Source organism: Mercurialis annua, linkage group LG2 (assembly GCF_937616625.2).
Source record: "Mercurialis annua linkage group LG2, ddMerAnnu1.2, whole genome shotgun sequence".
Taxonomy (NCBI): domain Eukaryota; kingdom Viridiplantae; phylum Streptophyta; class Magnoliopsida; order Malpighiales; family Euphorbiaceae; genus Mercurialis; species Mercurialis annua.
The window spans coordinates 8,812,571-8,953,043 of record NC_065571.1 but is presented as its reverse complement, the minus strand read 5'-3'; the positions used below and the strand labels follow the sequence as shown (position 1 = coordinate 8,953,043).

The 140,473-nt window shown below is 32.1% G+C and overlaps 16 protein-coding genes, 2 non-coding genes and 1 pseudogene across 38 annotated transcripts; 11 read left to right on the top strand and 8 right to left on the bottom strand.

Annotated features, from left to right (window-relative positions):
* The first annotated feature begins 3,045 nt into the window (after positions 1 to 3,045).
* Positions 3,046 to 7,712, top strand: LOC126669951 (probable beta-1,3-galactosyltransferase 2). The gene is made up of 11 exons (XM_050363600.2): positions 3,046 to 3,550; positions 4,580 to 4,676; positions 4,778 to 4,842; positions 4,918 to 5,129; positions 5,224 to 5,287; positions 6,069 to 6,141; positions 6,282 to 6,402; positions 6,629 to 6,716; positions 6,804 to 6,929; positions 7,010 to 7,119; positions 7,264 to 7,712. The coding sequence occupies exons 1-11, from the start codon at positions 3,438 to 3,440 to the stop codon at positions 7,410 to 7,412; spliced, it is 1,218 nt and encodes a 405-aa protein (XP_050219557.1). The 5' UTR covers positions 3,046 to 3,437; the 3' UTR covers positions 7,413 to 7,712.
* A 1,017-nt stretch (positions 7,713 to 8,729) lies between these two features.
* Positions 8,730 to 9,756, top strand: LOC126669422 (CASP-like protein 2D1). Its single transcript, XM_050362881.2, has 3 exons — positions 8,730 to 8,921; positions 9,025 to 9,136; positions 9,402 to 9,756. Exons 1-3 carry the CDS (start codon positions 8,776 to 8,778, stop codon positions 9,657 to 9,659), a joined length of 516 nt encoding a protein of 171 aa, XP_050218838.1. The 5' UTR covers positions 8,730 to 8,775; the 3' UTR covers positions 9,660 to 9,756.
* Positions 9,757 to 16,533: 6,777 nt separating this feature from the next.
* On the top strand, positions 16,534 to 18,895 carry LOC126666718 (autophagy-related protein 8C-like). The gene is made up of 5 exons (XM_050359571.2): positions 16,534 to 16,697; positions 17,509 to 17,564; positions 17,675 to 17,727; positions 18,333 to 18,451; positions 18,539 to 18,895. The coding sequence occupies exons 1-5, from the start codon at positions 16,661 to 16,663 to the stop codon at positions 18,634 to 18,636; spliced, it is 363 nt and encodes a 120-aa protein (XP_050215528.1). The 5' UTR covers positions 16,534 to 16,660; the 3' UTR covers positions 18,637 to 18,895.
* An 8,768-nt stretch (positions 18,896 to 27,663) lies between these two features.
* LOC126666717 (autophagy-related protein 8C-like) lies at positions 27,664 to 32,458 on the top strand. The gene is made up of 6 exons (XM_050359570.2): positions 27,664 to 27,813; positions 29,057 to 29,112; positions 29,191 to 29,243; positions 29,335 to 29,453; positions 29,558 to 29,709; positions 30,738 to 32,458. Exons 1-5 carry the CDS (start codon positions 27,777 to 27,779, stop codon positions 29,668 to 29,670), a joined length of 378 nt encoding a protein of 125 aa, XP_050215527.1. The 5' UTR covers positions 27,664 to 27,776; the 3' UTR covers positions 29,671 to 29,709; positions 30,738 to 32,458.
* Positions 30,524 to 34,144, bottom strand: LOC126666716 (transcription factor MYB120-like). The gene is made up of 3 exons (XM_050359568.1): positions 32,999 to 34,144; positions 31,083 to 32,349; positions 30,524 to 30,990 (listed from the first exon to the last, which is right to left on the bottom strand). Exons 1-3 carry the CDS (start codon positions 33,434 to 33,436, stop codon positions 30,731 to 30,733), a joined length of 1,965 nt encoding a protein of 654 aa, XP_050215525.1. The 5' UTR covers positions 33,437 to 34,144; the 3' UTR covers positions 30,524 to 30,730.
* Positions 34,145 to 43,343: 9,199 nt separating this feature from the next.
* LOC126669563 (uncharacterized) lies at positions 43,344 to 51,848 on the bottom strand. 10 transcript variants are annotated; one of them, XM_056104593.1, is made up of 13 exons: positions 51,389 to 51,848; positions 51,240 to 51,303; positions 50,920 to 51,117; positions 49,854 to 50,066; positions 48,947 to 49,447; positions 48,423 to 48,474; positions 48,262 to 48,346; positions 48,084 to 48,129; positions 47,886 to 47,984; positions 46,358 to 46,426; positions 45,911 to 46,268; positions 45,297 to 45,442; positions 43,344 to 45,218 (listed from the first exon to the last, which is right to left on the bottom strand). In XM_056104593.1, the coding sequence occupies exons 5-13, from the start codon at positions 49,445 to 49,447 to the stop codon at positions 43,833 to 43,835; spliced, it is 2,742 nt and encodes a 913-aa protein (XP_055960568.1). In that variant the 5' UTR covers positions 49,854 to 50,066; positions 50,920 to 51,117; positions 51,240 to 51,303; positions 51,389 to 51,848; the 3' UTR covers positions 43,344 to 43,832. The 10 variants fall into 10 exon arrangements, with proteins under 10 accessions (XP_055960568.1, XP_055960569.1, XP_055960570.1 ...); XM_056104594.1 differs by having other exon boundaries at positions 51,240 to 51,295; XM_056104595.1 differs by having other exon boundaries at positions 51,414 to 51,848.
* A 7,163-nt stretch (positions 51,849 to 59,011) lies between these two features.
* Positions 59,012 to 62,431, top strand: LOC126666773 (probable tetraacyldisaccharide 4'-kinase, mitochondrial). Its single transcript, XM_050359634.2, has 8 exons — positions 59,012 to 59,276; positions 59,383 to 59,506; positions 59,794 to 60,021; positions 60,358 to 60,507; positions 60,663 to 60,872; positions 61,058 to 61,117; positions 61,251 to 61,331; positions 61,918 to 62,431. The coding sequence occupies exons 1-8, from the start codon at positions 59,104 to 59,106 to the stop codon at positions 62,065 to 62,067; spliced, it is 1,176 nt and encodes a 391-aa protein (XP_050215591.1). The 5' UTR covers positions 59,012 to 59,103; the 3' UTR covers positions 62,068 to 62,431.
* A 7,568-nt stretch (positions 62,432 to 69,999) lies between these two features.
* LOC126667430 (GDSL esterase/lipase At5g55050-like) lies at positions 70,000 to 74,089 on the top strand (annotated as a pseudogene).
* TRNAF-GAA (transfer RNA phenylalanine (anticodon GAA)) lies at positions 71,537 to 71,609 on the bottom strand. Its single transcript has one exon. It is a non-coding gene; the product is annotated as a tRNA-Phe (tRNA).
* Positions 74,090 to 75,110: 1,021 nt separating the features above from the next.
* TRNAF-GAA (transfer RNA phenylalanine (anticodon GAA)) lies at positions 75,111 to 75,183 on the bottom strand. Its single transcript has one exon. It is a non-coding gene; the product is annotated as a tRNA-Phe (tRNA).
* A 3,243-nt stretch (positions 75,184 to 78,426) lies between these two features.
* On the top strand, positions 78,427 to 81,858 carry LOC126667429 (GDSL esterase/lipase At5g55050-like). The gene is made up of 5 exons (XM_050360405.2): positions 78,427 to 78,804; positions 79,881 to 80,014; positions 80,254 to 80,490; positions 80,678 to 80,927; positions 81,231 to 81,858. The coding sequence occupies exons 1-5, from the start codon at positions 78,546 to 78,548 to the stop codon at positions 81,449 to 81,451; spliced, it is 1,101 nt and encodes a 366-aa protein (XP_050216362.1). The 5' UTR covers positions 78,427 to 78,545; the 3' UTR covers positions 81,452 to 81,858.
* LOC126667427 (DNA mismatch repair protein MSH5) lies at positions 80,774 to 95,502 on the bottom strand. Of its 7 annotated transcripts, none has more exons than XM_050360399.2 (35): positions 95,260 to 95,500; positions 94,711 to 94,742; positions 94,393 to 94,487; positions 94,171 to 94,251; positions 94,026 to 94,098; positions 92,948 to 93,011; positions 92,559 to 92,713; positions 92,341 to 92,442; positions 92,246 to 92,273; positions 92,136 to 92,167; positions 92,001 to 92,058; positions 91,712 to 91,798; positions 91,136 to 91,192; positions 90,000 to 90,101; positions 89,842 to 89,886; positions 89,105 to 89,182; positions 88,757 to 88,807; positions 88,598 to 88,679; positions 87,435 to 87,508; positions 87,241 to 87,340; positions 86,863 to 86,959; positions 86,650 to 86,739; positions 86,480 to 86,544; positions 86,309 to 86,367; positions 85,645 to 85,721; positions 85,464 to 85,550; positions 85,125 to 85,186; positions 84,925 to 84,986; positions 84,266 to 84,319; positions 84,089 to 84,174; positions 83,060 to 83,091; positions 82,950 to 82,973; positions 82,670 to 82,785; positions 82,448 to 82,565; positions 80,774 to 80,986 (listed from the first exon to the last, which is right to left on the bottom strand). In XM_050360399.2, exons 1-34 carry the CDS (start codon positions 95,293 to 95,295, stop codon positions 82,485 to 82,487), a joined length of 2,424 nt encoding a protein of 807 aa, XP_050216356.1. In that variant the 5' UTR covers positions 95,296 to 95,500; the 3' UTR covers positions 80,774 to 80,986; positions 82,448 to 82,484. The 7 variants fall into 7 exon arrangements, with proteins under 7 accessions (XP_050216356.1, XP_050216355.1, XP_050216354.1 ...); XM_050360398.2 differs by lacking the exon at positions 80,774 to 80,986 and adding an exon at positions 81,027 to 81,608; XM_050360397.2 differs by lacking the exon at positions 80,774 to 80,986 and having other exon boundaries at positions 82,219 to 82,565; positions 95,260 to 95,499.
* A 9,077-nt stretch (positions 95,503 to 104,579) lies between these two features.
* On the bottom strand, positions 104,580 to 106,310 carry LOC126668122 (uncharacterized). Its single transcript, XM_050361338.1, has one exon. The coding sequence runs from the start codon at positions 106,308 to 106,310 to the stop codon at positions 104,580 to 104,582; it is 1,731 nt and encodes a 576-aa protein (XP_050217295.1).
* Positions 106,311 to 107,872: 1,562 nt separating this feature from the next.
* On the top strand, positions 107,873 to 114,241 carry LOC126669514 (uncharacterized). Its single transcript, XM_050363002.2, has 14 exons — positions 107,873 to 108,133; positions 108,269 to 108,345; positions 108,791 to 108,988; positions 109,380 to 109,477; positions 109,677 to 109,873; positions 109,991 to 110,160; positions 110,595 to 110,939; positions 111,021 to 111,085; positions 111,481 to 111,529; positions 111,631 to 111,778; positions 112,185 to 112,269; positions 112,387 to 112,456; positions 113,167 to 113,307; positions 113,767 to 114,241. Exons 1-14 carry the CDS (start codon positions 108,022 to 108,024, stop codon positions 114,079 to 114,081), a joined length of 2,070 nt encoding a protein of 689 aa, XP_050218959.1. The 5' UTR covers positions 107,873 to 108,021; the 3' UTR covers positions 114,082 to 114,241.
* A 602-nt stretch (positions 114,242 to 114,843) lies between these two features.
* On the top strand, positions 114,844 to 120,225 carry LOC126669140 (pentatricopeptide repeat-containing protein At5g48730, chloroplastic). Of its 3 annotated transcripts, XR_007638434.2 has the most exons (5): positions 114,844 to 115,380; positions 115,926 to 116,332; positions 116,665 to 117,427; positions 117,614 to 118,074; positions 119,783 to 120,225. XR_007638434.2 is itself a non-coding variant. In XM_050362497.2 (3 exons), the coding sequence occupies exons 1-3, from the start codon at positions 114,985 to 114,987 to the stop codon at positions 117,377 to 117,379; spliced, it is 1,518 nt and encodes a 505-aa protein (XP_050218454.1). In that variant the 5' UTR covers positions 114,844 to 114,984; the 3' UTR covers positions 117,380 to 118,279. The 3 variants fall into 3 exon arrangements, 1 of the variants encoding a protein (XP_050218454.1); XR_007638433.2 differs by having other exon boundaries at positions 116,665 to 118,074; XM_050362497.2 differs by lacking the exon at positions 119,783 to 120,225 and having other exon boundaries at positions 116,665 to 118,279.
* A 78-nt stretch (positions 120,226 to 120,303) lies between these two features.
* Positions 120,304 to 121,185, bottom strand: LOC126669141 (uncharacterized). The gene is made up of 2 exons (XM_050362499.2): positions 120,862 to 121,185; positions 120,304 to 120,562 (listed from the first exon to the last, which is right to left on the bottom strand). Exons 1-2 carry the CDS (start codon positions 121,095 to 121,097, stop codon positions 120,454 to 120,456), a joined length of 345 nt encoding a protein of 114 aa, XP_050218456.1. The 5' UTR covers positions 121,098 to 121,185; the 3' UTR covers positions 120,304 to 120,453.
* Positions 121,186 to 124,652: 3,467 nt separating this feature from the next.
* Positions 124,653 to 125,738, top strand: LOC126668032 (glycine-rich cell wall structural protein-like). Of its 2 annotated transcripts, XM_050361229.2 has the most exons (2): positions 124,653 to 125,100; positions 125,131 to 125,738. In XM_050361229.2, the coding sequence occupies exons 1-2, from the start codon at positions 124,761 to 124,763 to the stop codon at positions 125,544 to 125,546; spliced, it is 756 nt and encodes a 251-aa protein (XP_050217186.1). In that variant the 5' UTR covers positions 124,653 to 124,760; the 3' UTR covers positions 125,547 to 125,738. The 2 variants fall into 2 exon arrangements, with proteins under 2 accessions (XP_050217186.1, XP_050217185.1); XM_050361228.2 differs by having other exon boundaries at positions 124,657 to 125,738.
* A 4,072-nt stretch (positions 125,739 to 129,810) lies between these two features.
* Positions 129,811 to 130,620, top strand: LOC126668033 (glycine-rich protein 23-like). The gene has a single exon (XM_050361235.1). It carries the CDS (start codon positions 129,963 to 129,965, stop codon positions 130,464 to 130,466), a length of 504 nt encoding a protein of 167 aa, XP_050217192.1. The 5' UTR covers positions 129,811 to 129,962; the 3' UTR covers positions 130,467 to 130,620.
* A 1,268-nt stretch (positions 130,621 to 131,888) lies between these two features.
* Positions 131,889 to 134,888, bottom strand: LOC126668034 (protein cornichon homolog 1-like). Of its 3 annotated transcripts, none has more exons than XR_007638331.2 (9): positions 134,803 to 134,888; positions 134,557 to 134,593; positions 133,789 to 133,823; positions 133,646 to 133,689; positions 133,295 to 133,379; positions 132,780 to 132,979; positions 132,486 to 132,550; positions 132,202 to 132,345; positions 131,889 to 132,108 (listed from the first exon to the last, which is right to left on the bottom strand). XR_007638331.2 is itself a non-coding variant. In XM_050361236.2 (7 exons), the coding sequence occupies exons 2-5, from the start codon at positions 134,571 to 134,573 to the stop codon at positions 132,505 to 132,507; spliced, it is 348 nt and encodes a 115-aa protein (XP_050217193.1). In that variant the 5' UTR covers positions 134,574 to 134,593; positions 134,803 to 134,888; the 3' UTR covers positions 131,889 to 132,108; positions 132,202 to 132,345; positions 132,486 to 132,504. The 3 variants fall into 3 exon arrangements, 1 of the variants encoding a protein (XP_050217193.1); XR_007638332.2 differs by having other exon boundaries at positions 132,881 to 132,979; XM_050361236.2 differs by lacking the exons at positions 133,646 to 133,689; positions 133,789 to 133,823.
* Between the last annotated feature and the right edge of the window lie 5,585 nt (positions 134,889 to 140,473).

Below are 140,473 nucleotides of genomic sequence, written 5' to 3'. Positions count from 1 at the left end.
TAAAATATATTTATATATAACAACATATAATTATGTAATCACATAACACTGCAATATGTAAATCAAATAATATATTTGAAATATTAGACTTTACGAATATTGAAATGTAATAATGTGTGTTCATAGTGCTCGCTTATTTTTAATATTACTCGTTATAATTTTTCTTTAGAAGCCTCCACACTCGTCATGTAGGATTCAACTACTAAAATATAATTTAAATAATGAATTCCAATATATATTATTTTACTTTTTAATTAATATTCTTATTTCCGGTGCTTATTCTCATAATACGTATTTCTAATAATTGTCCATTTAATTATTTTCTCAAACTATGTTTTTCTTTTCAATTCGTCTTCTATTTCGAAAATAACTCAATTTCAGAACTAAATCGTTCCAACCTAATTTCTATATCCAAACATCACATTTTATCCAACTAGTCTATATATAGTCCATAATCCAAATTTCTATAATTAAACACCATATTTACCTAATTCATTCACAATTAGACAATCGGCAAGATTCAATACAATTTTAATTTACATTTTATTTTCCTGGTTAAAATTTCGTATAATAAAATTTTATTACTTTTCTGAATTCATAAAATCCATTTTCAAAGTTACTTTATTAACTTTTAATTTCTAACTTTATATCATTATCAATAAATCAAATTATGCACGACGTCCACTTTATTCGATTTTAGAAATTTATCTAAATACCGTTTAAACTTAAATAATTTCAATCTCACAATCCGTGTTTAGCATACAGCCCTGTTACAAAAAAATACTCGACATAATTTATAATATTTTAATAAAATATAAAAATATTTTTTGGACTAGACCCATCACCACTGCCGCCGGTGGGGCGTAGAGCCCATGCACCGCCAGTGTCGGTGCTGATTCTAACCTGAAATTTTTCGGCCAGCATCTACCTAATTCTATCAAAATCTAAATAAAACACCATATATCATTAATTTGTCACTTAATTACTAATTTAAATAAAAAAAATCTAAATTAAACATTAAAATTATAAAGAAATTCAAATCCAAAAATCAACTTCTTCATTTTAATTTCCACCATTTATTTCTTTAAATTTCAGTAGCTTAAACCTTAAGATCAACTACATTATTTCACCATAGAACACCTAATTAATTAAAATTCAACTTTAATTAACAATTTCATGTTTACAATTGAAGAAAAACAAGTTTTATCATATATATGACTCAAGCCATAAACAGTCCTCTAACCTCATATTAGCCCCTTACACAACACATAAACTCTAAATTTCTTCCAATAAACATCAAATAAATGATTAATATATATTAAGTATTATTTAGTTTTTATAAGTTAATTTGTCAAGGAAATTAATAAATTACTTACCTAACGCATAGAGAGGTGATCGGAAGCATCGGAGTGAGGAAGATGAGAGTTTGATATGTGTTATCAACACATAAGTACGGTATATATGCAAATGGAAAAAAGTCTATTTAATCCCTAAAGTTTATTGGGGCCTTTTTACACTTTAGCCAAGTTTTTAGATAGTTAATTGCAAATTATTTTAATTCCAGCTTTTAATTTCTTTAATATTTTTTAAATATTACTCCATCAATAATAAATTCAAAATTATTATCCCGAGACTTTTATTTTATTTTAAATTAATTTTTTCCTTAATTTTCCTCTTTAATTCCGTTTAGATTCACTTACTCGTCCAAAAATGTATAAAGTAATTTCTTATGATCCAAATATTTTAATAAGCTCCCCGGATATTTAAATTCTCAATTTGAATCTAAATAATATATTCAATGATCCCGATTATCCAAATCATGACGAACCGAGCAAGGTAATTTGGACAACAACTTCCCTCGCGTTTCTTATATGTTTTCAACCAAATTTTGTGAAACAAAAATCATAAAATTGAAGGGCACGCCGTTAGTTTTGATTTAACATAAAAACATCGAATACCAATGTTGCAATAGAGAGGTATGAGCCGTTGAAACTCGAAGTATCGAAAACCGTTTTTCCAAAAAATTGTACGATTAAATGGAAATTTAACCATATTCAGCCCATAATGAACTGGGTAAATAATAAGGATAAGGATAATATTAAAGGGATCATTTATATGAATTAAGGTTCATAAAAGTAATTATAAATTTATATAACATTATATTATATAAAATTTAATATAGGTCCATAGAAAAAAAATATAGTCATCACTATAATTTTAGAACTAATTGAAATATTGAGCATCAGTAGTTCTAAAAGTAACCTCTTTCCTTCTTTAGGTGAAATAGTCCTTATAAATGATTTAATCTCTGCCTTTTAACGATTTTAATTATTAAACAAATTAATGGCAGAAATACCAAAAATTATCTTCATTCTTTTAGTTTAACTCTATGGGTAAAGATTTAAAAGAAAAATCTCATGGGTAAATAGTCAAATTAAATTAATGGTACTATCGTAATACACTATTCAAAAATGTAAAAAGGTTAGTAATTTATTTGCTTACTCTTATTTAACATTGTTTGAGACATTTAATGCTACTCTAATCATCTGCTTATTAACACATTATTCAAATTATAATGCCAATCAAATTAATATTATCAGTAGTTGCTGTTATCAACATCAGCAAATATCTAATTAGAGATGCCTGAATAGGTATTTTTAAGACTTGCCAACAACTCAAACAAAGTTGGTTATTATGTCAACAAGATAAACTAGTGACTAGTAGGTAGCTAACCTATAATAGCAGTATTAATAAATAAAATAATAATAATAGCATATCTGATAATTTTTAAAAAATAAAGAGTACTCTACAAATGAAAATAAATTTCAAATTAAAAAAATGAAATTTATAATTTATAATCTTCTATTTTATTCTTCTAATAAAGTGATTTTAATTTATTTAAAATAATATTTTCTGAAAAAATAAAATTAAAAAAACCATTACAGTAAACTACTTAAAGAAAATGTTAACTTAAAAAAGAGAGTAAAAGACAATTAATATGTGTTAATCGACACTTTGACAGCTTAAAAAACACATTGCTTGTCTAAAGCTGCTGTTATTACACGTTTCACTTCTCTACAACTCAACAAACTACACCATCTCTCTGCAACTGAAAACTCCATTTTATAGTACTAAATTAAACACAGTCAGACACAGTGACACAAGCTACAAGACATAATTTTTAATCAAACCCCAACTCACAAATTTACCTTTATATACACTTTTAGATCAATAAGTTCAGTCTTTTACTTGCATTTCCATGTGGGTGCTTTTGTAATTATCTTCTGATTTAATTCCTTCTACACACTCTGAAAACTCTTCTGTTCTGAAAAGTTTCTATATTTGGATCTGGGTTTGAGTCAACTCAGCTTATTGACTCGTGAATTTTGATGGGTTTTGGTTCGACTTAAGGTTTTAGATTTGGTTCGGTTAATACAATGAGTTGGAAGAGTAAAGGGTTAGATAATTCTGCAAAGGGTGTGGTTTCTAAGAAATGGACTCTTTTGTTTTGTATTGGCTGCTTCTGTGCTGGGATGCTTTTTTCAGACAGGTAAATTCTGATATTTTCTATCTTCTTGAGTGTAATTTTTAGTGGTTGTTTTTCTTTAGAATTTGTTTGAGTTCTAATTTTGTTGGTGATGTTTGCCAGTGATGTGCAAGAATTTGCATTTAAAGAAAAAACAATAGTGTTTGAAATGGTGAAGGGAAAATTGAGATATGGATTTGAATAAGTCTTGTAAAGGTGTAATTAATATGTCAAAATGAGTTCAATTATTATAGCTTTTAGTGTAGTTTTATATTATTAATGAGGATGAGCTATAAGTATGTCTGATTGGGTCATGATTGCTGATAAAAAAACGTTCTTTTCTTTGGTAGTTGATATAGATCTGAAGTTCATTTGCTTTAGATTCAATTCAAATGTAATTGAATTTTCATTACTTGTTGCCTTTGCTTTCTGAATTCAAGCACTAAGTTCTGAAAAAGTCTTGGGATGATTATTATCTTTTGCATCACTTGTATGTAAGAAATGATGTCAGTGGCACTTTCTGGCTTTTGCAAACCAAATGCTGGGATGCTTATTGTAATTGTTCTAACTTTTTTCTTGATCCCTTGGCCTTAATCTAATAAGTACGGACACTTCATTCAATCCATATTTTCCATTTCGAAAACGTGTTGGAAATTTGGCGTTTCGGTCACAAACTTTATTTTAACATAGGATACCTTGAGCATTTGAAATCACTTGTCTTTTTACTGTGTTTTACATCAAAGACTTGCCGAAGTGCTTAACTGATATGGATCATAGTAAAAGATAATCTTAATGTTTGAACTGAATATTGAGCCTAAAATACAGATAACTCTATGCTCTTATGTTGAACTCTTCAGTATCCTTGATATATATGGATTGTCTTTATTTTTAAGGGTAAGGTTGGATTCTGACAGATGCCTCGCCTTTGATTCTCTTTCTATAGCTAGTCCACAGGGTCGCGTTTGTAGTCATAATTTCTTGGGGGGTTACCTATCTATATTTCATGTATCTATGTATGTGTGTTTCATACTGATTATGAACTTTTGGTAATAGAATGTGGGATGTGCCTGAAGTTAAGGATGTATCGAGGGCAACTGGCTTCGACGTTGAAAAGTTAAAGCTAGTTTCAGAAGGATGTGCCCCAGAAACTGTGAGCTCTCATCCCACTCAATTAATAACATTTTTCCAGTTGTGTTTAGACTAATACTATCTGCTGATTTAGTATTTTCCATGCATTTCTTTGCTCGTTAGAAAGATGTAAAGCATGAATCCAGGGACTTAATGGGAGAGGTCACGAAGACACATCAAGCAATACAGTAAGAAATACTGGGATTTGAATATATTTTTTTCTATGAAAGTAGCAGATATTAATCGTTGACTGCTTCCAACAGAACTCTGGATAAAACAATATCAAATTTGGAGATGGAGTTAGCAGCTGCAAGGGCTGCACAAGAATCTATACTAAATGGTTCTCCAGTGTCGGACAATTTAAAAAGTACTGATTCAACTGTGAAAAGAAAGTATTTAATGGTTATAGGCATAAATACTGCTTTTAGTAGCAGAAAACGAAGAGATTCAGTTCGCGATTCTTGGATGCCTCAAGGTTAGTATATGCGTAGTTTACTGATTGTCAAATACTTGTGTTAAATCTTGTTTGTAGTCGGCTTTTAATGTCTTTTTTCTCCTAATGAATTCAGGTGATAAAAGAAAAAAGCTTGAGGAAGAGAAGGGCATTGTAATTCGCTTTGTAATAGGCCACAGGTAATAAAGTACCAGAGATTTAACTTCAATAATAAATGGAAAAATAAACCATAGGTTAAGAGATAAAGCATGAAACACGTAGGGACATCCATTTGATATGGAAAGAGCATGCAGCCTAGGGGAAAGATACGTTCTGTAAAAACAAGTGTTGTAATAACCAAGGAATCATGTTGTATCTAAATATTCTTCTAGACATGTTCAAACTATTCCCAAAATGGTCAGGCTAATTTTTCTATTTTCATTGTGTCAATAAGCAAATGGGTTACTGAAAGAAACTTCTTCCTATTTGTACTGTCAAATGTTAGTAAGACCCGTCCCATCCCGTGTTAAAGAAAGAGTAAACAAAAGATAGAGAATGCACTAAATAATGGAATCTCATCAGATTTCACGAGCTAACACGTGTCTTAGCCAAGCAGAGTTCACAAGTTGTGACCAGCTGTGAGGTGGAATCTGATGGCATATAGATTTCCCCGGTGTGATCCTAGTAACCATGTTTTTTATCATGTTCCCGTCTCTTTATCTGTTAAAGTTAGTAGATCATTAATCAGCTTTGTAATTAATTATTTTTCATAGAAGGCATTGCAGATAGAATACGAGAGCTTTTCTTGTTTATGCACATCTAATTGTATGACCTTCATCTCAAGGAAAAAAAGAATTGTATGACCTTACTTTAGTTTTTAAAGGCATTTATACATGGTTTTCTTGATCTTGAAACCAAATATTTTATTAAAGAAAGAATCTGATTCAATCCCTTTCCGTTTACCGGTGAATTGATTACCAGTGCTACAGCTGGCGGCATCCTTGATAGAGCTATTGAAGCAGAAGACAAGAAGCATGGTGACTTCATGAGGCTGGTAGTGCTTTCTGTCTGTGACTGTTTATTTTCTACAATTTCTACAAATTTTGACCAATAACATTGACTACATAGGAAGATAATATGATTATTTTAGGGAAAACAACAGAATGATGGTTTATCGATTATTTAAATGAGCAGGAACATGTTGAGGGTTACCTTGAATTGTCTGCAAAAACAAAGACATACTTTGCCACTGCTGTTGCTCTGTGGGATGCGGATTTCTATGTCAAAGTCGACGACGATGTGCATGTAAATATAGGTAGACCCGTATGATATCTTTGTATAAGAATAAATCTATGCATGCAACCAAATATTTAAATCTATAAGTCTCAAAGTTTGTTCCAGTACTTTCTTAATTTGAGAACACGAGCGCTATAGCTGAAAATTTGTCAGTCTGCATGAAAGCAGACGATGTTTTATCTTTGAGGTTAAAGCTTATGGCTTTCTTTTTGAATTGTGAGGTAATATCAAACATTTTTTTGCAGCAACACTTGGAACAACATTAGCTAGGCATCGGTCAAACCCCAGGGTTTACATAGGATGTATGAAATCTGGTCCTGTCCTTGCTCAAAAGTAAGTGAACTGTACTTTAAGGCGCTCCTTCAGTTAAATGTAGAAAAAAATAGATTTTATAACATTTTTCTGTCTAATCATGAATAGAGGAGTGAAATACCATGAACCCGAGTATTGGAAGTTTGGGGAGGAAGGAAATAAGTATTTCCGTCATGCAACAGGACAGCTGTATGCAATTTCAAATGATTTGGCTACTTACATATCAATCAACCAGTGAGTTTCTGTATATGCTGAAAGATGATTTACACATTCTTTTGATTCCAAAACTTATTATGTTTGAATATAATATCCAGGCACATGCTTCACAAGTATGTCAATGAAGATGTTTCACTGGGGTCGTGGTTTATTGGATTAGATGCAGAGCATATCGACGACAGAAGACTATGTTGTGGTACTCCACCAGGTATATTTCATACATCATAACTCTGTACAAAATATTTTCGCTTCATTTGTTAATTGCTTAAATATATCTATCTGAAGTCTTATCTGCCTTTTAATGCAATACTTTGATGATTACTAAAATTATCAATGCAAAATTTCTCGACAGATTGCGAGTGGAAGGCTCAGGCAGGCAACATCTGTGTTGCATCATTTGACTGGAGCTGTAGCGGGATCTGCAAATCTGTCGAGAGAATCAAGGAAGTTCACCGACGTTGCGGTGAAGGTGAGAATGCATTATGGAGTGCAGAATTCTGATAAGAAAAGCTGTTTTTCTTCCTAACTCAGGAGGAAACAAATTAAAAAGTCACTTCTTAGGTATAGAGGAATGTGAATTAATGTTGTCAAAACTGTAAAATGAGAGAGATGGAGAGTCTGCTCCATTTTAGGTAAGGGGCATGAATCAATAGCATTTCATAAGAGAAAAGAGAGGACGAGATTGTAATTATTTATTCTTTGGAGGGGTCATTTTGTAAGTTTACCATGACTAATTAAACTCCATAATAAGTACAAATATTTTGTGCTTGATTAGGTAAAAGAATTTTAGTTGAAGTTTTATTTTCCTAGAGCCATCATTGCTCATGTATTTCTTGTAAGCTCCTTTGATGATGAAGTTTGTAACTTTACCACTATGAATTGCTTATGTCATGCTGACATGGTGAATGTTTATGAAAATGAAAGTAAGACGTGGCAAGAATTTATATGAATATTGTTGGTTTAATCATTGGGGAAGTAAATAAGAGTTGAGATGGTTAAGTTTAGTGGAAAAAAATAATGAAGTAATTTGATTTTAGTTCAAATTGATTTTGAGAAAAAGAAAGATAAATTGACCGGTTTTTGACACTTTTAATTATTTTTATACACAAAGTAGTATAAGTAATTTTGTTTTTGAAAGATAAATAAATAAAATAAAAATTATGGCAAATAAAACAACTAAAAAATTAAAGCAAAATACGAAATTTTAAACAATAACTAGTGATCATACTTACTAAATACTTTTTTTTTTGATAATTTGGAAGGGGGGGAGCGCTTGTGGGAGGAAACGAACCTGTGATCTAGCAGTTTGCTCCTTAGCGCTTATACCATTTGATATATAACTCATTGGTACCATACTTACTAAATACTAGTTTTATTCAAAAAGCTTATTCTTGTGTATATAATTTAAATTAAAATCACTATAACCGTACAAGTTCATGCATTTTCTTTTTCAAATAGATTTTATTTATGTGTCATTTGTTGTGAGTTAGATGTTGACATTTTATTCAACTCTAATTTGCTACATTAGTTTTTGCTCATTGAACATTAAAAATTATAAAAATAAATATAAAATTAGAAAAACATAATTAATTCATAAATTTGATTAAACATCAAATATTATTCTAGTAAAATGCCCAAAACAAAAATAAAAAAATAGCATGTGAAATCAATAATGTCTAATCCAATGTATAATCCCAAACAAATAATGCAATGATTTGAAAACTAGCAAAATTAAGAAAAAGCAAAACCCACTAATTCTCACATTTCCCACTAAGCTCCTCCAATATATATATATACATCCACCCATATCCATAATATCTATACATTAAAACACAACTTTTTTTTTTCCATCTCCATCTTAAAAATGGCTCCATTGCTGAAGCTCATAGATTCTTCTCTTAGAATTTGTGTCATCCCTCTCAGTGTTGCAACTATTTGGCTGACTGTCACTAATCATCAAGATAACAGCAGCTATGGAAATCTTAAGTACTCTAATCTTTTAGGACTCAGGTAAGATTAATATTTTTTTCTTTAATTAATCTCTTAATTATATGTATATGTGAATGTTATGGATTTGTTGGTATAAATTAAGAAATTGTAATTAATTTTGTAGGTACATGATTTGCACAAGTGCCCTTTGTGGTGCTTATGCTTTTGTTGCTGCTGCTTCTACTTGGATTAAATGCTTGGTTAATAAAGTTTGGGTCTTCTTTTTCTCTGATCAGGTTTTTAATTCTTTCTTGGATTAATAAGAAAGTTTTTTCCTCTTCTTCATAATAGTAGTATTTTAAAAACCGAATCGATGGCCTAACGGTATGTCCATTAGTTCACGGTTGTTACATTTTTACGATTTAGCCGATTCAATAGAAAAATAATTTATAAAGTTTTTGTTTTTTAACTGGACTAATCAAGTAAATGTTAGTATATTTTTTATAATTATTTGAATGTTTAATATTAATTAGAGTTTTTTTTTTTTACAAATTGGAGCAGATTATAACATATTTGATGGTAACATCTGTGGCTGCTGTGTACGAGATAATATACTTAGCTTATAATGGAGATCAGAGAGTGACGTGGAGTGAAGCTTGCAGTTCATATGGAAAATTTTGCGAGAGAATGAAGATTGCATTGGTTTTGCATGCCTTGTCTCTTTGTTTCTTTGCAATTTTAGCCATTATTTCTGCTTATAGAGCTTTTACCGTATTTCAGCCTCCTTTTTCTTCTAAACAAGGACACGTGTCCACTTAAATTCTCACTTTTTGTGCTTTAGTATTATTGTAATACACACTTCTTTATGTAAACACACAGTTTTTGTAATATTATGTGGAGTGAAGCTTGCAGTTCATATGAAGTATTGAGTTTTTTTTTTTAATAAAGTTGGATTATTAATGAAAATTTTTAAGTACATTTGAGAAAATTAAATACTAAAATCAAAGTAAATTTAAGTTAACCCTTTCTCTATTTTAAAAAAATTGACACAACATAATAAAAATTGTACGATGAAATTTTGACGGTGCTAATAAATTGAAAAAGAGTAGTGCACCATTTATAAATTGCTTTATTTTAAAATATATTTTAATTATTTTTTAAATATCTTAAACTATAAAAAAAACAATTAAAATCCGAACAAATATAACAAGTCTTGAACGACTTAATAATCTATTCATACAAATAATAAATATTTAAATTTTAATTATTATCGACTAAGTTTTACTTTTAAAATAATATTTAAATTATAATTTTATTTGACTAATTCGTAATCTTAAAATAATAAATATTTAACTATTAATTATTTTTCAATATACTTGTGCTATATTGTTTTGTAGGAAAATGTAATGATTTGAGAGGGAGTGTTTATCCCATGCATTGGTTGCCATGTCATATTTACAACAAGCCAATGAGTATTTGCGATAGGGAATCTTTTAATTATCATTTAATTTTTTTTATTATCACTTTTTGCATATGGCTAACGCATCATTGGCTTGTTGCACGAATGACATGGCGCAACGGTTGCGTGTAATAATTTTTCTTTGAGAGGTAGAAAGAAAGAGTGAGAAATGGAGTGACCAAACGTAAAACACTAGAGATGGTCCATTTTATTCTCACCAACTTTCACAAAAGCTACTTTGTTTTTTTATATCCTTTTGGCCATGCCCTCAGGTTTAGGGCACACCTGTCCTCAAAACGTGTTGTTGTTTTGGCCATTTTTATCATCTTCTAGTAGTGCCATGGGTGCCAGTGTGGGCCTAGTCTGTATGGTTAAGACGTCTCTAATATGAATTCAATCCCTACCTCCATAACTAACAACTAACGAATTGAGACTCTTTGGGAAAAAAAAGTAGAGCCATGAGTCCCTATTCTCATACTGATTGGACTATTATTACCAGTCTGTTGTAACCGATAACTTAAAATTGAATTTCACCCGTGTGTTAAAAACCGAACTGGTGGCCGAACTGATAAAGTCACTGATTCCCAATCCAACTGATTCCTCTAGTTAAATTTCTAATTTGACCGGTTGAATAAATTACATCTAAAAGTAAATTTTAAACTTGAGTTAGTATCTGACTGATTGAATAAACAGTTCAACAACTTCAGCTGCCTGTTTAACCGAATCCATCACCGGTTCAACAAGCAATTTAGTCCAGTCCAACTGATACGACTGAACTTTCATTTTTAGAATAAATCGGACTGGATATCTAGTGAGTTCGATTTTTTTTATCATCGAGTCTTACAAAGTAAATCGGTGAATTGATTATACTTTTCGTTCCATTTTGTAAGTTCCACCTTTCATTTTAAAATGTAAAAGGTCTCATCTAAATGCGAAGAGTTTTCAACCTAATTATACTTCTCGTTCCATTTTGAAAGTTCCACCTTTTATTTTGAAATGTAAAACTATTTTAATTAGGTTGAAAACTCTTTTAGTAAAATTATTTTAATTAGAAAACTTGTATATATCTACTCTAAATTAGTCGAGCCCTTATGTTTTTTTTTTTCTAATATTATCCTAATTTAAGTTGGTTGTTAGATATAATCTACCTTGTGCTACAAACAAAGTACTTTTTGACCCGGATCGAAATTCATGTTATGGCCTTCTCGAGTTGTAATATATTGTAACGAGTTAAAAAATAATTAACATTAATTTTTATAAGTGTATATATATATATATATATATATATTAGGTTGAAATGCTACCCAAACAAGGTACATCCCTTGAATTGCTGTTTTAAAAAAACTAAGGATCAAATCTCTTGCAATGTAAAGCCAGTTGTGTACTTATGAATTCATGATTAAACATATTAATTAATCATACATTGAGTTCATGAACCCAGAATGGTGTTCAAAAATAATAAGTTAATTTATTATCAACTCTAATTGACCATGATAATTTAATTTATTGTGGCATAATTAATCCAATGTTAGGCATAATAGTATACATATATATAATTCATGATAGAAACAAGGTAATTAAACAATTATTCACTCTGTTTTAATTTAATTGTCTATTTAATCAAAATTGAACATATTAAAAAAATGGGATTTTTATTTTAAATTATAAAAATAAATACTAATATAAGCATATTAGTTAATAAATACTTTGCAAATTAAATCATAGAGTTATTTATTAGAAAGGAACAAATTTGAAAAATAGTAGTTAAAGTTATCTTAAAATTTAAAATCCTAACTAGACAAATAATTATAAATAAATTTATTTGATTAAATGGATAACCAAAAGAACGGAGGGAGTATATTTTAAAAGATAATCATATGTCATGTAAGTTGTTAGAGGTGTTAATGCATTTGGAAAATTCTTACCTAGTCCGGTTCATGAATTTTCCATACATCTACCCAATGAGGTGTTAAAAAATCTAACATAATTTTCTCTTTTTTTTTTTATTTTCTCTTTTTTCTCATTTTTCTAACATCTCATTGGATAGGTATATGAATTTGGTCTAGGTAAGAACATTTGATAAACCTTATATACGGCTTCAAAGAAAACAATTTATATCCCACACACACTCTTTTAAATTTAGTTATAGTAAACTTCCAAAAGTTACACTTCTATTCTGAAAAATTACATTTTTTATTTTATTTTAGTTTTTATTACAGAAATATTGTTTAAAATAATAACTAAACACTATAAAAAATTGACTTTTATCAACGGTTTACTACAACGACTATTAAATTATATATATATATATATATATATATATATATATATATATATCTTTTACAATGAATATTTTAGTATCATTTCTAAATACAATTAGTTTATAACATCTAATAAATTTGTTATCAGAAGTTATACTTTTAGTTACTACTTATTTTACATTATGTTTATATATAATTATTTTACAATGACCAATCATATCATTATAAATTATATGCTTTACTAACAACTCAATTTGTGTCGTTTTTAAATATAACTATTTATGATCAAGAGAGAAACTAAAATTAGATTATAAAAACTTTAATTGCACTATCATTTAAAGTTTAAAAGTCGTGTATTATATAATAATAATATTTTTTCAATATCTTATAAATAATTTAATAAACAAAACAATATTAACTTTATATGATATCTCTAAATAATTAATTTAATATATTATTAAATATTCAATTTATAAATATAATAATAAAAAATTAAGTGTAAGAGTTGGCGATGCATTGGCATCGAAAACATATTAATGACGGCGGTTGGCGTGAAGGTATGTATGGAGAAAACAACAACAATTAGCAACAAGAGTATATATCCCATACAACTGTTGTATCACATCATTTTTACAACAAGCCAATGAAAATTTACGATAGATAATTTTTTAATTATTCAGTTTTCCACATGGCTAATGCACTATTATTTTGTTGCACGGATGACATGACGCAACGGTTGTGCTGTATAATTTCCGCAACAAAAAGAAGAGATGTAGTGGCGTGGTGACGGTGGGAGTCACGAGATTTTTTTTATTTTTCTATTATATATAAAATTATTTTTAAAAATAAAAATTATAATATGAATTTATTTATAATTGAGGAGATGAAATGTTTGTGAAAAAAAAGTGAACTCACAATTTTAGTAAAATGCTACAGCTCTTGGTAAAATTGGTGTTTATATAAATACATGTCTCTATTTGAATGATGCAAATAATTTTGAATTAATTTTCCTTTTGCCATGTAAACATACATGTAAGTAAATATGATATAAAATCAAGTGCCATATTAGTAAAATTAATGTATTTTTTGTGCCAAATATAGGTCTAATTTAAATTAATTGCTATATCTTAAATCAGTTTTAACTTGGCTGCACTGAAATTTGAAATCGAGACTTTAATAATGTACTCGAAAGACCTAACCACTTTTGCTGGGCCTTACTGCCTGTAAAAGTTGACATAGTTAAAAAAAGTAACCGTAACACAAAAAATTTATTAAATAGAAATTTACAGAAAATGAAGGTATGAATTAGAATTTTAAAACAATCTGGTAAGAGTTAGTGTAAATTACACCTCATGAAGCTATATCCAATTGCTAACTTAACCGTGATCCTTCCTAAGCCTAACAAGCTTTGTTTTGTGATTACTAAATTCAGGTCAATTGCATAGTTTATTAAACACTAACATAGTTTGGGTGCTAATTTGAAAAAATAATGTTTAATTTTGTGAAATTTGCACTCATTAAGGAATGAAATTCAAACGACGTCGTTTAACATTAGTAAGAAAAAGATACCTACTCAAATAAGTATTGTTTTGGTGCTAATCTATATCTATATCTATCTATTTATCTATCTATCTACAACTATCTTATATGTGGGAAAAAGGGGGGGGGGGGGACAGGCAAAATTACAAAAGTTGTTTCATTAAGGGTATAAATTATAATTAAAAAAATAAAGTCAATAAAAAAATAATTTAAATAATATAATACAAATAGTAATTAATTAGGAGAGTAACTTTAGAGAAAGGAGAAGTCTAAAGCTATATATTACTCCTGGAATGGTATTAGTAATGTAGGACTCTAAAAATCGGATCATTGTTATCCTAGCTTAGCTGGAATAGTATTTGGCATTAAATATTGAAATAATCAATAATAATCTAATAATCTGGCCATATTTGAAAACAGTTAACTTTATATTTTCTTGAACGATTCAATTATTTTCTTGAATTTGGGTTCAATTTTTGATATTTTGTGTTGAAGTTAAACCCTTTATAAATTAATTTAAAAAATATGAAGTTTAATACAAATATAATTCTAATAAAATAACTTAACTAAATATAATTCTAATAAAGTAGAATCAGGCAAGTTGGAGCCAAGGATTTCGTCAAATAATTTTCATATCAATACCAATGTATAATTTTAATTAGTACTTCTATTGCTGGATGATCTGGAGGTTTTTTCTTGTAATAAATATGTGTCTTATTATACGAAACCAATTGCAAAATTAGCTTTCATGAAGTTAATTTGTATATAATTTATTTATTTATAACTATTATTTAATTTTATATATGACGGGTCATGTGAATATCGCTCACGTGCGTAATATGTTACGTGTATAACACGTAACCAAATACTAAAACATATCATTTTTAAAATTAAATTATATCGTGTTTATTATATTAACGGGTCATAGAACTATAAATAAGAAGTAATTTGTAATGATTTATTAAAAACTAAATTATAATGTTTAATAGTTTTATTAATATTCAACATATATAACGGGTCATGTAAATGTCGCTCACGTGACGACTATATATAATAGTCATATAATGTCAACAAAATTATTATTATCAAATAAAATAATTTACAAATATACTATATCTAATAATTTGTATATACTAGTTTCGCATTACGTGCTATGCACGTGGCTCGTAACGTAACTCGTCAATGAACATATTAGTAAATTTATCATTATTGTATCAATTTTTTATTTATAATTAATATTAAATTAGTTAAGAATTTTTGTAAAAGTAAATATAATATATTCGGTTATAAATTTATTTTCCATACTGAATTTATTCTTGTTTTGGTTTAACCATAATTAAATAATTAATTTAATTAACTTAATTTTATTAATTTCTATTTTTTAAAATAATAAGATAGAAATTTAAATAATAATATATTGATCAAATACAATATTTTAATTTTGTAGTTCAATCAAACTAAAAGATAGGTGTTCCTACTAATTTGGAGACAATTTAGTTATTTTTTACGTACTAAAAACTAAATTAGAGATAATTTAGCTACCTATTCTAATTAGGACTTTAATTACAATAGTGATTAATTAAATAACTAATTAGTTAATGACTATAAAACCTTTATTTAATAGTAAACTGAAAAGGATTATTCAGTAAATTTGCCTGTCCCCCCCCCTCCGTACTTTTATATATAGTATAGAAGTATAGATAGATAACGGGTCATGTGAATGCCGCTCACGTGCGTAGCACGTGGCGAAATGCTAGTACTATATATAAAAGCACAGATGTGGGGGACATGCAAATTTACTGAATAATCCTTTTCAGTTTACTAATAAATGAAGGTTTTATAGTCATTAACTAATTGGTTATTTAATTAATCATTATTGTAATTAAAATCCTAATTAGAATAGACAGTTAAATTATCTCCAATTTAATTTTTAGTAAGTAAAACATAACTAAATTTTTTTCAAATTAGTAGGAATGCTTATATTTTAGTTTGATTGAACTACAAAATTAAAATACTGTATTTGATCAATATATTATTATTTAAATTTTTATCTTATTATTTTTAAAGAAATTATTAATAAAATTAAATTAATTATTTAATTATGGTTATTATAAAATCAAAAGAAGCATAAATCCAGTATGAAAAAAATTTAATAACCGAACATATTATATTTACTTTTACAAAAATTCTTAACTAATTTAATATTAATTATAAATAAAAAATTGATATAATTATAATAAATTTACTAATATGTTCATTGAAGAGTTACATTACGAGCCACGTGCATAGCACGTAATGCGAAACTAGTTTTGAAAAACTTGGTGAAATTTGCAACTTACCAGTTACCACTAGCTTCGTTAAGGAATGATATTCAAACGACGTCGTTTAAGAGTAGGAAGAAAAAGAGACCTACTCAAATTCAGTTGCCGTAATAACTAATCAACCTAAGTTTATAAAGGCAGGTTTTTGATCCCAGCGAATTAAATTCATTATTTTGCTTTTGCACAACACAAACAAACAAACCCTAAGCGTAACGAAGAAGAAAAATTGCTCACGCAAATATGGCGAAAAGCTCCTTCAAATTGGAACATCCTCTCGGTTATTTCTTTATCCTGTTCTCTCTATATTTATTTGGATAGATCACTGTATTTAATAGCTTTTGATTTTGATTTTTTTAATTTGATTTTGGATTTCATGATCTGGGCTTTGATTTTTTAATTATATAACGAATTTTAGATGTTGTATCTCCCTGTATTAATTTGGTTTAGGTCAATGTGTTTGTTATTTTTTTGGGGAAATTTTGTTTATGATTGTGATTTTTGTGATTTGGGTTTTTGTTGGTTTTGATAAAGATGGATTTTTTTGATGATCAATTATATGTAATGGATGAGTTGATTTTTTATTTGTTTATCGTCAATATCCCCAGATTTGATCGTTTGTGATCTGCTAATTCATGGGTGATTGTGTAATTTGGTTTTTGTTTTAGCATAACATTAGGAGCAATTGAATGATCATCTTTCTTGAATATCGACCTCTTAGATGTCGAGAAATATGTGGAACATAATCTAATTTGGGATTTCGACTTTTTTGAGTATCAAAAACTATGAAATTAAGAGGGTACCTGGAGAAATATATGGAGCGTCCTATTATTTGGTTGGCCGATGTAATTTTATGAGATAAAGTGCAGGTACAGAGTACTTAGGAATTTTGAGAGGAACAGGGTGATATAATAGACTAAATAAACCAGCCAAATAATTATGCATCTGAAACTGTAAATGTTTTAACGGTAGTGCATACCTGAGACTTCTTAATTATTGCATTATTAGCTGTTTTTGTTATGCATAAGCTTCTGCAAGTACTGTTTGCTCATTTACTTTATCTAATTTTTTTCTCCCTTTAATATATTCAGAGAGGAGGCAGGCAGAGTCAGCCCGTATTAGGGAGAAATATCCTGATAGAATACCGGTATGATGATTGAGTATTAGTTAATAAAGATGAAGTTTCCTATGATATGTATCTCATGTGCAATGTCTTTGTTCCATTTATTTATGCATCGTTTCTTTTTTGTATCTCAGGTAATTGTTGAGAGGGCTGAAAGAAGTGACATACCTGACATTGACAAAAAGAAGTCAGTGATATCTGTGTTTCTTACTTCTTAATTATATGAGTTTTGAATTTCTGTAGATTGCTTATTACTTAACTAGTGCACGAGTCTTGTCCTTTAGATTAAGTTGGTGGTGTGGTCCAATGATTGATGCATGTGATTATAGTAAGAGATTTCTATAACATAAACTAAAAGGCGATGGATTTTGAGAATAGTCTAACATTTTATCAGCAACCATCTATCTAATAGAAAGACTGAAAGTAGTTAGCTGATGGAAAATCATCACTTTGCAGTTCTGTCAATTTATCTATTCATTTCATTGAAATTCATTAATACTTTTAAGTGTCTTGAAGATGGATGCTCCTGCATCTTTCCCGTAGTATGTATCTGGCTTTTGTGTTCTCGTCTATTCAATCTTGGGAATGCTGTTGGAAAATGTGCTTGTATTTCGTAAGATTACTTGCTTAGAAGTTAGAACATGAAAGCTTTAATTGTTATCAAGTCTTTTGCTGCAATTATAAGTAATTACATCCAGCATCTTTATTGGGATTCCTCTTCTCTGGAAAAATTGTATTGAGAAATTCTGTTAAACAGTATTCTAATTTAAGTGCCGGTAACCCTGAATGCAGATATCTGGTTCCTGCTGATCTTACTGTTGGTCAGTTCGTTTATGTGGTCCGGAAGAGAATCAAGCTCAGTGCTGAGAAGGCTATATTTATCTTTGTCAAGAACATTTTACCACCTACTGGTGAATATAACATAATCCATCAATTTTTTTAGTGCATCTTTTTCTTCATTCTAATGGTCGTCTTATTTGTGGCTTCTGTACTCGCAGCTGCTATGATGTCTGCAATTTATGAGGAAAACAAAGATGAAGATGGCTTCCTTTACATGACGTACAGCGGTGAGAACACATTTGGAGAATCAGTTTGAGTGCAGTCAAGTCTCAAGCTAAAATCATGTAATTAAGCTTTTAAGAAGAAAATTAAGAAACTGTAAATTCTTGTCTTCTGTTTCTTACTGTGGGCGGCCTTTGTCGAAACTTGCTATTGTGCTGCCGCTCATAAAGTCTGGACATATGATCTGCTACTGATGTAGATGCAGTACATGATTTCTCTTATATTGCTATAGATTAGTATTAAGTACATTAAAAGTAATTTAACATTTTAATTAAGTTTGCATATTTTAATTATGTTTTCATATTAACAGTAAATGATTTCGTCACTTTCTTTTGCAGCAAGTGTGGCAATTGTTTAAGATACATTTTAGACAGGATTTTAAAATTTTTCTTTTATTAAAATTTTGGATTTTAAATTCATGAAATAGAGATAAAATGTGAAATGTATGGAGTTAAAAGTGATTAAAAGATATTCAATTCTTGGAGAAAATGAGCTCGGCGACATGTCGAAGGGAGGCGGCGACGGAGTTGGAGTGGTTTTAATTAATTTATATTAAATAATATTTTTTATTATTTTTCCTTTATTTAAAATTTTGGATTTTAAATTCATGAAATAGAGATAAAATGTGAAATGTATGGAGTTAAAAGTAGATTAAAAGATATTCAATTCTTGGAGAAAATGAGCTCGGCGACATGTCGAAGGGAGGCGGCGACGGAGTTGGAGTGGTTTTAATTAATTTATATTAAATAATATTTTTTATTATTAATTTTTTAAATTTGTGTAGAAAATGGTTTATTTGTGATATTTATAACATTAAATGCTATTTAAAATATATGCTAAATATTAAGAATTTATTTTGAATTTTATTTAAATGAAAAGAGTTCAATGTGATATTTTAAGGTGCTATTAAAAGTCAAAAATTCAAAAAAAGTGTAATTTGACGAATTACAACATTGGGATGCTATTGAAAAAAAAAATTAAATAAATTTACATAGCAATATATATGTTTTGATTATTTAAATATATATATATATATATATATATATATATATATATATATATATATATATATATATATATATATATATATATATATTCATGGTTAATGGGCTGAAATAACACTGATTTTTATTTTGGTTTTCAATTCCATCCCGATGTAGTAATTTTTTAATTTCACCATATTTCGGATTTTAGGTTTTCAATTGCACGTTGAAGCATTAAATTAAACTCTTTTTATTTGGATAATTTTAAAAATAGATCCTTCATATTTATCAAATAATATAAATATTTTTAATGTTATAAATTATAAAAAAAACTATCTTTTCCATAAAATTAAAAAAAAACAATTTTAAATTAATTAAAAGAATTTTTTTTAAGTTTTCGGAGGAGGAGTTGTTGCTCCTCCGACAGCTCCTCAGGCCAGAAGCTACCGGAGAAGGAGCAGCTCCTCCTCCTCCGGAAATTAAAAAAATTAAATAATTATTTATAAATTAATTAATTATTTTTAAGTTTAGTAACTTGTTTGAATTTGTCCAAATCAAAAAGAATATAAAAAATTCTTAAATATAGTTGTTTTACATATTTTAATTCTTATAATAATAAACTCATTTAATTTTTCTAATTTTGGGTGAGATTGAAAATTAAAAATTAAAAATAGAATAAAATTAAAAAAATTACTATGTTAGGGTGAAATTGAAGATCAAAACAAAAGTCATGATTTTTTCAATCTATTAGCCTACTTTCATTATTTGTTTTGGTATCTTTTTAAATAACTTAATTTCAAAAATGATTCTCTCTAAATTAAGGTTTCCTTTTTATTTAGAGCAAATTATGTTGAGATCTTTAAGGTATGTCATAATTAACAGTATGGTGACTTTTGTTTCAAAAATATACTTAATGGTCTTTCAGTTCCAATTTTGTTAACTATTAGGTTCCTGTGTTAATTTCGGCATTTATTTTTAAACATTTGGTACCTCACCTTTAATTTCGTGAACGGTTTGGTCCCTCTCTTTTAATTTTATTAAACGATTTAGCACCTCACTTTTAAACGATTTGATACTTCAGTTTTAGTTCCGTTAAACGATTTAATCCCTCAAATTAACGGAAGGGTCTTTCAGTTAACGAAATTAAAACTGAGGGATCTTTCGAAATAAGAGGTACCAAACTATTAATTATGGTATACCTCGGTGATTTTAAAATAATTTGCTCTTTTATTTACTCTCATTTTTATCAAACAAACGACATTTCTTCTTATTTTTTTTCTTAAATCTACGTTTTTTTTTCAAATTTGCGAGCACAATAAACCAATGTTTTCCCGGTGGTTTTTTTAACTTTGTCACTCTCCTGGTGGTTTTCTTGACGTCGTCTTTCTTTCGATGACATTTTTGACATCATTTTTTTTCCGCTGGTTTTCTTGACGTCGTCTTTCTTCTGGTGATATTTTCGACATCATTTTTTTCCGCTGGTTTTCTCGACGTCGTCTTTCATCCACTGATTTTATTGACGTCGTTGTTTAGATTTTTTGTGATTGTTTAGATTTTTTATGTGTTGTATTTTTTTGATTCTTTTTATACACAGATTATTAAAGATCTATTTTTCTCTTGTTCATATAAATGTTTTCTTATTCATACTCTTGTTTTGATGCTATCGATTTCGTATACAATAAATTGATTTATATTTTTATGGTGTTTTTACTAATGATTTCGTACACAACAAATTGATTTATGTTTAATGATATTTTTATACTAAAACAATCATAAAAATACACCATAAATATACTATAAAAATACAATAAAAAACACTCTAAAAATCACTAGCATAAATAATTAAAAATAAGTTTTTTGACAAAACATAGACATAAAATTAAAAAAAAATATTTTTATAAAATTTTAAAACTAAAAAAATTAATTTTGATAAAACAGTGAATAGGCACTGATGGAGTCTGCCTTCTGAATCGGTGAATGAGACCTGCAAAACAGTGTAAATGGCTAATCGGACGGTTTGTCCGATTAGCTCTCCGATGCTTAAGTCAGTTTAGACTTAAGTGAAAGTATTTGTTATCAGTTGTGTGTTTAGGCATACCTCAAGCTCCTTTTATAGTAGTTGAATGTATACCTTGTATATATGGAATAGGAGAGTGATTCCTATTTAGTAGGGTTTGACACTGATTCAGAGTGTCCTTCCTTATTCAGACAGGAGTCCTATTTAGGAAGATATTCCTAAATAGTCTCGTCTTCCTAAGTTGGAGGCTATCTTCCAAAGTTGGAATTTGTATCCAAATAGGACAGATACTCCGAATATGCGTAGATCTTGGTGATTTTATCTGAATCCTGGGGTCGACGTGCTTTGTCCGAGTCCTCAGGGATTCGATATGTATGATGTCGAATGATGTATTCCAGTCAAGGCGGATCCGGTGGATTCGGCCCTTTGGACGGGAGTCTGGTGTCGTCTGAGAATAGATCTCCTGCGACTCGACTCCATTGTAAGTAGAATAGGATTCGGTATCCATCATTAGTCCCCCCGCAAGTGAGCTGAAGTCATGATATTTTATGCCTTGGAGTATTTCCGCTCTATTTGAGACGAGTCGTTTTGTATTTCGGCGTTCCTTTTTACTTCTCGAGTAAGATTCCTGTTTTTTTCCTTTTTCGCCATCTGTCGTTCACCTATTCGTTATTTTTTGAAGGTAGGACATGTGTCCATTCGTTCTATCTTCCTTTGTCTTTAAGCTGTTGTATTTGTTTCATTTTTAATTTTTTCCTCTTGGTTGTTCGAAAGTAGCTTTGCCTCATCTTCAATCTTTAATTCTCGTGTTTGATTTCTTCTTTTGGCGAGACTCTTGGTGAATCTCATTGGTTTATTTTGATTCCTTATCTCCAGGTATTCCTTTGTTCATGTTTTGATTGTTTTAAGTTCTTGAAATTGCTTCAATTGTGTTCTAATTTCCAATCAATTTTGTGATTCGATCCATCGGCCTTTTAAATTTTATTTATTTATCCTTTTTCACTTTGTTGAGATCCTTCTCGGCGATTCTTTATGGCGAAGCTCATTCTCTTTGCGAGACTTATTGTCTTCTTTTAAATATTTTAATAGGAAAATTTCATGTGGCGACTCCTCATCATTTGGTGAAGCTTTTATACTATATGAATCTTCATTAGTGGGCGAAACCCTTGTATTGGGCGAAGCCCTTGTACTGGACGACCTTATCTTTAGGTGTTCCCTTAACTTGGGAGAACCTTCTTTTGTGCGCGAAACCTTATTCTTTTTATTTCAGGGTTTTGAACCTTTTTTGTTTAGTACTCGGCCGACTCTTCTTTACTGCCGCATTACTCCTTATTTTCCATTTGCTATGTTTGATCTTTGTTGGTTGTGATTTTAAGTTTCTTGTTTATTTATTCTTGATCTTCATTCTTCCTTTCTTGGTTTTCATATTTCAACATTCTTGTGTTCTTTGTGCTTGTCTTTATCTTCATTAATCGAAGTCTTTTATTCCAGCTTTCTTTTATTTAGGCGATGCCATTATATTTGGCGAAATTAACTTCTTAGGGGTGAAACCTTTATCTTGGTGTTATCTTTGAATGTCAGTTGATGTTTACTCTTTTAATGAGTAATTGTTTCTTCGAAGTGACTCTTCTTGTTTTCCTTTATGCAATTCTTTTTCATTTTGAGAGTTTTACTTTCTTCTTTGGAAAGATATGAGTTCTTTGACCTCCTCCACAAGTACACTGATCTCAAAGGGTATTTATGCCCGTTTTTGAGATCATGTCTTCAATTTATTCCGTCGATTTTCCTTGATTTTAATTCTTTTCGAGCGGACTGCCTTCCTTTTTAAGATTTGTTCCTCTAGTTTGGGCGAGTTGCCCGTGATTCGTTGATTTGGGTCTGTAGCCTTATTTCTTTTAGTTTGAGCGAGTCTCCTTATTTCGGTACTTGACCTTATTTTTACCCGAATCATTTTAGACTTGGTCTTCTGTTTTGAGATCTCTCGCATTCCTTTTGATTGGCGTTTTGCCTTTCTTTCGCATTTCTCTTATTTTTCGGCGTTTCTCTTTCTTTCGCATTCCTCTATTTCTTGGCGGTTCGTCTTTCGCTTTATTTTGCTTTATTTAGTTGATTCGCCTTTCGCTTTATCTTGCTACGAGTTGATTTTGATCTTTGATATTTCGCCTTTAGAGTTAATCTAAACTCTGTTTTTGGCATTTTGCTTGTATTTTTAGAGTAAATCTATACTCTGGTTTTTTGGGCGTTTCGTCTTTATTTTAGAGTAAAACTATACTCTGATTTTTTGGCGTTTCGCCTTTGTTTATTCCGATTACTTTCTGCTTTACTGCGTTGTATGAATTAAAGATAGTTCGCACCATTGGGTATGACAACGTCTATACTTGACAATGGGCGATTGGCACCGTCGGGTATGACAAAAAGTCTATACGTAACGACGGGCGGTTGGCACCATCGGGTATGACAAAAAGTCTATACTTGATGATGGGCCTTTTGACTTCTATCTTATTCATCCTTCTTTCTCTTGGGGTTTTTATTCAGGAATCGGTCGGATCTATCTCTTCTTTCCCTTTTGGGGTTTTCTTCGGGATTCGGTCAGATCTATTTCTTCTTTCCCTCTTGGGAGTTTTCTTTGGATGATTCATCTTTGTCAAACTTTATTTTCTTTTTTGTTGTTTTCTTGGTTTATTCTTTTGGACCGAGCCTTATTAAGGCGAGTCTCTTCTTGGTTAAGCCTTGGCTGATTCTTCGTTGGCGAAGTTTGTTTGGTTATTCATTCGTTTTGCCCAATGTCTTTTCCTTTATTTTTACATCGTTTTGTTCTTCATTATCTCAAGTTGTTCTCTCTTTATTGATTTCTTTCTCCATCTTCAATATTGTTTTGGGTAAATTCATTTGATTTCGTGTTTCTTCTTTTCTTTCAGTCTTTATGTTTTTTTCTTTTCTTTTCTTGCCACCGATTTTTGTTATGCTTTCTATATTCTTTTACTCCTTGTTCTATTGGCACCATCTCTCGCTTTATTTCCTTTTACTGGATTTTTTCTTGTTTTTGTAATTATTAGATCTGAGTTATTTGCTTCCGCTAATTGTTTGTCTTTTTTCTTTTCTTTTCTTGATCGTATTCTTCGTGGAATTTGTATCTCTTCCTTCAAACTCCCCCACAAATACACCAGATCTCAAAGGGTATTTATGCCCGTTTTTTAGATCATGTCTTCGTTTTTCACCTTTTGGGTTGTTTTCATTTTTCCTTTTATTGCGTTGATAGGGGTGAGCACTTCAGTTTCACGTCGTCCAGGTCGAGTTCTTCGGTTTTGATTTTCTTTAGCACCTTGATTATATTTTCTTCTTATCTTCTTCCGCTACATATGTGGTTTTACTTCGATGTGTAAATTCACAGGATTCGCCTTTGTCTTTCTATTTTTTTTTTTTGGATTGGCTTTGTGGGGCTCTTTTTACTTTTGCTCTAATTTTCTGTCTTTTTCTTTTGTTGGAGCATTTTCCCTTCGTTTCTCTTCTTGAATTTAGTCTGTTCATGACTTCGTTTTGGTTTTCACCTTTTCGGGTGGTATCTTTTTTATCTTCTCCGTTTTGACATTGTTTTTGTTTTCTTCATTCCTTCCATCTTTCTTGTTTCTCATTGTTTATAGGGGTGTTACGCCCTTCTTCATTGTTTTCAGGTAGTGTTACCTATATTTTCTTGATTTATTCTTTTCCTTTAGCTTCCTGAGACATCTTGTCCTTTGGTCTTTGGATTGTTTCTTCAATTATGATTTTTGCCTTTAGGGCGATTTATTCCTTCGGCTTCTGCGACATCTTGACTTTCGGTCCGTAGACCATTTCTATAGTTACCATTTTCGTCTCTTGGGCGATTTTTTAATTTTTCTTTTATTGCAACTTTTGCAGCTTTTTCTCCACTTTTTTGCTCTTGATCTAGATTTCTTATTCATCTATATGTTTGGTTCGCCTTCGTTTTTTCTTTCGGATCATCCTTTGCCTCATAGGCCGCTTCACTTTTCGCCTTTCGATCTTTTATTTTGTTGGCGTTATTCGCCTAGTTTTCTTGATTTTTACGACGTTTCGTATCTTCTTTCACACTCTTCAAACGCTAATGTTTCTTTAATGAAAGAATCGGCGTATATTCTCCAACATTTCTCTTTTTATTTTATTTTTTCATATTCTATGTCTATACTTTATAAATTTCGAATAGTTCAATAATGGACTTCACGATATTGCATATTCAAGTAGCAAATACTTGATAAAGAAAACTAATGATTATAGATTTATTTCATATGCTATATATATATATATATATATATATATATATATATATATATATAGATATATAGATATAGATATATATAGATATAGATATAGATATTTGCACTCATGTGTTTGGTTAAAATATTATCAAGTTTATTCATGTATATATCTTTCCTAAAAAGTAAAATCTCATATAGTCATATGTATGTGTTTAATTAAAGTATTGTCAATTTATTTATATATATTTTTTCTAATAAGCAAGGATCTCATAATTATTTTAGAGAGCAATTATAATTTGTTCTAAGACAAAAAATATATATTTTGATAGATTTAATGGTAATAGAAATCATTAAAGGAATGAATTAATCATCCATTAAAATTCATTATTTTAAAAAGTGTATTTTAGCCAATAAAATAAGAAGTTTAACACTTGATAATGTAATTTTGATTTTAATTTATTTATTAATTTCATGCAAAAATAATTGCAAATTATCGATATGATTAAACTATCAATTTAAGAGAAATCATGTAATATGGGCGACATGTTAGAGTCACGACATAATAAATTAACTTCACGTGTAATTTAAATATTTAATGTGAGTTTGAAAACTTATCGGTATGGAGATGTATAATTTTCGATGCTTTCATCCGGTCAATCTTTTCAATAAAATTTGAGACGAGATTTGTTGTGCAGCTGCTTTAATCATGACGTGCTTGCTTCCTTTTTCATGCTCGTTGGACCTGCTTGCTCCTCTTAATTTCTCATTGAAATAACTTTTGGCTAACTTCCATAATTTTTCCCGTTTGACCTGCTGACTCCTTTTAATTTCTCATTGAATTAACTTTTAGCCAACTTCCATAATTTAAATGATGTGTTTGTAAAACTTGCCAACCAATCCTTCAACTGACATGCTTAACTCATTTAACTATTGAATTAATTCGATAAATGCCTCGTGCTTCCAAACTCTTCCAAATTACTTCGTTTTTAGCTATAAATTTCATGCAATCTTCGCGCTAGTGTCATGAATGTAGAAGTATTTCTACTTTATTTAGATGTAGAATCTCTCATGTCTTCATCCAGCTTCCGTCAGAAGTTATCCTTTCAATAAAATTTGTTTGAGTTCAGAAAAACTCCTTCGATTTTGAAGTTTAGTTAATCTACAGACAGCGCCAATTGATGGAGTCTGCCTTCTGAATCGGTGAATGAGACCTGCAAAACAGTGTAGATGGCTAATCAGACGGTTTGTCCGATTAGCTCTCCGATGCTTAAGTCAGTTTAGACTTAAGTGAAAGTATTTGTTATCAGTTGTGTGTTTAGGCATACCTCAAGCTCCTTTTATAGTAGTTGAATGTATACTTGTATATATGGAATAGGAGAGTGATTCCTATTTAGTAGGGTTTGACACTGATTCAGAGTGTCCTTCCTTATTCAGACAGGAGTCCTATTTAGGAAGATATTCCTAAATAGTCTCGTCTTCCTAAGTTAGAGGCTATCTTCCAAAGTTGGAATTTGTATCCAAATAGGACAGATACTCCGAATATGCGTAGATCTTGGTGATTTTATCTGAATCCTGGGGTCGACGTGCTTTGTCCGAGTGCTCAGGAATTCGATATGTATGATGTCGAATGATGTATTCCAGTCAAGGCGGATCCGGTGGATTCGGCCCTTTGGACGGGAGTCTGGTGTCGTCTGAGAATAGATCTCCTGCGACTCGACTCCATTGTAAGTAGAATAGGATTCGGTATCCATCAGGCACCCTAGGAAATTTCCTCATATATTTCTTGAAGTAAATCCTTTTCTTACGCTCAGTTAAATAATCTTTTTTTCTCTCAAAAAAAAAAAAAGAACACAAGCTTGATTCTCTTCTAAAATACAGAGTCAGCTGTCAGTGATCAATACAAGCAAGCGATTCCATAGCCATGGCCAAAAGCTCCTTCAAGCTAGAACACCCTCTCGGTTGTTTCTCTTTTCCCTTTTTTTTAATCTCTTTTAATTCTTAATTACTCATCTAATCACTTGCTGATCGTTTATTTTTTGTTTGTTTTTGTTTTCAATTTTAAAAATGATGATCTGGGGTTCTCTTAGTTTTGTCAAAGATTGTATTGTTAGAGATCATTTTTTGTTGTGCATATCTGATATCATTAATTATTATTTTTTAAAAGAGGGTATTTTTAAAGCTATTTTGATAATTATTTGTGGATTTCTGTTCATCTTAGTATTGATATGATCTATCTAGTGATTGGACTAATTTAGATTTATGGAGAAGTTATAGATATGGTTGCAGTATGTGAAATTATTGATTTAGGTTTTTTCAGCAATTTCTTAGTGATTATTAGTATGATTGTTTAAAAAAACTGCTTGCAATGTGCATTTGTTGTTTTATAAGGGTTGAAATTGAGCTAACATAGTTCCCTATCACTTTACAAAATTATGGTTTGCATTTTCCATTTCAAGATTTATAGTAATCAATTGATAGGATAGGATGCAAATTTTGTTGTCTGGCTTAACTTATAAGGAAAAAAGAAATCCAGCAATAGTATATAGAAGTGAAAGTTGAAATTTTCTTGGTTTTTAGGGTTTCTTTTATCATGGCATTTCAGTTTTAAAAGTGATTTACTAATTTAGTCTCTGATTTATTTTATAAAATTCTCTATAATAATTAATATTTTCAAAGACATTTCTGAACTTTTACTTGTAACTACATAATAGATTTATTAGTTATTCATAGTCGAAGAAAGTTGGTTTCTTGAATATTTGTTATTAATATAATGATATACTTATTGAATATTCAATATAAGAGAGGCAGCTGTATTTTGTTAAAATTGGTCAATAAATAAATCCTACAATCAAGTGTTATGCTCAAAGCTAATCTACTTTCGGCTTACATCATAATATTTTCATGTCACAAGTAACCGTAAATAAAGATTTAATACTATATTTTTGAAAGAAGTAGAAGATTAAGTTTAAGCTATGTACCATGGTTTATTATCTATTATCTGCTCAGTATTTGCATTTTGAATGATGAGTCTAATTTCCATCACTGAAATAAAACACGCACTTGCGCATAGGACTCTATTTCACATTTACATCATAACAAGAAGCAATCCAATCTCCACATGCTTCCATATTCTTTCATTAACTTATTATCTGTTGTGACTTATGACTGATTATTTTCTCTTTCCTCTTAAATTCATGGCAGAAAGGAGGCAGGCAGAATCAGCTCGAATTAGGGAGAAATATCCTGACAGAATTCCGGTATGAAATCACATTTTTTTTAACAAAGTGTTTCTTTATGGGATTTATATCTTAACATTTTTCTTAATTGCTATGTAGGTTATTGTGGAGAGGGCTGAAAGAAGCGACATACCTGACATTGACAAAAAGAAGTTAGAAATATCTGCATATCTTTTAGTTCTAATATTATTTTGTTCAGTGGAAACATTTTATAATCTGGATCTCTAATGATTTTTGATGCAGATACCTGGTTCCGGCTGATCTCACTGTCGGTCAGTTTGTTTATGTGGTTCGGAAAAGAATAAAGCTCAGTGCTGAGAAGGCAATATTCATCTTTGTCAAGAACATTTTGCCTCCTACTGGTGAGAAGAATTTACTTTTTAAATTTATACATGCTATCAACTTCTGTAGCATAATTTTATTCGTTTTCAAGTTAGTTGATTGTCTATGGATTCTGTGACTGCAGCTGCCATGATGTCAGCAATTTATGAGGAAAACAAAGATGAGGATGGCTTCCTGTACATGACCTATAGTGGGGAGAACACATTCGGAGCATCATTCGAGTTGCAATCATGCTGAAGTTGTGCCATTAAAAGTTTGAGATGGCAATGGACAGATGTAAATTCTTCGCCTTCTGCTCTTACATGGATAAAACTTAATGATATTTCCTTTAAAAGTCCCGATGTGTGACTGCTATTTATTCTGTGCCGTAAATATTTGTCGCTTTCGTCATATTTAATTCTATATAACTTATTGATACTGCCTTCTAAATTCTGGATGTGTGACTGCTACATATTCTATGCCGTAAATATGTGTTGCTTGCTTCATATCTAATTCTAAATAAGCAAATTATATATTAGTTGATCTTAGGAGTCTAGTGCATTACTTCACTGGTTGCAATCTTTTGTCGTGTAATATACTCGCAACACTTCCTTCATGGATGTGGAATATGAACAATGATGCCGCTATTGGATGCATTTCCCTCTGATCTGAATCACCAGACTTGCTTGATAGCTGGTGATGGATGACGATGAGCGCGTATCATAAAAGAAGCTAATTGCCGCTAATAATTTCCAGTTTCTGTTATATATTGGTGGATTATCGGTTGTGTTTATAAGAGAATGTGTGTTATGTGTATACTGATACTGTAGTACTGTAACTGAGCTCTGTAGGAATATGACAGGTTTCGGAAGAATGAATCAGAGTTTTTGAGATTCATAGCTAAATTTATGAAACCAACTATGTTTTGCTGCAGTGAACAAGAGCAAAACAGAAAGATTTCATTAACATTACAAAGTTATACAAATAAATAATATTTGGTGATGGTATTATTTATTTATTTAGCTGACCATGTATATGCTTATATATGATTAGATATAACCCAGTCTAAAATCATCATCATCATCATCATCATATATTGTAGATATATAAATAGTAGAAAAGCAAAGAGCAAATACTTTTGGAAAAAGCAAAAGCATCATTGCTAGAACAAACAGACCCCATTCATGTTCAATACAAAAAAAAAAGAAAAATAAATAAATTAAAAAGACAAATACCCCATTAACTCAAAAGCCTTGTGTTTTTTTCTTTTCTCTCTTTCTCTCTTGATAGCAATCTCACTTCATTGTCTCAACCACTCTTAGCAGATTCCTGGCAGGTTGTCCCAGGAGCAAGGGCCGAGGTTCCTGCCGTGTTCTGCTGGGGGAAACAACGAAGCTATCTGCTGCATTTCAAATCCGATGTTATCATCTGTTACCACTGAAGATTGGCCGTTGGATATATCCGCACTGTCGCTATACAACTCGGGCTGCATCGACGATGGAAGGTTGTTCAAAACCTTGGTCAAGTCTTCAGGCATTTCACTCAGCTGGTCTCCAACTTCAAGTTTCGGATCATATCCTGTTTCAGATCAAGAAACAGAAATATCGCTGCTGCAATTAGAATTACTAAATCGAGGAACAAGAAGATGCGAAGGTGATATAATTACTAACCTGGTGATAAATCAAAAGAATTTGATTGATCCCAATGAGTGGCATATCCTTCAGAAATGTACATTTTCGGTTGTTTCTGTTCTTGAAAAACCATATTGTTCTGTTCTGTAGAAGTCTGTCCACATTCATTAAATACCTTAGCCTCTTGAAAAAGATCTTCCAATGAAAATCCCAGTTTTCCATTAACCTTATCTTTAATAGAACTACCAATTTTCTTCTTATTAACTCTTCTACCATACTTACTGCTATTCCCTGGAGTAGCAATACCGATCCCCATACTCCTATTCTGATTACTCGTCGGCGATAAATATTGGTTTGAAGGGAGCTCCTGCTGAGTAACCGCAGCTAAAAGCGAACACATTTCTTGATTCTCCTTTTGCATCTCACTATGAAAATCACCACTGCCCCCGTTCATCAAGCTTGCATAACAATTTGGTATCTGATGATGACCGCCCATCGGAGAAGTAGCATGTTGCAGTGGGGATAAGGGCATTGAATAATGCTGTGGGTGGTTATTATTCATAGTCGAGTTATTTCCGAGAGTAGGAATATTGGGTGACGAGGAGAAGCGTTTGAATCGCATCGGAGTTTGAAGGATTGGAGGTGTTCGCGGTAAGTTGAAGTCGAAAAGAGGCAATGTAGGGAAACTTGTGGTGCAAGGTGTTGTGGAAGGTGACGACAGAGGAGATAAAGGCGGTGGCGTAGAAGAAGCGTTAGCACCAGCAGCAATATGATGAGAAGCAGCAGAGTTAGGTGTGTGTGGATGATGATGAGTTGGTGAGTGAAGCTGTTGATGATGATGAGTTTGGAATGAAAATGAAGAAGTTGGTGTTGTGGGTGTAGAATGTGAGTTTGAATTGGGGTTAGTGTGATTTAGGTGAAAATTATGGTGACTTTGAGAGAAATCAAAGAGAGGAAGAGTAGGGAAGCTATTATTGGAAGTAGTGGTGGGTGAGAGAGGAGGAGGAGTGGCGGAATTTGGGAGGCTGTGGTGGTTATGGAGGTGGTGGTGGTGGTTTTGGTTTGGTGATTGAAAATGATGAGTTTGGAATGTGAATGAAGATGTTGGTGTTGTTGGAATTGAAATTGATGGGGATTTGTTGCCGTTGTGGTGGTGGTGACCATGGTGGTGGTGGTGGTGGAAGTGAGGACTTGGTGGATGTTGTGGCTGAATATCCGGCGGATACAGAGGTAATCCTTGCCGTTGATGTCTCTTCACTCTTGTGTTCCAGTAGTTCTTGATTTCGTTGTCTGTTCTTCCTGGAAGCTGTTCATAAACAAACACAATTCATCAAGAAAATTCACAAAATCTATAAACAAACAATCTCCAATAAATACAGAAAAATAAATATGAGCATTAGGGTAATTTTCTTTTATATTCACGTTGTGAGTGTCCGTCTCTTAATGCTTTTACGATAGCTCTGTCATTTGTGAGTTTACATTGCACGAAAACTTGTCGGGTACTTGGTTTCAGTGTTTTATTACCATTTTCCTGTTAGAAACTGTTAATTTTTATATTTATAATCCATTTTTGTCAGAAATATTGTTTTGTCGTATTTCCATGGTCGTAAAAGCTCCCGAAACTTTAAAATTCTATTTTTAATTGATTTTTTTATTAAATATGATGGCTTCCACCGTTTCCCATTTCAGCATTACTCATTTTGACATTTCTGATCCGTTTTCATTTCCGTGTTGCAAAGTTGTCGGGTAAAAGCAAACATATTGATCTCTCAAAGAAGAAACAAGACCCAAAAACTAATTTCAGAAGCTGACCGAAAAAAAAAACAGAACAAGAAACCTGAAGATCAGGTAAGCTAAAAATCAAGAAACACATAAAGAATCAAACAATATTAGCAAAACAAATCAAGAAAACCATATAAATACATGAACATGATCAAGAAAAAAGAGAAAATTACCAGACTAGCCATACGAGCCCATTTGTTGCCAAACTTAGCATGTAACTCAACAATGAGTCTCTCTTCATCAGGAGAAAATGCACCCTTTTTCAGATTAGGTCTCAAATGGTTAGCCCAACGAAGCCTACAGCTTTTCCCACACCGAGCCAGACCAGAATGTCTCTGCACCGCATTCCAATTCCCTTCGCCATGTTTCCTCACATATTCCACCAATATTGCATCTTCTTCAGCTGTCCACGGTCCTTTCTTCAAATGTGCGTCATTATCGCCGCCACTACTTCCGTTTCCGTTACCGTTTCCGTTCAGTTTACCTCCGTTATTATGGTGATGCATAGGATCATGCAAGTCAGCAATCGTTACGTCACCGGAGCCGCCGTTCCCCGATCCTGATGACCCACCTCCATCGTTAACATTGTTGGTGGTTGATATCATCATCATCCCAAAATATAAATTAAATGAAAAAATATACCAACTTAGACCCCAAAAAAGACAAGACACTTTTAAATGTGTTTTATGTACTTTTGTTAATGTGTTAGATTTTTAAGGTTGTGTTTGTTGGTATTTTTTGTTGTGTATTGTTTAGTTTCCCCCCCCTTCTCTCTCTCTTTCTTTCTTTTCTTGACTCTTTGTGGATTTAATAACTTATGAACACTTGTAGAAAATAAAAAGGATTTTGGTTAATGGGTGTATTTTTTTTTCTTTTTTTTAGTTTTTTTTTTAAATTAATCTAAAATGCTTTTGTGGGTCACAATGGAAAGAAGAAAAAAAATCAAGAAATGAATTCAATGTTGTAAAGTTGCCATAAAGTGAGGGAAAAGGAGGGAATGATTGTTTAGTTTGTTTAAATTAAGTTCTATAATGGATTAATGTTAAGAAAATACAAGGCAAAGAAAACAAAGAAAATGACTCCAAATTGCAATTTATTGTCTTGAGAATATGATTTTTCTTTGCCTTGTAATAACATAGCCATAATGAGAATTTTCTTTTCTTTGCTTTTCTTTTCTAGAGAGAGAAAGTTAGAGAGAGAGAGGAAAGGAAAATGGGGTTTTGGGATGGAGGGAATAGGGAATGGGGAGTGTTTGGATGGAGAGAAAGTAGAATGGGAGGGAGGGGAAGTGGCGACCCACAAAGGGGTTAAGGATTTAGAAAAATGAAGCTTTTTAGAGGGAAAGTAAAAAATTATGACTCCGTAAAATTCTCATTAGTTGAATGGTAAACCAATTTCCACGGCATTTTTTCCTTTCATTTCATATTTTTTATTTTTACTTTAGAAATGTTTCTGATTTCACCGTTGAATCTAATCTTTTTTATAATATTCTTCTCATTAAACCATATTCTGAATTCATACATTCTTATCCAAACACTTCATTTTTTTGATAACCATCTTTTCTTTACCTATTTTTGTATTTTCTCATTACCCTTTTTGGGTAAAAATTTCTAGTGTTTTAAGGCTTAATACAGCTAGGGTTGGTAATTAAACTTTGACTGTGGTTAAAAAAAGATTTACTTTATCTATAAATATATACAATATCAGCTAAAAGGTAAGGAACTACTTTTATAAAATCTTATAGAAAGTATGGTAAATGATGATGATACTTTACTTGCTTTCTTCCCAAGTTATCAATCTTTTAGGGTTTTAGCTCACACTTGGTAATGAAAGAGGTCCAGTTTTGTCCAAAAAAATTTATATAGACTTCTGCATCACGTAATCTATAGGTATATAGGGCTAATTAAAATTTATTATATTATAAAAATAATAATTTTTTTAATTAATATAACATTATTTAGTAATATCGTAAAAAATAATTGATTATATATATATATTAATAACGTGGTGAATATAATCTATATTTATCGTAATATTCATAATTTGAGATACTACGGTGGATCATGGATGTCCAAACTTTTTGGTTTACCTTAACCAAGGTTAACGTTTCCTCTATGATAAAGATGAGATAAATTAATGTAAAGTTGACATAAATTGAAATGATCTAGTCAGAATTGATAGATTATAATTTTGGTAAACATTAAGTTTATTTATTTGTTTAAATTTAAATATAATTTATTAAAGAAAAATCAGTAACTCCAAACTAGTAAATAAACTGAAGGTAAATGTTCTATGCCTCTCTTGCTGTCATCTAAGGCGAGTTTCTAAGCTCTTTGCAATTTACAAGAGCGTTTTGCATTTTGATTAATAAAAAGTTTATCATATGTCTCATTTAGATTAATTTATAAATCGTTCTAATCAAAATTAATTTTTTAAAGATCATACTTAAGCTTATGATCTTAAGTCATTAATTCATAATATACTTTTTTTTACTAATCAAACTTTACTCAGTGGTCGGAATTATACGAATTCGGGTCAAAAGTACAAATACATTTCTAACTTTTTAAAATAAAACATTCAAACCTACAACGGAGTTAAACTAGGTCGAGTTTAAATTCTAAAATTAATATTAGATCCGTATCAAGATGAACAGGTTTAGACGGATCCGAAAGAAACCAAAATTCATGAAGAAGTCTTCACACTATCTAAATTATATTTTAAATTTGGTAAACAAATCTTATAATTTTGGAATAAATACTTCTTGAATTTGTATTTTTGATAAGCTGTATATTCACCAGATCAAGTGTTAAAAAAGAAGAAGTAAAAATACATGTACGCGTAAAGGATTGTCTAAGAAAAAGTAAAAGAAGTGTGGTCGAATTGGGTCTTAAAATTAGCCATTTGACTATATCATTGTTACTTCCCTTTAGTGGCTAATCATTTCATTATTTGTTAAACCTAACGTTTTATTACTGTTAATTTTTAATAAATTTGTTTTTTTTTTGTTACACATGATTTTCGTATATTTATTGTTATTCCAATAACGTTTTTGTTAACCTAGATAATATACGAACACAAAAATAAATAGAAATGGAAAACGTGTACCTATTGATTAGGTCCATTAGGGTTTTGTAAAGGCCAAACCCATCTGTTCTTTATTTTTTTTGGAGGTCCTCTATTTTAATTTGCCGTTCATGTATCTCTGTATTTTTATTTTTCTGGCCAAAATTTCCTTATATTCTTCCAATGTCACACTTTCTGTTATTAAAAGTAGGCCTAGTCACTCAAAACCCCCACCCCTCCCCCCCCCCCCCCCCCCCCCCCCTTTTATTTTTTTTTTTGTAAATATACCCTGACGTAGTAATTTCTCCAATTATACTCTAATTTGCCCTTTTATGTTTAAATTGTACCCTAAAGCATTAAATTGATCCCTTTTCACTTGAAAAAAAGTTTAAATAATCCTCAAATTTTATCCTATATTTCAATTAGACCCTAATATTATTAATAATATAAAAAATAAAAATTATTTTAAACTTTTTTATAAGTGAAAAAAGGTCAATTTAATGCTTTAGAGTACAATTGAAACATAAAAGGGTAAATTAGGGTAAAATTGGAGAAATTCCTACGTCAGGGCATATTTACAAAAGGAGTTAAAGGTGAGGGGGTTTTGAGTGATTAAGCCTTAAAAATATGAAAAAAAATGTGACATTTTATCTTTAAAATAAAATAAAGAAAATACATTAAAATTTTTATACTTAGTCTATAATATATTAAAAAAATTGTAGTTAGTCTATTGATAAATCACCAAAACGAGATCCGATCTACTAAACCTGCACATACCAAAAACATAGGTCAGAAAGAATTTCCGGTGGGGTTACCGGACGTTCACTCCGACGCTCTAGTGAGTTTTCAGTGAAAGGAAGAAGAAGAAGAGAAAGAAGAGATAAATAAGTGAGAAAAAAAAACTACATAGAATTTGCACCTTAAACTCCTTTTTATAGTTAGGGTTTTGGTGCAAACCTTGTCTTACTGGCAGGCTCTCCTTCTTGTGGTCCATATATTCTGTTATGCCTACGTGCAAAAGTCTTCCGTATTGGGCGCAGTTTGTTAGGTGTATCAGGCATAGGGAACATTCCTTACGCGCCTGTCAGAAGATCTTCTGCGGTACCAGGATCAGTCACACGTGAGTGTGGATCATAGTGGGATCTCGGAGCCCGTCTCACGAATCTCGTTCGACCGAGCTTTCACGTTTTTGTCTCTAGAGCTCGGGCAATGCTTTGTGTCTGGCGTTATCCAGTACTTATCCGAGATACCACTTCGTTACATCTGGTCTGGTGACCCCCCAGGTCACGAGGTCTATGAATCGGTTGAACCTGATCTGACTTACGACGCCGAGCATCATAGACGGGGGTCGTACGCACATGTACTTCCAGATCCCAGTTTTGGGTTACGTGCTCCTTGTTCATCATAACCCGCCATTCCTTATTAGGACCAGGTCGGTGAAAATGCTTGACTTAATGATATCTGTTTTCGGCGAAGTTGCTTCGCCCCTACTCGGCCATACTCGGGCTCTGGAGTTCCTCCCGAGATGGTGTTAATTACTCTTGTCACTTGTGTTTTCTTTGCCGGAGGTGCACTTTCTCTGATGCCTCTAGGCTCGGATCTTACCGAGTTAACCTTAGTATCTCCTCGGTCTTGACCGTTTTTAGATGCCACAAAATGTTGCAATCTCCCCTCAGGCGACCGCAATCTTCCGTCTCATGGCCGTAACCGTTAGGAAATTCACAAGACTTGGATTGGTCTACGTCTTTCAACAACTTTGGAGGATAGAGAATTTACTCGTTGTTGTTTTTGATCCACATCAGAATCTGTTTTCTTGGGGCGTTAAGCGGAACATACTGCCTTGCTACACCAGCACTGTCTACGTATCCCTCTGTTCCTCCTCCAATATTAAAGCTCGTGTTAGTCCCTGATCCTGGACTAGTCGAGATAGTATTGTTATAAGCGGGCTTGGTTCCTCGGTAACATGAGGTCTCATTCAATGGTCGGTACCGATCTTGGCTTCTTCCTATCCCTGGCGAGCTCTGTGACTTGTTAGCCGTCGGGGTCACCACCGTATTGGTCTTTCTTTACTCTCTTCATCAAGATTGATGTAGTTCCAAGCTCTGGTCATCAACTCGGTGTAGGTGTCGACCGGGTTGGTGATCAGCTCTAAAAGCTTGCACACTCGTGTTATCCTTCATGGCATCAATAACGGCGTCATTGTTTAAATCCTCTACCATGATTGCCTCTTCGTTGAACCTGGCTACATAGGTCTTCATACTCTTCCCCTGCTTCTAAAAACACTTCTTCAGATCACTGGACCTTTTCCTTCTCTGTATGCTTGGAGCAAAATAAGTTTTAAAAGCCACAACGAGCTCCTAAAAACTATTAATCGGCCCTTCTTTCAAGTTTTGATACCACTTTTGAGCGGCGTCTTTAAAAGTCGCAGGAAACACCTTACATACAGTTGCATCCGAGACGCTCTGCATTCCCATAGAAACCTGAAAACAGCTCAAGTGTGTCATCAGATTAGTTTTACCATTATATCTATCAATAGGAGGGTAGTTAAACTTATCTGGAAAGGGTTCGTCCCAGATGGCTTTAGAGTGCGGGCTAGCGATACCACAACCCAAAAAATGCACAGTGCTACATACAAGGGCAAACCTAACCATATAGGCTGAGTTGGCGACCACCGCCCCCGCCCCTAAATTTTTTGAGAAATAAAATTTACTCATTCAGCTTAGATTAGTTTTTTTTTTAAATATGGTTACTAAAATTTAATTTCGTACAATTTGTACTCTCAAAAAAATTTACCAAACAGCTCCCCCATTTTAAAATTTCTAATTCTCCCTTTAAGTAAAGATATAGCCATATACTCACCAATTCTAATGAAATCTGCATTACCACTTGTGATAGCGGTCTCTTTTGTTGACAACGTTATCGGAGACTCAGCGGTTTCAGTTGAATTTTTTTATCTTTTTTACCTTTAATTTGTGATGGACACATCAACTTCAAGAGCAAATTGTCTACCTTTTCTGGTTACGCTTTCTTTGTACCTATTAAAGAAAAAAATAAATGATTTTATTAGTTTAATAATCATGTTATTGTAACATATGCACTGTTCTAAAAAAATTCGGTTTGATTTTAGAAAATTGGTAAAAACATAGCCATGTGAGATATTATATTTTTATTCCATTTTTAACCAATGGTAAAGGGTTTCGAATTCCAAAAAAATTATAAAACATTTTCCACCAAAATTGTAATAATCCCTTTTTAAAAATATCTGAACATTTTTCACTCTCTTTGACTTAAAATGGTGGCAAAATATGAAACCTTATAAAAAAGATTTTCGAACTTGTTTTGGAAGATAATACAATTGAAATTTTTTCACTGAATTCATTCGTAGCATAACAAATGCACCTGAAATCCGGCGGGTTTTATAAGATTAAATAATATCAATTTTCCTCTCCTCAGACCCCTAAAAATGCGCAGTGCTACATACAAGGACAGGGCTGAGGTGGCGACACCGCCTTCCGCCCCCAAATTTTTTGAGAAAAAAATAAATTTACTCATTTAACTTAGGTTTTTTTTTTTGAAAATATGGTTACTAGACAATATTTAAACAAACAATATGTTATAAATAAGAGTAATATAAGGATATATAGAACAGAAAGCTAAATAAGACTATTATTCTAGTACGGATTAAAGTGGCAAATAAGACTATTATTTTAGAAATACACTAATTGCATTAGTGGCTTTGAATTCGCCAATAAAAGGAATTAATAACTAACACGTCTATACTCGTTATCTTTTTTTTTACTTATTTTTCATCATAAATAGTAAATACTAATTATTTTTCCTTATTTTGCTATAATTATTCTATTAATCCAGTAATTTAACTTTTTTTAATCAAAAATTGAAATGATTTAATTAATCACGTCTAATGCTTTTTTACCATAATTATTTTAAATTTACACATTTGAATAATTTTTTTGTTTATAAATTTCTCTTTTTTCATTGCTTTTTATGTATATTGAAATTAATTAAGAAATCAAAAAATGTAAAATTTATTACATTTTCTATAAATATTTATATTATCTACATCATTTATTATAAAGTTTATAATCAAAAAATAATATTTAAATTCAGAATTTAAAATTTAGATTATAAATTTAGGATTTAGAATTCTAAAATTAAATATCTACATTTTAGCATTTAGGATTAAATTAAAGGTTAAAAATTTATAGTTTACCGTTTAGATTTGAAATATAGGATTTAGAATTTAGAATGTAAACTATAAAGTTTAAAATATGGAATAAATTTTAAAGTTCAAGATTTAATAATACAGGGATAATGTCAAAAAAATCACAAACTTTACATGTTTTTTCATTTTAATCACGCAGTTTAAATTTTGTCATTTTCATGCACAAACTAATTCTTTTTTTCGAATTCATACACTGTGTTGAGGTGTCAAGGCTCCATTGGTGTAATTCGCTGAGGTGGAGGTCAATTTACACTAATGAATGAGTGACACCTCAGCATCGTGTATGAATTTGAAAAAATGGTAGTTCGTGCCTGAAAATGAAAACATTTAAACTATGTAATTAAAATTAAAAAACATGTAAAGTTTATGATTTTTTTTCATTAACCTAATAATATAATAATACACTAAAAAGAAAAAAAAAATTAAATGAATATTCATAAAGAGTAAATAAACAAAAGCAGAAATGTTGCAACTGTTACTATAGCTATCAGGTCATTCCATTTATGATAAAAAAAAATAGTGGATTAGTAGAAAATACTGTAAAATGAGAAAAAAATAATAATATTTATTTATGATGAGAAGTAAGTACATAAAGAAAAAGATAACATAAGTGTTAATACTACATCTATTAATCCTTATTTGGCAAATCGGAATAATTAGTGTATTTCGTGCTATATAGTATTTGGCTTTTGTTTAATAAGAGTAATTAGTGAATTTTTTTAGTTTGACCATATATATATATATATATATATATATATATATAAACTATAACTAAAATGATTCCACAAAAATCGAAATAAAGTATGGGTATAAAATTATTGTGTTGAACAATAATTTGTTTAAAATTAATGATGCATTGTTGAAGAAAAATAAACAAAAAAGCAAATTATTAAACTTTTTTCTTGTTTTTGTTTTTCACTAAAGTCTAACCATGCGTTCAACAAAGAATATAATTCTTTGTTCACTAGAACAAACAAAGAAATCAACAAAAAACCAAACCCAAAACTCAGTCCACAAATAAATTAATACCTTAAACAGAAAATATATGGTTTTTAGCTTAGACACCACAACAAAAAATATGACCAGTTGATAAAGTCATAGCCCACCTACCTTGACCCTTTATATAAACATGCATATATATACACATTATAATTAAATTCATTAAGATTCAGACAGAAGCAATCTTCAAGAATATTTCAATGGCATTGCTCCCAAACATCTGGAGTTGCTTTTCAGAATCGTCATCGTCATCGTCTCCGTCAAATAGATATGTGTGTGAAGGGGATGTTTGTGTCCTGAGAAAAGGCAGGAAATCTGCCAAGAAAATTTCATCAAAGGGAAAGCAAAAACATTGGATTTCAACATTTTCTCATGTGTCTAAGAGAAAGGTTTCTTCTAATTTCTAGCCGCCGTTAATGGCGATTGTCGGATCGAAGAGATTTTGATGGTTTTGCAGGATAGATTTTGCCCTACCAACAGCTCCAAGATGTTTGGATCGAATGCTCAATGCCATCCAATTTAATTTCATTTTTTATTTGTATATTATTTATTTAAATTAAATTTTCCTTTTATGAAATTGAAGAAATTATCTCTGTGTTCTTGATTCATGTGTAGATTTGTTGATTGGTTTTTTCAATTTCTCACATCTTTTTGTATATTTATCAATCAGAAAACATATAATTCATGAAGTCAAATTTTGTTGTTCTTTTTTTTATTTTAGGAGCAAATTTTGTTTTTTAAGTTGCTGATTAAATTAAAAATACTAAACCAGCTGATTGGAAGCATAAATCACTATTAGGGTTGTGGAAAAAATTGAAGTAAATCATTGTTTCAAACCGGACCATACCAAAATTAATTTTAGTTTGGTTAAATTAATTAAAATATTCATTTTCTATTTGCTATACCAAAAAAAGCAAAAACGAGGGATGAAATTTTTCTTGCTTTCGGCATAGCAAGCCCCGGCGGAGGGCAGTGGCGGAGCCACATGTATGATAAGAGGGGCATTTGCCCCTCTTATTTTTAAAAAAATATGATTTTCTATGTAAAGTTAATTTCTGTTTATATTAGTTACCTAGAAAATATTATATATTGACCCCCTTAATTTTAATAAATTTTAAACTTTACATACTATTCGTAAAAATAGTACATTTTGCCCCTCTTAAATTTAATTTATGGCTATGCCACTGGCGGAGGAAAGTCCGAGTTTCCCACATATTTAATTATATTTCTAATGTTTTTCATCCGCTCGTTGATAGCTAAAATGTAAAAAAAAAGGAAAAACAAATGAACTCAATCAATTAACCTGCTAAACTGAGCTATAGTCTTAGTATTTGTGATATATGTATTTTCATGTCTATAATTTAAATTTTTATCGAGATGAATATCATAGACTCCCGCACCATCGATGTTCTTATGAAAAAACATTTATAATACTCGAACTCATTCCTTATCAACCATTTTATGATTGTTATCCCGTATATTAAATTGATTTATTCGCCAACGTCTATCCAAATAATATTTCAGCATAATATAAATGTATAGTAATTAATTTTTAATTTGGTGAAAATGATCAGGAAATACTTTCTGTGATTATGATCCAAAGAGATTTTTGAATATTGCTAATTTCAACGGTTATCGCTCTTTACGCTTCTTTCTAGCAGCGTTGTACACATTACTTCTGTCATTTCAACTTAATAGACAATCTAAAATATATATATATGTGTGTGTGTATATGTATTAAAAATATAATTTGTTTGATAAAATGAATTAATTTATAAAAGAACACTATAATTACTGTGATTTAATAGGTAACCTTATTTGTATCTTTTAATGATCTTTTTTAATGCATATTATGATTAATAAAAATATGTGGCATTAATTATTTAAATAATAATTGAATACATATAATTTATGATAAACAAAATTGAAATATTGTCTGACAATTTAATCTGAGATGGAGCAAGCATTGGATACCGGAACTAATGCAAACTGAAAAACTTTAATTGTTTTACCCAATTTATGCTATCCCAGATAGAATAATTTGATTTTAAATTTCATTTTTTTATAATTGGAATTGTAGAAAAATTGAACCCACAACCTAGTAGATTTTAAATTTTATTAAACCAATATGAAACGAACTGAACTGTGCACACAGAACCAAACAGAACAGTGCACAACTCTAAGTACTGTAAAAAGAGAAAAGAAACTAGGAATGCATTCACAACGAAGGAATCAAATAGAAGTAGAATCTAAGCAATTCTCATCCACATGTATCTAATGTACAACCCATAGCTGGCTGGGTCATGTGTGATTTTTATGATCCTAAAGATCATTAATAAGCCTGCAACTCAAAACTCTTTCAATACCTTTCGCACAAACTAACTATAATTCTAAGTCAGTAATCTTCATTAGTGAAAGAAGAATCATGTAGCACAATCATCTTTCTGCGAATCTCGAGATTCGTTTCATCTGTTGCACCTGCAGAAATCCATCATTATTACGGATTCAACCTTAGCCAACTCATTAATCTGGATCTCCGTCTTATGATTTGCAGCAGAGTGTTATAATCCTCGCGCCAAATTAGGTGGGCCAGGCCGGACTAGAGGCATTCAGGTATTTTAAGCAGCGAACTCATGGCCGACGTTAAGATTACCTCTGCACTCTTGCCATTTCTCTGGTATCTCTGGTAAGTCCTTCCGTGATCAAAGCTGTAATGCTAAATCCGGCTGCTGTGAGTCGACCATAACACCGGAAGACTGTTTCACTGGAGATCCGGGAGATTGGAAATCAATGTTCAAGTCGGGAGAAAATGTCTCTTGTTTCGGCTTTGGCTGAGCATGCGGACTTAGCACTCGCCACGGGGATTGCATTTGAAGCCTAGACAGGTCAGCTGCTGCAAACTGAGGGAAAACCATAGGCCTATTTGGAAATTGTCCTTCATTTCCTGCATGACCATGTGGCCTCATAAATGCTTGAAATGGAAAATTATTCTTCTCACCCTGAAATTGGACCATTCCAGGAATAGGGAACTGCCCCTGAACTCGAGGGATCTGTGCATGATGTTGCCGAGCTGGGTTATATAACGACTCTGCAGATATCTGGTTTTTCGGTGAAGGCAAATTTTCTGTTGGAGGTCTAAAACCTCCTGCACCTATGGACATCCATGCTCGTGCTGCAGCAACAGCAGCATTACTTGAATCTTTTGTTCCAGGAGGGACTGATGGCGTAATTGGTGAGTTACTGGCCGACTGATTATGCTGACTCTGAATCCTCTCAGCTGATATTCTCATTGCTTCAACTGGATCACTAACAACCCGTTCCTCTCCCTGCACAGAAAATGTTGCTGCTCGAGCTTTTTGATTGGGAACACCATTAGAAGATGAACTAACCGTTCTATTTAAGCGATTATTTACTTTTCCATTAGGCAGCCCTACAGAGCCATTACTATCCGGCTGCTTGGAAGGAATCGAGTGCATAAGCCCCACAGTCCTTGGAACCTCCCGTGGCTTGAGAGCTGTCATTTCTGAATTTTTTGCAAGCTGTTTCGGTATTAGAACATCACTATCGTGTTGATAGCTTGAAGGGGGCAAATTGAGTTCGACTTGTTTTAATGACTTATTCTGAGCCTCAGTGAAATTCTTGGGTGGAAGGTTTTGCTTCTGACTTGTGGGGACAACAGGGATAGGGGTGCTGGATTTTGATCCAACAGAAGAGAACAATGACGGTCTTCCTTCTAAGATGGGTCCGCTTCTAGGATGAAGTAAAGATGGCTTTCTTTCAAAAGTTGGTGCTCTATTAAGATTCTCCTCACCAGGAACTGAGGTCCTTGAAATTACGTCACTCATCTGCGTATCAACAGCACCTTGTAACTTTGTAAAGAAAAGAGGTTCTTTCTGCATACGTGTTTCAACCATTAATACTGGTGTGGGCAGCGGCTCATATTCTCCAACCCATCTACGACCAAACTTAAAATCCGGAGGTAACGCTTGCTCAATTCTCTGAGAGGCAATTTTCCACGCAGCAGGTCCAAGAGTTGCAGCAAAACGAGACATGCTCCTTGCATAAGAATATTCTGCCTGAAGTCCAACCTGATCAAGGATAATTAAAACAAGGCGAGTACAGAAGCTAAGTCTTTCAATATGAAAGAACAGTTTTATGATACTTACTGCAACAAACTGCTTGATTTCCCCCTCAAACGTAGTAAAAATCGATTCTGATCTGGCCATTGGTTGATTGGATACATTATAAGTTGCAAGACGGTTTTCATCAAGAATGGATGGCTTCTTCCCATATTTGGACAGGTTACCCTTTCCTGTTAAAGTAAAGCAGTTGAACCATTGTAACAGGAATACAGGATACCATAACCATTTACATATTAAAGATTGCCAGATCAGCAACTTAGAATAGAATAATAATAACTGAAAACATTCCAATTTGAGGTGAGTTAATATCTTACAAAAAATGTCCATAAACAAATTACAATCCAACCACAGTGGAGGTCTTAGGAGGAAAAAGTAGAATAGTCATGTCCTTGGCAAATTTGCATACATTGGCTGCCCTGATTACTGCAATTTACCCCTCTTTTGTCTAATACAGAAAACTATTCTAACAAGTTATAGCAATTTATCCGGATATTTACGTGCATCACCGCATCCTTGAACAACATGGAAGAACTCTTAAAACCTGATTCTAAAAGTTTTAAGGACAGGTCACTGAAGCCTACAACTACAAGTGACTTCAAAACTTGAGAAAACCACACAGAAACATATCAAATATATACCTGATGATAGATCTTCGGTTCTATCCGGAATATTATCAAGTGGGATAGAGTTACCCTCTATAGGGCCATTGACATTATTAGGCCTGTCATTTCCACTGGCTTGAAAGCCTTGGATAGCAACAAAACCATTCTGGACATCGCCCGTAGTGGCAAGAGTGGCTCCTGAAGAAAAATCAGAGCCGACCGGTTCCTGCACAGCCCGGTTCAAAGGTTTCTTCACCGGCTTCTTGGCCAATAAATTTTTTGTTTTCTGTTCTGATTTGAGCTCCTTCTCAGAACGTAGCTCCTTCTCAGAGCGCTCAAAGTCAACTCTTAGCTTCTGGAACTTCTGTTTTGCCAGCTCTTGGATGGTGCGTGCCTTTCCAAAACAATAAGATAATAAATTTAGCTGGTAAGATGAAAAGCAAACTAACCAACTGAAAAGATAAAAGGATCAAACTATAATACCTGTTTATGATAAATGGTATCCGATGAATTGTACTGCATAGCGTTTGAGCATATAAGAAAAACATCACTCTGCAATCCAAGAAAATCATCTTTACAAAAATATCTCCAGAAAAAAGACTCCAGTTAATCAATATAATTTCATAGGCAAGAATGCTAAATTGAGAATTTGGTGAAGAAATCAATAAGCACAAGGATAGAGTGAGCTACTATTTGAAACAGTGAACACTACAGGTTATGAAAGATTCTTAGAGAATATGACTGCAGTGCCTAGTACTACTGTTAAATTGCAAGCCTATCTTCCAGGTAAAAACAAGGAACGCAACTTAATGACATACAGGAACACGAAAGAAAAATATTAGACTAGACTTCAGTTGCCATCAGTCAACAAGCATCCAACTGAAAATGTCACTTTCCATCTTATGCAGCGCTTTGTCAGAATGACAATTTATGACATAGAGATTAGGCTATCAGGCTAACTTCCACCACCACCCTATACCTCCCAAAAGAGCCAATGAAATTAGACAAAAACAGCAGCAGCATATGCTCTCAACATATCTATTGATGCCTTCATGACTAGGAAGAGAATGACAAAAAAGTCAGGATACATCTCAACAAAGTTTAGAGTTTTATGCGACTTTCCCAAACCTCGATAGTTGTATCAGCATATCCTTAAGGAGTTCCGAAAACCATCAATTGATTAAAGATGCAACCTATCTCCTTCATGGTTATTTCTTTCAGTTCACTTCCATTAAGAAGGCAAGTGACTTTGTTTTTCTTTTAATTATTTTTGCAAAAAATTGACAATCAGTATGCTAATACTATTGGAAAGGAATTGGTTTACCACTTCTCTTTAAGTCAAATTGGTTTTTAAGATGAGTGAAACCCATATGCTAGCTAATATATGTAGTGATTGTTGATTGCTGACTATAAATGTCTTAACTGTTTCAACGAAGGGCTGCACATACAGCTTTTCACAAGTGCAGAGGCTAGGGATTTTGGGCTTTGATTGTGGTGCGCTTGAGGAAGGTCCTCTATCCAAGGTTCAAGTGTTCTGATTTTTCTACTTCCCCACTATTTTATAACTTTTGTGACTGTCTAAAATGCTTATGTTAATAGACTGTAGACTGAAAAATTGCGGTTGTTACTTATTTTAAATGATGCCTGATTTAATTTGATATCTTTGGTAAAGATACCGGATGCTTAAATATGGAGTGTTGTTTTCAAACTGTCCTGTAACATATAATTTTTGATTGAATCCTGCTTCACAGAGTTCTTCCAAAATGATTTCTAGCTCGCAGTAGCTATTTTAGCTGCAAATTTTGGTGCCACCATGCATGTAAGGATTGAACAGTTTAAGTTATTGACTAATAAAATTGCGTGAAGCTGCATAGAGAAGGCACGCCAAAACAGCTGACACAAAAAGAGAACTGACAACAGACATTAGCAGAGAATTGCACTGACAGGCCCCATATCCCAGGAAACAAAATAACTAACATAGCTAAAGAAGAGGTATAAAGTAGAAACTAACCTCAAATTGTTCCAAAGTAGAGTACGACCCATTCCCCAGCTTCTTCCTCACTGTGGCAAAATCCATTGGATGATCAACCACGTCAAGATAATCCGGAAGCTATATAATTACATCAAAAGGATCAAGAATTAGGCTTTCAATAATTTCAAAACTAATGACAGGAAATTACCACTTGTTTTAAAGTTTCATTTTACAAACCTCTTCAAGATCCACGGGTTCCGCATACACACCATAAATGTCCTTCCTACCACCATTTATACCCAAAACAACAATAAGCACCAAAAGAATAAAAGAGAGACAAAAGGAACAACTTGAAGCTGACTACAAAAGGTAACACAACATTAAATGAAAGAGAGATGGAGAAAACATAACCCACTTTTGAATCTTGTCAAGAATCACCTCCAGCAACTTCTTATCAGGCAAAGGCAACCCATTCGGATAATTAGACGGTGGTGTCCCTGCTACAACACAAAACGCAAAATTCAACAAACTGAATACCAAACCAATGAACACAAAAAGTAATCGAACTAAACAAACCTGGTACACAATCCTCCTGCCCTTTTGTTGCATTACCTTTCACTACCCTTTCCTGTCAAAAACACAAAAAGCTTATCATCAAAAACCTTAACAATAACAGTCTCATGAAAGGCAAGCAAAATGTACAATTGGATAGGGTGAAAGAGACAGAGATAAACATAAATAAAAGCAGACAGAACATATGTAAGAAAGAGGCTGACTTAAACTAGATATAGAAAGAAATAGATTTGTAGAGAGAGAAAGGTGGGGAGTGTGTGATCAGATTCTGTTAGTTAGATTTTTTTTGACAGTTGACTCGAGACTGATATTATCACTCTCTCTCTAAAATCTCCCGACAATTAGAGAGAGAAAGTGTAATATTGAAGTTAGGACCAATCAAACAAACATTCTCTGTTCACTCCATTCTCGCTGACCTGTACACACTACACACTAATTCCCGCCCTAATTTCACATTCAAATCTTTCTTCTTCACTAATACAAAACCCTAATTTTCAGATCCGTACAGTTTCTGCAATCAATTATACCTCTTCATTATCATTTTCACTCTCCTCCTCTGCTTCACTCTCATCCCCACCGTTGATTTTCTTTCTCTTCTTCTTCAACGGCTTCATTTCCCTATCATCATCCTCCTCCTCTTCCTCTTCCTCCTCCTCCTCATCAGACGCCATTTCCCGAGCGTCAAATCCACGTGCCGCTCTCTGGTTCTGTATTTTCAACACTAGCTTAAGCTTCTTCTCTTTTCTTCTCTCGTTTTCTTCCTCCTCATCGTCGTCGTCTTCTTCATCCTCCAGTCCTTCATTATCTTGATGTGGATTTTGTAAGTGCTCGTACTCTTCGTACTCGTCGAGGTAATCGTCGTAATCTATAAAGTTATTGTACCTCACATTCCTCCGCCGGAGACTTTGCCGCCGATCATTCTTCTCTTGTAAAGCTGCTGCTGCCGCCGCCGGCGACGATCGTTGCTGCCGTGCTAGATCCGACTTTGATGGCCTCCCTTTCTTCTTCCTCTTCACGATCTGTCCCATCTAAGCACAAAACAAAAAAGTATTATCGCGATATTACTTTACTCTTACTTTCTCTCTCTAAAATACACTCTCTCTCTCTAGAAACTTGAGTATCTGTCTATCCTTTTAATTTTAACTAGTACAAAACCCTCGCGTTGCTTCGGGATATCATTTTTTTTTATGAAAATCACGACATTAAATATTAAATAAAAACAAATATTTAATAAACATTTAAAATATACCAAGAAATGAATATTTAATAAAATTAATTTCACTTGTATGACTTAAATACAATTTAAAATTATAAATTTATTTTCATATAAACTGACTTTTTATGTATCATCCACAATGCATCAAATCACTATTTAAAGGTTAACTGATTTCAGCTAAGATAAAGAATAATAAATAAATAAATAATAATAATTACCACTATGAATGAGTTTAAAATCCAACTCTTGGAATTATATGACCACTTGCTAATTCAGTGACTTAATTTCATGGCCTCAAAACCCCTATAGTTGCAGGTGCTTCCGTCATACATTCATACCAACAAATGGACAAAACTGATGATTTCCAGAATCTCTAGAATGTTGAGGATCTTCAAGACTGTTTTTGCATTCCTCCATATGGGTTGAAACACCTTGAAAGATATTACAACATTAAATTTCAATCACAACTCAGCGATCACTCTGAAAAATCACTGATAAAACAGAACACAATACCACCATATTATAATCTACTTTTTTTTTCTGAAACCTGAACTACCTTCCTGAGTTGAAATACGTACATGTCCATGATATTTCAAATTTAGAGGCAATACCATACAGCAAGAAAAAATTTGAACCTCAAATAAATTTTCTTAACTCTCTTCTAAACTACAAAACAAACTGGGCGAGAGTAAATTTGAAAAGCAATAATAAAAATGATTGGCAATCCCAAAATGAAATGCGAGAGACATCAAATTCATTACAAATTCTTTAAGAGAATGAGGCCAATGCTCCTAAGTCCTAAAACAAATAACAATAAAAATTCAAAATTTTAGTATTCATTTATGAAATCAATTAACCATACATACAGAACTTCAATTGAATTCATTTATATAATATCATGTCACTTTATTTCTCTCTTTTTGAATGATTTCTATGACTTTGGCCAATGTTTAAGACAAAGCACATACAAAACCAAGTTATACCATTATGTATTAGTGAGACCATAAGAGATAATGCAGCTGTAGAGAGATAATGCAGCTGTAGGTCTCCTAGCTAGCTGATAATGGGATATTTCTAAAATTATTCAGACAAAAAAGATACAATTCAATGAATCTATAACATTACTAAGCAATCAAATAGCATAAAATCAAAGATTATGCAAGGTAAATATTTAAACCACTCAGTTCAAATCAAAATATCAAAATCATCGATTAATGAAAAAAAAACTAACTCAATTCCAACTGAACAACAAAGCACATTAAATCATATTAAAAAATCTGATACCTTAGTCGATAGCTCCTGCAATGCTTGGTTCTACTCGTACATCCCGCTAGATAACAACAAATCAAGTATTAGCTTCCTCTCTAGTGGTAATAATCTTTCACAAAGGAGGGTTTTTATGAGCACTGCATATGCCATTATTTGCTAAAGATATGCACACAGGCTTCCCTATGCCGTGGTACTCGTGGACCGCCGCCTCACCTGAAAAAATAAAACAATATTTAATGGTGAATATCAATAAGAAAAAGAGAAAAACATGAAGTATTTTCACGACTGTGTTTAGAACAGATTCCTAAGAACTAAAACTCCAAAATTTCTTGTACCAATTCTTATGGCGGGCGCCATAAATAACGCCGGAGTCAGCACAACGACGGGACTTCTACAAAACTACTCAATCAATCAATTAATCAATCAATAACAAAATTCATTTTCATATTCAAAAATATAATTATAGAAGAATTAACAAATATACAATTTGAAAACAAAACTGGGTTTACAGCGGAAGAACTTCGAGTAGGTCGATTTTGGTCGATTTACATTCACGATCGAATGACAATCGAAGAGAAGAACCATCCCGGCCGAGCACAACGTCAGAATCTCAGCAATTAGAGTTGAATTTTACACTAAATAGACCCGAGCGGTAAAGAACTAAAACTCACCTGTAAAAGAATTAAGCATCGCCATCGAAATAGGGTTTTAAATTCATCACAGAACATCCGAATCCAAACTCATCCGGTGACGGAAAGTGAGAACGAAGAAGAGAAGTCCGAAAATGGGAATTGATAGTGAAGAAGATAAGTAATATCAAAAAATATCGAAAGAAAAAGATAAGTGAGAAGTAAAAGATAAGACCACAAAAAAGAGAATTGGAGAAGAAATGAACCAAAAGACACATAAGTCATATTTTGATTGGTAAAGGGTAAAACAGATAAAACACTGTTCCTGCTACAGTGATTTGGGTTCAACTTTAATGTATTAGATAGTATTTTTTTTTCTTTTTGGTTTTTACTTTCTCACTGCTCTGTTATTAATTTATTTTTAAGATGGTGGCTTTTGGCTTTTTCGAGAGCTTTTGGTGACCGAACCTAACTCCTAGGCTAGCTTTTGTCCATATGTCCGAACCTGAGGGTTGGTTACCGAATAGGTAAAAACTGAGAAAACAATTAGTCAAGGAAATGATTTTTTTTTCTTAAGAAAACGGCGTAAGCGAGTGAGAAACACGGCGTTCAGCTAGCTCTACCTGGTGCCCGTAATTGTTTTTGTGGCCTTTTCCTAAGCTGCCCGTTTGTCGACGTCATTTCTGGTCTTTTAGTAAATTTTTGATTGTCTCTCGGCGCGTTTACGACACTTTCTTGCATGGTAATCAGAAGTTAAATTCTGGTGATAATGAAGAATTGGAAATGATGGTGTTCCTCATTAATTACTGACTAGGTTGTGTGATTGAATCTAACTAGATTGGACTTTATTCATTAAAGATGAATGATTATAATTAATTTCAATGATAAACAACAGTTAATAACTATTGAGGTAATTCGTTTAAGGAATTGTAAGTTTCAAGTAGAATAAATTTTGATTTAATAGTTAGATAATGCATGTGATTATTAAAAGAGTTAGCACACAAGAGTAATGTTAGTTCCCTCTTGCGTTGATAATTTAAAGATGAGCAAATTACTTTAAAACCTCTCACGTTTATCATAATCTATAATTTGGTATCACTTGTTTGAAAATCAAACAATTTAATACCTCGGTTTTGATTTGAAAACTATAAATCATTAACGAAATAAAATATAAGATATCAAATTATTTGAAAATAAGATAACAAATCGTTTATATAATTGAAACTCAGATATCAATTCGTATATAATTAAAACTGAGTTATCAAATCGTTTGAAAATAAATTTTAAATCATTAATGGAAGTAATGGTTAAAATTAATGAGTTAGTTAATTAGATCATGTTACCCATATTAAAATATTAAGTTTTTTTTATCAAAGAAAGTTATTGTATTAAGGTAAAAGACAGATTACAACTTATATTTTAAAAGTATATCGTAGATCAAATTAAAAAAAAACAAACTAAATACTATAATCAATCCACGAACAAGAAAAGAAACAAAAATAGAAATTAAAAGTCACAAAGTTTACAGGTGTGTAATATCCAAGAAAAATCCAAGTGTTGAGGATTCCATGACACCAATTGCACATCAGATTTTTTTTTATTTATCTATTTTTCCACTGTTAATATACTTCAAACGATTGAAAAAATTTGAATGTTCAAGAATTTGAATTTGAAGTTTCAAGCATTTAGAGAACATAAAATATATCAAACTAAACACATAAAAATTCTACAAAAACTCCAAAGATCAGAGCAATTTATTCAAAATAAAGAAAAATAAAGCAAGAAACGAGTTAAAAGACGATGATACCCGGCTAAAAGTCGAAGATCACCGTTCCCTGTGCTCTTAATTGAAGAAAAGAAACTCTCTCTCTAGCACCTCTTGCAGCTTATTTTCCTTAAAATATTAAGTAATTAAAATAAAAATATAACAAAATGTATATTTAATTTTCTATTTTTGTGTAAATTTTACTACTCCCTCCATTCCTTAATATATGTCGTTTTAGAGAATGGCACAAATATTAAGAAAGCAATCAATACATCAAAGAGTTCCTAAATTACCCTTTGTTGCAGGTTTCTTGGTAATTGTCATTTATTTTCTACCATTGCTAAGTTCATCTAATATTGCATTTCTTCTCTTAAATTTTCTATCCTTTTCTTCTTCACCGATTTGAATTCAACAATAATATTTCTATATTCTCCTCATCTCAGATCTATATACAAAAATCCTAAAAGAATAACCTGTAATCTTATTTCTTCAAATGGGTCCATACTTTATCCACCACTACCACTATAGCAACCTCCATAACTACCGGCATACATCATTTGTCCGCCACCTCCGTCGTAATAACCTCCATACCCACCGGTAAACATCCTTTATCCGCCACTGCCGCCATAACCATCTCCGTACCCATCACCTCCATTCTCGTCTTCTCCATACCATACTTTAAATCTTTTCTCAGATCTAATGAAACTAAAAAAAATAAACACAGAGAATATTAATCAAAGAATGCGAGAGAGGAAGTTGAGCAGATGAACTAACGTTCAGTTTTTGAAATAAAATTAAGAGAAGATGTAGAGTAAAGGGTTTTAGAAAGAGAAAGTTTTTTTTTTGAAAGAAAATATCTTCTTTTGAGGTGATGGGAACAAAGGTTATTTTGGGCAAAATTAAGCTTTAAAATTGAAAACGTCATATATTTAGGAATTTTTTAGAAAGGCTAAAACGACATCCTTTGTGGAATGGAGGGAGTATATTTTTTTGCGAAATGAGGAAGTATATCGTAAACTGTACCAGTACAATCAATTGAGAAGTTTACACTACGCGCTTAAAAACGCGGTTGGAGAAGATAATCACCTAAATTTCAAACTACTGGTTAGGAAGGGGCCACCGCCATGATTCCATGACCAGCGAGTTCAGACACCAGATTCATGGTTTGACAAAAATAACCATTTTGCTAAAACAAAAAAAACCTAAAATAACCATTTAAATTTGCTCACTTCCCGCCGCTGTAAAGGTTTAATTGGTCATTTGATTTTAGCCAAGATTTCTCTGTCCAAATTACTCCAATTATTGTCAAAAAAAAATAAAAATTACTCCAATTCTATCACAAACTACTCGAGCCACTGATGATGACTGATTAATATGATCGGACGGTCTTTAGTAAATCATTTAGATGACTCTCGAGACGGGAAGTATGATCCAACGGTGATGAACTGCACGACCCAAATATTGTTCATTGGATTGCAATAGTTTGGACTGCAGACATGCTCAACTCTTGCTCTCTTTCTCGTTAATTTGATTGTGGGTCCCACATTAGCTAGTGGGACTCAGCAAATTAGGTCCTACGTGGAGTAATTTTTATTTTGATTGGAAAGTCAGCCTAAAACGTGTCGCAAATATAGACTGATCGAAGGAATCAATATCAGCCGTCCGATTTCGCTTTTTGACAAAAAAATAGGAGGGATAATATGCAAATTTTGCTTTGATAAATAGCAGATGGTTTTTATTAGAAGAATAAAGGGTTAATTGCACCAAAAATCACCAATTTTCGTATATTTTTAATATTTAATATAATTTTTTTGGTATATTTAATATTAATTTTTATTTTTTGGCATATTCACGGGATGAAAAATAGCGCCGTTTTTGTTTTGCCCCATAATTTTTCAAAGGAAACAGTTCCGTAAATAAATATGCTAAAAAATTAAAATTAATATTAAATATGTTAAGAAAAAATTAAAAACATGCGAATATTGGTGATTTTTGATATAATTAAGCCAAAAATAAATAGAGATGTTTACTAGCATAGTCCAACTCACTAAAAATAATTTAATTTAAATGGAATTCAGAAAAAAAATATCAATTTTTAAATGGATCATTTAACGAATTTTTTATGTTAAAAACTTTGAAATTACAATTGTTACTTAAAACAATTTAATTATGGATCATGATTTTTGCAATAATTGAACATGATCAATTTTCTATTATAATATAAATGATGTACAGTATAATTATAACAAAAATCTAAACTTTTTTAATATGATTTATTCTGAAGTGTGTATTAAACATTATAATTCATGTTGAATCAATTTGAAGAATTACATCTTTTAAGAAGATATTAAATTATTAAATTTTATGAAATGAAACCAATCTTATTTATTTTTATTTGTGCCTGAATCCATATAAATTCATTTGCATGCCATTAAAAAAATATTTAACGTACTTTTAAAATTTAGTATAAAAGATCAAATTAACTTGAATTTGTTGTTTTGAATAATATTTAGAAGATAATATTTTGATTTATTTTACTTTTTCAGATCTCTGATGAAAATACGTTTTATCAAAGCTGTAATAATGGACCAAGTTCTGTAAGGATCCGAACGACGAAGCCTATCTCTCAGGATTCGCCCAGACATCGGCACGACCGAATTTTAAAAGATTCGTTTTTCTAAGAGCATTTTTCATACGGACTTCGCCCAAACAAGAGATTGACCAAATCTTCAAGGAGTCTGCCAAAACTCAAAAAACCGAACTTTAAAGATATAATTTTGTCAAAAGATCAAATCCAAAGTCAATTACGATACAATAATCATCGAGATAATATAGAAGATAAAGATCTTGTGGATTTATCAAAGATAGTCTTCTTAACAGGAGTAAAGATTAAACAGACTGACATTTCTATTTTAGACTCTTTTTTGAATAGGATACAATAGAAAATTATGTTAAGACGTAGGAATCTCTTTCCTACTTAGATCTTGCCTCATAAAGGAATCCTTTTCCTTTTAGGACTGTAACTGGTCAAATCTCACTATTGTAAAAGGAGCTGAGGTATGCATATACACACAGATTCAATACGATTACTCATGCTTCAAGTCTAAATCGACTCAAATATCGGAGAGTTAATTGGATAACCACCGTCCGATTAACCAACTACATTTTTTTATAGGTCACGATTATTGAGTGGAATCAACAATCCATCAATTGACACCGTCTGTGAGAAAAACTTGAACAAATTTCATTGACGGAGCTTTTTTGCGAACCAAACAAATTTATTGACCAGGACGGATTCCGATGGAACTGACCTACAACCCAATAACATGTAGGAACCACACATCCAGCCCTAAACCAATTACGAATCGAGGAGATTAACATGATAACAAGCAAATATCACAAGCAGAACAAACAAAAGACGGAGGGAGTTGAACCGTTAACATTAGCGGCGGTGACCTTCAACACAGAAGATTCTGACAGCACCAAAAACTCGCATAACAATGTACTAGTGGTAATAATAACCATGGATAAGTGGAATATGGAACGAATTTTAGTAGACAAAGGAAGTGCAACAAATTTGATGACAGAAAATGCCTACGAATGCCTAAGAAGGAAATTCACAACATTTACCGCCGTCGCCACTCTATTAACTTCGTTCCTCCATCGTTATATAAGAAAAAACCGTCACCATTCTTCGCCTTCTCCGGTAGGTTGTTCGCCAGTTCGGCTGCAGCTCGTCTCGTCCGGTTCGACAACAAATTGAACTCATGTAAAATTAGATCTCGTAATAAATTTATTGCATTATGGGCAAACTATAAATCAAACCAATTTGTCATCCATAAAAAATCGTCCTAATGTAGAGGCCATTGTAAAATTCAATTTCCAAAAGGAGCATAAAACACAATAAACAATCGACGACCCAGTTGTAGATGATGGACGATTCCCATTGGCAACGAGAGCAGCAATGAGTGGCAGAACGAGTGAAGGAACCTAATTGCTCCTTTTGGTTCGTTTTTTCGTCGAAGATATATAAACCCAATTGGATTTATTTTCTTTTTTCGACAAAGGAACGAACAAGCTCAAAATGTGGTTGCTAGCGGTGGTGGTGGTTAGTAGATACGAACAGATGTCGATGGATTTAGACAGGCGTTCGTGGTGATACTTGATGGTGAAAGGGGGGGCGGGGATTACATAAACGAACCTTGATCCCTAATGACGAAGAAGATTATGAAAATGAAAAAGAATATAAAAAAATCCTTAATCTTTTATTAAAAATTAATTTAACATTTAATCTTCTAAATTATAAAATAAATATTTGGTATTTAAAAATTAGTACCAATTTTAGAAATGGAATAATTGAAGAAAGGATCATTTCACCACTTGAACTTGGTAGAAATATCAAACACGCAAAAGTTCGTAAAAGCGGATCAAACAGATCCACAGTTTAGCAAATTGTATCAAAAACCTTCCTAAGAGAGTGGGACTACAACTCCCTTAAAATTCAAAGGGTTAATTGCAAATTAATACACGAACTTTACCCTAATTTGCAATTACAACACGAACTTTGAAACTTGGCAATTTAATACATCAACTTTCATTTTTTTGGCAAATTGGTACACCGACCAATCATACAACAACACGTGGTTGTATATGACAATGTCCACGTTAGTGTTTTTCCAGTTCGGTGTATCAATTCGCCAAAAATGAAAATCGGTGTATCAATTTGCCAAGTTTTAAAGTTCGTGTTGTAATTGCAAATTGGGGTAAAGTTTGTGAATTAATTTGCAATTAATCCAAATTCAAAAACCAGATCAGTATACCTCTCATTTACACCGGAATCGCTGCATCTGTCGGAAACCGCCATTAGCTCTGACACCGACGCCAGATTTTTTTCCCACACCGGATGTCAAGTAGACATGCCGCCTGAAAAAAATTCTTACAGCCACCACACAACAAAGAACATATCCCACATGGGACTTGTTCTTCTTTGAACAAATCCGAGGTGGGATCTGCCGAATACCACCGACCACCGATGTCGTTCTTCTTTGTTGAAGAACACATCTCGAGGGGATCTGTATCCGTTCTTCGTTTTGAAGAGATGATCCCATACCTGGATCTGTTCCTTCATTGAAGAACAGAAAAAAAATCCACCAATTTTTTTTTCCCGGCAGCAGTTTGTTTGTCGGTACCGTTGGGTCGGTGGTATCCGATGGTGGTTAATTATTTTATATTCGAAAATTTGAAAAATATATTTAGAAATTTTTGAGTATTAATTTGAATGATTAAAAAAATAAAGATTATTTTAGACGTTTAAACGAGGGTTGAGAGCAAGCGAAAGTGGCTGACGGGTGAATTTGATCCAGTTTTTCCAAGTTATGGGTGATCTGATTCGATTTTGCGAACTTGCATTGTGTGTATTTAATATTTCGTGTCATATTCAGGGGTGAAATGATCCTTTATTCTGAAATAAATATTAACAACTATTTTAATTTTTTTTTTCATTTTTAATGGAGAGCGTGTTTCGCTCTTGGGGGTGGGGTGGGAGAGCGGAGATTTGAATATTTGATATTGTTTGGTTGTGTGTTGAATTGATCCACTTTCATCAATTTGGATCTTTCTGAAATTCTGCGCCAAGTTCAGGGGTGAATTAACCCTTTAGTCCATTAAAATTTTAAATAAGATCCACGTCAGCAGCCACCCTAAATACTGGGGTTCATCATGAAATTTTTCTCTTCTTCTTCTACCAGTTGCTGCTGCTGTGTTTTAGTATGATTCACTCTTGGCGGCGGTTCACTGACGGTAACAATGGAGAAACTGAGAATAATAGTGAACGAAATCGCCTACACGCAAGACTACAGTAAGCTCTCCATCACTCAACGCTCGCTAATCCCTCTTCTCGCCCTATCGTCCTCTCTTTACAGCGTCGCCCTCTCTCTCCGCCGTTATCTCTACCGCTCCGGCATCTTCTCCAAGCACCGGTATTCTCCGCCTTCTTTTCATTTCTACTGCCTTTTTAACTTCGTAATTGTACAGATACGAATACTAGTTTGATGAAAATTCTGTCATAAATTTTTGAAATTGAAGATTGGCAGTACCAGTGATAAGTGTTGGGAATTTAACATGGGGAGGCAATGGGAAGACGCCAATGGTTAAATTCATTGCTCAATTCTTAGCCCATTCTCGAATTTCTCCTCTCATTCTTACCAGGGTAAACAAAATTATGTTCCAGTTTTTTTTTTTTTTTAGTTCTTGGATGTTTATTGTTTGAAATTTTAGTATGAATGGCAATTATTTTTGTGTATTCATGATCCGAAAAAAATTTCAATTAGGTATTTTTATCTTTGAAGTGGGCTAAGCCTTAGCCATCTGGGATCCGGCTGCTTGCCATTATGCCAGGAAAATTAATTTATTTCAATTCTATTGAATTTTAAAAGTAGAGTTTTTTTAATGAGTTTCGGATTAAATTGAACAAACACAATTAAACATGTTTGCTAGGGTTATGCTGGTGGAGATGAAGCTAAGATGCTGGCAAGGCACCTAGGAAAATCTGTAAAGATTGGTATAGGTGCGAATCGAGCTGCTGTTGCTGCTTCTTTTTTGAAACAATATGGACACAGGGACCCTCATGGTGATTTATTCAAGGGATCATGGGCTGATAGCAAAATTGGAAGTACAAGTGACTCAGAAAAAATTGATCTTGTTGTTCTAGATGATGGAATGCAGGTATTCTATATGTTATCGCTTCATTTTTTACAATTCTATTATATGGTGGCTGGGATATATATGAGGTAGCTGTGCTGCTACAAGGCCTTTTGGCATTTCTTTTAATCTCAAGGATATCGTAGTTAAATTATATGAATCTCTTTGCAGAAAGTGAATAATGTTCCTTAATTTTATGCTGTTTAGGAATGTGTATAGATGTTGTTTTCTGCTCGATTGGTTGATTGTCGGTTGTCAATTTAGGTTACCTTTTGTGTATATCAGAAGTGAAATCATGAAGCAATAGCAATTTTCTTATAGAGGTTTATTAAAATTTGAATTCTTTTCTATGGAAGATAGCACTGGAGTTTGCACCGTGACCTTGAGATTGTAATGATTAATGGGCTATCACCGTGGGGAAACTGCCAACTAATCCCACTTGGACCTTTAAGGGAACCTTTGACAGCCCTCAGAAGAGCAGATGTTGCTGTAGTTCATCATGCAAACTTGGTAAATGAAATATCGCGACCTTTTGTATTTCGCTACAAATTTTGCATTTCATACATGTTGTTGCTAGCTACTTGATCTCCTCAAGCCATTAGTTTTCTTGAGAGTTCAGGTCAGCTTCATTAAGACAGAGAAATTGATTTGAAAATTTCATGCAGGCTACAGAACAAAATCTCAAAGATATTGAGATAATGGTACGGGAAATTAAAGAATCTCTTCCTATTTTTTTCACTGGAATTATTCCATCACACTTTTTGGAAGTAGGAAATATCAACTTTAGAATACCGCTGAGTATCATTCATAATGCCGTTGTTCTATGTGTTTCTGCAATTGGCTCAGCACGTGCTTTTGTGCAAGGAATGGGGAAGGTACTTACTTCTGCTCTTACCGCCGTTTTTCCTCTTCTTAATGAGACTCCTATAGTTTGAGCATAAATGTGCATGTTTCAAAGGCCTACAAAAAGTAAATGGAGACCCTGATTTGTTACTTCATATTTAACCCCTTCCGTCGTTCTATTTATCAACTGTTCAACTGGTGTTCGATCTTGCTGCAGATGGGAGCTTTTCATGTTGATCGAATTGATTTCAGTGATCATCATTTGTTTCAAACCAGGGTACGGTTCTTATTGTTCTCCCGTAAATTTGCACTGCATCTTATGCAAAGTCCAGATTTGTATAGTCGAAAGATGCCAACACTTTTATTTTATGTTGAGTGTGGCACTGACAATTACAATACCACTATTCTAGGATATTGAGACGATCATGACGAAACTCAGAGCACTAGAGGACAAGCTTGGTTCCAAGCCAGTAGTTGTTCTCACAGAAAAGGTGAGTGCATTACTTAATTCTAATATTGGCATTTCTTTTTATTGTGCTTAATTGATTTTTGAACCTTTAAGGTTAGAAATTTTGTGGTCCGGGTGCTTCGCTTTTATTCGAGGAATATATCTGGTCTATGACGTCTAGTTTAGTTTAGACATATAAGTGATTTGCAAACCCAAAGATAAGGCCTGTTCAACATATAGAATATAAGTGTGCATTTGGTTCAAATCAAACCTAATCGAAATATTGATTTCTTTTTTATATCAAATGAACCGAATCAAACCGATAGGTTCCGTTGTTTTTCAGTTCGGTTTGTCCCAATACCTAGAGTGAACTGAAAATTGTTTACTTTCAAAATTGAACGGAACTAAAAAAACAATCTTCTTCATAATTCCAAACTGAATCGAGCCAAAATTGTCGATTCTGTGCACCCATAATATAGAAAAACATTTTCAGAATTGATTGAACTATTAAATTATGTACCCTTGAAGCTTTTAAATATGACATTTTACATTGTGCTTGTTTATGTTATCATCATTGTTATGATGATTATCATTTGTCGCTAATTTAATATATTACATTACGACTCCAGGATTATGATCGAGACCCAGAGATCCTCCGGCATATGAGTCCTTTCAAAGTGCTGGTACTGTGCTCCGAACTGGAAATCATTCCTAAAAGAGGACACACTGAGGACAGTTTCAGAAAATTGTTAAAGCAACTGCTGGAGACGAAATGGTGAAGTTCATAAACCAGAAATCGGTGCAATTTTTGTAAGCATGCACCTGAGGATATATCTCACCCTGAATTCCCCTGTGCTTGATTTTCTTTTGAAAATAAACGCATAAAATTCTGGAAATTTGAAAAATTATATATTATATATATATATAGGTAATTTGAAAAGTATTACTACAATTTGTTGACTTGTGGTTTATTTTCTATAATAGTAACTCTTTTGATTGTATATTTTTGATTATTTAATTGTGTATTTTTTAAAAATTTCAGTGGTGTGTCTATACTGTTTTTGGTTACTTGTAATTTATATTGAGTTGATTTATTGATATATGGTTTATATTGAGTTGATTTAATAATATATTATTGTCCTATTTGATGTCTGCATTTGATAAGTTGAACATTTACTCGAATAAAGTTTTTTTTTTCCCTCAATTGTTGGTGATGGACCTGATGGTATGTATAACCAATATTTCGTGCAATCTGATTCATTCATCTTCACTTCCAAGTAGCATAAGAAAATTGCATAATACATTATTTTCAGGATACACAAATCAATAAAGTATAAACCTTAAAAATTAAAATTAGGTGAAAATCAAATCTTAGATACATTGTCGTTAGGCTCTTCAATTATAACTTCTTTTACTTCTTTAATCATGAGCTAATTTATTTGCATGTCTCTTTTTCGACGAATCAACAATGAATTTTATTTCGTCTTTATTTTTTTTATGCTCCCTTTACGTGGTAATTTCTTGAGTACATTGTCTTCTTAGCCGTGATTTCTTCCTCGGTATGAAGGTTTTCAAAAAGTTAAGACCACCTCTCTTACGAGTTTTTATCACAATAATCAAAAAACAAATTCAAAAGAAATGAAGAACAAAAACTTAAATTGTAGATGATTGAACCGAAAATAATGGAGTTATGGCGAGAAGTTAGACGATAACAATCTTGAATAAAAGGTCAAATTGATTTTTGTAATGTAGATTTGATGGAGTGAAACATGTGCGAAGAATGGAAAAGAAGAATGAAAGAGCAAAATTAAAAATAAAATTTATGAAAGAAAAAAATAATAATCATGTGTAATGCCCACATTCATTTTTTATGTGAGCGGTGTGGGATAAAATAGAATTAAACATATCTTAAAATATAACTTGCTAATATTTTTTTTAAGAAGTATAAATTACTAATATAAACTTCGCAAAAAAAAATCATCACGCATGATATTTTATTTTATTTTAAAAGCTCAATAAAAAATTTCAATTTCAAATTTAAATTCATATGCACGTTCAAACATGACATCAATCATGAGTTGTAATGGTGAGCAATTCTAATCTCATTGACCTCTCAGTTTGGATATATTATTTTCCATATCAACATACAAATGTTTGTATTTCTGCATGTCGGTATAGAATATTATTGTCTATTAGATGTCTGATTGAATAATTGTCATAATCATATGGGTTCGTTTCATGTCATTTTTTGTCCTTATTTCTGAACTTTCTGTACAAAATAGCTAACTTGTGTAGCAATGGGGGCCTTATTGTCAGTTTATCAACACTTATAAACCAAAAATACAAAGGCAGAACCTATGTGGATGTCCTTCTATCTGTAGTTCTGTTCAACTATTTTTTCAATTTATTAAGTCCTCCTTAGTGGACGGAATCTTCCGCGTGTAGTCACTCGTCGTTAAATACTAACTTTGCAAAAATTTACATATATAAAAGCTATAAATAAATTTATACCATTCATAATTTTAAAAGTTCTTGTTCGAGAGATTTTTTTTTAAACTCGCGCTAACGGCAACTAAAACACACGTGGAGAATTCCGTCTATTGAGGGACTCAATAAATCAAAAAAATAGTTATACATGGACTAAATAAGATCAAGATAAATAACGAAAGATCTATTAAACAAAAGTGGAAGAATACATGGATAGTCAGACAGGTTAAGGCAAATACAAAAATTAAGAAGGTTGAAGGAGGATGATTTGTGACTAGAAACTAATACAAATATATCTAGCAAACAAAATAGCCTATATTTGGTCCAATCCAAACTGCACCGAATTAATTTTTTATTTATCAAATTGAATTTTTAAATCGAGTAGCACTGGTTAATTTAGTCAAATATTTTTATTGACTCGATTATTTTATTTCGACTTGTACAAAATTTTAACTAAATCATTTTATATCAAATCAATAGGAAATTAAATTATTTTATATATTATTAAATGTAATCAAATCAATTTTATCGATTCGATTCAATTTTATCACCACTAATCAATAGTTGCAAATGTGAATTGGCTTGAGTCAATGCTCAATACCGTCTTCTGGAATATTTGATGGAAACCTGCAAGAAATTACAATAATTATACATTTGAACCATTTTCTTTTTTAATACTTTTCTAATTGGGAGTCTGATGCCTATCCATCATTGTTTAAGTTCAACGCTTTTTAAAAAAGATAATATAAATATTAAAGAGATTTCAATAACTGGAATACTGATTTGATTTGAATATAAAATTGTTGATCCTTTTCATATTCACATTCTGCAATTCTATTATGATTTAAAAAAATAAGATTAAGGTTGCACTTTCACTAAATTTTATAGTTAAACCGAATTATAATTGGTTATTTGATCTCACTTCAAAATTCAACGGTTTTGATTTTGATTTAGACTCTAAAATTTATGTTTATTTTTTAAATTGTATGGTAACCTTATATAAAATTATAAAGAAATAACCAATTACGTCCACCATAGTAATAGATCGAATAAAAGGTATGTGATGTTATACGGTTTGCATTGAAATTGATCAGATTTTACTGTATTCTTTTTTATAATTTTAAATCGAATTAGAACTAAAATCTAAATTTCTAGTTACCATATAACCTTGTCGAGTTTTGTCGCTTCCTTGTTCCTACAACATCTCGAGCATCAACTCCTCGAGCTTTTCTTATTCCTCGAGTTGTACTCATTATGTTAAGAAGGTAAATCAAAGTATCCTTCATCTGTACGAGATTGAACTCGAGATGGTTTTGTCTTTAATCCATATCAAGAAAATACAGATCATTGAAAACAAGTCTTTTTTAAGTTGTTTTTAATTTGAAAGCTCTTCCTCTCGTCGAGTTGTTTAAAAGTATTTTGAATTACATTTTTGATAGTATTTTGGATTTCTTTTTTGATCCAGAAGAGGTTCATTTTCTTTTAATTTTATTTACATGAGATTTTATTTTATAGAGCTGTTTCTGGATTTTTAAATAATATAAATAAATATTATAAGTTTATAATTTATTTTAATGCTATTAATTGGCAGTTAGAAAAACGTTTAGCGTTAATTTAGAACTGCCGCAACATGTCATGCAGTTGCGGCTTGAGCCGTGGCGCAACAATGGTCAAAACCACATTCACACCTGCTAGCCATGGTCAACTCAAGACATGGATGGAGATGGTAGGTTTTGCCGCGTTAATCTTACGAGGTAATGATTAAGAAAAAAACGTGATGAAAATAATTTATTTAAATAACTAATTACTACATATTTTATCACTCAATGTAAGGAATGTACCAGAATATTTTTTATAAGATGGGTAATGCCGGAGTGAAATTTATAAAATAGAAAAACTTGACAAAATATAAATTTTAGGTTTAATTATCAAAAAATGTTAAATCTATACGTCTTGTGTTAGTTATAGTCAACCCTTTAAAAACCACCAGATTTAGCCAAACCTTATATATTTTGTGTTTTTTAGCTATTTTTGAATTGAACCGGTTTTTTTTGACACATTGTCGTCCACATCACTGCCAACTAAGTAACTGGCTGGCATGACAACTGACATAATTAAATTAGATTTGGCTATAACTGATACAAAATATACTATAAAATATAAAAAAAATTAAAATTATAAAATAGATAATATTATTCTCTAGCTATACACTCTTTCTAAATCCTCCCATATTAATTTATAATATTATATTAAAAGGTAAGATATTATTTAATACTATTAATAAGATTCAATTAAACTTAATTAATAAATTACTACGTGTTGAAAGAATTTATTTAAAATTTTCTGATTGAACTTACCATTTTAATCACTCTTTCTACATTTAACAAAATTTAGTGCTAACTTTACTTTGACATCCTTTTATTTTAAAAATAGAGAATAAATTTCCTCAAATTCAAATTTTTTTCATTTTCTTCAAATCCATTTATATGAATGATAAATAAACAAAATGATATTTAAGAATAATTTTTTTATCATTTTATTTATATATCATCTATCTAAATAAATTTGAAAAAAATAAAATAAAAATCGACTTGAGGGGAGTTATTTTCATAAAAATGCTATTCAAACACATTCAAGGGACGGAGTCAGGGCTTGCTCAATCCCTAACTTTTCTTTTAACATAAACATATTATAATTTTTATTTTTTAATAAAAAAATATGCTATTAATTTTGAATTTTTGTATGATTTGTACCCTAACATTTTTTTCTTCAAAAAATCCCACTATTTTTTTCTTTTAAAAAATAATTATTAACTTTGTATAGTTTGACTCCCCTAAAATCAATTATGGCTCCATATCTAAAAATTAATTTTTCTATTTTCACTTCAGGTGGTTTAATAACGAGTGAAGAAGAAAGATTTATTGTATGTTTAGAGTTCCACAGTCAAGTATTTATTTTTAAATGTAATTTAAAATATTATTATTTATTTTTAATATAGTACAATTCGATCCAATCATCTCCTCTTTTCGTTTAAAGTTTCTATCGTATACACCCCTTACAGTCCTTTGTTTTTGTCTTGTTTTTATAAGCGAGTATGTGAGTTCTTTTTTTACTTGATGATACGGTATTTTACAGTGTTCTATTAATATCATTATAGCTAACACAACAAACTTTTTAATAATATATTTTTTTAATTAAATTAATCCAAGAAATTCTTCATGATATAATTTTCTTATACGTTTAACCCTTTAACTAAAAAAAGAAAATAAATAATTTCAATCATGCATGTTCATGTTTAGTTCTTTTGACGAAGAGCATGTTCATGTGATACCAAACTAAAGTTCCATTAACATGAGCAAACATATTTAATGAGTTAGGCTTTAAAAATGGGCATCCGTAAAACTAACAAACACTGTATTATATACTCCAAATTTGTCCATACCCAACACTACATTTAATGATCTAAATTAAAGCTACCCAACAAAGTTACAGTCCTCTTAGATTTGAACCCATACCGTACCTTCAACAGGTTTAATTCTTCAAGTCAAGTGATAATATTGTTAACTTACAAGACAAGTCGTCAATGGTAGTTTTTTTAATTAGTTTTAAGTAACATATATTATTTTTTAATTATTTAATAGACAGATATAAATATCAATTATCTACCAGTGACGCATAGAAATATAAAAGAAAATGTAAACTTTATATCAAATTGGAGAAAATAAAAATGTAAGATGAGTAAAATTATATTAAAGTTTATATGAATATTACTATTATTTAAAACTTTGCTGCAAAAATTTGTAAGATGAAAGTAGTGGGTATAAAATGGGTCGGTGGATCCATAGCTGTTTTTTGCCAGACCTCAAATTAAATATCCAATCTTTTTGGTGATGGTGACACTTAATAGAAATCAGAATTCCAAATTTCATATGATAACAGTATTTTTCAGAAGTGAGAAACCATTTTTGTATATCTCATACTCCAATTTTATTTTATTTTTGGCTTGTTTGATTCACATGAGCGGTTGAAATTGTTAAACGAAATTCAATAATTAACAACTACTGTATTTTTTTTTATTTCAATTCCTTTGATCATCTGATAATTTGATAATTTTTTCTAACCTTAGTCCAAACATTTTTTTTTACCATTGAAAAAGAAAGTGTCTGCAAATTGAACCTATGATGCTAGCAGAATGTTGCCCGATGTACTTATTTATTAATTATAGGAACAAAGTTTTTTTTTTTTTTTACATTCAAGGAACAAAGTATATGGATAACAACCAACTGATTTATGATATAAATTAAAATTGTCTAATCATTTAAAAATGAGATAGTTTTAATTTTTTTTTTCATTGTCAAAAAAAAATAATTTAAAACTATCTCTATTTTCTGACCTTTTTAAATGGTTAATTCATTTTTTTAATTTTATATGTTTTATTTATCTGATTTCTAAAATGTCATTTGATTTTATCTGATCTCTTAACTTTAATATTTAGTCTTTTTCGATCCCTGAATTTTGATTTATTGATTCTTCAGATCTTCAAACAGATGCCCGTTCATTCCGTGATCTCATATGTAAAATGACTTATTGCTTTTTTATACGTGCAAATAATTTTATTATTTTTTATAATTTTATAGAGCATGGTACAACGGAATAGACGGCATCCATTTAAATACTTGAGGAAGCAAAAAATCAAAGTTCAAGGACCAGATAAGAGCAAATGGAATTTCAGGGACTAGATAAATAAAAAACGTAAAGTTAAAGGACCAGGTAAGATCAAAAGAAAGTTTAGAAACCACATAAATAAAAAACGTAAAATTACTGGTCTTTAAAATGAGTTATTCCCTTTTAATTATATCTCAAATTTTTAAAATCATCAATTTTCATATTTTTCAATTTTCGGTTTCAATTATATCTATTTTTTAAATTAGAGTTTTTTCCAATTTGAAAAAAAATTAAATATATCCTTCATATATGACACTTAGTCTAAATAAACTCTTAATAATTTAAAAGTACTAAAAAATTAAGAATATGTGTTAAAACATAAAGAACATTAATTTTTCAAGTGAAAAAAAATTCCAATTTGAGATTATGAGTTCAATAAAAATTAAAAAATAAGATAAAGTTTAAAAATTTAAAAATTCAAACTATAAATAGAAAAAGCAAAAAATATATTTTTAGGTGGTTAAGCCATCATATTCAACTATATTATTTTTTTGGATGTTTTAACTATATGTACTGTTATTAAATTGATAATTTTAATTAGTTCTAAGAGAATAATCCAAGTCAGCATTTGAAATTTCTAGCAATTTTGAATAAGCTCAAATAATTTTCAATAATCACAAGTAAACGTCATGAATTCAATTCTCATTCTTTAAAAATTAAATGAAATTTATACACTTCTTTTTATCTTATGGCATGAATTATATAAATCGTGAAGAAATGGTCAATAAATTATCTCAAAACATTAAAATCACCCAATCATATAATTAAGATTGCCGCATATATGAAATGAATAACCGATAAAACAAATAAATGAAACTAGCTAGTTTGACAATAGAATTAGATAGATCATCAAATTTATACTTAAATATCATATAACAGTCAAAGACTGCAAAGTTTAATAGCAAAAAACCAAACATTAAATTTAGAAATTGAACGCTAAAAATACTAAGTTTGGATAGGATCGAAAACAAACTAGTTTCTTCCTTTATATAACAGTATTAAATTTGTATGATTCATTTTAATCAAGAAATTTTAATTTAATTTATTTTAAATAATAAATTATAAAATTATAAAATTATAAAAAATAATATTTTTTCTCGTGATTTCAGGTCAAGTTGAGCCAACATGGCAACAGATCTTCCTGCATCATATTTTTTCTTATATCAAAATCAATATTAATTTTTACATTCACTAAATTTTTATTTCAATGTAAAACTAATTAATTCTAAAATAAATTAAAATTACCTAACTAAATAAAACTAAAAAATTAGCAACCTCAGAAATATGATACTGTCTCTTTTTCTTCTTCTTTTCATTATTTCCTTTTTTTAAATATATATTCTTTTAATTTCAATGGGATGCGACAATCATATCATTATCACTTTTACTAGCAAAATTCCACGCAAGTAGCCATTTTCCTTATTTTATTCATCTAAATATATAATTATTCAGCCATTTACCAAAAGAATCATTTCACACCAAAAAAAATATATCTGGATTTCCATCTTCCTCTATATAAGCTATTAAGCAAAGCTAAAAATATTAGCTAACCCTTTATTGTAATCTCTTCTCTTAAACTTGTTTTATTAAATATAGTAATAAAATGGGTAGCAATATTAATATATTTGAAGCTAATTTATTCATCTTCTTCTTGGTTATGTTGATGAAATGTTCAAGTTCTCAAATGGTGCCTGCAGTCTTTGTTTTTGGGGACTCACTTGTTGATGTTGGCAATAACAATCGTCTTCCGGTTTCTCTTGTCAAAGCTAATTTTCCTCATAATGGTGTCGATTTTCTCAACAAGAAAGCTACTGGAAGGTTCAGCAATGGCAAAAATGCTGCAGATTTTCTTGGTAAGTCCTATAAATTATTATTCTTCTAAATTTTCAGCTCTTTGATTCGTGTCTAATCCGTCGCTAATTTATCACTAAATGCTTTAATTATAATTAATCCGCTGTTTTTTAGAAGTGTTTTACGGCGTCTTTTGGTTCAAACTGATTTTTAAATGAACTTATATATAGTTGTGTTTGACTGAAATTATGTTTGTTGTTAATTAGTCTACTCAATTATGATATAGAGTTTATTTATAATAATGTTTTTTTAGCAGGTTTATCTCTGCATGAACTTGAGAAAACTAAGAGTTATATTCACCAAAAATCTATTGACTCGTTAAGTTACTCATCAATCCAAGTATATTGGATTTGTGTGTCTTTTATTTAAATTTTTTATAATAGATTTTTAATTTAAATGTTTAAGTTTAATCTCAATTTTAAAAATGAACTTAATTCTGTCTTTTTTCATTTTACATTTAAAAATTCTATCTTGTATACATCAATCCATTTCAGTTTTTAACTCAAAACTCATAATTTCATATGAATTCTTTTATATATTTAAATAAAACTTTCACAGTATTTTTTCTTCTTCAATATATTATATTCAAATATAAATTTAAATTTATTGATAGATATAAAAATAAATTACAATAAGTAATTGATTATGTAATCATATGTAATATAGTTTTTTAATTAATAATTTAAATTAAACAAGAAAAAAACTACATAATAAATTGCCAATCTATAATAGTAATAATTTATTAATTGAGAGTGTAAGTTATATTAATTATTTTTTAATCTATACATATGCTGCCCCATTAACATATTATATGCATTTTCTTATACAAATTATAGTGTTAAAATGACAAATATCCTTTCATTGTGCTGTATGACATAAGTTCATCTCTGTCTTCATTTCCTTTTTTTTCCAGGCAAATTTAAAAATAAAAAAGTCTTACAAAAATGAAAAGAAGGTAGAAAAGGCAAGTTCAGTTCAATTTCTAATTTTTTAATTATATTTTGGTATTCATGCATGCAGCTGAGAAAGTGGGGTTGCCTACTTCACCACCATATTTGGCGGTGTCCAAAAATATCTCCGCCTTTATGACCGGAGTCAGCTTTGCGTCCGCTGGTGCCGGAATCTTCAACGGCACAGACCAGTCTCGGGTAAGCTCCAAAAATTTATAAATCAAGAAAAAAGAAATGCGGTGAACGTGGATCGAACACGTGACCTTCAGATCTTCAGTCTGACGCTCTCCCAACTGAGCTATCCCCGCTTATGGCTACGTAGCATTCATATTCCTATTTAACCTTATATTTCTAAAAGTTTTAATTAAATTTTGTTTGGCCAAAGTGAAAAAAGACCCTTCAAATGTTGTAAATACACCCTTTAAATTTTCGAAAAGAGAAGTGCGGCCCTTTTAATTGATTTTTTTGAATACTTAGCCTCTTATTTTTGTAGTTTTTTTTTTCAATTGTAGGAATTTATTTGCACCAATTAAAAATATTAAAGGTCCAAGTGGCTACTAAAAACAAACAAAACTTATGTGCTTTTTCTGAATAATTTGAAGTATTATTATTTTTTTGGTACCTTCTACTTTTCTTTATTGAAACTATTTTAATTATCTAAAAATTATTTCGGACAGGGCCAATCTATACCATTGACACAGCAAGTAGGGTACTATGAAGTAGTTTATGGAGAATTGGTGCAAAAGCTTGGAGCTTCTGGTGCACAAAATATGTTTTCCAAATCACTTTTTGGTATAGTGATTGGTAGCAATGACATTTTTGGTTTCACTAATTCAACTGACCCCCAGAAGCCCACCGCTCAACAATATGTGGATTTGATGACTCTAACGCTCAAAGGATTAATTAAGGTATTTTTCATCTTTATATGAGATATATCATTAGTGTGTCTCAAAATCGAATCAAAAGAATCGTTTAATTTGATCTTGCTTGATATTATAAAAAAATTAGTTTTTTTTTGGCTAGGTTCAGCTTAATTTTAAAAATAAAAAAATTTCAATTCCTTCATGGATAAACTAAAAAATCAAATCGGATATAAAAATAACCAAAACTATTAGTTCAATTTGTTTTGGTTTAAAATATTTATAAAGGTCACAAATACAAAAACAGTCTAAAATCGATTCCTTTTTTAAAAATACGCTTTATTTTAACCGAAAACAATTTCACTTAATGCGCTTTGTATTATACATGTATCAGTATGAACAATGTATCTTTAAGTTATTTGATATTTGTTTATGATATATATTTTATAGGTAAAATAAAAGCACAAAAAGTAAAAAGATTTTTATTTTTTAATAAAAATGGAGATTTTAGGCTTAAAGCGTATGTTTAAAAATTTAGTGGATTGTTCCCAATAGTTTCGTGATTTTTCCTATTCTATATCCTTGTAAATTATTTAATTTGATTAGAAATGGATTTGGTTCGGTTTGATTTGAACGGAAATGCATACCCCTAGTAATTGTTGTCTTCATATTTGAGACTAGTTCATTCATTCCTATTTGAAATTAAAAAAAAACAATCTATTTGATTATGTTTGAACTAAATACACATTAATAATCATTGCCTTGATATTGATATTAGTTCATTTATTGTTCGGCAGAGAATATACGATCACGGTGGACGCAAATTCTTCGTTGCGGGGGTACCGGCAATCGGATGCTCTCCATCAAGAAGAATGAAGAGCAAAACAGGAGCTTGTAATGAAGAAGTTAATTCCATTGCTGTTTTATACAATCAAAACCTAAAATCAATGTTGCAACAATTGAGAGCTACAGGGTGTATCTTACTCCTATTCAGATACTTACGCTATCTTGGGAAACATCATTCAAATTCCAAATTCATTTGGTAAGCACATAATTGCAACATGTTCATCAGTAAATTTTAAAATTAGAAATGAAAATTGGATATCCCTAATTACTATTAGTACTCAGATCACACTCTAGTAATATTTTGAATTTTAATTCCAACTTAAGTCGATTAACAAAAAAAGCAATTAACTGTAGCTTTTTTTTTTATCTCAGGAGATTTAAAATTTATTTACATTAAATATATATCTCAAAAGAAAGTGACGGATTGATATTTGTGACAAAAATTTGTAAAGATAACGGCGGAGTCAAGGCATGAGTAAGGGGGCCCTTGCCCCCTTACTAACTTTGTTGTTTCCCAAAAAATCTCCTCTACTTTTGTTAAAATACAGTTCTTAACTTTTGATTTATGTATAATTGGCCTCCCTCAACTTTTTATTCTTCACAAATTTCCTTCAACTTTTTTACTTAAATTGTGGTCGTTAAGTTGTGATTATAGTTGAAATAAGTAAAATATAGTATTTATAATGAATTGTTGTGATTTTAGGGTTTGTTGAGGTGAAATCAGCATGCTGTGGGCTAGGGACATTAAAAGCACAAGTGCCATGTTTACCAATTGCAACCTATTGTTCTAACAGAAAAGATCATGTTTTTTGGGATTTATTTCACCCAACTGAAGCAGCTGCCAGAGTTATAGTGGATACTCTTTTTGATGGTCCACCACAATTTACATTTCCAGTTAATGTGAGGCAGTTACTTACGGCTTAGACAATTTATGGACTTAATTGCCAACAAATGTCAAACTTTACTTTTTTGAAAATTAAATTCAAATTGAGGGGATAATTTGATCCTTTTTCCTTTTTCTATTGTATCAATTACGGTTTGCACCAAAATGCGAAATAAGGATATATACTACATTCAAGAAATTCGAGGGTTTGCAATACTATAATGTGAAGAGAATTATCAATGTTTCCTGGAATAATTATAAATTTGATAAAAGTAGTTATTCCATCCGGTCTATAATATTTGTCGTATTTGGTCATTTCACATGAATGAAGAGCAATAAATATGTCTTAATTTATATGTATTTTTACTAAATTATTTATATTAAATAACCTATTTTTATGTTTGACTAGTCTTTTTTATTCATATTAAGGTATTTATTGTTCGGGATAAACTTGAAAAAATAATAATAAATGTTTTTTTAGTATCCTAAGTGACAATATTATGGATCAAAATAATTTTTCAAATGCGATAAATATTATGAACCGGAGGGAGTATTTGTTTATATGTCCACTTGAATTTGCATTGTTACTACCAATTTAATTGCTTCAACATCAGGGGCGGAACTAGAGTATATGTTTGAGGGGACATCCGCTCCCACAAATTTTCATTTTTAACAAAAACTCTTTCAATTTTTTTATTTTTCAAAAAATTATATAGTTATTTTTATGGATTTCATCCCCTCAAAAAGAATTCATATGATTTTGTCCCCCTATTTCACAAAAGCTAGTTTCGCCCCTGACATTAGCGGATATCAAACTTGTTGGTCACTGAATATTGGCAAAATTCCAAAAAAAAAAACATCTCTTACTTTTTTTGGGCTTTAAATTATAATTTTATTTCAGAATTGAAATTTCAATAATGCTCGCTAAATATTTACTATGTCAGCAGTCAATTTATATGCTACATTATCTAAAATATAATATTTATTTTAAAGTTAAATATACTAATTTAACTACCTCAATAAACTTCTACCCGAATTTTATTTTTGAAATAAAATCAGAATTTAGTAATAAAATGGAAATAAATAAACATTTGGGCATCCGTTTTAATTTTTTGACAAAGTTTGGCGACTCATCAAGTTTTATATCCATAATGAGCATTACTAGTACTACAATACAAGAGATTTTCAGAATTAAATAAACGAAAAAAGATATAAAAAAATGCGGTGAACGTGGATCGAACACGTGACCTTCAGATCTTCAGTCTGACGCTCTCCCAACTGAGCTATCCCCGCTATGTGTTCACTTGCAAGTTTATGATGAATCTAAGTTCTTCATATTCTACAAACCAGCTCCTATTCAATTACAAACAGATTTAGGGACAGATTAATATATAAATCCTATACACAATTATAAGAATACCTTAAACTTATAAATATATATATATATATATAATGCTACACATATAATTTGATTAATATAGAAATTTCAAATTAAATCGAACTAATTAATATAAAAAATTTAGTTTTGTTTAATTTTAAATTAATCAGAAATCAAATTAGATTAAAATTTTAATTTGATTTTATTGTTTACTTCGGCTTTGTTAGAAAGGTGCACACTGTAGCTGTAATACTATTAAAACTGTGACGGAAATATAAGTGTCACATTAAGGTTTGAATTATATGAAGGTCTGTCATAATATTTCATATGTTCCATTTAAGAGGAGACGTATCTCATTTTATTATGGCCCATCTGAAGAAAAATTTATTATATTTTTGTCCTATTTTATGTAGAGTTTCTTCATTTACTTTCCTTTTTCTAAAATTAATTAATGATTATTATTCTATGCACAAATTACAAAGTTATTATTAATAAAAAAAATAAGAAAAGAAATTATAATTATTGTTTTATAATTTACTACTAATTCATATGAAAATGAATAATGTTATTATAATATAATTCTCCTTTTAACCCAATACATTTCATATTTATTCCTTCTTTAACGAACTGAGGGAGTAGAGTTTTTGTTTCTTTATTTGTCATAGCACTTAGTGGCTTACCATAAATCTAGCCTTCAATGAGGATCTAATTAAATGCACCATGTGTTTCAATCTTTAATCGTAAAGAATCCCATCATTTTTTTTTAAAATCATAAAATTTCATTAATTAAAAATCATTTGATGGGGCAAAATATGAATTTAAAACTTTTGAAGGACACCATCCTTTCAAACACTGCTTCTAATATTGGTTGCTAAAGTCACTCTAGCTAAAAAATGAACACTAACCTTAATAGAAATAGAAATACTAATACATTTCTCACTACTAACAAAATATAAACTGTCTACCGCTATTAAGCTCACATCAATACACAACACATTGTAATTAGTGGATGTGTCTATTGCAACTTCTGAGTTTGATTTTACCTCAAAAGAAATTAGATTGGCTTCCTCTGCTATGATGATGGCTTCTCGGATGGCAATGTGAAATTTGAAACCAGCATTTTGAACCATTCCTGTGAAGTCTCTGGACAATTGAACATGCCAGAAAAGATCCCGAAGATGGTTGAAACCGTCAGACATAGCTGGAACCGACGAAGCGGACACCACAAACTGCCGGGTTGTTGAGAATCCCATCATTTGCCTTTCATACTTTAAGTAAAAAAATCAATAAGAAATTTGCCGATACAGAAAATGAATTAAGAAACATTTATAAAAATGAATTATAAATGTAGGGTGTTTAAGTTTTAAAATTATTTTTTAAAATAGAAATAAATTGTTAGAAAGCATACAATTCAAAAATGTATGAACAATATGACTATTTAAATCAGTATTTAAAAAATAAAATTAGACTGTCTAGTTTAACCAGTTCGACCATGAACTGAAGGCCAGTCTAATTCGATTCTTCTTAAGGCACCGTTTGGATTGAGGGTTTTAAAAATCCATGGATTTTAGCAAAATCAATGGAATTTAAATCAATGGAATTTAAATCCATAGATTTTAAAATTCCATCGTTTGGATTGAATATAAAATCAATGGATTTTTAATATTATTTATGGAAAATAATAAATAGTATAACAATCCATCATCTATAAAAAATGGTGGATTTGGACTTTCCCACCTATTAGGTGGGAAATCAAAACCCTCAAAAATGATGGATTGTAGAAAATGAGGGAATTTGTAAATCCAAGGATTCTATTAATTTTTTTTCTAGGCAAACGATAGATTTTGTACAAATCCATGGATTGTATAAAATCCATCGTTTAGAATCCATCAATCCAAACGATGCCTAAAAGATAAAATATGATTCAAACCCTTTCAACTAAAAAACTGCAGGGACCCACTAGACCATAAAAACGATCTATTATCTTAAATTTTACTAACTATTAGAATAATGATTTCAAAAAAAAAAACTAAATAATAGTAGTACAGACTAAGGAAAAAGATACTCCTTCCGTCCCATTTAAGAATGGACATATCCCATTTTTATTTGTCCCACTTAAGAAAGCCATATCGTGTTTTTTGTGCAAATTTATACTCCCTCCGTCCCGTTTAAGAAGGGACAAATGAGTTTTGCACAATTATTAATAAAATAAGACAATATTTTATTTTGTCATGTCTACCCCTATTAATTAATATAATTTTTTCTAATAATAGAATATATGTATTGTAAATTGAGTTGCATTTAATGCATATTGAAATAAGTAAAGGGATAGAAGTGAAAGTTCAATATAAATTAGCACAGAAAACACGATATGACCTTCTTAGATGGGACAAATAAAAATGGGATATGTCCTTTCTTAAACGGGACGGAGGGAGTATGAATTTTCCTTTTTTATCTCCTTTTCTCTTTTCATAATTAATGACTATTAGTATATACACAAAATACAACACTATCATAAATGGGGGTAAAATAAAAAAACACTATAATAGTTAATATTTTTTTAATATATATGAAAAAATCATTTGTCCCTTCTTATATGGGACGGAGGGAGTATTTAGTAAGGTAAACTTTGATACAGAGATTTTGTAGAAAAAGAAAGGAAAACACAATAAATGCATAAACAAAATCCAAGACAAACACTAATAGAGGACTATTATTTATTGCAATGCCATGTCTTGTTTATAATGGGAAACAAATCCATCCAACAATTACCCACAAACAAATGTCATCTTTTCACACACTTGAAAATCTGTACACAACCAATTTCATATTGCACAAAAATCTACATAATTTCATGTTTACGTATTTTTCTATTTTTAAAAATATTAACTGGTTTTGAAAATTTCACTTTATTCTACATAAAAAATACAAAAATATTTACTAAGATATTCTTCTTTTACTTTACTCTTATTAATAATGTAGAGTTTTCCATAAATTTGTTTTAACATGACTAGAAAATAATTAAAAAAATCAATATAAAATTATTTTAAAAATACAAATAGATTTTTAAAATGAGATACTCCAAAATGCAAAATAGGACAGAGATATTACAAAATTCTATACTAATAATCTGTCATTGAGATATTTTTTTTTATTTCAGCGATTCCGTTGTAGGTTTTATATTTCATTATCCTATATAACAAACACACTAAACTCTTAAACTGCTTATCTGTATCCCCTCCTCTTCACTGTCACATGCAATACAAAATATTAAACTATGGCTTTCAATGCTTCGCCATTGATTATCACATTCTTCTTCATTATTTTCAATTTCTTGAGCTCCAAATGTTCATCAAATGGTAATCCAACGGTGCCAGCAGTGTTTGTTTTTGGCGATTCATTGGTTGATGTTGGTAACAACAACTATCTTCCATTTTCCATAGCCAAAGCAGATTTTCCTTTTAATGGGATCGATTTTCAGTCAAAAAAGCCAACAGGAAGGTTTAGTAATGGCAAAAATGCTGCAGATTTTCTTGGTAAGTTCATAAATAAATTCATTTTTGTTTATACTTTTGTTTTTTTAGTACTATTCAATATCATCTCTTAAATGCAATTATGCAATAATATTTCTTTTTATTGGAATAAGTTTTTATATTTTAAATCGATCTTGAACCAGTAACGCTATTGAAGTTCGAAACTGAAATGGAATGCATTTGGAAAGCCATAAGCACTTTGGCTAGGCTTCACTGCCTTAATTGCAATAGTATGGTGATGATGATGTTAGTGTACTATTGATTATCCAAAACCTAACTCAACTAACTTAGGACAAGCATTAAAGTTCCCATATCATGGCAAGTTACAGTTATTTCCAGCTGCTTGTAATTAAAAAATATATTTTTTTAAAATTAAAAAATTATTTTGAGTTTTTAAATTTTAGAATAATAGTAATAGTATTATGTAGACAATTAATTAAAAAAAATTCCTATAGTTTTTTTTTCTTTCTAATATGATAGTATCATGGAGTGATATGTAAAATAAATTCCCTCTTTATGACTATGTGATACACAAAATCTACCTATGATTTTTTGTTGTTAATATATGGTTTTTTTTCCCTCACAGGATTTCATTGCACCAATACCTTTCATTATGGATCACGTTTTTGTTAAAGCAACAATTACCAATGATAGAGCTAAAAAATTATTTTGACAAAATTATTCTGTTATTAATTAAAAAAATGAATGCAATTAACTTTATCAAAATAACAAAATATTGCTGTCTCTATCGATTTTTACTCATAAATAGAACCATCCTTATTTTTACCTTTATTATTTTAACTAATCCCATAAAATGACTGATGAAATATAGTTTAAATAGTGTAAGCGCTGAACAACATACATTCTGCTAAACTTATGGTTTCAATTTCTCCCACAAGCACTAAAAATTTCTCATCTCGTAATCATAAAATGAAAATTGTGTTCACAACCAATCAGACCTTTACTATATAAATTTTTAGTGTACAAAGTACGTATAGATAATTACTTTTCTGACAGTTTTATCAAGTTTATTTATCTAAACAAATCTCGTAATGTTTTTAATATTAATTAATGAGCAGCTGAGAAATTGGGTTTGCCTACTTCACCACCATATCTGTCCTTGTTACTCAAAAAGAGCAAAGGTTCATTTCTCAATGGAGTAAATTTTGCCTCGGGAGCTTCAGGAATCCTCAGTGGCACAGGACTCTCTCTTGTAAGTGATCAAATAATAATAATAATATTTCATGTCTTATAAAAGTTTTAGAAAAATGCCTTGAATTTTTGAAAATTTTACAAAATAACTTGTACATAATTTGGCTGGTTTAGTTAATTAGAATTTGCAGACTGAAACCCAAACTAAATTAACCAAATATTGAACCAAATTAAAATTTTAGTTTAATTTAGTTGATTTATTCATATTGTACACTCAAAATTTTAGTTTGATTGTGGCAGGGAATAGTAATACCTTTGACAAAACAAGTGGATTATTACACAACAAGAGTGTATAAAGATTTGGTGCAAAAGCTGGGATCTTATGGTACCAATAAGCTTTTATCCAAATCTCTATTTGTCACTGTAACTGGTAGCAACGACCTTTTAAGTTACTCTCGTTCCTCTGGTCTCCGCAAGAAGAACACTCCACAACAGTATGTAGATTCCATGACTCTCACGATGAAAACCCAGATTAAGGTAACTATCAAGATACGAATTAAAGTTCATGTACCAATTTGATGTAATATAAAGAGTTCATGTACCAATTTGATGTAATATAAAGAGTTCAGGTACCATTAATGCATTTGACTCGCACTCGAGATTTTTTTTTTCATTAAATCCAAAAATATCATGTCCTCTAATATATTTTGCATTATTTTGACAGAGATTATACGCATATGGAGCACGTAAATTTTTGTTCCCAGGACTGGCAAATGTGGGATGTGCTCCATCGCAAAGGCTTAAGAGCAAAGCAGAAGAATGCAATGAAGAAGTTAATTCTTTGTGTGCCAAGTACAATGAAGGTCTCAAGTTGATGTTGCAACAGCTTAAATCAGAGCTTCGGGATATTAACTATTCCTACTTTGATACTTACACTGTCTTGCAAAACATTATACAGAAACCAGCTGCTTATGGTATGATCATCTGTTTCCTTAAATTTTCAGAAATTGGCTGGATTCAGAACACTATTCGTCTATTGCACAAAAACAGAAAAACTATCAAATCGAAAATGCTGAATCGGAAATCGGTAAAACTACATTTTAAAAAAAGTTATAAATATAAAACTTTAGAGTTTCAGAAGTATTTTTGGAAATAAAAATGAAACGTCGAAACGCAAGACTCGAAAAATTTCCATGCAACATAGCTGAACACTCATGTAAGCAAAAGTAGCACTCAGTAATCAATTAATCCTAATGTAGCAAGTCTTTCCATTTCAGGATTTACCGAGGTTAAAGCAGCTTGTTGTGGGCTTGGAAAGCTGAATGCTGAAATTCCCTGCATTCCAGTTTCAACCTATTGCTCTGACAGAAGCAATCATGTCTTCTGGGATATGGTTCATCCAACAGAGGCAACTGATCGTGTTCTCGTGAACACCATCTTCGACAATCAATCGCAGTATATATATCCCTTGAATATGAGGCAGCTAATTGCAGCTTAACCAACATGATTGTCATATATGTTCGTGTTGGCGTCTTTTTACTTACTCGAAAATATTTGTCTTTCGGGGTATCAAAGTAAGCAGAACTGCGTCTATCATATCATAGTAGTTACGCCTTACAAGTTTCAAGAACAGATGGGCATCGCATTTAAGAAAACTGTTCATTTCAATGGGTAGTTTTCTATCAACTATTTCATACTAGAAAAACTTAGCACAAAAAGTAAGCAAGTGAAAAATTTTAGGCTGCAAAGAAAATACCAACTGTTTAGTAGTTCGCTTCCTATCATTTTAGCTCTTGTTTTTTCTTTTTCTATACATGTAATGTACCTAGAGTTACTGAGAGGCAATACCTAGAAAGTGATGCTACCGGAATAAAATGATACCCTATTAATGCTTTTTCAAAAGTATACCATTGGCATGTACTTCCTTAAATAATTTAATTATCATGATGAAATGACGTAAAAAATGAGAGAATGGTCGTCCCAATCCACAAACTTGTGTTGCGAAATTAAACAGATTCAATTTGATCAAGTAGACCCAAAACTTTTAAAACTATGTCAAACATATTCAAATTGAAATGATATAGTAAAAAATATTCAGATCCATTTGATATGAAATTATAAAGTTTTGGATTTATTTGATCTTAATGAATGAAATTAAAACTAATTTGATCATGCCACATGAATTTGTCGTCCAAAATAATCTTTCTTTTTTAAAAAAAATGGCTCCCCTAAAGGGTAAGAGTACAACTATGAGAACTTTTAGGATATATATCAAGGGTTAGAAGTTTCTCATAAAATATCGCACCTAATATGCGGAAAAATTGGCATTTTTGCCAATGAGAGTAGTTCAGCCTAAAATTGATGGAGAGACCAAACTTATGTATAGCAAGGTAAAAAGAAATACTACAAAATGAATGCTAGAAACTTTGAAGGAAATTAAGCTAAAAGTAAAGCATTTTGAGAGATGAATAGTTTCATAGAATGATACACATACATGGGCAGGCAAAAACTGGTCTCTGACACTCTGCAGATCAAGAAGGAAATATATCTTTGAAGAGAAGGTTGAGGTCACCATTAAGAACATCAAAGGACAGCATCTTGTCCACTGCATCCTGCATCAATTACAGTAACAAAATTCCATCATTTATGTATATGAGAACAAAAGCATGCATGTTTTCATCATTGTAATTCATAAAATTTGTTCTGAATGTAAGACCTTGCATTGTTGATCTTGAACTGATATGTTCTCGTTGCATAATCGTTCAACCCGATTGTTATTCCCCGTACTACTTAACACAGCTGCTGCTCTCTTAATAACTTCCTCAGGAACGCCTACTTGAACAATTGCATTTTGCATTATTAGAAATTTGGAATTAAAGCCAACATACCATCAGTTCTGTTCTGAGACTTTGGACCATGATTTTAAAAACCGAATTGGACTAAATGTATTTTCTTTCAACAAAGAAAGATAAGAGAAGTATAATAGAAAACATTACCAGCAAGTAGAGCACAATGTAGTCCTACAAGACAAAAAATAATATCCAACTTAGACAATTAATTCCAAGCTCTTCTTGTGAGACTCACACGCATATATTCATCCACTCACCATAGCTAAGAAGAGTGTGCCCAGGAACTAACCTGCAAATATGTACTTAGAGCCTTTTAATCATATGTTACAAATAATAGCCAACAGGAAGACGAAAGAAAAGCATAGCAGAAGGTAATCTTTTGACAAATTTTGGTTGTTATAGCCACATTTCAGGCAACAAAACGCACTGCACCTTGTTAGGCCTTTAATAAATAGCTATCTACGGTCACTAGCTATTAAGAGTGTAATCAAATCTAGTTGAATCAAACACTGTCAAGCTTGAGTTCGATTCTAAAATTCGAAGCTCAAAACTCGATTCGAACACAACAAAATTTTGTTTTAAAAGCTCAATCTCGAGTTCGGTAGAATACTTACTCTACTCGATTATTTGTATAAATATTTTAAAATTAATTATAGTGCAAAAGAAGGATATTATTATAAATTATAATTATGTATAATTAAAAAGGATAAAAAAATTAAACTAATCAAAACTTGATTAGGCTTGCAAGCATGTCGAGCCGAATATCTTGATGGTCGAACTCGACTCGACAATTGACTCAAGTAGCTCGAACTCGAACTCGAGCTCAACTCGATTGATATATTCCAACAGTCTTGCGAGTTGGTTCAACTCGGTTACATAATTAAAACAACCGAGTTAAACCAACTCATGAACTCGACCTCTACTCGATTAATATTTTTCCAACTCTAGCTCATGAGTTTCTTTTCTTAAGCTCAACTCAATTAATATTTTTCGAATCATTCTCGAGTAGCTCGTGATACCCCTACTAGCAACCGGACACTACTGGTCATTTTATGAATGCAAATGTGGAGGGGAAAAATCATCAGTTTGTTTCAGCATGTTAAACTATTGAACATACTGAATGATTCTTTATCGGTATTTTAAACTATTGAACATACTAAATATCGATGGGACATAATTAAAACAATTGAGTCATAAATCCATGACCACAGAATGAGGTTTTCTTTTAACTTTAGATAAGCGAAGTATATTGCATTTCTTTTACTATAATGGCTAAAAGAAAATACCTGTAAAGAAATACAATGTCCGTAACATCTGTAGAATGGTTCTCAGGCCTCAGCACGCTCATTGTATAAAACTTTACCCTCTCAGACTGGAATTGTTCAAAACTTTAGTATGATCACTTTTACATTACTGAATTGGAAGTCTAAACAAATCGGATGGAAGATTTGCAGAATGCATACCTTTGGCAAGCATCTCTCACTAAATAACTCGCTCAAGTGAGTGCACACCAGAACCTGCAAACGTCAAGCGACAAGAATGTTGAAAGATAAATTTACGATGTTATGTTATTTCTGTGTTGTTATTATAATTTGTTTTTCCTCACGAATGTAGAGATTCTTTTGCACCATTGTTGATTAGATTATGATCAAATTCAGGTGCATTGCTAGCCGAGCAAATCCAAACATAAGTGGGAGAAAAAGAAGTTTGGAACTCATCAAGGAAACTAGGCCACAAGTAAAGATACTCCATAAAAGCAATGCTTAGAATGTTATAATCCTCAAGAAATGAAAATTACAGAAGAGACTGGAACAAAGACAGCCAACAACAAGGAGGAGTCCAATGGATGTGGTCAATTAAGCTAAACTCTAAGACCTAACAGAAGCCTATCCTTCACAACTAGGAAGTACTTTGGCAAGTTCAATTTTCATATCTGCCATAGATGATGCTGAAAAGCTTACAGATATAATGAAGATAATAACCAGACGAGAAAGACCAGTTAATTATAAGTAAGACATAATAGCTTAGCCAGCTTATACATCATGTAAATCAGAAGAAGATGGTCTCCAGTTTAGTGGTTTACGTATGTGATTTTCATGACATGTAGAAAAGAATATCAAACCTTTGGAGGGTCATCACATGCAATGAAATGATTTATGGTTCCACCAAGCAGACCAACACCATCTGTACAGAATTTTGTGATTGAATGTCAAAATCAATCATTCAATAATAGAGATAAATGGGACAACCATTTTAAAATTAGTGCCTGTGCCTTTGGCCTATGCAAGAAAAGAAGTTACCACCAGGATAAGAGGGACAAACCTTCTGTAAGTGTACCTTTACCAAATTCATCTAATAGACACAGAGACCGTGAAGTTGCCTGCCTGAAAAGTCTTAAACATTAAAATATGGAAAGACAGAGGAAGACATTTTTGGGGGGAACTCAAATACTTTCAGTTATTTAAGAACTTGATAAATTATTTGGACTCCAAACATCCCCAACAAAATCGTATTGGAATTAATATATGCTAAAAAGAAGATTTTTTATGACAGAATAACAGCATCCGCAGAAGAAGAAAAAAATCTTGAGATTTTTGTCAGAAAGTTGGGCCTTTACTTAGAGACGTCAAACCAATCTAAGTGTCCATATTAAAGTTATACCTTAGCATTATTCCTACTTGATGCAGATCTATCATGAATGTTGATTGCTCTGCAGTCATAAGTTTGCTTCCCATTGCACAAAATATCCTGTTACAACAAAATAGTGGTCAGCGTAATCTCTAAAACGCATGCATTTAAATTCTACTAAAGAAAAGATATTTGATATTTGAAGGTCTGGCACCTATCAGTCAACCCCACAGTAGCAGCATCTGCTGGTACAAAACTTCCCACGTGTGAAAGGAAAACAATCAAAGCTACCTGCAATTTATTTTTTTGGAACGCACAGTTCAATATGAAGGGATCAACACAAGAAGCGCACAAAACATCAACAGCCAGTTGAATTTTTGCTAGAGAAAGCACCACAGCTGTAGCTATTGGCGGCAAGGTGAATTGTGAAAGTCTCAATTCCAATGCAACAAGAAGAATGAATGACGTTTTTGCTTATCGCTATGATGAAAAGAAATGTTTCTGTAAGGTAAATTAGTGCTACATTCACACTTTTAAAGTACTAATACATATTTAGAAGACCCGAGATGAAAATAATACCCTAAAACTGCCCAATTCAACATGGTGATACACTGAACAATTCAAAAAAAATGTAGAAAAAATCACATTAATATAATAAAAAAAAATCAGAGTTCATCTCTAGGCATTGACGACTTCTGAGAGTATAAACCAAGATATACTGCTCGAAACAGAAACTAAATAGATAGATGATTTTACACACTCATATTTGTAATCAGAGTTCCAAAAAACATGATGTGCATTAAACACTGTGTATATGAGCATTAAACCCACACCCTTGCATAGTGAAATCTATAGCTAAAATTGATATAATCACAGACCTGCTTTATATATATACTCTTCCCTGAATAATTAGGACCAGTGATGATGTTGACTCTCCCTGAAGCAACACAATCCAGAAATGTTTATAAATATAACTCGATGGATAAGATGGAATAAGGCGTGGTTGACATGAAGAAAACTTAAATAAGCATGTGTGATTAAAATTTTACCATCATCAAGAATCTTTGTATCATTAGGAATAAATGAGTCTACAGTCATTTCCTGCAACACATGCCTGCAAAACAGTGTCGCTACTTGGTGATATACTTAATTGGTAAACCAAATATTTTTAGGTATTATTTCAGCAAAAAATGGCATGTATGTTAAAATTAAATGTCACCTTCCATTCTGAATATCAAGCAATGTTTCTTCGGTCAAAATGGGCCGCACATAATTGTTCTGACGAGCAACTAGCGCCAATGACAATAGACTAATGACAATATTCACGAAGTATCAGTAGTACACATGAATGCTAAAGTAAATATTGCAGTTACTACCAGATTATTTAAGGTTGGAATATATGAGAAAGCAAGTTGTGGTAAATGATTCTTACCAATCAAGTTCGGCAACAAAATTCACAGCTTTAAAAAGAAATGCAGAAAATAGAAGAATATGTGACACCAGATCTCTAGTAATTGCTCTCTCCATATCTTCAACATTAGATTGAAAGAAGTTACACTATAGTTATTCTAAAAAAAATGCATGCTAAATTTAGTATCTCATTTCTGACAACTGTCAAACAGGGGTACACTGTACTCCAGAGGCTATTGTACACAGCCTTTTTAGTTGGAATGTTAGATTGATAATATCTAAAGTCTGGTCATTTTCCATGAATCATTATCAGTTTTCTTTAGGATAAATATACAAAAATTACAAGCAGTTAACATTTTCACAAGAAAAAGACTTGAGAAAAGAGCATTTGATCAAGTACCCAAAATCTTATGATAAATGTCACCAAGAAGATTATCCAATTCCCGTGTTTTTGGGGTACGATAAAAGAATCTTTTGGTCTCCCCATCAGCATCAGAAAACTGCATTTAGTAGTGTACATCTTCATTACGTGATGCGAAATTCATTTTCCTTACAAGACTGTTTAAATTTATCACAATACATCTATCGACTTACCACAAATTCAAAATTTTGAAGCTTATCTAGCCAGGATTCATCAAGTTTTTCTTCAAAAATACACAGCAAATATCCTACATTTGATAAAACAAATTGGAGATAGGAGAAAAAAGTTAGAACAAACAAAACTGGAATAAAGGAAAACAAATTAGAATAGTTAAGATTGAAATATATCATAAGACACATGTTACTATGGATATTATGTTGGATAAGGATGGTAGCAAGCATCAAAGAAGACCAAAAGTAGATGCTTGTTTGTAGTTAAGAATTCTTCTATTTCTTTACAAGGAGATACATATATGCTATGCCACTATATCTATAGTAATAGAAATATCACCCCGAGAGGCATAACGGAGATCATAAGACCCTTCAACTAAGCAACACTGTCACTCAACAACAGCATAACAAATGAAATTCACTAGCACCAAGGTGTAAAAAAGTCACTTTACATTTATAATGCATAATAAGATGATATGCCTCTTAAATACTCCCTCCGTCCCAAATTGATAGGACACCTTACTATTTTTGACGTCCCAAATTATAGATCACCTTCCATTTTTGGTAAACAATTTAAAATTAAATGTCTTATTTACCCCTAAATAAATATGTATAGTTATCTCCAAATAAATTAATTGCCTGATATTAATAAAGAATAAATATTATTTTTTATACCAATGCAAAATAAATTGGAATACTCTACTTATTTGATATAAAATACACGAATAAAGGAACAAAACATTAATATGCTATTTATGTATTTAAAAAAAATTGAAAAATAGATTAAAAAGATTAATATTAACCAACTTAACTATATTTTTCTTAATTTCTGTGTTTGTCCAAATGTCCTATCATTTTGGGAGAGACGGAGTAGCATTGAAACCCCATCAAAAGAAAGAATGACTTCGAATTCCTACTATTTTAAGTTTCAGATTCAAGCATCAGAGGCTTATACATTTAAGATTAACTATATCAAATATTAAATAGCTATAAATTTCTTTAAATTATAAATCACCAGCAAATTTCCTCGATAATATCACAGTGGTAATGCAGACCTACCGATTTGATGTACATACATAATAAATATTAAATAGCTAGAAAATTCTTAAAATTGTGATTTACCAGCTGATTTCCTTGTTAATATTACAATGGTAATACAGACCTACCTATTTGATGTATATACACAACACAAGGAGCAAACTTCTCGTTCCTCAAATGGGGAAGTTGTGCGAGCTCCAATGAGGAGACCTGTAGAAAATGAGTATGGTTAAAGAGTATTGCAGTCTTAATTATGTCACCAAAAAAAATTATGTATGCACATGCACCTCTTGCAGAAATTGTGGCAGTTCCTCATAGATGTGCCGCAGTTCATCCAACTACATTTCATGGGACACAATTGAATTGTCAAGTCAACCTCCAACTTTTAATCAATATGATAGTAAGAAATAAGAATTGATAATAAATGAAAACCTTATGAATCTAAGCATGATGGTTTCATGCAAAAGAAAAGAAAAACTATCATCTCAATCCTGGATTTAGCAGTAACTTGAAAGGGTTATAAGTGACTTTGTTTTAAATGAAGCCAAAAAAAAATAAGATTAGAGAATTTTAAAACTTGAGTGCATGTCTTGAAAATAAGTGATACAAGAAGTTCTGCAAAATCAAAACTAAACCTCATCACAGAAACCCTCTTTCACTATTGTTCCGTAACCTTTCTCTTTAGTTCTATTAACATCAATAACACCAATCACCTGCAAGATGTAGCATCCAATGTAGGAATATGACCTTTAAGATAAAGAGACAACAATTATCATAAATGTAGCAAAGAAACTGAGAGATTAGGTGCAGTATATATAAATAGAGCTATATACTCTTATTAACACAAAATCTTACCAATGCAGCATGTCATAATGACGCACTAAAGAAAAGGGTGATAGCAACAAGACATAAGATGAACACAAGGAAAAGTATACATACATAATACAAGACAAAGCTTTCTTAGATCATGCTTTTAAACTTACTAAACAATATGGTATTATAATTGTTTGACCAATTAACCACTACTTACAGATAAATATCATATCAATAATTCTGGTGTCATTAATATTTTTAAATTGTTGACATTTTTCTCTGATATTAGACTATATATAGCTATCACTGTAAGTAAGAACAAAATAATCAGGACTCTTAGTTTAAATATGGACGCCTGAGCAAGTAACTACGAACATTCCAAATATATTCACCATATACATACCAGGCAGATTCAGATCAGATGCTGTTTAAAAATCAAGAATACAGAACTTCCAATGAGAAGTACCATTGTTTTAGTATAATGCTCATCTCCATTTTATTTGTAGCAGTGTTGGCATATTTAGCCCGAGCAAAACATTGAGAAAGTAACACAACTAACCAATTCATAGACATAAGCCAGCTCTGTTGATATACATGAAGAAGCCTGCAAGTAAATTTGAAAAAAAAGATGATGCAAGCTTTACGTATCAGGAACCTCAAGAGTAGAAAAAAGTACATGCAATTAGAGAAAAGTATCGCTAAAAAATGGATTGGTACCTGCTCGAAAATATTGACATTATAACTTTTTGCCTGCTCTCTCAGACTTTCGGATAAGCCTGATTCAAAGATCTTATCCACATGTAACAGTGAACAAATGCTCTACATGAGGAAAAATAGACATCAAGACACCGTAGTTAAAGCAACTTAATCATTGCCTTGATTCTTGGGTAAATCACTCGTTTTCTACAATATTAAAATGCTATTAGAAAAGCTACCTATGAGGAAAAGAGGTCCCTTATAACCTAATTGAGTCCTTTCACTGAGCAGAATAAACAACATATGATCCCATTAGGGAATTGTATAATAATCCTAAGGCTGTGGGTGTGCAATATCATACAATCTGTAAGAAGTCAGTATGCAGTTCAGTTCTACAATGGATTTAAATGAAGAAAGACCCAATAGTAATTATGCAAATAAGTGTTTACCCAGCAGAAGTACAGGAACTGGGGATGGAGAGACCATTATAGTTGTCTTCCATGTTTTTGGTTTGGAATTTATGGACAGTGAACTAGCTGTGAATGATTTATGTAAAGGGTTAATTGCAAATTAAATCATGAACTTTACCCTAATTTGCAATTACAACACGAACTTTGAAACTTGACAATATCAGTAACGAACTTTCATATTTTGGCAAATTGATACACCGACCAATCATGCAACGACACATGGCGGTACATTACAATGTCCGCGTCAGTGTTCTTTTAGATCGGTGTACCAATTTTCCAAAAAATGAAAGTTGGTTACTAACATTGCCAAGTTTTAAAGTTCGTGTTGTAATTGCAAATTAGGGTTAAGTTCGTGATTTAATTTGCAATTAACCCTTTAAACTAGGCGAGCTAATTTAAAACTATCAATTTGCAGCCTTAAGAATATAAAAAATAGAATAAATAAAGAAAGCATTATACAGTTGGAACTCTGAACACTGCCATGAATTAAAAGTGGGAAAAAGAAGAAATGCTATGACAAAAACCATTAATTGCTTTCCATAAAATAAGAAAAACATTTACCAAAGAACACGCATGACCTTAGCAATAATCCATACCATGCTCTGACAATGATCCATTTTCGCAATTAACTTGCACAATATGGAGAAGACATAGGATCTGGAACCAATTTCAATCAAGCAGGATTACCTTCAAAAAGGCTGCCCAATCACCAGTAGTGCAGACTGAGCTTGGTGAATTGAATTTCTTCACAAAAGAAAGAAGTTTATTTCAAATTTCAGATGAAAAAAATGATATAAGAAAAAGATTCACTGAAACAAACCAAGAATTGTATCGAAAATAGGCAACATTGAGAAAGCTTATAAATTAACACGCGGGAATTGCAGTAAGTATTTCAACCAACTCTAAAAAGTCTTGCTCTAGATACAGCTGAATGGGCAAAACAGATGCATGGGACGGTGACTTAAATGAGCTCATTGAGTAGAGATGTAATATGGAAAACACTGTGAGTGGAAAAAATATGCTAAGCCAAAATTTATCAACTTAGTCATATCCACTGTAGCAAAGTGCAATGTAATTATTTTAAGATCATACTGAGGTGAACTATAGAAGTTTTTGACTCGGTTTCAATTTTAAAGCTCATTCCTTTTCCTTTTGGTGGTAGTTGTTAGCAACTACGCAGCACAAGAAGGAATTCCAGTTTTGACAGGATAGTAGTGCAGGAGTCCAGACAAGAATTGAATGATGAAAGAATAGATTTAGTACCTTGAGCAGACGGGGAATATCCTTAATGGACTTTAGTGTTTCACGAAGGGAAGCCATCAGCTCTTCAGAACATAAAAAGAATGATATCTTGGTCTCATTAAGGAATATTTTTCTGCCAATAGCTATTAAATTCAATAAATTTGAAGTGCAATTGTTAATTTTTGGATGCCACTCAAATTCATTTAAAATATGCAAGCACGTATATAATATTTATACTTTCTAGTCCCTATTTATCGATCCCTTTTGGTCCTTTAATCATTCTTTCTTCACGTAAATAGTTAAAGGATACCGCATTGAGACGTCCGTTCAAACTTTCAAGGTCCAGTATAGGCCTCAGGAACCAATTCCTAAAGCAAAGGAAACCATATGTTCAAGTAAAAAATTGGAACAAATAATATTCACAAATTTTCCTGAATTAATGTACCTCAAAAGACGTTGGCCCACTGGTGTCACACACTGATTAAAGAAAACTACGTTAGTTTAGTATACAAAAGATAATATAAATTATAAACAGAACTTTAGATTTCAACAAACCTTATTCATCATTCCAAAGACAGAGAACCTGCAAGTCGAGAAATTAGTATAGGTCTTTTCTGGGTAAAAGCACTTGCAGAGAAATAAGGTATCACCCTTCTTTTGATCTGCCAATGCCCATATGGCTTGGATGTTTGTCTATTTGGAAAATCTGCAATGCCTCGTGAGCTGCTGCGTCCAGCTTAAGAAATTTATTTCTGTTTGTAAATGTAAGGATTGCAATTTTTCTCATGTTTCTTTACTAAGAATAAAAAATGTATCCTTGTTAGGTGTATATGTATATTTATTTAGGACTCAGTAGATCAGAAGGTACAGTGAAATTTCTGTGATAGAATCAATTGTAATCGATGCACTCCCACATTCTTTTTGCTCAAGGGTGTCTACAATCATTTCATTCTCTAATATGGCCAGAAGACCGCCACTTGCTCGAACTTGAATTTCACTTCCCATGTCCATCATAGAACTTAGCTGCAACAGTGAAAGAGAAAAAGAAGATTAACAAAGAGCAAGATAAATATTTTGGATTGTTAATAGAAGCAAAAGAAGCACTACAGAAATAGGAATATAGTACAAGAGCTTGACCGGGTATCTAAATAAGATATTTAGTTGTATGCATCCAACCTTTATCTTCAGATTAGTATTGTGTTTAAAGCATGCTATAATGAGTAAGAAAAGGTGAATCATATGTAACCATTTACATACATAAGACAGCCTCTCCTTGATGTTAAGCCCATCATCCATTCCTGTTACTCGAAGATATATCAATCTCCAAAGCACAAAAGAAAAACGATGTGAGGAAGGATTGGCAACTAAGGGAGAGAGCATCGGGAAGGAAATGCCATATGAACAACATAATCACATAACACAGTTATGAAAAAATAGATAAATGTAAAAGTTAAAGTTTACAACCAACTTAATTCAGCTAAAGTTTCCCAAATTTGAAATGAAAAGCAAAGTGTATTGAGAAGGCCTGGTAAAAGTTTTAGGGCTTTTACTATGCAAAGTGGAGAAGGTTTAAAAGGAACATAAATCAAGGCTGGCAAAGAGAAATAAATTTTCTGAATGAGTTTTAGATAAAACTGAATGACAATGATACCACCATAGAGGCATCCTAGTTAATTCAAATAGAAACCTCATAAATGTCAATGCAGAAGGAAATAGATCATAAAATAAAGGGTTAATGTCATAAAAATTCACCAACTTTACACGTTTTTTCATTTTAATCACGTAGTTTAAATTTTCTCATTTTCATGCACGAACTACCACTTTTTCTCAAATTCATGCACGGCGCTGAGGTGTCACGACTCCATTGGTGTAATTCGCTGAGGTGGAGTTCATTTTACACCAATGAATGAGTGTCACCTCAGCGCCGTGCATGAATTTGGGAAAAAGTGGTAGTTCGTGCATGAAAATGAGAAAATTTAAACTGCGTGATTAAAATGAGAAAACGTGTAAAGTTCGTGATTTTTTTTGACATTAATTGTGACTTTTGCACACTAGTTGGCAAAAGTCATTACCTTGTCAAAAAGTTAGCTAGAATTCCAGGTCAGAAAGATATATAATAGCTTTGCAGTACTGGTGATTTTTTGAATGAGTTGATTATCATAAACTGAAACATGCAAGCATGCATGACCAAGGCTATGTTGCACAAATGAAATTGCTGTAACTAGTACCATTGCTGTTATCAAGGACATTATAAATACTTTAACTTAGTTTTCTTAATTTCTCCAAGTTGTTATATGCAAATAAGAGTCAGGATCTGTTATACAGATCTGTATACCTGTGCCATGCTTGCTCATAGCTGAAAATTGCACTTTTCACCAGTTTCACTGTAGGAGCCTCAGTAAATCCATCTGCAACATTTTAAGGAAGAACATGAATTGAAAACGAATAGCTCCTGAGTCAGAGACTAAAAAGTGCCTTACCACTTCGCTGTAAAGCAGAGATAAATGATTCTTCACTTTTACTGCTCGTGTAAATGATCAGGGGCTTAGCCTGAGATTTTACTGCAAGTATTTCAGCCAACAAAGACAGATAAGATAATGAAGACAGATGGAAGATATAACTGAATATGGAATATCTATTTATTAACAATATAAAAGACATAGAAGATTGCCCTATCTGACAAAGAGACACGGAACACATACCTAGATCAATCAGGGGGAAGTCGAGGCTGCCATCTTCCCAAACCTCAAGCACATTAAGTTGGCGAATACTAGAATCATAATAAGAAATTCCAACACTGTGGTAAAACGATTTCAGAAATGTCAGGTCTCAAGGTTATAGAATTTTAAAAATGAAAAAACAAAACAAGAGCAAAACCTAATGTTACTTTTGCTTTTCCATCACTTTCTCGTAGGTTAATTAGGAACAGCTCACAAATTTCTTTATCACATGAAAATTAGTTTTCTTCTTATTATAGAGTAACAAACATAGGTATAAGCATATTGCAAGAAGATGCTCACCGATGACCATGTAAGATGCAGGCCATGTAAACCTGCATTAAGATTTAAACTATCAATTAGCCTCTAGAAGATTGCAGTGAAGTGAATTACACATACAAAAACAGCACAGAAATACACATACAACTTGCAAAACAAAATTTAAAATCATCCTGATGTAAATATTCTGAAAGCTATGCATACTTTAAACATGATTTCTACGAGTAAAGAACAAGAAAATCGCATTCAAAACATAATCACAAGTTGCTAATACCTAGATTGTATATCTCTGCATGAACAAAGAATTAAAATATACTGATATTATTCTAGAATTCAACACATCGATTAAGCATGAATGATTTCATTTTAAGTTATAATACACAAGAAAATTAACAACAATAGTTCATATTTACAGAGAATTTGTTTTCGTTCATGGATTTCGATTCTGTGTTTGTTGATAATTTAAAACCAGGAGAATCTGTTCGATTTCCTTGCGATGCCTTTATCAATTACAGTGTTCTAAAACAAATCTAGAAAAGAGCGAACAAAAATAGAAGATGATAGGAAATGGACCTGAGATACAGCTTCAGTTTCGTCCATTTCCTCCATTGTCTTGTTTTTGAGCTATAGGTGTTTGTGTTAATGATTGTAAGAGAAATTAGACTGGCCAGAGCTGCACTAGTAGCACTAGCAGTAGAGAGTGATGAATTAGCGCGCGCCAAGGAAGCAAACGCGTTGTTTATATAGTCATAAGGTCGGTCCCTCTGGATTACGTGGCGATACAAATTATGCCTGTCAGCCTTGCACTGATGCGTGACTCAGGGTAGGGGTAATATCTGCTGGCATCGATCTACCAACCTAATAAAAATTTAATTTATATGTATAAATTATTTTTCAATTTATTTTTATAATTGTATTAATATATTTTACAAAACAATAAATATTCAATATCAAAAAATTATTTGTTATTTATTAATTTATATTGGATATATATATATATATATATCATCGTTGAACCACTTATATCGGACTCCAACGTCCGGACCCCAGCATGCGAGCGACCGTTCGCTAAAATTTCATAGTGATCTAATGTAATATATCGATGTTCTATTAACAATCAAATGAATCTTACATAAACTTTAAATGGATTTATCTGAATTTTATATTATTGCATACTGTTATTTCAAATTTAGACTAATTGTACATTTATTATGATCCAAATTTATGAACCGCGACCGACACTAGAGAATGAAAATAGTAGTTTTGAAATTTGTAGCAAGCCAAAAGTCAATAAATATTTTTCGCTAATAGACATACTCAAAACAATAACATAATCAGAGGCACATTAAAACATACACATATACATATTATTAAGTCTATTGATACCATACATGCGGGCATGCAACTTCTGTAACCTCCTTCATATTAGTCCAACTAAAACCATATGCTGATATAGCATAACCAGATCAAACCATGGCGACTAGCACCATGACTAAAATATTGCAATAGCCTACAAAAAGATATATAATTCGACAGCAGGTATATAAACAAAATCATATTAACACTCCGCTGTCATAGGCTACGACGGTCTATCATAGACTAATGCAACTCTAGTGAGAAGTCACATATTATACATGCAACAAAAAGGCTTCTGAAACAAGAAGTGAAAGTCTGGTCATGTGTATACACTAGGTACCTGAAAGTTTAACACATCAATGAGATCAGACTATACTGAATAAGTTTACATGTTAGTAATGATATTATAAAATTAACATCGCATTTAACAAAACATACGTATGAAATATAATATAATTCAAGCATTAGATCTTATCGAACCCCTAATCCTGATACGCATCGCGATCTATACATAATATACTATTACTTAATGATATTAGACTTTCTTAGTTCTTGTGTTATGTCCCGATATAGTTCAATTGACTTAATCGATACCACGTGGCATAGTTTCAAGATAGTTCAACCGAATTAACTGATACCACATCTTATATCTAACAATTGACACGAGTTCCGAGATAATTCAACTGAGTTACTCATTAGATACAGGTCCTGAGATAGTTCAACCGAGTTAACCTCGTATCTATCAAATGATGTGATAGTGATATTGTTCATAGTTAGTTATGACATGCCCTTATAACTTATCCTGTCACCAGTGATCACACAGTACTATTGACGTCCCATAGATAGTTCGTTTTCTCGGATGATACACTAGTTTTCATACTCTTAAACAGTCGATAAAAGTGTTTTAATTTGCCAGTTCCTTTGCAAAAGTGTATCTTAATTTTTTCTCTTTAAATACTCTTTTATTGCCACATAAGGTAGTACAACAAAGAAGGATAAAAGTGGTGAATTAAATAGCATCACTTTTTTTTTGATATAAGAAAAAAGACAAAATGCCTAAACAAAACTAAACAAACAATACTTTTACAATACGAAACGTCATTAACATCATGCATGATACATGACATAAAACTATTAGGAATGAACTCATGAGTTGATAAACCGATCGAATTTCCATCCCATCGAAGCCAAATGATCCGCCGCAAAATTTGCTTTTCTAAAAACATGCCGAACTTAAACTTCCCACTCTCTACCGATTAATGATCTAATAGCATAGAGCAAATTCGAATATTGATCCATAATAGCCGAGCTATGAATCTTATTGTTGGTCCAGATGGCTTCTCAAGAGGGGGGGGGTGAATTGAGAATTAAAAACTTTAGTAAAAATAGCTTATAAAAATATTCGAAAGTTAATGCAAATATGATTAAAGCTAAACTGGAAATAAACAGATAAGCAGTAAACGAAGAGCACTGAATTTTTATAGTGGTTCTGCAACTGCATACATCCACTCCCCAAGGAATACCTCTTGGGATTTTCACTATCCAGTTTCTTTTACGGGCAAGAAACAACAGCCTTGAAATACAGAGCTAAACACTACCCGTTCTAGTCTGATTTCCCAACCACTGGTTTTACCAAGATCCAGAAAACTTAAACCCAGTAAACTTATCACCTAGGTGTTTACAAAAACCTTTAACCAAAACTGTTTATGCAAAATAACTCGTTGAATACAAATCAACCTATTAAGTAAACCGAGTTAAGTAAAGCATTAAATAATGAAGCTCAGATTTAAAACCGAAGAGTAAAAAGCATCTTTTAGCAAAACATTAAAACCTCCATTGAAAAGCTTTGAAAAGATTGTTTACTCAGAAATCTTGCTTAGAGAGAAAGGTGAGGAAGATGGTCTATTTATAGAAAACCTTTTCTCTAAAAAGCCCTCAGATATTTACAAAGATTCCTTTAAAGATTTGCCACCTATCCAGTTTCTAGAAGCAATAGGAAAGAGAAAATGATTGCTTGTGAAAAAACCGTTGCAACAGAAAACAAGGGAATGTTTTTATTCTTTGTGTGTGCATGTGACTGAAAAGGACATTTTTGATGATGTCACAATCTTTAAAACCGTTTTGATCAAAAAGAGAATCAAAAACATTTTCTAGAGCTTCAGAATTTTAATGACTTTATTTAGCCCATTTATCTTTACAGATAAATCTATAAATCCTTGAGGCCCATTGTGCTTGGTGATCCAGACTTGTTCATACTTTGTTCTTTCTTGATCTTTGACTATTCTTCTGCTTCCAGAATTAGCTTTAGCCTGGTTCTGCATTTACTCAAATTCCACTGAATACTCAACATTAGCCTTACTTCTTTAAAGTTTATGTTATATCAAAAATAGGGGTAACCTTTAGCCAACAATCTCCCCCTTTTTGATAATGACAAAACTTTGAACAAGTAGAATGATTTAAGAGACAAGGAGTAAATCACAGTATGAATGAATGAGATGCAGATTTTCGAAAACTAGTTTGATTTCTGCTCAAATTAGCTCCCCCTGAATTTGTGCCAAACTAATTTTCAAGAATTTCTTTAACTTCTTTCTAAAAAGCAACTGCACGAAGACTCTTAATCAAATTATCTTGATAGAAGCAAAAATTGGATAAGATCAGTTAGAATACGTAAGACTTATAGCAGAAACAGCCATACTGAAAAGATAATGTAGAAAATTCTGCAAGCAAATGGCATTCATATGTATAACAACAAAGCAACACATAGCACACATTTACTCCCCCTTTTTGTCAGACATCAAAAAGAGAGTGGGGAAGAAACAAAATAGCTTGATAAGAAAATAACATCCATCATAAACAAAGATCAAAACATAAAGAAGCATAGTTTTAAAGATAGAAAAGTTCTAAAAGAAACTAAAACAGGTAGATTCAATCATCTAGGACAGCAGGAATGTCCTTGGAACCTATTTCTCCAGGTGAGACTTTGAGGGTTTCAAGCTTTGTGGTGGAACGGGTGGCTCTTTTAGACACAGAAGGGGGAATGCTGGACTGATCAGCTTTAGAAGCAGGTGAAGAATCAATTTCCAAAGGCTCAGTGTTTTCAGGATCAGCTCCAGAAGTACCCTGCACTACATCAATTCCTTTAGACTCTTTCTCAGCTTGCTTTAATGGAGATAAGGTAGGCATCATCGGATTCTGAATGTCCTTCTTTAGTCCCGACAGCCATAGATCCATGCTCTCTCTAGTAATTTTATCAATTAGAAGAAATTTTTCATCAAGTAAAGCTTGAATGTTGACTGAAGCTGCAACAGGTTCTTTGCTGGTATTAGCTTTTGCAGAGTGACAAACAGCTTCATCTTTCTTCTTTGCTGTCAAAACAAGGTCTTCAGTCTCAGTAACTGCATCATTGTGTTGTTGAATATCTTCCACTACATCATCTTTCTTTTCGGATTCATCATAACCAGGTACCTCAGAAGGAGTTTTAGAATCCTTCTTTCTGTGGGCTGTTTCCTTTGGAACACCTTTCTTGGTTAGCATAATTTTTCTCTTCACAGGAAGTTTAGAAGGCCTGGTATTCACAGCCTTGATTTGAACTCCTAGATTTCTTTTCTTGTTGAGTGCTTCTTGCAGAGTCTCAAGATCTGCTGAGTCTGTCTCTTCTGAATTAACAGAATCCGAGATTTCCAAAGGCAATTTCGCCTTAGCAGATGCAAACACCTCTTTTTCAGAAAAAGAGTTCACTTCCTCTTCAGACAGAATCTTAATTCCTGAACTTTCCTTTTCAGTTTCCTCATCAGAATCAACTTTTTCATCATCACTAACAAGCTCATCATCATCCACAAAGTGAGTTGCTTCAATCTCTTTAGTCTCTTTGAATTTCTTAGTCTTAGACACAAAACTTTGTCCAATAACATCCTTCTCTTTCAAAGCAGTAGACATTTCTTTTGAAAAATTGATACCCAGGTGATCAAATAGAACAGTTAATAACATGGCATAAGGCATACTCTTAGATTTAGAAGTGATGGTCAGTAAGTTCATTATCAAGTAACAAAGATTGAACTTTTTCTTCTTAACAATGTGCCACATTAGACAGAGTTCAATACTACTCACATAATCTAAAGAGCCAGATTTTGGAGCAATAAAAGCAGTGATAAATTTGTGTAATACCCGATAGTTGGTGCTCAAGGAGGCAGAGGACACATCCAAAAGGCCAGCCCTTTTGCCTTCACAAATCTCCTTTTTGAAAAGATCTTCCTGAAAGTCTGAAGCTTTCTTAATCTCACTCTTCTTGGCTATTTTAGCTCCTCTGTTTGGTATACCGAATGCTTCAGAAAGCAAATCCAGCGAAATGACAAATCTTTCTCCTTTAAGAGTAACCTGGAAAGTTTCGTCTTTTTCCACACTTAGAGAAGAGAAGAACTCTTTGACCAGTAGCACGTACATCACTTCCTTGATTTTTAAAAAACTCATCCAGCCCTGAAATTCAAACCATTGTCTGAAAGGCATTTCCTTTTTCCCAAAAAATTTCCAGTCAATGAACTTTGGCCTGATTAGAGAGTCACCAGCTGCAACTTCTTCTCTGACCCCTTTGCTTTTCATAGAGCTTGCTTTTTCAATCTTGGATCTCTTTGAAATCGGAGTTTTGGAGGTAGATCCATCTGAAGTAACCACCAAGTTTCTCTTTTTACCTTTAATCACCATTATAGCAGTTGAGAAGGAATAAGAGAGTCGAGAGAGAGAGAGATGTAGACTAGGGTAAGTCTGAGAAAATGTAACTCTAATAAATCAGTCAGGAGTTTATTTAAGAAGAAACTAAAGGCCGTTTCTTTTTGAATTTTAAAAGCTGATCCTGTGGAGATTGCGTGTTAACAAGGCTGGTCACAATAAAGGAAAATCTTTCCACGTGGTAGAGATAGGTAGCAAGGACATTTTACCGTTTGAGAGGAAATCTAAAAGCCAAAGCACCGTTAGAAACAAATCATCTTTTGAACAGTTTTTCTTTGAAATTTGAATATCATGGCTTATGATAAGATTTATTTTCAAATTTTTGCTATTTGTGCTTAATGAAAAACTGATCTTTTTCAAGGAAAACAGATGCACCTTTTTTTTTTTAATTATAAGCAAGAGATATTATAAACAAGGTATTTAAGATGCAAAAAAATAAATAATTCAGAAGAAGAGAGGTAACACAGATTAATTCATAGAAGAAATTAATTAAAAACTGAAAATGCATTCAAAACCCAAAAACAGGAAAGATATTATTTTGAGCAGAAAAAAATGCAGATGCATGAGCAATCAACTTTCTAGGATCATAAGTCCTATCTCTCTACGAATCCTGCAAAAAGTTTCTTCATTTAAGGGTTTAGTGAAGATATCAGCAAGCTGTTTTTCAGTTGGAACAAAAATTAGCTCAATGTCATTAGCTTGAACATGATCACGAATGAAATGATGTCTAATTTCAATATGCTTAGTTCTAGAATGCATGACAGGATTTTTTGTCAAATTGATAGCACTGGTGTTATCACACATAATGGGAATCTTGGTGCACCTCAGGTTGTAATCTTCTAGCTCTTGTTTCATCCAGATTATTTGAGCAACACAGTTTCCAGCAGCTATATATTCAGCTTCAGCTGTGGATAGAGCCACAGAGGTTTGCTTTTTGCTGAACCAAGAAATTAATGCATGACCTAGGAATTGACATGCTCCTGAAGTACTTTTCCTGTCTGTTTTGCTTCCTGCAAAATCAGCATCACTATATCCCACAAGATCAAATGAGATATCTCTTGGATACCAAAGACCAAGTTCTTGAGTACCTAGAAGATATCTAAGAATTCTTTTAACAGCAATAATATGAGACTCTTTAGGATCAGCTTGAAATCTAGCACACACACAAACACTGAAATGAATATCAGGTCGACTAGCAGTTAAATAAAGTAATGAGCCGATCATACCTCTATAAAGTTTGCAGTCAACTGATTTACCTTTTTCATCTTTCTCAACTTTGAAGGTGGCACTCATTGGAATTTTTGTAGCTTTTGCTTCAGTCATTTTGAACTTTTTGAGAAGTTCTTTGACATATTTAGACTGAGTGATGAAGATACCATCCTTGCATTGCTTGATTTGCAGACCCAGAAAGAAGTTGAGTTCTCCCATCATGCTCATCTCAAACTCATTTTTCATCATGTCAGAAAATTCTTTGCACAAGCTATTTTTGGTGGATCCAAAAACTATGTCATCCACATAAATTTGTACAATGAGAATATCTCTGAGTTGCTTTTTGATGAATAATGTTTTATCAACTCTCCCTCTGGAAAAACCATTTTTAAGCATGAAGTTGCTTAATCTTTCATACCATGCTCTAGGAGCTTGTTTTAGCCCATACAGAGCCTTCTTTAGCTTGAACACATGATCAGGAAACTCATAGCTTTCAAAACCTTGAGGTTGTTCCACAAATACCTCTTCATTTAGATAACCATTTAGGAAGGCACTTTTTACATCCATTTGCTGTAGTTTGAAATTCATGTAGCTAGCATATGCACAAAGCATTCTTATAGATTCAAGCCTTGCAACTGGAGCAAATGTTTCATCATAGTCAATGCCTTCAGCTTGATTATAACCTTTAGCCACAAGTCTTGCTTTGTTTCTGACAACATTGCCTTGATCATCAAGTTTGTTTCTGAACACCCATTTAGTTCCAATAATGGTTTTGTTCCTTGGTCGAGGCACAAGATTCCACACTTCATTTCTCTCAAACTGATTTAGCTCCTCTTGCATAGCTAGAAGCCAGTTTTCATCTTTTAGCCCTTCTTCTATTCCTTTTGGCTCTACTTTTGAGACATAGGCTATGTGAGCTACATTGGCAATCATCTTTTTTAGCTCACTCCTAGTCATCATTTTGTGAGAAGGACTAGTAAGAAGATTTTCTTGAGAGTGATACTTGTGATATCTCCATTCTCTTGGCAGATCCTCATTGCTGTTAGAGACAGCTTCGTTCTGCAAATTAGCTTGATCAAACTGCTCATTAGTCTGGTTCTCTGTTTCTTCAGTTTCAATTTGTTCCTGATTTACATTCTGTTCATCCAGGATATTTTGCTGCTGATTCTCTTCTGAGTTGTTGCTGTTACCTGTAAAGAGTTCATCTCCAGACAAATCTCTACTGGGTAGAGGATTGTTAGTTTCTTTAAAGACTACATGCATGGATTCTTCAATAAGAAGAGATCGTTTATTAAAAACCCTATAAGCCTTGTTGTGCTCAGAGTAACCCATAAAAATAGCTTCATCAGATTTAGCATCAAATTTTGCAAGATGAGTTTTATTGTTATTATGAACATAACAATTACAGCCAAAAATTCTGAAGTAACTTACATTGGGTTTTCTTCCTCTCCACAGCTCATACGGGGTCTTTTTCAAGGTAGACCTTACTAAGGCTCTGTTCTGGATGTAGCAGGCAGTACTCACAGATTCAGCCCAGAAATACTTTGATAGATTAGCTTCACTAATCATTGTTCGAGCCATTTCTTGCAAAGATCTATTCTTTCTTTCAACAACTCCATTTTGCTGAGGAGTTCTGGGAGCAGAGTAGTTATGAGATATGCCTTGGGAGTTGCAGAAATCCTCAAATTTCTTATTTTCAAATTCCTTTCCATGATCACTTCTAATGGAGATGATTTTGAGTCCTTTTTGATTTTGGAGCTTTTTACACAGAACTTCGAATCTCTCAAATACTTCATCTTTATGAGTTAGAAATAATGTCCATGAGTACCTGGAGTGATCATCAACAACAACAAGGGCATAGAATTTTCCTCCTAAGCTAGAAGGGGTAATTGGTCCAAATAAATCAAGATGCAGCAGCTCTAAAACAATTAGTAGTTACAATATGACCAGAGGATTTAAAAGAAGATCTAGCATGTTTACCTTTTAAGCAAGCATCACAAACATCATTTTTCTCATAGTTCAGTTTAGGCAAACCACGAACCAGTTCCTTTTTAGAGAGTTTAGAAATGAGATGCATACTAGCATGTCCTAATCTTTTATGCCAAAGCCAACTTTCATCCATAAGAGATGCAAGACAAATATCAGGGATAGGAGAGTCATTGAAATCAACCAGATACGCATTTTCAAATCTCTTACCAAAGAAGAGAGTTTTATTATTGTGAAGATCCTGTACCTCACAGTGAGTTGGTTCAAAGATGACTCTGTTTTGCTTATCACAGAGCTGACTTACACTTAAAAGATTGTACTTCAGTCCATCCACTAAAGAGACACCTTCAATAGATGGATATTTGCCAATAGCTCCAATTCCGATAATTTTAGCTTTACTGTCATCACCAAAGCAGACTGTTCCTCTATCCTTTAGTTTGATACTGGTGAATTTTGACTTGTCACCAGTCATGTGCCTTGAGCAAGCACTATCCATATGCCAATTTTGATCATCCTTGCTCCTTAGGCAGACCTGTAACAAATCAAGCATGTTTAGGTACCCAAACTGATTTGGGTCCTTCTGGGTTAGTGACTTTCTCAGGTTTAGTTCCTTTGACAACCTAGATAAGTTTAGTCTGAAATATTTTCTGTTTAGCTTTACAAAACTTCGAAACATGACCTTTGATATTGCAGTAAAAACAGGTAGCATGAGACATGTAAGGAATGAAGGTCCTTTTAGTTATGGTTTTGACTTTTGTGGGAATATTTTTTAGGAATGATTCCATTTTCTTTGGTTTGGTAAAACCTTCAAAACCAATACCGCTAGTATCTCCATAGGGACGTTGATTTCCCAAAAGCATGTTCAGATTAGCATTTCCCTTAGTGAATTTTGTGAGATCTTTAATGAGAAGATCAATCTTCTTTTGCATAGCATCATTCTGTTGCAAAAGATTGATTCTAAGGTTGTTTGAAGTTTCAAGTTCCTTCATTAGGAATGAAACCTCAGTTTCAGCTTTCTGAATCTTTTCAGTCATTAAGTCAAAATCCTTTTGCATTTTGTTTTCTTTTTCAGTTTCATTGGTTTGAGAAATTTTGACATTAGCTTCAGAAATGACATTTTTAGTTTTAGCTTTCAGTTTGACATACTTCTTTGAGACAACCTTATAAGCCATAAAGATATCATTACAGTTATGAAGTAATTCATCATAAGATAAATGTTTTAGATTTTCTACCTCATTGTCAGATGAATCAGCCTCATATGCATCAGTTTGACCACTGTTATCTCCGGTTTCAATTGCCATTAAACAGAGATTAGCTTTCTCTTCTGGTTTATCTTCATTTCCATTATCTGAGTCATCAGAATCACTCCAAGCTGCTAGACCCTTCTTTGGTTTTTCAAATCTTGTTGATCTTTTCAGTTTTGGACAATCGGCTTTGAAATGTCCAGGTTTGTTACACCCAAAACATAAGCCATCAGCTCCTTCCAAGTCAACTTTTCCTTTAATGAATTTCTTCATGTTGTTTCTGTATCGTTTGTCTCCCTTGCGATACATCTTTGTGAATCTCTTGGTCATCAGGGCTATTTCTTCATCTGAGCTGATTTGATCATCACTTTCAGATTCAATTTTCAGAGCCAGATCAGCTTTCTTCCTTCTTTCCTGAGCTATCTCCTTTCCCTTGTATTTCACCATTTCATGTGTCATGAGAGAACCCATGAGTTCATCAAAGCTGTAGTTTTTCAGATTTTTAGCTTCAATGATTGCTGTGGTCTTGCTTTCCCATTTCTCAGTCAGAGATCTTAATATCTTTTTCACCAGCTGTTCATCAGTAAAGTTTTCTCCCAAACTTTTGAGACCATTGATGATGTTAGAGAATCTGGAGCTAAACTCAGACATACCTTCATCAGATTTCATTTGGAAAAGCTCATAATCACGTTGAAGAAGATTGATCTTAGTTTCCCTTACTTGGTCGGTTCCTTCATAGGTAATCTGTAGTTTTTCCCATACATGTTTAGCAGTGACACAGTTTCTAACACGATTGTATTCACTGATGTCAAGAGCACAGTGAATCATAGTAATAGCTTTTGCATTAGTCTGTACCACTCTCCAATCAGCTTCAGTAAACTCAGTTTCATCTTTTCTTACTTCTGTTCCATCAGCATTGACCTTGATTGGAGGAGTAACTCCATATAAGATGCTTTTCCAGCATTCAATGTCCTGTGACTGAATGAAACTTTTCATTCTGTTTTTCCAGTAGTCATAATTAGATCCATTGAATAGAGGAGGTCTAGTAATGGAATTTCCTTCTGGTAGCCCAGAAGCACTTAGGTAAGATCCACCATGAGTAGCCATTGATCAACTCTGAGAATGCTAAAATAGCAAGAAGCAAGCAGAGCCTGCTCCGATACCAATTGTTGGTCCAGATGGCTTCTCAAGAGGGGGGGGGGGGGGGGGGGGGGGGTGAATTGAGAATTAAAAACTTTAGTAAAAATAGCTTATAAAAATATTCGAAAGCTAATGCAAATATGATTAAAGCTAAACTGGAAATAAACAGATAAGCAGTAAACGAAGAGCACTGAATTTTTATAGTGGTTCTGCAACTGCATACATCCACTCCCCAAGGAATACCTCTTGGGATTTTCACTATCCAGTTTCTTTTACGTGCAAGAAACAACAGCCTTGAAATACAGAGCTAAACACTACCCGTTCTAGTCTGATTTCCCAACCACTGGTTTTACCAAGATCCAGAAAACTTAAACCCAGTAAACTTATCACCTAGGTGTTTACAAAAACCTTTAACCAAAACTGTTTATGCAAAATAACTCGTTGAATACAAATCAACCTATTAAGTAAACCGAGTTAAGTAAAGCATTAAATAATGAAGCTCAGATTTAAAACCGAAGAGTAAAAAGCATCTTTTAGCAAAACATTAAAACCTCCATTGAAAAGCTTTGAAAAGATTGTTTACTCAGAAATCTTGCTTAGAGAGAAAGGTGAGGAAGATGATCTATTTATAGAAAACCTTTTCTCTAAAAAGCCCTCAGATATTTACAAAGATTCCTTTAAAGATTTGCCACCTATCCAGTTTCTAGAAGCAATAGGAAAGAGAAAATGATTGCTTGTGAAAAAACCGTTGCAACAGAAAACAAGGGAATATTTTTATTCTTTGTGTGTGCATGTGACTGAAAAGGACATTTTTGATGATGTCACAATCTTTAAAACCGTTTTGATCAAAAAGAGAATCAAAAACATTTTCTAGAGCTTCAGAATTTTAATGACTTTATTTAGCCCATTTACCTTTACAGATAAATCTATAAATCCTTGAGGCCCATTGTGCTTGATGATCCAGACTTGTTCATACTTTGTTCTTTCTTGATCTTTGACTATTCTTCTGCTTCCAGAATTAGCTTGAGCCTGGTTCTGCATTTATTCAAATTTCACTGAATACTCAACATTAACCTTACTTCTTTAAAGTTTATGTTATATCAAAAATAGGGATAACCTTTAGCCAACAATTATCCACCACCGTATTGTTATCAATGTCAAGCATAACATTTTCCAAACCCCATTTTCGAAGCACCACTCTTATTTTAATTGTCTTAATGGAAGATTAGAAGATTTGGAAACATATCATTTAAAAAGAAATTAATTCATAAAATTCTGAAATTAATTAGGTAAATATCCTCATCAAAAAGGGAATATCAAACGATTGGAGAAACTTAGATATTAATCTTAAGAAAATGTAGCAATTTAATAACTAATTTTATAGAGTTAGCAATTTAGTATGCATGGTCTAAATACAAATCCTTAAAAAATTAAAATAAATTTAATACTAATCTTAAGAAAATTAAAAAATGAACAAGTTGATAAAAAAAAATTAAACAACTCACTTGCTTGTCAAGAGACCTTACCTGTGTAAGACTTGATAATATATCAACCTACTCTCTTCTCCTTCTTCCTCTTTTCCTCCCCTTCCCTAAAAATATGCAGCATTTATTTGCCTTAATCCCTATTAATAAATAATAATTTAATTTCGTTAACGTACGCACAGGCTGCGCAGGATATGGAACCGCCTTCATTTGTATCGAAAGCAAGGACAGCCTTCCATTCAGCTGCTGCTAAAGCGGAGCGGGTTTTTACTGATATTAAATCCGACCTCATTTCTGATCGATCAGGTTTCTTTAGATTTTTTATTGAAATTCTATTTTTGTTTTTTCTTCTTCTATTTATTGGGTTTTATGCCTTTACTAATGTTAGTTATTTATTTGAATTCTTTCAATTTTCTTGACTTTTTTGTCGATCGCCGCAAGATTCTGATAAGCAGTCGCCGGGAGAATCAAGAAATCAATTTGACGATGAGACTGTTAAGATTGAAGGCGAGTCAAAGGTGCGTTGGTTTATTAGTTTGTGTTTGCATTTGATTTTGATTTTCAGTTTTTATAGAAATGTAGGTTAATTCATGGAGTTTTTTTTTAATTTGTTTTTGGATGATGAATTCGAAATTCAATTCAGTTATAATTATTTGATTCTAATGTTTTGAAAGACTATAGTTGCGAGAATAACTGATTAAGAAATAGTTGCAAGAATTCAGTTCAGTTTGTTCACCTTATATTGAAACCAGAAATGAAGTCATGCCGTAATCGATATGATTTTGCAATAACCTAACAGTATAATTTTTAAGCATAAAGAAGTGGTTGTATGCGTAAGTTGGGTTAAAATCGGGTTTGATGTTGATACGCATGGTTTGGTATTATGTATTCTTTTTTACTTCTGTTTAACTGCTTATTTGGCATTTAAAAAACACTAAAGAATGTAATATTGGGATAGTGCAGAGTAACAATGAAGGGAAGCCTATGAAATGGAGGCCTTCAAGTATAGTGACAAAGCACGAGTGGCAAGATAAGTTCAAGAACATAAGAATAGGGAAGAAAGGAGCTGAAAATCAGACAGTTGAAAATTCGACAATGGCTGTTCCATTTTATGATGAGAATCTGTATATATTGAACATGAAAAATGATGCCGAGGCAAAGGTAATGAATTTCATATTATGTTTAAATTTTATGTTCTTATAAGTCGATTGCAATGCTCTTTTGCTAAAGGGGAACAAACACTTCATTCAATCAATGCTTCCCGTTTTGAAAGCATATCGGAAACTTGGCGTTTCGGACACGAAATTTCACTTTTAACATAGAAAACCTTAAAATGCTGCCATTTCACCACATTCGTGTCCAAGTATCCTATTATTCCGTATCCGTATCCAGTATGCATATCCGTGCTACATAGCTTTTTTGCATGCAGTAGATGAAGAATTGCTTGTGATGAGTCATTGGATTTACTTCTATATCACTGTTTCTTTGCCTCAATATTGGCTAAATCAAATGGTGGGATTCTTGTTGATGATGATGGATTGGCATTGTACAGGGTTCACAAGTGTCTGTCATAGCTGAAAGATTACATGCAACCAACCCAGATAACATTCCTTCAACATCTGTCATGAAGCAACTGGCTATAGGCATTGAGTAAGCTTTTGTTCTTGACACTTTTAACTTTTAGCTTCTCTTTTTCTTTTCAAATATTTCTTTTCATCCAAAAAGAATTAGTTTCTGGGTGGAAACATGCTGACTCTTAAACAGATTGTTCTATGATGAAGTTTCATTATGCAATTTACATATACATTTCGTAATTGCTTTTATTTTGTATTATGAATTTTTGTTCCAGTGCTGGGAAGAGACAAAAGGCTATGAAAGATCTTTTGGCTTCATCTGGAAGCTCTTCGCCCATTCTGGAGAGGGCAAGCATGAGTCTTGCTGCGATGAAGTCATTAGTGCTTCGTGACAAGGAGGATAAGCTTGCTTCTGAATTTGGTGGTGATGATGAAAAAGTTTTGTCCTTGATAACTTCTATGTTTGATGCAGGTATATTAATGATTAGGTGGAGAACGTCTCTATGTAGTTAACTTCTCATATTGGCTATTTTTCTGTATCTTGTGATGATCTTTCACTTCCGTTGTAATATCTGCAAGATATTCGCAGAGGGAAAGTTTCTCAGAAGAAACATCAACTATGGTTTGGAAGAATCTTCTTTGCCTAGAGATATTCATGGCTGTCCTCCTGAATGCTTGCTGGTTAAGTTATCTGAAGTAATTGGAAGCTTTAAGACTCTGCGGAAAATGGCACTGTTGTGGTGCAAAATTGTGGCTGAAGTGAGTTGCTTCTGCAGAACTTTTGCATCTAAACTAAAAATGAGTAGTAAAATTCTGAACAAAGATATTGCTTAAGCTTGATGTGCTCTTGTACTAAGAAGTGCTTGAGTTATGTTGATAAAAAAATGATTTTCCTGATGAAGTCTGTCTGAACTGTCATTGCTTTATATAGAGATTTGTTTGACGACATACTGCAAATGATATATTTTTCTTCCTCAAATGATTGATTGATTTATCCTATTCACTGTTTCTTTTCTGTAACAACTGATATGAGCTATTTAAAAATGTTAAACATGTTCCATTCTAATCTTTGAATATCAAGCTTTAAAAAAGTTATGAACTTGTTCCATTCTAATCTTAAAAATTCAAGTATTAAAGTTACTTTTTTTATTATCTTTGCCTAACAAGTATGCTTCAATCTGTAATGCATGCAGCTGAGGAGACTTTGGTCTGAAGAGCTACATATACCTGGCATTCCTTTGGATGATCTTCCAGATTTAAATTCCTGTCTATTATACCAGCAATTTCAAGTTATCAATTGCTGTGTCTCGAGGAAACGACGTCACATGCTTGCCACCGAGTCACTAGAATCGGTAATGAGAGACGCTGGTTCAGCTTCCGAAGAGCCAGCTATTCCTAATGAGAATGTCAGTTCAAATGGTATCTTATATGCTAGATTATGCAATGGGGAACTTGTTCTTCGTCTAGGTGCTGATCACCCATCTGACAATTTAACCATACTGGAAACCGGTGAACCTATATACTCTCCAGTTACACAGGTATTGCTAGTGAAACCTGGTAGAAAGTAGTTTTACTTTTAAACTTCCATTATTGAGATCTATGCGCATCTATATGTTTAGGAAGGGCCTTTGCTTACTGAAGATCTTATCAAAGAAAATGAGGAGTTTGTGCTTCGAACTGGGAGGTCAGTGTTTACTGGTCCCTAGTTGTCTCAGTTAATTATTTTAAGATTCAATAAGCTGTCTTTTAAATATATTTTTAAAACTTTTCTTAAAGTTGCACATTCTCATTGTGCCCTCCGTTCTTCTAAACTCTTTAGGTTTGAGATCCGTTTAAATTCTTCAAAAATCGTGCATTCATTAGTGAATGTTGGCAATTTTTTTTGGCTATGCTGGGTTTATGTTTTGTGTTATATCATGTGTGTATGCCGTGGACTATAGACAAAACAGTTTGTGAATAAGCGTCCTGAGTACCATAGGTATCTCATTGTAGTGGCCTTAGGGGTGATTTATAGTTTAATAGTTGTAATTTGAAACTTCTTGACGTTTAGCTTAATGATTTCTATTTTCTTTTTGTCAGTGTTGGTGCTGGATGTTCGCAACTCCTCTCTGACATGCAGGCCTTCAAGGTATTGTTTTTTCTTCTGAATTGGGCAGTTTGTCTATTTTGTGATCATCGGCTAGGTGTATATGAATTTAACTGAATTCTGTACATAAAATCATGTTAAAGGCTGCAAATCCTGGCTGTATCTTGGAAGACTTTGTAAGATGGCACTCTCCGCCAGACTGGACAGAAAGTGGTGAAGCGAATGAATTTTTTGATGGAGGCGATTTATCTTCCACAAAAGGTCAACTGAGCAGTCGAATGCAAAAGGAAGGTCTGAGCTCTGTCTACTATCTTTAGTAAAGTGCTGAAATTGTTTTTTTATCTTGGCTCCCCTGAATCACTGAACCGAGTTTAATCATCAGTTCAATACCATTTTTTTGGCTATTATCTCTGCTGCTTATCTCTGTTGCGTGGCATAAAATGCTGAAAGCCATATATGCTCCCGGCTGTTCTACATTTTTTACATGTACCAGAATGTGCTGATGTATATGTCTGAGGCAGAATGTTTTCCTATAGGAATCACAATCAGTTTTGTCTCAGTCTGATTTTTGTATGCATGTACTCTTTTTTATACTTTGTTATTTAAAATATACAAGCACCTATAGTATCTTCAAGTCAGGCGTGCCTTCAACTTTCTAGCTCCATTTGTGTTGATAAGTGGTGTGCATTGATGTTAGGTAACTTGTGGCGTGAACTTTGGGAAACATCCAAAGCAGTACCAGCTGTTAAACAGGCTCCCCTATACGATGAGGATTTGGCGGTGTAAGTTTGAATATTTATATATGCATGCGCTTGCATTTATGTTATTTCATTGGGAACCTGTAGTTAGCGAGCATGATACATATGAATTACAATAACACTATTGCTTTGACTTTACAGTGACAGTATTCTACATGACTTGGAGGACATTCCTCCTGCTGAGCTGTTCGAACAATTATTTGTTTCTTTGGTAAGTCTGTTTTAATATCAGTGATTATAAAACCGCACAGGCCGGCTGGTTGAACCGGGAACTGGCCAGCTGTCCAGTCAAATTGACCATAAAAACCGGAAATCCGGTCCAACCAGATTCGACAGGCAGAATCATACTGAACCAGCTGTTGAACTGGTTGAACCGGCAATTGAACCGGTTGAACCAGCGGGTGAACCGATTGGACCGACAAATGCGCTAAGAACTGTGTCCAAAATTTATTTTTCGTATAATTTTACTCAACACTTGTTCGGCCACCAGTTCTGCTCTTAAGACGCAGATTAATATAATGCATGCCAAATAGATCTTCATATCTTTTTTACTTGTTTACTGTTATTTTATGGAAAAGTAGAAATAGTTTTTCTTCAGAAACTTAGGTCTGTTTTGAAGCATCATCAAAAGCTATTGCAATTTGCCTTCAATTCCCAGTGAAACTTCATCCTTCATCAATTTAGTCAACATCAATAATTTTTTCACCCCGTAATTTCATGTTTGCACATGGTGAAGCTCTAAGCAGTTTGCCGCTAATTAAAATAGGAACATTAAAAAGGAGAATAGATAACCAAATCTGTTATTCTATTTTTATGTGATTTGACAATTAGCTGGTATGATACCAAATTAGTAAAATATACTCAATCAGCCGACACCATCTTTTCATTGTGCTTAACGATTCCCAATTTTATGAAATTCAGCTTGGTTTAGGACTTGTTATGGCCGAGGCCAGACTCCCAGGTGACAACGATGCGTCAAAGCTGTTTAATGAGTGCAAGGACTACATTGTCTTAACTTGCCAGGGAAAGAGCTGGAATGAGAAAGTGGATGATATCTGTCAGGTAGGTTGGGTTTATCTACTGTTTTTCTGAAAGTAGTTAGGTTATCCTCAGGAGGCTTTGTTATTATTGAGCACTGCATTTTATTAAATATTAATGGAATTCCAAAATTTTATTTTTATAAACTACTTTTGTAAAAAATATTGTTTCATTGTTTTCTGTTTCAACACTTTCCCATTTCAACATTTTCGTTTCCTGCAACACAGCCAGGAGTTGATAGAATAAATTGCACATGTTCATACTGCAATAAAACACACACAATTTTTTGTTGCTTTTTTCCTACTCAAAGAAAAATCATTCATTTTTGTTTCTGTAGTATATCAGCATTCCGAGCTCTTTGAAAATGCACTGTCCAAAGAAAATGATCAAACAAGTTATTATGTTTCTTTGTTCCAACGTAAAATTCCTTATGGGGATTTTGATTATGACGATTTTATTTTTTTGCACAATCTTTTGGTTTAGGTGTATGAAACAGTGGAAAAAATATTAGTAAATCCTGAAGAAGTTCTAAGGGCAGTAAAGCAGACAGAAGAAACCACGGCAACAGGCGGCAGTGAACCCAGACGCCTACTGAAGAAGCTTGGGCTGAACTTTGGAAGCAAAGACAGAAACCTGAGAAAGCCATCACCTAGAGATGATAAGTCAGATGGGCAACCATTCTCTGCCTTCTTTGATGGTAAATCGTCCTTGTTTTCTAAGAAACCTCCTAAGCCTGAGAGTGCATTGGTAGGTGATAAAACACCTTGTCCAGATGATAATGATTGGACTCTTGTTTAAACATTATACATAACGCCCCTTTTTTGTTTTTTTTTCTTAACTTTTTTTTTCTTTTTTTGGGGGTGAAGCTGTATCTTGCAGGAAATTGTAAATTATTGTGGAATTCATTCCATTTGTAAGTCCAAAAGAAATAGAAAATGAAATATAGTGCTTTTGTCTCGATGGATTCCAATTTTTGTTTTTTTATTTTTTTTCATTACCAAATTTTGAGGGCTAAAGTACCTCTCTACTACATATGCACGAGGGGGTAAAATGGGCGGAATGAGTTTGGCCTAGTTTGAGCTCGAGTGTGTTATGTAAGCTGGTGCTCGAATGGTCTTAACTTTTGAGCTTCCTCACGAGCTTGGCTCAAGTTTGATAAAAAATAAAAGTAATTATTGAAAAAACTTTATATTTGATGTATTTTAATTTTTTTTTTATAAAATATAAAATTTAACCAATTAAATAAATTTAAATTTGGAGATCTTTAGAAGTCAAGTATTAATTTATGCATATAATATAAGAGACTCGTATATCTTTTCGAGTTCACAAATCCCTTCAATGAGTTCGGTTTGAGATAAAACTCGAATAGTATGAGTCTGGATGAAAATTGAATAGCTCGAGTCCTATAGCTCGATTACAATTTTAGTCGATGTTTAATAACTCATAAGTAGCAACTAATTTGCATGCAATTATGCAAGAAGCTTAAATGTAGTAAATTATAGAAGTTAGGGTGCTTTGGAGACGTAAAACTTGAGGAGGGTCATATGTGACTCGAAGCAAACATTGAGGGCAAAGTTGAATCTTCTCCCTTAAATATATTTATTACTGATAAATGATAATATCGATATTGTAGATACTGTTGTGCAATTGAAGATGATTTGTTGAACCCAAACCAACCCATTCCACTAAATCAATCTTCTAATGGCTACACTCTCCACCTCCACATTTCCATGCCGGCAACCCGCGAACCGGAATCGGCCAAGAAACCGAAAGCCACCGACCGTAGTATCGGAGTACAGACACGAACCAGAAACCGAACCGGAACCAGAATCAGTCTCACTTGTCCCTAAAAGAGGGACGGCAATGGCAGTAGACTGGTCAAAGGTGAAGAAAAGAGAGGAAAAAGAGAGAAAAGAAGAAACGAACAGAAAAGTAGCGTCAAGAAAAGCTGTGTCAGTGATTTTAAGAAGAGAAGCAACCAAAGCTGTAATTGAGAAAAAAAGAGGACCTACCAACTCTAAAAAATTGCTTCCCAGGACTGTTCTTGAAGCTCTTCATGAACGTATTACTGCCTTGCGTTGGCAATCTGCTCTCAAGGTGCGTTTTCGCTTTTTCCTGTCGTTTGACAAATGATAGGTCGTTTTGTGGCAGTGCATTTTGCTGTTTTTTTTTCTTCTTCAAATGAATTCCTAATTTGTTAGTAGAATTCAATTCTAAATGAATATGGTTGTGTTTGGTTTATGAATGAATTCATGTAGTAACTCTAAAATTGATTATGTCTATATGATTATATGAAATGAATCTATACTAGAATTTGAACTAAACAAAAGGTTTGTTTTGCAATTTTAAAGTCTAGAAAATGTGAATTGAATCCTATTTTTGGTTAATTCTCGTAGTCCGGAAGCTTTAAATTTCCGGAAATTCAACTCATTCGATATAGAAATGAAAGGAAATCATATAGTCAGCATGATTGTTTAAGCTGAATTATTCTCTACGAATGCCGGGAGGTGTTTCTTTTTTTTGAAGGAATGGAATCATGATATAAATATTTGGATTAAACGAGTTTTTTATATGAATTTAATTCAAACAATGTATAAGAGAGTGTTAATGTGAGACTTGATTGTTGATATTTATTCATTCAGGTTTTTGAATTATTACGAGAACAGCTATGGTACAAGCCGTATGCTGGAATGTATATCAAGCTCATTGTCATGCTTGGAAAATGTAAGCAGCCTGAGAAGGCTCGTGAGCTTTTTCAAGCTATGATTGATGAAGGTTGCGATGCGAATCCTGAAGCGTATACTGCTTTATTATCTGCTTATGGTAGGAGTGGTGTCTTTGATAAAGCATTTTCTCTACTAGAGGAAATGAAGAGTAATCCTGATTGTCAGCCTGATGTCCATACTTATTCAATCCTCATAAAGTCTTGCGTCCAAGTTTATGCCTTTGATAAAGCGCAGGAATTGCTAAACGATATGCAATATTGGGGAATCAGTCCCAACACTATCACGTATAATACCCTTATCGATGCATATGGAAAAGCAAGAATGTAAACTTTATATACCCTCTTCTGTTTCAAAACTTTTATACTCCATCTGGTTGCTGAGTATACAAAGGGAAAGGAAAAGAAATTATTGTATTTCATTTTGCTGAAATCTGATATCTATATAGCATAAAACAGGAGCAGTTAATGCAATTTCTCCATTCTTTTCATTCCTTTTGGATGGATAGAGGTAAGGTAGTCAATTTGCAGCCATGAATAAATTCTTTTCTATAACCATATTGGGAAAAGAAATTTGTTTAATGTTATTGGCAACCGGATGGAGCATGATATTGTTATTCAATTGCAAAGACATAACTCATTCTTTCTATGTGTTAAAGGTTTGAAGAGATGGAAGCAACATTAGTGGAGATGCTTAGCGAGCAGAATTGCAAACCTGATGTTTGGACTATGAACTCCACAATAAGAGCCTTTGGCAACAGCGGACAAATCGAAATGATGGAGAAGTGTTATGAGAAGTTTCGGGGTGCAGGGATTGAACCGAGCATTATGACCTTTAACATTCTCCTGGATTCATATGGAAAAGCTGGAGACTACAAGAAAATGAGTGCAGTGATGGAATATATGCAGAAATACCATTATTCTTGGACGATTATAACCTATAATATAGTGATAGATGCATTTGGTAGGACTGGGGATTTGAAACAGATGGAGTATCTGTTTAGGTTAATGAGATCAGAAAGGATCAAGCCGAGCTGTGTTACTTTTTGTTCTCTTGTGCGAGCTTATGGACTAGCTGAGAAACCTGAAAAAATTGCAGGGGTGTTGCGTCTTATTGAGAATTCTGATATAACATTGGATACTATATTTTTCAATTGTTTAGTAGATGCTTATGGGAGATTGGGATGCTTTGCAGAGATGAAAGCGGTGCTTGAGCTGATGGAACAGAAAGGGTGTAAGCCTGACAAAGTTACATATAGAACCATGATTAAAGCTTATTCAAGCAATGGGATGACCAAAAATGCGAAGGAGCTAGAAGATCTTTTACGGTCAGTTGAAGGACCTCAATTGCAGAGGAGGAAGCCTGACTTTTAATAAAAAGTGAAAACATCATAGTCCCACAACTCAAAGCTTCCTCGTAAGGTACTGTTTGCTTATATTTATGCACATCTGAGGCCTTTTTATCCTGCAATTGGAATTTTGCTTATGATGGAAGTCTATGCTATTCATGATCAACTAAAAATTGGAATATAAATGATCAGAGAAGCAAGTGATCTTCTGCTAAATGATGCGATAACAGTAATGGTTATCTGGACATATTAACTGCAGATAACCAGTCAACATTCAACTCTTATGGCGTTGATGAGATCCAGTGTGCTGAAAGTTTCAGATTGGCTTTAGATTTGTAGTGACCGAGGCTAAATGCTCCAATGACGATCATTTACCAAAGATGGTAATGAGTGGAGAGATTAAGTTTATAATGCAGCAATCTCTACACTGAGGCACTACAGTGTTGGGTAGTACCGAAGCTATTAGAGTGCTTCATGCTGAGCTAGTAGGAGCGGTGCATTATTTGTCAAGAAAGTAGCTGAATGATGTTAACTATTGCAAAGAATTGTTGCTTTAACGGACAAAGTTTCAGTCAAAAATTGACTAGGGACAGAAACTGAGCAAGAGAGAGCAAGCTGTCTCCATTACACGGCGATGCTTCCACTTGGTAGCTTATATCAGCATAGAGGGAATCAGATACGCTACATGCAGATTTAGCTTATACAGATTCTTCATTTCAGGTGATTTTGAAATTGCAATCCAATTTATATTATCATAGAATATCTTTTTTTTTTATAGGGAAACATCAAGAAAGCACATATACGTGCATAGGCTTGCACAGCACAATAATCAGATCCACCATTTTAATGTTCTTTCCTTTCTCTTGTTTAAGCTTGCTTTATTCCGTGAACAACTTTAGCATTGCCAAGATTTTCTTATTCAAAATTTATCCAGCTATAATCTGTACTACTCTTATTAATTTAAGTTTCTGAACTCAAATATGAAAGTCATGTCATCATATTGTCTGGTGTAATAATGTGATTGATGTAGATTCTGCAGAACTCCTTCTATCCATCTTATTACGAGTCAGAAGGATGGATTTTTTTTTGCGTATGATGATGATAACTATGCAATTAACTTGCTCATTTTCCGTTAAAAAAAAAATCCGTTAAAAAAAAAACTTGCTCATTTTTATTCTGAGCTATGTGCTACAATGCATCTAGGAAGTGGGCTTTGTTTACTTATGATTTTATCAAGTAAGCTGAGTTTGTCATTTGTGCATTGAACAGTGATATTCATTAGTATTCTCATTCAAGTTTTCTTTCATTTGCGCTTTCTTATGATGTCCTGCATCACCTTTTTTTAGCCTTTATCTTTGAGATGAGATAGTAGTGGTGGTATAGTCATTTATAAATGCAAATTATGCAATAGTAGATATATTTGTATTTAGTTAATTTTAAAATTTACTTAAAATTAATATTTACGTTTTCTATAAAAATTAATTATGTTTTGTTTAAATTCTAGAAAATTTGAATTTTTAAATAAATTTTAGAGTGTGATGTTTTTTAATATAGTGTATATATATTCTTGGTGTTTACAGAGAACAATAATGAATAAAAATAAATCAAACTCTTACAAATATTTAATTAAATTTCTGTAAAAATAGCATTAATGGCTTGCTGCAGCTTGACCAACACTAGCTGTTTTTCTTTCTAATAGAAACACATTGATCAAGTTTACTTTTAATCCATCAACATGAAATATGAGAGAGTTGTTTCCTTTCACATAGTTCTAGAATGTTGAATTGATTATAGGATAGAATCATTGTAATTATAATTCTTTGTTAGGCTTGGGTTTGAGAAAGTGGATAATCTCTATTAGCTAGATGACTGGTATTTTCAATTAGGGTTAATTAAATCACGAATTTTACCCTAATTTGCAATTATAACAAGAACTTTCAATTACAACATTTTTTTAGAATGCTATTCAAAATGCAATAAGTTTAATGGCAATCCCCTAATGTTACACTGAACTTTGAAACAGAAAGTGCTGAAACAGAAAACTATGGAAGGATATTTTTCTTTTACAAGAATAGGTTACAATTAAAAAGGAGTTTCATAAGTGTTTTCGGAAACAGAAACAAAATGCTGAAATGTAGACTCGATAAGTTTCCGTGCAATATAGGTAATTCCATTTGGGTGTTTTCTTCTGCTCAGAAGCAGAATTCAACATATGCTCACTCCGCTTTTCTGTTCATTTTCCTCTTATTGCACTTACATTTTTTGTATTGGCTTAAAAATACCTATCATGTAAAATTAATTCCTCTATCTAATGTTTCAATCAACCTCATATTTCAACAATTTTTTTTTTAACGTATATTTCAACAATATTGTAGGCATGATTTTGACAATACATATGGCTTATCAGATTGTGTTTTGGTTTAATTAGGTGAATGAAACAGTGGAGAAAGTACTACTAAATCCAAACGAAGCTCTAAAGGCGGCAAAGCAGACTGAAGAATAACAACTACTATCCTGGTTGAACCTAAAATGCAGATGTGATGGCCTGGCCTGAACTGTGGCATCACAGTTAGAAACTCCCTGAAAACCATCATCGAAATGTGAGGAATCCAGCGATTTTGCCGGGCCAACTCTTCAGATAGGAAATTATTCTTGCTTTTGACAAATCCTGCTAAAGCCTGAGGGTGCATTGGAAGGCGATAGAACTCCTCGTCATGGTTGAAAATTATTCGTGCTTTACAATTCCATTTCTCAGCTGCGTTCGAGTTACATGAAATTTTTCAAGTTGATTGTTTTGGCTTTGTTTTCATTTCAACAAAAATGCTTTTAGAACTTTAAGATTCAATATTAAAAAACTATTTTTGTAAGAAATATCGTTTTGCTCATGCTATATAGATTATATCTTGCAGAAATAATGTGGAATTTGAGATGCCGTATGCTATATAGAAGTTTCAAAACAAGACGGTTTAAAATAAAATTATTGAAAGAGATATTGCAGGCTGTTTGATCGTATCACAAGACTAACGGTAAAAGCTGAACAATAAATAATTGAAAAAATAAAATGAAATGAAGCAACTGTTTTGTTATGTAAAACTAGGATCATTTCTTAGGTGGCGAGTCTTTACTTTCCTCATCAGAATCATAGGATTTGATGATGAAGGCCGGTACCACATAATTAGCTATCCCATAAGCAAGCAGAAGCACACCACTGTTACACATAAAACATAAATGAGCATAATATAATTCACCAACATTGTGCTACCATAACTTAATCTATAAGTGATAATACTTCTTTATTTTCGGAGTTTCGGAAATGTTTAAAGAAATGAATGCGAAAACTCTGAAATAGAAAACATAAGATGAAAAATTTAAAATGATTTTATCACTATGATTATAAATATAGAGTCTTGGAGTTTCAAAATATATTTTTAAAAACGAAAATGAAACGTCGAATCCGAAAACATGAAAAAAAGCTACGAAACTATAAAATTATAAGAGTTGACTCACCCAGTTGGGAGGAGGACAGATATATCACCACCCTGATGAGGAGAAGATTCAGCAAGAATGAGAGGAATATTGGTGAGAACATAATTAGCTCTAATTGATATTCTTTGGCCATGTTTAATTGGGCTAGTAAATTGTTGGCTAGATGGATACATCAATGCTTGTTTCTTGATTACTAGTTGTTTTTGCATGGAATTCGAAGGAAATGAAGAGTGAAATTGGATGCACTTCATGCTCATATTATTTTTTAATGTGAGAAATTAGCAAATGCAAGTGATTTTTTTAATGATTGTTCTTTCACCAATTGAATGAGGATAATGTTGGTGTAGAATGTGATATTTTCGTTTATGTAATGTATGGACCATATGGACTCTTGTTTTGGACCTTGGGCTAGGTAATGGATATAGTCCAAGTTTAGGTGGGTTCAATGGGTCCAACCTAGTATCTCACAAATGTGGGATTGCATGCCAATTTGCCCCCCTGTATCTTGTTCATATTGAACTATCAACTCAACTTTCAAATTTTTATATTATTTAGTCCACAACTTTAGTGTAGCGAGTATTAGATTTTTGAGGTCACGAAAAATCTTATATTATTTTCATTGTAAAACTTTAATGTACTCCATTTAGATACTTTAAATTATAAGTAACGAAAAATTTCTTAGGCACCGTTTGAATTGGTGGATTTTGAAAGAACAAAATCCAAGTATTTTAATTTCACCGAAATTCATTGTTTGGTATGAAAAAAATGACATGACTATTCATGAATTTTTAAATTCCATCATGTTTCAAAGTCCCTCATTTAAATTTCCACCTCGGAGGTTGGAAAGTTAAAATAATCCATCATTTTTTATGGGTTATTGGCAAAACAAATTCTAACGTTTTACTTTTTTTTTGCGATTTAAACTTAACGTTTAAAACTTTACGAAACAAATCATAACCTTTCCAATATTTGCAAATTGTAGCCTAACCCATTTTCCGACCATTATTTGCTTATGTGGCAGGCATATTATTGGTATATTAAATCTCAACGTTTTCAAATTTTACAAATAAAATCCCAACGTTTCACATTTTTGCAACTTATAGCCTAAAAAAATGACATAATGGCCGGAATGAGAACTTGGACTACAATTTATAAAATTTGAAAAGGTTAGGATTTATTTCGTAAAATTTTAAACTTTAGGTTTAAATCGCTAAAAAAATAAAACATTGGCATTTGTTTCGCCAATATCCTTTTTTTTATTAATGATGAATTATACCAATATTTAATTATTTTATATATATCCTTATAAATCCATGGATTTTATATATATTTTAAACGATAGAATTTATAAATCTATGGATTTCACATTTTATTTAGCAAAATCTATTGATTTCTTGTCAAATTGAGTTTATATGGCAACTGAGTCTTGCCACCTTGTGGAGTAATAAATTTTTTTATGCTAAACTAAAATAAAATACAAGTTTAGTAACAACAAAAGTTTGATACACATCATTGATCTAAGATGCAATAATATGCTGCAGTAAAACCTGATTGCCATACATAATGAATTTGGTATGAATCATTATATAATTTTTTTTTGTTATTAAAGTTCAGTATTCAAATTGAAACAAAGTAAAATTTTATGATCAAACTAAAATAAGCAAAAAGTTTCTAAACGGTAAAAGTTTGATGCCAAGTAGAGCTATTTAGCACATTCATAAGACTGGCTAGGCTCATCTTTTGTCATAAATTCTACAATAAAAGTTTTTTTTTTTCTAAGTCAAGTAGTAGCTTCTTAGCACATTCATAAGTGAGGATTATTAGGCGAACGTATATGTGGAATTAACTGCCATTAAATAGACAAATTTAGGACAATTTGATGATTATAAATGATGACGGTGCTGAGCCAAAAAAATGTCAAATTAATGTAAGTGAGTAACTATATGATGCTGTGTATAAGGAATAGGAATTTGTGAGAAAAATGGATCAAAAATCTGAATATTAATAGTTTCGTAACTCTGTACAGGTTAATTAAAGAGGTGTATGATTTAAGCGATTTCCGGTGAAACAAATTTTTAGATTTAATTTTGGTAGATGTGCAAATTTAGAAACCTCCCACTCCCACAAATAACGATATTGTCACTCAATGACGGAATTAGAAAATTTATTAAATTTATTAAGGTGTAGAATTTTTTTTGTTCAAATTATACGTCGTTCGATCGGTATTATTTGACATTTTAAAATATTCTAGACCAAACGATATGTCTTTGGGCTTAATTTTCTCTTAATTAATTAATTTTCTTTAAAATAATTGTCACGTACTCATCGATTTTAGATTTTCTAAAACCGGAGGAAAGCGACCGCCCATCTTGCCCCATCCAAGTTCCGCGGCTGTTGCCACTTGACTTGGGTATTGCTTAAATCATTTTCCTAGCAGTAGCTATGGCATTTCTTTATGTAATAAATGTTCAAAACTCAGATTTTGTAGAAATTTACACATTTCATAGTTAATGCTATGACTTATGAGATCAATTTACAACTTATTCATAAATACGAAGAACTGATATATACAATATATTATCTGTAATATTAATAAAATTATAGGAGGTACTATATACCACATGGTTCTTAAATTTGCAGAGACTTTGGTGTATTGTGGGCGTCTAGTTGTCGGTAGTCAAATATACATTCCAGCAAGTGTAGTATGCCTCATTAATTTCATTGTTCTACTCAATCTGCAGTGAGATCCAGAATTTTTAACTCATCAAATAAGCTGGTTTTCATTTACATGATATATAGCTCAATTCTGTTTTAAAATTCATTTCAAAATAAAAATTTAGTTAGATTTTTTTTTGATATTTAATTAATTGTTATAAAAATATATATTAACAATATTATTTATTATAAAATAATGAAATAATTTATAGTTAAACCTTTTATTTTCTTAGAACTATTACACCTGTATTTTGGTTTCGCGTCAATTTTTTTGTTCATGTTATATAAAAATATCAACTTGGGGCGGTCATCAAATATAAATTTGGTAATCTTGAAAAGATAAAATTAACGTTGAGTATTCTTTTTAAAATTGAACTAAAGTTCAGTAAATTTTTTATGTTTTTTTACCTCTATTAAACTTTTTTAATAACTAAACTTTCATATTAATTTTTTAGTTAGAATTTCATTTAAATTCTATTAAGATATTGAACTTCAGAATTATATACAATAAATATTTTCTTAATAATTTAAGATGATTAAGTAGTTTTCCATTTATCTGACACATACTATTTTAACTAGTGCTATAACCGAGTCGAGTCGAGTCGAAACACTGGAAAGCTCAAACTCGACTCGACTCTAAAATCTGAAATTCAAAGTTCAACTCGATCACTCGATCGAGTTTCATTTTAGAAGCTCAAACATGATAAACTAATTGGAATAAAGAGAGAGAGAGAGAGAGAGGGTAGAAATGCATGAGAGAGAGACCATGCACATATACACTAAACCCTAAACAGTTAAAATACATCTCAACTACTCCATGCAAAGCTAGAAGCTAAAGTCCATGCAAATAGTCCTACATATTGTGTTATACACACAAAGAGAAACCAAGTCATATTCATGAGCAAACACTACGTACAGTACATCACTATTGCAGAAATTAAAAAGAAAGAAGATAAAGCAGAGTAAATGTTTACTTGAATTGGTCAGGAGTGGGACATGATTAGGGTTTTCTTTTTCAAAAGAGACAGTTGTCTGCATTAAATCTTTTAGCACGGTTTTTAGATTAGAAGATGCAAAAAATTTAAGACACTCACCTACGCCATTACATCTAGTTTTTTTTGATCGATCTCCTTCTATATATAACATTATGGGATGTTTCACTTCTTATCCAAGTCATCTCTTCAGAATTGTTGCAGCAAATTAAGATGAATTCTAAGTTGCTGCTTGTTTTGTTTTTTGGTGCCCTAGTTTGCAGCATTTCTGCTAGGAAACTTGTTACTCAAAATGGTTCTTTTCAGGAGGAGAAGAACTTGTTTCATCGCCCTGGACTTGGGGGTGGCCTTGGTGGTGGCGCAGGAGGTGGAGGAGGCTTAGGTGGTGGTGGTGGGCTTGGTGGAGGAGCAGGTGGTGGTGGAGGACTTGGTGGGGGAGCAGGTGGTGGACTAGGTGGTGGAGGTGGACTTGGAGGTGGAGCAGGCGGTGGACTTGGAGGTGGAGCAGGTGGAGGAGCAGGAGGTGGACTTGGTGGAGGAGCTGGTGGTGGAGGTGGACTTGGAGGTGGAGCAGGTGGTGGAGGTGGACTTGGCGGTGGAGCAGGTGGGGGAAGTGGACTTGGTGGTGGACTAGGCGGTGGAGGTGGACTTGGTGGTGGAGGTGGAGCAGGCGGTGGAGGAGGACTTGGAGGAGGTAAAGGTGGTGGAGCTGGATTTGGAGGAGGTGCAGGTGGTGGATCTGGAGGTGGTCTTGGTGGGGGTGCTGGAGGTGGCGGTGGATTCGGTGGTGGAGGTGGAGCTGGTGGAGGAGTAGGCGGAGGATCTGGTTTTGGTGGTGGATCAGGATTTGGAGGTGGAGCTGGGGGTGGAGCTGGAGGTGGAGCTGGAGGAGGAGGAGGATTTGGAGGCGGTGGTGGTGGTGGACTAGGTGGTGGATCTGGTGGAGGATTTGGTGCTGGTGGAGGTTCCGGCGGTGGAATTGGAGCCGGATTGCCTTGAAGATACAGAAAATGCAGCTATCCAATATTTATTACCAAAGATTAATCTAAGTATACCCTTACATTGTATCACGAGAATATTATTATATATTGTGTATTTACGGAATTGTTAAGGCTTCCTTTTCATTGTTCCACAAATGTGATCTTTGTTTGTTGCTCATTTTCTAAATGTTAACGGAAAAATTAGTAATAATTTCTTCAATTTTACTTAGTATCTCAGTGAGTTTTCTCAAAATACTATTTGAAAAATTCAAGCATGCATAGTAGGATAAGAATGTTTCTCTCATAACGATTATATCATATCATCTTTACAAGTAAATGAGCATTTATAATAATAAAAATATAATTATTAATTTTTATCATTAAGTAAGCCAACGTGGCAACGTCTAATTAGTTTGTTGTACGAATAATGTGATATGGCCGTTGCGTTGTATGGCTCTTTGTAAGATAATGTCCACATTTCCAGCTAGGGCGTTCGTAAGATCCCAAAATCGGAGCCAAAAATTGAAACTAAAAATTTATTTTTTAATAAAAAAAATTCATTAATTATTGATTTTCTCCAAACCACATTATACTTAAAGTTTTATTTAACACGATTCCAAATCTTAGATAGAAAATCATACCAAGAAGGCAAGGACCATGCTAATCCGTCTCGAACTACATTGAAATAAAGAATTAAAATTATGAATTAACTTTACACACACACATAAAATTATTTATATATTTTGATGTGATTCAATAGTAAATGAAAAAGTAAATTTTATGACAATTTCTTTATTGATAGATTTTTTTTTCAAATTGATTATTAAATTATAAATTTACACCATTATAAGATAAATAAATATATTTAAATATTAATATTAATTTTAAAAATTGAAATTACATAATACTATTTATGATAATATTAAACTCCAATATTGATAAATCTTTAACAATGTTTTATAAGTATATGATTCATTTAAGTTAAGATTTTTCTATTTATATAGTATTTAGCTATTTTTATAATTAAAATTTATCTAGTTTTAGTTAATATTTAGATAAATAAATTTATTTACTCACAACTTTAGGTTGTCTGTAAAATATACATTACTTTTAAAATCCGGTAATATTTATCATTACTTTTTTGATTTTTATATCCACTAATCAGTCTAATATGGCACGATGGTATATATATGTGTGTATAAAATTGATCGATCTCACGCGGTTTATATACATCGTGGCGCTACATCAGTTCCAAATCGTTTATAGATATTCGACAAAAATTCAAAAAAAAAAAACACAATATGTATGACATAATTGTTGTCTAGCGCTTATACTATTTGAGTTACAACTTGTTAGTATTTGCCTAATATATATGTTGTAATCGAATTGTACAAAAATTCAATAGGATTCTATAATTTTTTTTATTTTTATTTTGAAACGGTTTTGAAAATCTCATTTTAGAAATATTTGATTTTTAGTTATTTTTTAGAATATGATATTTAGTTTGGTTTTGAAGATTTGACAATCTTGGGCTTCCAGAAATGTGTACAGCCCGAATTCCAACTACTATTGCTATTTCTTTTTCTTTTTCTTTCATGGTTAAATTGCTCTTTATTTGTTTGAAAAGGTAAGTAGGATCACTGGATCAACTATATATATACAGCAAAGATTCCAAGCAGTAAACCTTTAGTTATGAAATTTATAAATCTATTCTCATTTTAAAATTTTATATTTTCATTATTTTTTATTATACTTTTTACTTTATTTGTTTATTATAGCACGATTTTCTTTCTCAACTCTAAACGGTATTTCCAAAATCCACAAAATAAAACAACATTAAAAAACGAACAAAGGATCACTTTACCCCCTGAACTTGTCACAAAGTATCAAAAGCGTCCAAATTAGCAAAACGGGATCACTTTTACCCTGAACTTGTAAAAAATGGTACAAAACCCCCCCTCCCCACTCTCACCAAAGAGAGTGAGATACACTCTCCGGTTTTGCTGGTGGTTTCGGTTTTCTAAGGTGGTTTTTGATAAAAAAAAGTTTAAAATGGTCCTTATTGTTTTTAAACATTTTAAATTAATACCTAATAATTAAAAAAAATAAAAATTAATCCCTTTAATTTAAAACTTTATATCACAAATTAACCCACAAATTTCATTACATACAACAAATTAACCCTCAAATTAATTTTTTTAACAAAAATAAATTAATTTCTTTTTAATTTTTTTTTAAAAAAAAAACAGACCCGGGGTCTGTTCTTCTTCCTCAAGAACAGACCCCATGGATCTGTTCTTGAGGAAGAACAGATCCAGGTCTGTTGAAGAACAGACCCTGGGTCTGTTCTGAAGAACAGACGCGGCGGTCTGTTCTTCGAAGAACAGACCGCGTCTGTTCTTAAGAGCAGACGCGGCGGTCTGTTCTTCGAAGAACAGACCGCGTCTGTTCTTAAGAGCAGACGCGGCGGTCTGTTCTTCGAAGAACAGACCGCGTCTGTTCTTAAGAGCAGACGCGGCGGTCTGTTCTTCGAAGAACAGACCGCGTCTGTTCTTAAGAGCAGACGCGGCGGTCTGTTCTTCAAAGAACAGACGCCGGAGCTGCTGCTCCTCAGGAGCAGCAGCTTTTCTTCTCCGGCGAGGAGCTCTTCCTCGCCGGAAATTTAAAAAAAAATTGATTTTTTTTTCTGAAAAAAGTTCAAAAAGGCCCCTGGATTAATTAGGAGTTAATTATGATTAATTGGTATTTTGGAATCTCACTCTCCAATTTAGTGCCACATCAGCATTGGGGGGGTTTTTGAACCGGTTTTGCCAAGTTCGGGGTAAAAGTGATCCGGTTTTGCTAATTTGGACGTTTTTGATACTTTGCGCCAAGTTCGGGGGGTAAAATGATCCTTCGTTCATTAAAAAACTAAAGTGAATAATACTAAAGAAAACTGATAGAATGGTATATGCCAGTTTGCTTCTTGGGTTTGGAATGATATGCTTTTTAAGAGGTAAAATTTCAGTATAAAATGGCTTCTTTTAGGATTTAAGATGCCTATAAATAGCAGTATTTGATTGGACACAAAACATCATCAATTATTGAATCAAACCAAGTTTAGGTTTTTAATCTTTGGCAAAATACAAACGTGGCAGTTAGATTTTGTCACATGACAATCATTTTTACTTGTACATTCACTACAAGTAATTCTGTATATGGCAACAAATTCTTTTGCAGCTAATTTTTTTTTTGCTGCTAAAAAATATTTTGCAGCATCAATTTTGAAAGTTGTTGCCATTAGTTAACTTATAGCAGCATTTTACAGTAAATTTTGTTATCAATTACTTAAAACAACGTTTTATTAGCAGTAACATGCCACAATTTTTTTGTTGCTATAATGTTAATAGTAACAATTTTAGCACTATTGGCAGCAAAAATATTTGCTGCTATTTCTACTATTTCTTATAGTAATTTTAACAACTTTTCACTTATGTATAATGTCATATGCATTTTTTGCTATATTGAGATAAAATTTAATAATCAAATTAAAACAAATTAAAATTTGATCATCAAAATACAGAGATCAATTATCCAAAAATATGCTTTCTGGTTAAAATTAAGCAAATATCTTTTGTGGATAGTAAACACTTAATTGGTGTTAGAGAAAGAGTATTGTTTTCTACTTTGTTACGAAATGATCATTCATTTTACACTTTATTACAACAGAAGATCACCTGCATATAACGCATCGTTTCATACTAAAATTGAGCGTTTTTACTCATATGGCAAATAAAAAGAAATATAATTTAGTGTGATTGTTGAAACAAAAGGTATAACCTTTTTTGTAATTTATAATAAAATTCAGTATTTTGTTTAGTAAAATTCAACCAAACCGGCCAAAGTGATTTTCTATTGTAACAAAAAATATAACTCGGTTTCTTTTTTATAATAAATTAAAAAAAATTATCCTTTCTATAACAACATGTAAGTTATGTGATCCAATTTTTTAACATCCTCCCTTTTATTTACGATTATGGATGAATGTATTCAAAAGCTGAAATGATCAAAAGTAACATATGCATGCATGCAAGCTCATAAAGTTGATAGAACATTAAGTTATATGATCAAATTAATACCCATATATATATATATATATATATATATATATATATATATATATATATCACATAGACAAAAAAAGAAGATAAGATAAAGCCTCTGGTTATATTTGTGCAAGAGAATGATATATACTTTTTCAAAAGAAACAGCTGGTAATTTGCATTAAATGTTTTAACACCGTTATAGTTATTGGATAGAAGATCAGGAAAATCATTTAACTTCTCAACTGTAATATACCTTTTTCATGTCTATATAATCCCTTTGTTGAACCCTAACTTCTCACAAAAGTCATCTAATTTACCTCTCTAAAACTGATCTCATAGCTTATAGTACTATGGCAATTATGGCTTCTAAATTGTTTCTTGTGTTGCTTCTCGGTGCTTTTGTTTGCACTACTCATGCTGCGAGAAAGATTGTGAATGAAAAGGGTTCTTTTGAGGATGAGAAGTTGTTTCATCGCCGCCCTAGATTTGGTGGTGGCCTTGGAGGTGGAGGTGGTGGTGGTGGTGGATTTGGAGGAGGAGGTGGTGCTGGTGGTGGGTTAGGAGGAGGGTCAGGATTTGGTGGTGGTGCTGGAGGTGGAGCTGGGGGTGGACTTGGTGGAGGTGCTGGTGGTGGAGGAGGATTTGGAGGGGGAGGTGGTGGAGGACTAGGTGGTGGTTCTGGTTTTGGTGGAGGAGCTGGCTTTGGAGGTGGTGCTGGTGCTGGTGGTGGCCTCGGTGGTGGTGCTGGAGGTGGAGGTGGTTTCGGAGGAGGTGGTGGTGGAGGACTTGGTGGGGGAGCTGGTGGTGGATTTGGTGGTGGTGCTGGTGGTGGACTTGGGGGTGGATTGCCTTGAAGAAACAAAGTGAATTAGAGATAAAACTTTATATGAAGATTGCCATGTTAAAACTCTTAATCTTATTTGAATTTACCTTATAAATTTACTTCTCAATGAAGTTTCCTTCCATGTTTAATGTTTTGTTAGTGAAATGAAATAATTTTTTAATCTACAGACTAGTAATCCTTTACTGCTATAAAAATAGCTCTTTTTATGTATAAGCTTGCATCTCTGATTGATTAGTGAAATGCATAGCTCTTTCATAAGCTTGTTTTTTACTCATTATATGATATTATCACTTTTCGACCAATTTGTTGGAGAGTCCTTAAGAGTTGATCAGATTTAATATTTTTTGCTCTAAAATAAATGTAGATTTTTTTAAATAAATGGTTGCAATTAAATTTAACCACAAATTTATTTGGCCATAAAAGTATTCCCACAAAAAAAATCATGAAGAAAAAAGACGAACAAAAACTCCAAAAAAGAGACAAATCACATATTGATTGATAAAAATATTCAATTTATTATATTTAAAAATTAAAATAAAGGGTGCTTATCGTCGTGAAATAATCGATGGCAGCTCCAAACAAATTTAATTTAGAAAGAATAATAAAAAAATTTGGAAAAAAATAAGGTGGATAGTATTTATTTTGACGAGTTAATGAACAACATATTTACCTTAATTATAAGTAGGGGTGTAAGTGAAATCAGGTCGAAACAAGTTCAAAGTCCATTCGACTCTAAAATTTAAAGTATGAAATTTGACTCGAACTTAATCAAATTCTTTTTAGGAGCCCAAATTTTAAATTTTACTTAATTATCTGTATTTAAAAGTTCAATTTCAATATAATTATCGTAAATAATTACATAGATTACATAATTAGGAGTGTTTAGAAGAAGAAAATACATTGATCACTACCACATAAGTCACTTTCAGCAACACTGGACAAGTGTTGCTGTATGTACAAAAACTGTTGCCTTAGGCCTATTGCAACGCTTTTCAATCAGCTACATTTGCGGCCGCTGCAATAGGTTTTGATGGCTATTGCAACAGTTTTTTTATACTATTGTAATAGAAATAAAATCGCTGCAATTTATAATAAAAGGAATGGTTTCAAACATCTATTGTAACAGTTTTGTAATGCATTTTAGGCAACATTTATTTTTTTAAGGCAACGATTTGTATAGTACTTTAGGCAACATTTATTTTTATAAGGCAACAATTTGAATAATACTTTAGGCAACACTTATTTTTGTAAGGCAACACTTTGGGTAGTATTTTAGGCAACACTTATATATACTATGATGCAATAGTTTGGTTAAAACTTTAAACGGTTTATATAGGAAACCTAATAGTTTATATTTGAGAAACAAAAATTAAAAGCAGAAATTAAAATTATTCGCTAAATTTAGAAACGGAAAACATTCACTAAAATGCGATAACAGAAAATATTCACCAAAATTAAAAAACAGAAAATATTCATAAAATTCAAAATCGGAAAATATTATCCATCCATTACATCATAAACAGAAAACGTTCACCAAAATCGGTCTTGAACTTGTAATTATTCTTCTTTAATCTGCAAAAATAAACTCTTCATTTATCTCTGTTAGTTTTCAAAATCCATCTTTTGCCTTCCTCAAGAACTATGTACCTTTTCTGCAATAGAATTTCAACAGTAATTTATTAAAACATACTCAATTATTAATCATGAAAAGAAACAAATCCAAATGAGTAAAATCAGACTCATACCTGAATGTATGTTCATAGTTCCTTCTTGTAAGGCACCTTACGCCAACTATCATAGTCCAAAGGAGCAAGTCCAGAATGGCGAGCTATTGCACTCCCGTTGACTCACTTCACTGCCTTTTCTGGTTATCTAGGTGAATGCCAGACCTGCATTTCACAAAGAAAAATACAAGTTTTTACTCAAAGGCAGGGAAATCCGGTAGCTACACTTCACAAATCGTGTCCAAAATCAACAAAAATTGATCATGTCAATAGAGGAATCCCATCAAGAATGAAACCAGTTTCACCTCTGTAATACGCATCTTCTCACCCCTCAAGGATGAAGTATACCATTGCCATCGACCATTGATAACTGTTGAAACACATAAAAGCTCCCTTTAGATTAAAAATCTCAGTTCAAATTCTCCATTGAATTGAATGACTATAAATGTCAAAAACAAAATAAAAAAATGAGAGAAAAGGAGAGCACAGAATAACAATTTAAAATCTGTTCTCAATAATTTTAGAAACTTTTTGAGCCTATTTACAACATTTTCACATTCTGAGTTCTATTATTATACATACATAAGTAAAGCTCTTACATGAGAAGAAATTTGAACTTCATCAAATGGTAGCAAGTAAGTGGAAGAAAGAAGAGAAACAGGAACCAATGTCGTGACAGAAGGAAAAGAATGCAAACTACCCCTTGCAAAACAAACTCAGGCAGAATCCACACGTTAACAACAGATGTTGCTTCAAAAGAATTCATGTGATCAACCTCCAAGTCAGTTAGACACAAAAGCTGCCAAAGAAAAAACAACTCACTATTTTCTGCTTATAATAAACACATCAGATTCATAAAATAGCAGAATGAGAGTTCCACTTATCAAACTCTATTTACCATATTAAGAACAAACAACTAATGGCATTGTGGCATCGTTAAGCTAAACACACATAAACAAGGAGTAGAAATACAATCAATTAGATACTAAAAGATGACTCTCTTTGCTTCTCCTCAGTATACAATGTGTTGATAATCTTAATTTGATTTCATCTAATCATATTATTGTATGACGTACAAACTGCAAGCTAAAAGGAATGAGTTAAACAGTTAAACCTGTAAAAACTTGCTTGGTACTGGCTCAGGACATTCCAGCAAAACTTGAGTGTTATATGTTCCAAATAATTTGATTCTTCCATCACTAACAGCACAAAAACAAAGTAATAGTTACAATTAAATATATTAAAAGTTGATAAATCATACATCTATATGTTCTGTGCAACTAGTGAATTTGGAAGTAAAAAGAGGAAAAAGGAATTGCTAAGTGCTTCAAGCAAATAATGTCAGATTGACTTTGGAATACAAATCTAATAGAAAGTGAAGCATAGAGAGATTTATTAAAGTAAAATAAAAGAAGCAGTAGTGAATTTGGAAGTAAAAAGGTTGATGATGATGATGACAAATTACGTGGATGTAGGATGCCATTTGTCTGCTGCAGCTTTAATACAACTCTAAAAGCATAAAAAAATCAATCAGATCAATTCATACTTAAACAAACATTAGAATAGAATAAAGCTTGAAAGTGCTTCAACAATGACTCAATTTCATACCTATCATGTATCATTGAAGATTCATCAACTTTGTTCTTCAAATATTTAAAAAGAAAACAAAACAAGAACATAAGTTAATTTGAAACTCAGAATACCTATTAAAAATTAGACCAAAAGCATAAAAGTTACAACAGAAATTTTAAAAGAAATGAATGGCTTGAAGTAAGAATGTACACATTTTTGCCTCCAACAAAACTTTCAATTCAATAATCTCAATCTTGCAAAAGCAGTAATGGAGGAGAGCAGTATAATGAATTAAAAAAAAATAGCATCATAACCTGTCTAGTTAAAATTCAATTACTGTGTTTAGTTCTAGAAGTAATATCTATTTCTAAAAGATCTGCTAACTAAATTCTCCAGCATTTGCCGCTTAGCTTTCTGATATACTGAGGCACAGAAGCTTGCAAGTGAGTTTTCTATACAACACCATCATTAGCAGCTGAAGTGAAAAAATGTTGAGACACTTGATTATATTATAGAATGAAATTAATCTGTCTCTGAAATTATAGAATGAAATTAATCTGTCTCTGAAATTATGCGATCTTTCTACATGAACAAACAAAACAATCAAAGCATAAACCCTAACATATATACAAAATAATCAAAATATAAACCCTAACATATATATAAAACAGTCAAAATATAAACTCTAACATATTTACAAAACAGTCAAAACATAAACCCTAACTAAAATTGGTGCTGATTTTACCAAGAAATTAAAGCATAAACCCTAACATTGATACAAAATATAATTGAAATTGTACTTACTTAGCATGTGAAGACATTGAAGTGATCTTCAAATTATCTGTAACAAAAACGAAATTGAGAGCAATGAAAACGAAATTGAGAGCGATGAAAATTAAATTGAGAGCAAATGCAAATGAAAATGGCGAAGAGAGCAATGAAAATGAAATTGAGAACAAACGAAGATGACATTTGAGTTTTGTTTATGAGTTTGAAATTTGAGTTTTTTGAGCAAACGAAAAAGTGAAGAAAGCTAGCTTAGTAGCTTACCTTAAATCGATGGAGAAAAGAGATGGCGAAGAGAGAAATTTGAGTTTCTTTATGAATTTGAAAATGAGATGAAAACTAAATCATGGTTAATCGATGAAATTCGAGTTTCTTTATGAATCTGAGTTTCCCTAATTATTCTTTTACTGTGTTTTATCATTTTTTGCAATTTTTTTATTAATTTCAAGTCTAACACCAACTGTTATTACTATTATAGTTCTAAAAAAATTGTTATTACAGTTATTATTTTGTTTTTATTTATGTATTTTTTTTAAAAACACTCGATTATATCAAAAAAATTAAAATATGAGTTTAATGCAAAATATATACTATTCCAGTACCTATATCAGTGTTTTTTTTTAAAAAAAAAGTGGATCGGCGTTACGATTTACCAAAAATTTAATAATTGACAAAATTGATAAAAAAAATTACAATTGACCCAATGAAATTGTAAAAAAAATGATAATAGTAATTTGAAGGTGTTGCTTCTATTATTTGGTATGAGGTAACAAATGACAATTTAAAACTGTTGCTATGTTAAAAATATAATTTGGTATGAGGTAATAAAAGACAACAGTTTAAAAGTGTTGCTAGATTCAGTCAAACTGTTGCATTTTCTTAATCTAATGCAGCCGTTTTCCATAACTGCTGCCTTTTGTTGTAAATTTTTGAATTTTGTTGATTTCTTTGCAACGGTTTTTAACCGTAATTTTTCTGTTGCCTTATATGTACTATTGCAACAGAATTGATACTGTTGCTATGTTAGTGTTGCTGAAAGTCACTTATGTGGTAGTGGATATTCTATCACTTTGATGTTGCTTTGGTGCTATTAAATATTGAGAATAGAGACTAAATTTCATAATGTAGGTAGACATAGTTGATAGAGGAAATTTAATAGGTTTTACACATTTCTTATTCCAGCATGTCTAAAAATTGACTCTCATCAGATTTTGTCAACACGCATTTAGTTGCTGAGCTTATCAGTACTATTGCTTTCACAAATTTTCACAGGTATTTATGACCCATACTGCGCCTATATTTTCACCGGCTTGACGGAGACTTGCTATGGTGTGGACCGACTGTAAGGTCGACTCTCCTATTTGGAGGGTTGAAAGTTTCTACAGTTACTTAACTATACTTTTTATATCTTAATCGTCGTGGTTTTATTTTTTTATATTTAAATAATGTATACAATTTTTATTTTTTCAATTATTGGAGATTATTTGGTGAATTAAGGTGAATTATGTTATATGTGATTGACAGAATATTATAGGCCAAATGTTGTAAAAAAGTCAAACTTTTTACAGAAGTTTTATAAAAGTCCTGACCTTTTAATTTTGTCGATTTTGGCAAAAACTGATTATTTAAATTCACAAAAGTCTTGACCTTTCAATTTTGTCGATTTTGGCTAAAAATGGATTATTTGGTTTCACAAAAGTCCCGACCTTTCAATATTTGGTATGCCACATAGGCGTAATATAGGCAAATTGAAATCAAATTGAGAGTTGGCCACAACTGAAACCAAATAATTTGTTTTTGGCCAAAATCGACAAAATTAAATGTCAGGATTTTTGTGAAACTTTTATGAAAGGTTTGACCTTTTTACGACATCTGGCCAATATTATATGTTGCAAACACACGGTTTGATTTTTTTGTTTTTTGTTTTAACAATTAAGCCTTTTTTAAATCACTATTTTGACATTTATTAGTCCTACATTGAGAAATAACCCGTATCCTATGATTTAAACTAGTCGTAAAAAAAAAAAAACAAATTACTCTAAAATATCTCACATTTGTTATAATTTACAGTTTGATACCCCTTGTTTGAAAATCAAACGATTTGATACCTCAGTTTTGATTTTGTAAACTATAAGGCCCTTCTGTCAAATAAAGGTACTCAATCGTTAACGAAATGAAATGTGAGGTACCAAATAGTTTACAAATGAGGTACCTAGTCATTTATATAATTGAAATTGAGGTACCAAATCATTTATATAATTAAAACTGAGGTACCAAATCGTTTGAAAATAAATTTCAAATTATTAACGGAACTAACAGAAGGGCCTTATAGTTTACAAAATCAAAATTGAGATACCAAATCGTTTGCTTTTCAAATAAAAGGTACCAAACTATGAATTATGATAAATGTGAGGTACCTTAGAGTAATTTGCTCTAAAAAAATGATATAAACTACGTTTGCATGCAAGCTCATAAAAATTGGATTAAACCATTTAATTATATAGTTCAATTTAAACCCGTATCATCTCTGTCTTCCAACTAAAAGAAGGAAAACAAGCATACAAATTAATTGAGTTTATGCAACTTGGGTAGACTTAACAAAGTCAATGTTCATATATTTATCACAAAAACAAAAAGTAAGTCAGAACTCAGAACCTCTAGTTGGATTTGGGCAAGAGGATACTAATTAATAATTATGAGTGATAATTTTCAAAAGAAGCTGCCTGCATTAATTGTTTTAGCACAGTTATTGGATAGAAGATGAGCTTAATCATTTAACTTCTCAACTGTACTATACTTTTTTCATGTCTATATAAACCCTTTCTTGAACCCTAACTTATCACACAAGTTATATTTACCTCTCTAAAGCCCTAACAACTTATACTATTATGGCAAATATGGCTTCTAAGTTGTTTCTAGTGTTGCTTCTTGGTGCTTTTGTTTTTACTACTAATGCAGCCAGAAAGGGTTCTTTTGAGGATGAGAAACTGTTTCATCGCCGCGTCCCTGGAATTGGTGGTGGCCTAGGTGGTGGAGGTGGTGGCGGATTTGGAGGAGGAGGCGGTGCTGGTGGTGGTGCAGGAGGTGGAGCAGGATTTGGTGGTGGTGCTGGAGGTGGAGCTGGAGGTGGACTTGGTGGAGGTGCTGGTGGTGGTGGAGGATTTGGTGGTGGAGGTGGTGGAGGACTAGGTGGTGGTTCTGGTTTTGGGGGAGGAGCTGGTGGTGGCTTTGGAGGTGGTGCTGGTGGTGGCCTCGGTGGTGGTTCTGGAGGTGGAGGTGGTTTTGGAGGAGGTGGTGGAGGTGGACTTGGTGGTGGAGCTGGTGGTGGATTTGGTGGTGGTGCTGGTGGTGGACGTGGAGGTGGAGTACCTTGAAGAAACAAAGAAAATTAGAGATAAAATTATGTATGAAGATTATCAGTTAAAAATATATTTTAATTTGTCTTTACTTCTAAATGAAGTTTCCTTCCATGTTTTATTGATATTTTCTTAATGTATTAGTGAAATGAAATAAGCTTTTAACAAGAAAATGTAGCTATCTTTTACTACTATAAAAAAACTCTTTTAAGCTAGTATCTCTCATTGATTATGAAAAGCATAACATTTTTATGTCAAGTATATAATTAGACACTGAACTAGAAATTCTACTACGTACGGGGCTAGTTTGTATAAAATTAGGGCTAATTGTATAAAAGTAAAAATTAATAATTAATTTTTTTTGAAAATTAAAATGTGAAGGACTAACTTGAAAAAAAAATTGGAGTTAAACCAAGTCGAAATATGTGAAGTTAGACTTTGACTCGACTCTATAATACGGATTTTAAAATTTGATTTAAATTCAGTCATATTTATTTTAAAAATTTGAGTTCAAACTCAGTTTCATTATCTCTATAAATATATAAATGTTTTTTTGTAAAAAAAATTATTATTTTATTATTAGATATAAATATTATTTTAAATAAAATTAATAAAAATTAGTAAATCAGAATTTGATTGGGCTTGCGAGTTTATCCAATTAAGTGTTGATGTTTAAATTCAACTCAAAAATTAATTCGAATAGTTCAAACTCTTAAAACCAAACTTGATTGAAATTGGCATCATAATTACATATATTGTTACCACTTAGCACTAGCAGTACTGTTTGAGAAGAGAAGAAAAAACATTCATATTCTATCACTTTCATGTTGCTTTCTCGTTTTATATGGGTGGGACCTAAACATAAAATATTGAGAGAGCCATTTTAATTTTCAAAATAGCACGATTTTATTTATAATTTTTTTAATAAAACTTACTTATTAAATTATTATGTAAAGTTTTAAATAATTTATTATTTTCGGATCAATTTTAAATATAAAAAATTCAGCTCCAATTCATAAAATAATCTTAACTAATAAATCATTAAATTTATTGATTTGTTACAATTCACTCTGAAACATTAATTTTTTTTATAAATTAGTTTGATTTAGTTATTAAAATATTTAAAATAGAATTTAATTGGATTAAGTTTGAACTGGAACCATAATAATAAGCTCAAAATTCAACATTATTAGTGATTTTACATTAGGTGCTATAATTATTGTTAAGAATAGGAGGCATTGTACCAACGAAGTTGGTTCAAGTGGTAAGCGATTTGATGTCGCTTAAATAAGGCTCGGATTCGAGTTTTGTGAATGTAGAAAACTCCCACTAAAAGACTCACCCACCCACCATGCTACGTGCGCGACGCGGGTCGGATCCGGATTAGTCAGGGTGAAAAAAAAAAGAATAGGAGGCATTGTTTCAGTTATGCCATATAATGGGGTACAAGTTAATTTAAATTTAAATTAGAAATTGAATTTAAGTTGAAGCAATAAGTTTAAGTCTAATGCCATCCCACTCTTAAACAAATAAGAAAATAAAGAAGTAACAAGAAGGTTTAATGGGTATGATTTTTTTAAGGTCATGGTCACCTCAGTCAGGTCATAAAGTAGGTCTCCCTGCAAACCGCGGCTGAATACATAGTTTGACCCCTGAACTTGTACTCTTTTACCCATCTAACCCTTGAACATAACGTCTCTCCTATTGAACCTCTGAACTTGTCAAATAATCCGATTTGACCCCTGAACTTAATAAAAACGTAAACATTGAACCCCTCCGTACACAATTTCTTCTAGAATGTTTCAAGTGACAGGTGGCACGGAGGGGTTCAATATTTACATATTTATCAAGTTTAAGGGTTAAATCGAATTATTTAACAAGTTCAGAGGTTCGATAGGTGAGACGTTAAGTTTAGAGGTTAGATGGGTAAAAGGGTACAAGTTCAGGAGTCAAATTATGTATTAAGCCTGCAAACCGCCTTCGCTATAAATATTATTATACACAATTATTCTATTATTTCTGTTTAGAAAAGGTTATATATCTACTATCTAGCTTCAAAATAAAAATTACATGTCTTTGGATATATATGTCCTAATTTTAGAAATTAATAGATCATAATATTCAAATAATTTCTATAAGTATATTTTACAAAATATCAAAAGTGGATATAAAAGAATATTTTACCGAAAAAATATATAAAAAGTATTTGCAATTGTCTTGCATACTTTTGACATGTATTTTTTTTTTTGATAAAAATGATCAATATATAAGCACTACCACAAGAAGTGGAGGCAAAAAACAAACAACATCAAGTTTGAGTACAAATAAGATCCAGATTCCTAACAATATCACCACACGAGTAAGGAAATCCTGGATGCCAAGATTTATAATAAACTACTGCCTTACTAATGATCATGTACGAAAGCTTCTCCGGAGTAAGAAACTCGTTATTAAAAATTCTTAAGTTCCTAGCCTTCCATAATTCCCAAACCGTAAAAAACCAAATCAACATCCAAAGATCTTTAAACTTCCTCTTGGCGAGAGAAAACCACTGCCAATAGAGATGAACCAAAGAAGAC

Coding starts and splice junctions, on each gene's coding strand:
- LOC126669951 (XM_050363600.2), top strand. CDS start 3,438: ATGAGTTGGAAGAGTAAAGGGTTAGATAATTCTGCAAAGGGTGTGGTT. Junction 4,843..4,917: donor AAGACACATCAAGCAATACA/GTAAGAAATACT, acceptor TGCTTCCAACAG/AACTCTGGATAAAACAATAT. Junction 6,403..6,628: donor CGATGTGCATGTAAATATAG/GTAGACCCGTAT, acceptor ATTTTTTTGCAG/CAACACTTGGAACAACATTA.
- LOC126669422 (XM_050362881.2), top strand. CDS start 8,776: ATGGCTCCATTGCTGAAGCTCATAGATTCTTCTCTTAGAATTTGTGTC. Junction 8,922..9,024: donor TCTAATCTTTTAGGACTCAG/GTAAGATTAATA, acceptor TTAATTTTGTAG/GTACATGATTTGCACAAGTG. Junction 9,137..9,401: donor TCTTCTTTTTCTCTGATCAG/GTTTTTAATTCT, acceptor AAATTGGAGCAG/ATTATAACATATTTGATGGT.
- LOC126666718 (XM_050359571.2), top strand. CDS start 16,661: ATGGCGAAAAGCTCCTTCAAATTGGAACATCCTCTCG. Junction 17,565..17,674: donor AATATCCTGATAGAATACCG/GTATGATGATTG, acceptor TTTGTATCTCAG/GTAATTGTTGAGAGGGCTGA. Junction 17,728..18,332: donor CCTGACATTGACAAAAAGAA/GTCAGTGATATC, acceptor CCCTGAATGCAG/ATATCTGGTTCCTGCTGATC.
- LOC126666717 (XM_050359570.2), top strand. CDS start 27,777: ATGGCCAAAAGCTCCTTCAAGCTAGAACACCCTCTCG. Junction 29,113..29,190: donor AATATCCTGACAGAATTCCG/GTATGAAATCAC, acceptor ATTGCTATGTAG/GTTATTGTGGAGAGGGCTGA. Junction 29,244..29,334: donor CCTGACATTGACAAAAAGAA/GTTAGAAATATC, acceptor TTTTTGATGCAG/ATACCTGGTTCCGGCTGATC.
- LOC126666716 (XM_050359568.1), bottom strand. CDS start 33,436: ATGATGATGATATCAACCACCAACAATGTTAACGATGGAGGTGGGTCA. Junction 32,350..32,998: donor GGGCTCGTATGGCTAGTCTG/GTAATTTTCTCT, acceptor GTTTATGAACAG/CTTCCAGGAAGAACAGACAA. Junction 30,991..31,082: donor TTCTTTTGATTTATCACCAG/GTTAGTAATTAT, acceptor GATCTGAAACAG/GATATGATCCGAAACTTGAA.
- LOC126669563 (XM_056104593.1), bottom strand. CDS start 49,447: ATGGGACAGATCGTGAAGAGGAAGAAGAAAGGGAGGCCATCAAAGTCG. Junction 48,475..48,946: donor GTGAAAATGATAATGAAGAG/GTATAATTGATT, acceptor TGTTTTTGACAG/GAAAGGGTAGTGAAAGGTAA. Junction 45,443..45,910: donor AACCGAAGATCTATCATCAG/GTATATATTTGA, acceptor TTACTTTAACAG/GAAAGGGTAACCTGTCCAAA.
- LOC126666773 (XM_050359634.2), top strand. CDS start 59,104: ATGGAGAAACTGAGAATAATAGTGAACGAAATCGCCTACACGCAAGAC. Junction 60,022..60,357: donor TTCTAGATGATGGAATGCAG/GTATTCTATATG, acceptor TATGGAAGATAG/CACTGGAGTTTGCACCGTGA. Junction 61,118..61,250: donor ATCATTTGTTTCAAACCAGG/GTACGGTTCTTA, acceptor CCACTATTCTAG/GATATTGAGACGATCATGAC.
- LOC126667429 (XM_050360405.2), top strand. CDS start 78,546: ATGGCTTTCAATGCTTCGCCATTGATTATCACATTCTTCTTCATTATT. Junction 78,805..79,880: donor AAATGCTGCAGATTTTCTTG/GTAAGTTCATAA, acceptor ATTAATGAGCAG/CTGAGAAATTGGGTTTGCCT. Junction 80,491..80,677: donor CGATGAAAACCCAGATTAAG/GTAACTATCAAG, acceptor TTATTTTGACAG/AGATTATACGCATATGGAGC.
- LOC126667427 (XM_050360399.2), bottom strand. CDS start 95,295: ATGGAGGAAATGGACGAAACTGAAGCTGTATCTCAG. Junction 90,102..91,135: donor ATTGGGCAGCCTTTTTGAAG/GTAATCCTGCTT, acceptor TTCCTCATGTAG/AGCATTTGTTCACTGTTACA. Junction 82,786..82,949: donor ACATTGTGCTCTACTTGCTG/GTAATGTTTTCT, acceptor TTGTTCAAGTAG/GCGTTCCTGAGGAAGTTATT.
- LOC126668122 (XM_050361338.1), bottom strand. CDS start 106,310: ATGGCTACTCATGGTGGATCTTACCTAAGTGCTTCTGGGCTACCAGAA.
- LOC126669514 (XM_050363002.2), top strand. CDS start 108,022: ATGGAACCGCCTTCATTTGTATCGAAAGCAAGGACAGCCTTCCATTCA. Junction 110,940..111,020: donor TATACTCTCCAGTTACACAG/GTATTGCTAGTG, acceptor CTATATGTTTAG/GAAGGGCCTTTGCTTACTGA. Junction 111,530..111,630: donor CTGACATGCAGGCCTTCAAG/GTATTGTTTTTT, acceptor ATCATGTTAAAG/GCTGCAAATCCTGGCTGTAT.
- LOC126669140 (XM_050362497.2), top strand. CDS start 114,985: ATGGCTACACTCTCCACCTCCACATTTCCATGCCGGCAACCCGCGAAC. Junction 115,381..115,925: donor GTTGGCAATCTGCTCTCAAG/GTGCGTTTTCGC, acceptor TTATTCATTCAG/GTTTTTGAATTATTACGAGA. Junction 116,333..116,664: donor GCATATGGAAAAGCAAGAAT/GTAAACTTTATA, acceptor TATGTGTTAAAG/GTTTGAAGAGATGGAAGCAA.
- LOC126669141 (XM_050362499.2), bottom strand. CDS start 121,097: ATGAGCATGAAGTGCATCCAATTTCACTCTTCATTTCCTTCGAATTCC. Junction 120,563..120,861: donor TCTGTCCTCCTCCCAACTGG/GTGAGTCAACTC, acceptor TATGTGTAACAG/TGGTGTGCTTCTGCTTGCTT.
- LOC126668032 (XM_050361228.2), top strand. CDS start 124,761: ATGAATTCTAAGTTGCTGCTTGTTTTGTTTTTTGGTGCCCTAGTTTGC.
- LOC126668033 (XM_050361235.1), top strand. CDS start 129,963: ATGGCAATTATGGCTTCTAAATTGTTTCTTGTGTTGCTTCTCGGTGCT.
- LOC126668034 (XM_050361236.2), bottom strand. Junction 132,980..133,294: donor TACCAAGCAAGTTTTTACAG/GTTTAACTGTTT, acceptor TTTCTTTGGCAG/CTTTTGTGTCTAACTGACTT. Junction 132,551..132,779: donor AAGTTCAAATTTCTTCTCAT/GTAAGAGCTTTA, acceptor GTGTTTCAACAG/TTATCAATGGTCGATGGCAA.